The sequence below is a fragment of the Pimephales promelas genome, chromosome 10 (genome assembly GCF_988280905.1).
Source record: "Pimephales promelas chromosome 10, fPimPro1.hap1.1, whole genome shotgun sequence".
NCBI lineage: Eukaryota > Metazoa > Chordata > Actinopteri > Cypriniformes > Leuciscidae > Pimephales > Pimephales promelas.
Genome location: NC_142778.1, coordinates 314592 through 458198, shown reverse-complemented (window position 1 = coordinate 458198; position 143607 = coordinate 314592). Strand labels below are relative to the sequence as shown.

The 143607-nt window shown below is 40.8% G+C and overlaps 4 protein-coding genes across 4 annotated transcripts; 3 read left to right on the top strand and 1 right to left on the bottom strand.

The window, feature by feature from the left end:
* The first annotated feature begins 12524 nt into the window (after positions 1–12524).
* On the top strand, positions 12525–16636 carry p2ry1 (purinergic receptor P2Y1). Its single transcript, XM_039647659.2, has 2 exons — positions 12525–12988; positions 13847–16636. Exon 2 carries the CDS (start codon positions 13875–13877, stop codon positions 14919–14921), a length of 1047 nt encoding a protein of 348 aa, XP_039503593.2. The 5' UTR covers positions 12525–12988; positions 13847–13874; the 3' UTR covers positions 14922–16636.
* A 14809-nt stretch (positions 16637–31445) lies between these two features.
* On the top strand, positions 31446–33961 carry rap2b (RAP2B, member of RAS oncogene family). Its single transcript, XM_039647577.2, has 2 exons — positions 31446–32328; positions 33261–33961. The coding sequence occupies exon 1, from the start codon at positions 31736–31738 to the stop codon at positions 32282–32284; it is 549 nt and encodes a 182-aa protein (XP_039503511.1). The 5' UTR covers positions 31446–31735; the 3' UTR covers positions 32285–32328; positions 33261–33961.
* A 29100-nt stretch (positions 33962–63061) lies between these two features.
* Positions 63062–129314, top strand: shank2a (SH3 and multiple ankyrin repeat domains 2a). Its single transcript, XM_089135246.1, has 22 exons — positions 63062–64025; positions 65170–65373; positions 67038–67241; positions 68651–68725; positions 68931–69039; positions 69142–69293; positions 69389–69562; positions 69982–70098; positions 71311–71388; positions 73694–73760; positions 78465–78747; positions 79457–79596; positions 79674–79787; positions 81149–81227; positions 82350–82432; positions 83270–83394; positions 122116–122251; positions 122849–122929; positions 123049–123164; positions 123598–123712; positions 124370–126551; positions 127645–129314. Exons 1-22 carry the CDS (start codon positions 63948–63950, stop codon positions 128120–128122), a joined length of 5190 nt encoding a protein of 1729 aa, XP_088991372.1. The 5' UTR covers positions 63062–63947; the 3' UTR covers positions 128123–129314.
* A 695-nt stretch (positions 129315–130009) lies between these two features.
* On the bottom strand, positions 130010–143072 carry cttn (cortactin). Its single transcript, XM_039647508.2, has 15 exons — positions 142911–143072; positions 142374–142457; positions 140991–141064; positions 140363–140492; positions 138065–138175; positions 137907–137961; positions 137461–137571; positions 137265–137375; positions 136190–136300; positions 134816–134871; positions 134566–134635; positions 134186–134334; positions 132126–132258; positions 131762–131830; positions 130010–130955 (listed from the first exon to the last, which is right to left on the bottom strand). The coding sequence occupies exons 2-15, from the start codon at positions 142455–142457 to the stop codon at positions 130819–130821; spliced, it is 1401 nt and encodes a 466-aa protein (XP_039503442.2). The 5' UTR covers positions 142911–143072; the 3' UTR covers positions 130010–130818.
* Positions 143073–143607: the final 535 nt, after the last annotated feature.

Sequence of the window (143607 nt, the reverse complement as noted above, 5' to 3'; positions counted from 1 at the left end):
GAAAACTGAGGGTTTCATACATAGCCACAAGGTGGAACTGTTTCCACAGTCTTGCGGACAGTGAGCAGAGGTCGTACACCCTTGACATCAGTCGGCTTTTGTCTGAAAGCGTTAATGAACTGGGTACAATGTGTTATTATTACCCACTATAGCTATCATTACCAAAATACAAAGAAAGGATGATTCCTGATTCTCCTGGAAATATGTCACTACATCAGAGTATGAGTGTGAGCCAAGTAAATTAACTAAATTGTGTATTTTAAGATTAGTGTTGCTGACAGATGAGTCCACAAGGTATTTGGTCTGGTCCTTAAGTACAGTTGTTCTCTCTCTGGAGTAATAGTTATTGTAGAGTGATTTACAAATACAACGTACAGGTCCCTTTAAAAAAAAACTGTTTTTAAAATAATTATTTTATTTAATAATGTTTTATCATTTTCACAAAGAAGTAAAAATAGAAGAAAAGAAGTAATATTTTCAGACACTTAATTGCATGTTTTTGTCAATTAAATGAAAATATATTATAGTTTATATTAAAATGCAATTAGCTGAACTTTAAGGGTCTTTTTAGGTACATATCTATATGTAAATTCATAATTACTTGTAGTCTTTGAAAAGTACTGACAAGCAAACTAAGATATACTTTAATGCAATTTCTATTGACACTTGTCTCATTTATTTGAATTGTATTTTGTTGCAATTTAGTTCAAGACTTGACTCTTTGTGATACAGTAATACAAATAATTAACCATTTGCATAACTTTAACACAAATTTCTCAAATAATAAAAGCCCAACTATACATCACATAATATCTGTTTTTAACCCACCCATTATACCCTGGACATTATAATAATAATAATACATTTGTTTATTATTAACAACTCTGAACAGAAGAGGGAAACTAATAGCAGCAGCATCAGAAGAATGGCAGGGATCATGGGCATCTCAAGATAAAATAATATTCGATGATCGCAGGGAATTATTCGATTATTGCCGCTCGATTAACGCATTTAGTCTCGTATGTTTAAATAATAAAATGTTGATTTCAAATGTTGATTATATGAAAAGCGAACCACATGAGTATATGATCATTAGATGTGCAACAGGCTACACTTCTAAGTGGAAAAGTATTTAAACGGATAATTTCCCGGGATCACCACTGTTAGGTCTAAATTAAACACTTATAAGTGTGTAGGCTACTTTAAAGCCAGACAAAAGATTATTAAAACAAAGATATTTTAGGGTAAACTGTTTTTAAAAGTGTACTTCAGTGTGTTGTCCCGAAAGAGTGCTCTTTAGTCGCCCTTTATTTCATTAATACAATACACTCATTAAGGCTACAAATGATCAAAGCAGTCTTCATGAAGAAATATAAGATGATATATGTCGATTCACGTTACCTCTCACGAGCATAACTCTGTTCTGTTGTGCTGTGGGTCTTTACTGAAACTATTATATCGTGTCGCACAGCTAGGAAAGTGTGTCAATGAACTTAGCAGCTTGCTAATAAGGGAAGCAGAATTTAATATTCATCGTACTAGGCAAAATCACTACTGTAACAGTGCTCGTCCCGGCCGTCTGCTCGCTTATAAATTAAGGAAAAATGATGATCTAGCAAAGATACCAGCTATAAGGACTCAACAGGGGGATATAACATCTGACCCGGAATGCATCAATAGCACTTTTCAATTATTCTATCAAAATCTCTATACGTCAGAGGTGCATCATGATGATAGAGCCTGTTCTGATTTTTTTAAATCTTTACATCTACCTAAATTGCCTCCTGAGGCTGTTTGCTCCCTAGAGGCACCAATTCAGTTAGAAGAATTGAGTTTAGCTATTAAGGCAATGAATAAAGGCAAGTCTCCGGGCCTGGACGGTATACCACCAGAACTGTTTGAGAATTATTGGCCTCAGCTTGGTCCTTTATTGTTGAATATGCTAAACTTCTCTATTGATAGAGGCTCTCTCTCTGCTAGCTCAAATGTTGCAATAATATCTCTATTACTTAAGAAGGACAAGCCACCGGACGACTGCTCTTCCTATAGGCCACTAAGTCTTCTGAATTGTGAAGTCAAGCTATATGCCAAGGTTTTAGCTACACGCTTAGAACGATATATGACTTATTTGGTTCATCATGACCAAACTGGGTTCATCAAGTCTAGATTAGCATCGGATAATGTCCGTCGCTTGCTTCATATCATAGACTTTGCTTCCAATTCAGAAGATCAAAATGCCATTGTCTCTTTAGATGCCGAGAAGGCTTTTGATCGGCTGGAATGGGGTTACCTGTGGTCTGTTCTTCGGGCTATGGGTTTTGGTGATAGTTTTATCTCTATGATAAAGTTGTTGTATACCAACCCCTCTGCAGTCGTCATAACAGGCAGCAACTGTTCAGCTAGGTTTCCAGTTTCAAGATCGTCTCGTCAGGGTTGCCCTCTATCGCCACTTTTATTTACTTTATCTTTGGAACCTGTTGCCCAGGCAATACGGCAGTCGGAGGCTTTGGAACCAATTATTATTCAAGATACACTACATTGCATTTCTTTGTATGCAGACGACATTTTGATTTTCACAAAGAATCCTTCTAGAACCCTTCCACATCTTTTTAAAATTTTTGAGAACTTCAGCAGTATTTCAGGTTACAAAATAAACTGGACAAAATCGGCTTTAATGCTGTTGGGGGGACTGGATGACCAAATACCACTGTTTAATATTCCAGTTGTTAGTAGCTTTACATATTTAGGAGTGTCCATCAGTCCCTCACTCAACTTGTTAACTGCTGATAATTATAATAAAGTTCTAAAGAATGTGGAGGGTGATTTGAATAGATGGGTGATGCTCCCTACTTCTTTTCAGTCAAGAATTTCAGTTATTAAGATGAACATTTTGCCTCGTGTTAATTTTGTGAGTAGTATGATCCCCCTAGCTCCACCGGGTGGTTACTGGAAGAAGCTTCACTCAATCATTAGTCTTTATTTATGGAATAGGAAAAAACCCAGAATTAAAGCATCTACTCTACAAAGACATAGATCATCAGGAGGCATTAATTTGCCCAATTTTGAGTGGTATTCCTGGAGTTTTGTTCTGCGCTCACTTGCTATATGGAGGAATCCAGAAATTTTGGTCTCATGGCGTCCAATTGAAGAACGCTTAACTTATCCATATTGCCTGTCTAGTTTGGTATTTTCTAATATACCCCTTAGTACAGTTAAACGTAATTTTGGGCCAATAATTTCTTATTTTTTTACAGTATGGCATAAAGTACACCGATTTGCTAAAATCCCAAACACATTTGTTGCCCAATCTCCTATTTTCAACAATCATTTACTTCTAATTGAGAAGAAACCGATTGTGTTCCCTCAGTGGAGCAATAGAGGGGTTTGTGTCCTCAATGATATCATAGGGGAACAAGGTCTCCGTGCATTCCATGACTTGAAGAAAGCATATAACTTACCGGGCACTTCTTTTTTTTTTTATTTACAATTACGCACAGCAATGTGCGCTCAGGGCGTTCCTTGGGGTATTAAGTTGGGGAATCATCCCCTTCACGAAATCTGTGCCACTAAGGGTAAAATTAAAGGTATCGTCTCAGAGGTATACAAGTTTATAATTACAGCTTCTTATAAGCCTTTATCTCTTTTTAGACTCTGGAAGACCGATATCGACATTTCTGAGGATCTAGATTGGGGTGCGGTTTGGTCAAATATCTCTTTATCATCTAGAAACCCTGACCATCAAATGATACATTACAGATTGATTCATAGATTTTACTTAACCCCACGAAGATTACAGCAAATGAAACTTAGAGACAACCCATTTTGTGATTTTTGCTCAGACAATACAATTGCTACTTATTACCATATGGTGTGGCAGTGTCCAGAGGTCAATAGTTTTTGGCATAGTATTTCATCTATTTTGTCAAGTATTTTGAAAAGACCCATTCCTCTTTCACCATGTTTGTTTCTGCTCAATGATACATCGTCTTTAAATTTAACTATTAATAACAGACGTCTTCTCTTGGCTGGTTTGACAGCCGCTAAAAAAATGATAGTTTGTCGCTGGAAACCACCACATACATTGTTAATGAGTAAATGGTTATCTTCTTACCGGGAAATTGCTCAACTAGAGCTTTCTACAGCACGTTTACATTTTACAAAATCCTTTAATATTGATTGCTGGTTAGAGCTATTAGAAATAATAAATGAAATGTAGATAAGTCATTTTTTTTATTTTTTTACTTTTTTTTTTTTTTATTATTTATTTATTTATTTTATTTATGTGGGGAATTTGCATTCAATGTAATGTTTGGTTTTGTTATGTAATTATTACTCAAATATCGTATTGACCTATGTGGTTCCTATAATATGAAGGAGGAGGCCTGAATTCTTTCAATGTCCGGTGTTCTGCTTTGTGTTTTATGATGTTTTGTGGATTTTTGTGGTTTTTACGATGAGGTAGGATGGACGGGTGGCAATGGGAAAGGGCTGATATGTATGTGTGTGGATGTCTTAGAGTGTCGAGTATGTTTTTTTTTTTTTTTTTTTTTTTTTTTTTTTTTTTTTTTTGTGTGTTGCTCATACCTTGAGCGAATCTAGCTAGGGGCTGGAGGGTGGGTTTGGGTTGGGTAGGATATGGTGAGGAGAAGAGATACTGGCATCTGAACAAGCAATATTATGTGCTTCTGTTATACTGGTAATGATGGTTAGCCTATTTCTCTCCTGTGAAAATGTTTCCCTCTCTAGTGTGTAAAGTATGATTGTAAGAAATTGAATAAATAATTGATCACAAAAAAAAAAAGCTAGGAAAGTGTATCACTAGCAATCAGTCTCTTCAAGAAGAACACGCTCTGCTGATAGCAGGACAGATGCGGATAGAGAAAGAGGAAAACACTGGTGTTGCAGTACCGTAGCCGCGACTGTGGCGTATCTGTGAGGATGATGGAACGAGTCTGCAGTAAATCCACACCGAGTGCAAGTCTCATCATAAATCTGATGTCTGCGCCCTCGGCGGCCTGAGACGCTGCAAACTGTTCACCTCATAAATTAGACTGGAGTTAAGTGGATCAATATCTGGCCTCCTGCGCGGAGACTGTACGGTGGCGTTCAGCGTCTGAGACACGGCACTGGCAAGAGTTTGATTTACAGAGACCCGTCAGAGAGAGAGACGAGACGAGAAACGCAACGGCTGCATCCGCAATCACATCCTTCTCCGCTATACTGCGGCGGAAAACAGTGTGTGACAAAAGAAGCATCATACGACGGACACTGTCCCATGAGGCCACGGGAGAGGATTGTGAATGACAGTGAAGCGACGCTGGGAGGTCACATGACAATGACATCATGTCCAGTCCAGATTACATAGGCGGTCGCAACCCTCTACAATACAACTAAATCACTCGCATATGCGACTAAGTCTTAACACTGGGCGACTACATAATGTCTATGATTAGCCATTAGCTAATAAATTCGTCACGGCCACCGGTGGCGCTAATAACAAGGGTTTCTGAATTCTTGACTATTTTACAGTCACACTAGGTAATGTTTGTAAATTAACATAGGCAACACTTTACAATAAGGATCTACTTGTTAATATTAGTTAGCATGAAGTATAACAGTTAAAAATGCAGGCTGATCTCATGAAGTAGCGTGTGTATGACACGCCAATTCGTATTTCCAGTTTTGGCGTGCTATCAAAACGCATAATCGCCTTTCAGCGCGTTTTTATGGACGCCGTTGACTTAACGTTATATAAATAGATGACTTACCTCAACCCCGTCCCTAAACCTAACCGTCACTGGGGTTAATGGCATTTATGACTGGAGATTTGACTGCGTGTACGGACACGCGGAATGACGTAGACATATACGCATACACGCGGATACACGCGGATAGCTCAAAATGCGTAGAGATAACACGCCACCTGAACCGAAAGTGGCGTATATGTTTACTCAAAAGTCATGATGTCATGTTGTAAAAATGCCTCCAAATCGTTTATTAAAGTTACAATATGTACTTTTATTCGCCGCTAGGGGTCGCCAATCTCTTGCAATAACAAAGGCGTGGGTTGATGACGCACTAGCAGGATTATGGAAGTTGTCGTCATGCGGATGGATCTAATGAGTGAATACACACGCTGATATTGATCTTCCTTTTCTTTCTCCTTTTGTCCCAAAGTCTGCAGGCCATGATCCATAATGTTAGAACGAAACATCAACAGCGTGAGCATTGTTGAGGATATTGTGAGTCCACAACTGCAGGAAATATATCACACTGTGCATTTTATACTGATTTATACTGTGATATTTTATTACAAAAACCGTACCTTTGATCTTAGTGTAAACTTCAAAAGTAATGGATTTAATGGATCTGAGTTAACACGAAATAATAAACAGTTGTAATTGTATTAACTAACCTTAACAAAGATTAATAAATGCTGTAATAATTGCATTGCTGATTGTTAATGTTAGTTACTGTATTAACTTTAAGTAATGGGACCTTATACTCATAAAAACGCAGTTCGCTGTTAGTTGATGAAACCTAATGCATGAACTAATGTTAATAAACTGAATCTTATGGTCAAGTATTGCCCTCCTTAAGGACAAAACTAAAGTAAAACACACTGTTATTGTGATCTCGTCTGCTTTTAAAGGTTTTAGCGTCACGCTCCCGTCCGCTCTCAGTCTGTGTCCGGATCCTCCAGTAAAGGCAAACACGGCTGGGCCAAAGGGCAGTGTGTACTGTAAGAAGCCTTTATAGTCAGAGTTAACATGTGACTGATCTGCAGCTGTGTGTGTGTGTGTGTGTGTGTGTGTGCCCATGTTTGGGTCGTCCCTCCGCTGGTCAATTTCTGTGCTATTTCCTGTCCGCCTCTGACCCAGACACACACACACACACACATGCTTGTTCACACACGATATACGCAGCAGCTTAAAAATGTTCCCACAAGCAGACGTTCTCTTTCTGGAGATTTCACAAACACTATTGTAAAGATTAATGATTTGTAGATTCAGTCTAAAGTTAATACTTCATTATAGAATTTGTCATATCAAATATCTGTGTGTGTGTGTGTGTGTGTGAGTGAAACACTATCACACCTTATTTGGCCTGGAAAGTCAATGTCTCGCACAAAAACCGTCACCTTAGACTTCTGTCAGGACTTTATATTTTTATTACAGAAAGGTTTGATCTGAGTTAACAAGAAAATATTGATTTTGAACCAGTAGAGAAATGAAAAATGTCTGTCTAACTTCACAGACTAGTTGATTAATACAAAGGTATTTTACTTATTAATATTTTAATCATTGTTTTATTTGAATTGATTAAATCTGAAGAATATGTAAAAGTATTTGGGGCAAAATAAGGGACTTTTTAATATGATATTATTAACCATATAATATATTTTGTTACTGTGAAGAAGTCATTAAATTACTGAGATTTCTCTCAAGCAAGTTTTCATGTGATTAATTATTTTTTTAAATAAGTTAATAGATTTTTTAATTTAATCAAATGTATTAATTTAATATGTATTTTTAAAATGAGCCAATTTAAATGACATTTATGGACTACGAGTAAATTCAATTATTTTATTAAAATAAACAGAACGTGGTAAAATCTTTGTTGAAGTGATTGCTTTTGAACAGGAATTAATAAAGGTGAAAAAAAGAGAAAAAAAGGAATTAATAAAGGTGTTAAAAAGCATTGAAATAAAGCATTGAAATAATCTCTCGAACGCTCTCGTTTCTCTCGGTGGACTGTGGATTCTTAATGGAAAAATAAAAAAATGGAGTAAAATATATTCATGGAGGTTGTGGTGGAGGGAATCAATCCTCTGGCTCCGGAGAGAGAGAGAGAGATTGGCCCATTAGGACACATGCCGTGAAACTCAGCGTTTTTACCCAGAGTAAAGCGCTTTAATGCACACCATTAACTCATGCTTCTGAATATTACATCAGACGGTCATCAAGCGCACACTTCACACTGAGTTTTCCCATCACTCACAGCTGTTTGGGTCGCCACAGATGAAACAAAGGATGAGACCTTCTGACGTACGATGTTTGTTTCATAGGCACAATATTGAGCAGAACCCATATGTAACAGTTAAATATTAGTGAGTGTAAAATGAATACCGACTTGTCCACGATGTCACCGGATGTTTCTGAAGAGCCTTTTTGAAACCTAAAGTGGACGGAGCCGGGAACCGCCATCTTGGCCACGCGTCACTCCCGGATAAGAGACAATAGGCAAAGAGGCGGGATGTGGGCGGAGCCTGGTCCTGAAACCACACCCCCTAGTTCGACGTGAACGAGTTAGCTCAAGCTGAGGAGCTAATGCTATATGCTACTGGCCTCACGCTAAAGTGACAGTTGACTTTAAGAAGTAAAACCAATAGTTAAAGTTAAATGTTTCTGGCCTTCGAAATCCTATAAAGACATAGCTAAAAGTGAGACTATGTGTATCATTCTACTAGTCCAAAATGTATTATGTAACTTACAATATTGCTGTTAGCTTGTGATTCATGCACATGTATGTCGGCCAGCGCGACATTCTTTATTCAGCTTTACTCATATTCAGCCAATTTTAAATTCTGATTTTACCTAAGAAGTTCAAGTAAATGCACTAATCTGGAGAGAAAGTACAGACACCTGCAGGACTTCATCTGATGGTACTTAAGCACACACACATATATATATATATATATATATATATATATATATATATACATATATACTCAACAACGACGGAATGAAATGGCAAGGGAGAAGGTACAATGCCTATTAAATTGTATGAAATAATGGTGATAAAAAAAACCACAAATACTGCAGAGATAGCAAGTTTAGCGGATTAGCAAAAAAGATGTGATGCTAACAGACAGCAGATAAACGGCTAGTAGTTACATCAGCGGTAATCCACCTGTCACTCAAGTGGCCACGCCCTAATTATCCAGAATTTTAAGGCTTAATATGATTTAAACGGATAGTTATGAAAATATTTCCCCTCCTCACAGTCGTCATGAAGGGAAACATTTGCGATATAGACCAAAACCACTTTTTGCACCAGATAAACATTTTTTTTTTTTAACATGCGGGAGATGCAGATTTAACACATTTTTGCATCTTTTTTACCTCTAGTGGCCAGTCGATGAACTGCAGTTTCAGTCACTTCAGTACTGGTTTCTTGAAAGAGACCGGGAGGTTGGCGCTTGCTCGTACTAAACCAAATTATGGTTATTTATCAGATGCTTAGTTCCAGTGCTTGTTTCTGATTGGTCAATAGTTGTGTTTTATTCGAGATAAAACCATGGATAAAACACAGCTTTGACCGCTTTACCCAACGGATGTCTCGCTACACAACACCCCTAGCAACCACTCTTAGCAACGAAAACAAATGTTCTCATTGTTCATTGATTGTGAGAGATCGAGAAAGTGAAGCGAGTGCACGTACCTGCATTTACTGTAGATATAGCATTTTCCTTCAGGTCACGCCGTCCTATATTCCTAATAATAAATCCGTTTGAATGTCTGCGATGTATTTTCCTTTTTAACAGGGGTTTCCTTGTCCGACGCGCTATAGTCATTTGCGTCTGTTGCGTCGTCTTGCTTCTTCGTGTTCACAAGTTTCAGTTCTTTCAAAATAAAAGCCTTCTTCGACGCACTCACTCATAAGACGGTCTTTGTCTCCATCTATCAGCTAAAATAATAATTGTTGCTGTTCACGGTCAGGGTACATTTAAGGCTTTTAGTGATTTTACTTCATAAATGTTGCATTGATAGGCTACATATTTTTTTAACTTTATTATGTGTATTTTGTGGTAACCGTTTTATAAAAGCGATAAGTGCTCGAAGCAAGTTACGGGCTGAAGGGCGTTATTAGGCCCGACGAGAAGGCTATTGCTTACCTTATCCATGTTTTCATCCGTTGGTTTATTTTATACCCAGCCAGACATGCCTTCAGAAGATCAGGTGAGTTATAAGGATCCCTAAATAACCAACTGTTCAAATATCAGATCAGATTAAATATGTCTGTTTACTTCATGGCTCGTTGGAATACTTGGAAAGTGTGTGATTACAGGCAAAGATGACTGATGTCAAATGCAACACAGTTGTGCTCATGGTCACTTTCATCTAATTGTGTGTAATATGTGGGATATAGCCTACAAAGGCAGGATGATGAGGATCTTGCATCAGGGTTTGTGATGACTATAGCTATACTTCATCCATTATTACATGTGTGCCACAGCAATACACATTATTACAGCAGGAACTGCACCTCAACCGGTACGGACTTGAGACGTAAGAAGACATTAAGATCAATACTATCCGTTTTGACTGTAGTCTCTCTCAGACACACACACACGCACACACACACACACACACACACACACACACAAGAAGAAATGGATGAGTTGTGGTCAAGTCGCATGAAAAAGATCAATATCTCTGATCTTTCAGTGCATTTCCATATTAGACACTTTTAACACAATAATGGAATGTCATTAGCATGAGGTTGTTCCTGATGATGACAGAAACACACACACACACACACACACTGTGGCTCTGAGACTGAACCGCACAGCCAGACCGCAGCTAATACACTCCTCTCCTGTTCCATCGTGTGTGTTCAGTAAGATCTCAGCTTACGTCATTATAAGTGATTCGGTCAGAGCTCATGAGGAATAATGTACATTATCTGCATATAAACGACACGTGCACAGGTCAGTCTTCTTCTGTCTTACTCCAGTGGGACTGAATGATATAAAACATTACAGAATACAGTATTCAGATCAATAGCTGTGTATATGGAGCAAAACATCTGTTTACTTCCAAAAAATAAATAACAAGAAATAGCTTATAAACATCAGTGAGCGGATGTTGTGTCCCGTATACAAGCTTCAGTGAGAGAGTTAAACACTGAGGAACAGGTGCGGCTCAGAAACATTCCCTCTCTCTGCAACACACACCCACACACAGCTGGAGCCTGGATTATATCTTATATGTGTGCAGAAACACACACACACACACATTGAACAAAATAGGGCAATATTACAGCAAATCCATTATTCTTCACTTCTGTCTTGCATTTCTTCTTTTCACTGTGCAAGCAGTATATTTCACTGCAGATGCTGTGTGTGTGTGTGTGTGTGTGTGTGTGTGTGTGTGTGTGTGTGTGTGTGTGTGTGTGTGTAATCGGATATAAACACAGTTCCTCAGACTTCTGCTCAGTAAAAGTGAAACTTGTGTGTGTGTGTGTGTGTGTGTGTGTGTGTGTGTGTGTGTGTGTGTGTGTGTGTGTGTGTGTGTGTGTGTGTGTGTGTGTGTGTGTGTGTGAACGAACGAATATAAACACACTTCCTCAGACTTCTGGTCAGTAAAAGTGAAACTTCGTGTGTGTGTGTGTGTGTGTGTTCCTCTCAGTTTGCTTCTCTTTAGCCTCGATTGCAGACTAAACATGATGAAAAAGAAAACAGTTTAATTTCCAGTAATTCTCAGCAAGTTTACGACATACTAAATCTTCGATTGTTTTTGGTTTGTTTTTGTATATTTTTTGTGACTTTCAAAGAACATGAACAATAAGCGAGAAAGATCAGATGAAGGAGACGTGAAGTGGAGATTTGTCACTGTCTCGTATTGTGGCCTTGTTTCTAAACTGAGCTTTCTGCATCACGCATTCAACAAATGATAAATGAGATTTCTCCATGATAATAACACTATTGGAGGAAAGATCCACGGGTGCAAAACCTTTTGTTTATGATGTCTAAATGTTTCCACGAGACACTTTATACCCAAAAAAATACATTACGTGTGTCTATTTCATAATAGAAACTGTCTGGTGACATTCTCAATTGGACAAATATATCCATAAATAAAGTTGATAGTTTTTTTTTTTATTATTATTATACCAAAAAAGACCTAGTTCTTCTGTTACTGGTTTTCTATGTTATGGAGAACAAATGTCCCCACAAAGATAAAGATATTTGACAAAATGTCCACACAAGTGGCCATAATGAAAAAAAAAAGCTTCACGTGTAAATTACATGATGTATAATGTAAACTTTAAATATTGAAAAATCATTATAGCCTATCTATTGAGAGTCCTCATAAAACACTAAAAAACACGTGTGTATGAGTGAGAGAGAACAAGTTCATTCATGCTGAAGCTTTTACAGCAGCTCTCCTTTTCTTTAGATTACACATTAGGTTTGTTTATTTATGCTTTTACAATTTCTTGAGCTGTTTTTATAAGAAACTCTGATCAATCCCTTAGTTTGCACAAACTAATTAGCTTGTAAAACTGGTTTGGTGGGCTGGGCATGCAGCTCTGCTCGAGTTCTCTGAGTGGATCATAATAAAAGACTCGGTCTCAGACACTGTGAAGACATGAAGAAGTGAAACTAGAAGCGATAATAGAGTTTGCCCTCGCTCATTAGCGACTCCTCCTCCTTATCCTCCTCTTCCTCTCTCCCAGTCGAAACTCTTCTGATTGTTGCTCTGCTCTCAGTTCCTACTAGTACTATTGCAGAGATTTGATACAGCGAGTCGAATCGTTCGAACATTTAGTGATTCGATTCATTTGAGTCTTTGGAGTCTAAAGGACGGGTTCGTTTTGAATAAGGACAGCAATGTGCGTTCGGAAAAGTTCTCACACACACGTTGCGAATCGGTTCATTCGAGTCATGAAACAGAGTCGATTCACATAGAGATCGTTAGTTCGTTCAGAAGACTCGCGCGTCCGCCGGTGCCTGTGTGTGTGTATGTGTGTGTGAGAGAGAGAGAGAGAGAGAGAGAGAGAGAGAGAGAGAGAGAGAGAGAGAGAGAGAGAGAGAGAGAGAGAGAGAGAGAGAGCGAGCGAGCGAGCGAGCTGGTCGCTCTTATCCGAGGACTGTAGCAAACTACACATTCCTGTGGCGGGAAAGCAGGAGTTCTCATCCATGCTGCTGTTCCCGTGAACGCGCTCGAGGAATGCCGGAGGAACGCGCGGAGTCTCGCTGGTGAGTGGGTCTATGGAGAACACACTTCTGCTCATTTCGCAACTCGTGTTTTGCAATGAAATGGCTGATCAGATGACAAATGACTTGCAATTATATCGTTTTCATTTTCACGTCCATAATAATTAAAAATGTTATGATAAACTGAAACTGCGTACATTCGACAGTTCCTTCGTTGTTCTAATTTTGGAGTCACCCAAATTGCAATATTATTAGATTAGATTAAATCATGATTAAATAGATTTAAAAAAAACGTGTTTTTGATTTACAATCTACCATTTCATAAAACTAACTCATATTTAAAACAACAATATTGAAGACAAATGCGAAATGCGGTAACTTGTTGCTATACTCAATATGCGATTGAAAATTGTTTTATTGTCTCTTTGGTAACATACCAACACAACATCCTTAAGCGGCTCTGTGAAAGTGTGCAGGTTCAAACCCCGCAGAGGAGAGTAGAAATAAAGCACTTTTTGTGTCTGTGGAAGATTAATCAGATTAATATCCCAGCAAGCCATTGTGCGTTTAAAAGACGTCAAATAGCCGTCCTAAACACAGCCCAGACGTCTAGACTACAGGGCAACACTTGTGCTGTCAGTGAAAATTTAATAGACGTCTAAACCAAAGCTCAAGAATAGACTAGTCATCAATTAAGAAATGAAATGAGTGAAGAAATTAAATCACTGCTGACTTTGCCTACATGATGGAATATCACAAGTTTATTTGGCAAAAACGACATGTAACCAAATTCAAGGTTATTATGGCTAGAAGTGTGTTGGTTGTATAGTCCACCTGTACGGAGAAATGACGGCTATTGCTGACTGATTTCGCTGTGTCGTGCTGCTCTTCTCTCTGTAGATCACACGGTGTGCTGATCCTCGGCAACATGACAGCGGAGTTTAGTAACTTGACGTCGCTCTTGACCAACGTGACCGAGTTGACAAACCAGACGGCAAGATGCCCGCTGACCAAGACTGGGTTTCAGTTCTACTACCTTCCCATCGTCTACATCCTGGTGTTCCTCACGGGGTTCGTCGGGAACAGCGTGGCCATCTGGATGTTCGTGTGCCACATGAGGCCGTGGAGCAGCATCTCCGTCTACATGTTCAATCTGGCACTGGCGGATTTCTGTTACGTGCTCTCGCTCCCGTTCCTCATCTTCTACTACTTTAACAAAACCGACTGGATATTCGGAGACGTGTTGTGCAGACTGCAGAGGTTCATATTCCACGTCAATCTCTACGGGAGCATCTTGTTCCTGACGTGCATCAGCGTTCACAGATACTCCGGCGTCGTCCATCCCTTGAAATCTCTCGGACGACTGAAGAAGAAGAACGCCGTTCGCACCGTGGCGCTCGTGTGGGTCGTGGTCGTGCTGGGAATCGCCCCTATTCTCTATTACTCGCGCACCGGGCCGAAGAAGGGGCTCACGACGTGCTACGACACCACGACCGAGGACGAGCTGCCCGGGTACTTCGTCTATAGCATGTGCTTGACGGTGTTCGGCTTCTGCATCCCCTTCATCATTATCTTCAGCTGTTATGGGGGAATCGTCAAAGCCCTGATTTGCAACGACATGGACAACGCACCGCTAAGGAGGAAGTCCATTTACCTAGTCATCATCGTTCTGACGGTCTTCGCCGTGTCTTACCTGCCCTTCCACGTCATGAAGAACCTGAACATGCGAGCGAGACTGTACTTCCAGAGCCCGGACATGTGTGGCTTCAACGACCGAGTGTACGCCACCTACCAGGTGACCCGCGGCCTGGCCAGTCTGAACAGTTGCGTGGACCCGGTCCTGTACCTCCTAGCCGGAGACACCTTCAGACGACGGCTCTCCAGAGCCACCAAAAAATCCTCCAAGAAAGGAGATCTCCAGTCCAAGAGCGAGGAGACGGCGCTCAACAGCCTCTCGGAGAAACGGGAGTCGTGATCCGCAACTCCTTCCCTCGGACTCGGGGGATTAGACTATTGGAAATCATCGTATACTGTGGTCAGTGTTACTCGTGTATTGCTTTTAACATGTCTAATGTGATTTTCCATGGAACTGAAACTGAATGAGCAAATCACTAACAATGTTTTAACAGTAACGACTAGTGTGGGAAATATAACAAGCACTGGCGTTTTAGTTGAGGATGCTTGAACACTCTTAAAAATAAAGGTTGTCAATGGGGGGGAAACATGTTTAAAATGGTTCCTCTATGGCATTGCCGTATAAAACCTGTAGGGCTCTATCACACACTCGCGGCAATGCAGCGCCAGGCGCGACGCAAGTGAGTTCTGCTAGTTTCAGCCCGACGCACTTTTCATTTTCCCGTCCTGCGCCGCCAGACTGAGCTCATGAAATTGCGTGTGTATGACACTCCAATTCCAACATGACATCATGACTTTTGTGTAAACATACACGCCACTTTCGAGTCAAGTGGCGTCTTATCTCTACGCATTTTGAGCTATCCGCGTGTATCCAAGTATGTCTACGCCATTAACGTCCGAGTGATTCCGCGTGTCTGTACACGCCGTCAAATGTCCGCGCGAAACGAAGCAAAATGTAGATCTACATCTGGGGAGTTATTTTTTTTTTTTCCCTAGGATGGTAGGGGAACACTCGTAAATGCTATTAACCCCAGTGACGGGTAGATTATGCGCGTTGATAGCACGCCAAAAATGGAAATACGAAATCTTGGCAGCGTCACTCCCGGATAAACGAAAATGTGCAGCTGAGGTGACGTGACGCTAACAATGCTAGCAGACAAACGGCAATTGCTGTAATCCACCTGTCACTCAAGTGGCCACGCCCTTAATTATGCAGAACTTTAGAGCTTAATATAATGTAAATGGTTGAGTTGTAAAAATATTCACCCCCCTCACAGTCGTCATGAAGGGAAACATTAGCGATATACAAATCAAAACCACTTTTGCATCAGACTGTAAACATGTTTATCTGCTGTAAAGTTGGGCATTTTAACATGCGGGTCTATGGGAGTGAGTCTCTTCTGCAGCGCCTCTAGTGGCCAGTGGAGGAACTGCAGTCTAGCGCACTCAGAGTTGATTCGAGGTGCCGCTGTGTAAAACCCCCTTTGAAACCTTTATTTTTCTGAGTGAACAGCAGCACATATGAGTCCTTGTGTTCTGTTATGTTCTCAGCGAATAGTGAAGATGCACTAAAGATATTTTAAAATGGTGAATTGTCTGCCTGTGACTGTAGTTTGGTTGAAGCATCCCAGATGGTCTCAGATGTGTTTGTGTGTTGATGTGTATTCATTCTACTGTTACTGTAAAGATGTGTGACCGCGTAGATCTAAAGAATATCAGCCCATGAACTATGACTCTTGTAACCAAGTTTCAAATACTGTATGTTCATAATGCATTTATCTTTAATGATCATCTGTAGTATTTAAAGCTAAAACAAATACAGAGACGTAAATGAAAAGTCTGTGATTGGCTCTTTATTATCAGGTCATAATCGGCTGTGGAAGAAAAGCCTCTAACAACTGCATTATTTTGTGTATTTTGTGTAATTATCTTTTTACTGAAATGTTTAGCTTAAAAATGTAATTTTTTCTAAAAACACTGAAATATGAATATAACTCCAGTGTAAATCATCTGTTTTCTATGTGAATATAGAGTAAAGTGTAATTTATTCCTGAATGTTTATTATCATTACTCCAGTCTTCAGTGTCACATGATCCTTCAGAAATCACTCTAATATGAGGATCAAGACACATTTATGATTATTATCAGTGTTGAACACGGCGTTGAAACCATCATACATTTTATTTTTCAGGATTCTTTGATAAACAGTATTTGTTTGAAATAGAATATCTTTGTAACTCCAGTCTTGAGTGTCAGATGTTCTGGTTCTCCAGTTCGTCACGCCGGCGGGTCGACAGGTATCGTGCGATCACAGTTCCTGCTCTTTTCCCAAAGCGGTCCGACTCTTTGTCCCTCGCAGGAAAGAACAGGACGGGAAGGGGAATGAGGGAGGAATAAATAACGCCGCATTTTCTTTTCCTCGCAGACTTCTCCTAGCCACTCTTTGTGCGGGAACAAAAGCCGAATGGTGACGGATGCTGGCAAGCGGCCCGGGGTCTGCCATCCAACACACAGCAGTGTGTAGAGCTGAGGCGGACTCTGATTGGACGAGCCGTGTTCAAATGTATATATGTCTTCCTGTTAAACTGGGGGGGTTTCCATGAGTTATGGAACAATTTCCTATTGTGTGTGTGTGTGTGTGTTGAAGACTGCAAATGTAGCAAATATGGTTCGGTAAGGTTTTATCCCGACACTAGGTAACAAAAAAGTTGTGCTATTAAGTTCTAAAAGTGTTATTTGTTGTTTGAATGGAAAGTTACATGTCATCATTCAAACATTAGAGGAATGTTACATTTGAATGTTCTCTGAAACAAGTTGCAACATGTAAACAATGTTTCAGATATAAATGATCCAGGAACGGTGTAGCTATAAATAATTCTTTGAGAACATGATTACAGTTTTTTTATAATCACTTTGTTACTATTTTCAGAACCTTGATGTCATTTTTCACAACTAAACTCACAACCAATGATTTTTCAAAACTTTAACACATTTCTCAATTGCTAGGATGCAATACACATAAAGCTTAAATCATTTGTTCATTCAACAAAAATCCCCTGTTCAACATCACAGTACGACTATTTCAAAAGCCAATACACACATTACACTTCACATGAGTGTGTATTCATGATGTCCGTACAGTGATCAGCTGACACAAACATGATCAGGAACTGTTGTGTTACTCTTACTGGAAACAGACACACAGTCTTCCATGTTTACAGTAGATCATGAACGTTTCAAGATTACGAGATTCATTCTCACCGATTATTGTGGAGCGTGAACCAATTACACGTCAGTATCCTCTAGACTAATATTATATATTTGCTCTGATTCCACTAAACCTGTGTTGTGGTTGTAGTGTAGTGTTTTGCATCAGTATATCACACACTTTGTTCAATGATTCCTCTATGTGTGTATTCTCTCTGCGACTGCAGTGTTTTACAGAGATGTGTGTGTGTGTACTGTACATGTAGACCATAATGAACCCTGGATCTCCTATTGTGTTCTACAATATTTAATGATTGTACAAACAATGACTCAGTGAAACTATCGGTTGCTTGTGTGTGTGTGTGTGTGTGTGTGTGTGTGTCTATAGATATGTTTCAATGGTATTTCACAGTAAATGTGTTTTTTGAACCAATGAAAGATGTGAACGCACAGTGCAGTGTCCTGAACATTAGTCCGCCTGTGTTACAGCGATGACCGTGAGTTTTGAAACCAGTTTTTTTGTCCATAGATCGAGTGGTCGAGTGGTGTACGCCAGCCGCTGCAGTGAGCCGGTGTTGTTCGTGTTCTTCGTGAAGGTGTGTGAGTGTGTGTGGATTAATATGCCGGAGAGCAAGCGTGCTTCTGCATGCCCATGTGAGTGTGTGTGTTTGACAGTGTGTGTGTGTGTGATAAACAAAGATGCATGTGTGTGTGTGTGTGTGTTTGCAGGAAGGAAGACAGTGCCACACAGGCCTGCCGAGGCACGAAACCAGTCCCTCCATTCAGACCTGAGACGGGTGGAGAGAGAGAGAGAGAACAAGGCTTTGCATTTGTGTGAGTGGGACGAGCGATGACTGGTGGCAGAACACACACACACACACTCGAGCCTGTTTCGGCCACTGCTGCTGTTGTTGTACAAGCAAACGTCTGGAAGTGAAACGTCTTAATCTCGGGGATTAAACGAGTGTACAAGAATCAGCTGAACATGAAACATCATTTTAATTTTAATTGTATAATTGGTAACACTTTAGAATACGGTTCTTTCATTAATGAATAACTACACAAGAACTAATGAGTAACACATTATTAACAATCTAGTAACTATTATTAACTAACAAGAAACTCTGATTAATGAACTAGTAAAATAATGGCGCACAGATGAAAGTGGTAGTTCACTAATAAGTAATCAATAACTACTATTTTTTTAATACCTCCAGAGAACTACTGAAAAAGTTTATTAATAATCTAGTAACTACTATTAACTAAAAGAAACTCTTATTAACGAATTAGTAAGTAATAGCTCACAGATGAAAGTGTTACTAGATACTTCTGTGGGAATTACTAATTATTTGGATCCGTATTATAAAGTGAAGATCATTGGAACTAACTAGTAATTACTCAAGTGTTACTACATGATCTAGTCATGATTTGTGCAACCGTTTGAGATTTTTTGGTGAACTTTAGTAACTTTTAGAAAATGTCTTTAGTAACACTTGAGTAATTACTAGTTAGTTCCAATGATCTTCACTTTATAATACGGATCCAAATATTTAGTAATTCCCACAGAAGTATCTAGTAACACTTTCATCTGTGAGCTATTACTTACTAATTCGTTAATAAGAGTTTCTTTTAGTTAATAGTAATTACTAGATTATTAATAAACTTTTTCAGTAGTTCTCTGGGAAGTATTAAAAAAATAGTAGTTATTGATTACTTATTAGTGAACTACCACTTTCGTCTGTGCGCTAGTTCGTTAATCAGAGTTTCTTGTTAGTTAATAATAGTTACTAGATTGTTAATATTGTGTTACTCATTAGTTCTTGTGTAGTTATTCATTAACGAAGGAAACGTATTCTAAAGTGTTACCGTATATTTACATTATTTCAGTGCTGGGTAACGATTAATCTCATCCAAAATAAAAGTTAGTGTTTACTGTCACAGTTGTGTTCATGTCACGTGTGTTTATTAGTTCATCTCTAACTCCTGTCTTCATCCGTCTCTGTGTTTAGTTCCTTTAGTTCAGTCAGTTCTTGTTGGTTGTTAATTGTGTTTAGAGTGTGTGTGTGTGTGTGCGTGTGTGTGTGTGTGTGTGTGTGTGTGTGTGTTATCCTGTGAGTAAGAGTTAAGTAAATCGTTTGTATTGGAGCCTTTGGACTTTGAGTCTTCAACCAACACCCTGTGACATTTAGTACATGTGTGTGTGTAGTGTATAATTTTGTATATAAAAATACACACACATGCATGTATATACTGTATATATATATATATATATATATATATATATATATATATATATTGATAATTGATATTAGAAAAAAAATATTATATATATATATATATAATATTTTTTTCTTAAATATATACATGCATGTATTTATATATACAAAATAATTATATACAGTACACACACATATATCATGTAAATAAAACATAATTGATTGCTTCCCTGCACTGAAAAATGTTTATAATATAACACATACCTTTTTATTGTGCTGCTTTAAAAAGCGTTTGCAAATCATGAAATCAAGATTACTGGTAACACTTGACTTAAAGCCTTTATTATAATGCATTATTCCTTGTACCTAAAATTGCTTGTTTGTCTTTCTGAAGGTGTAAATATTATAATGTATTATAAGTGTGATTACAGTTATTCATGAGATCATACAAATCATTATAAGGTGCATTATGAGGTATAATTCATGCATTAAAAATACTTTTATAATGCATTATTATTGTATGAGGCTTTAGTAAAGCGTTATCAGATCATGTTATTCCACTAGTTTAGAGCAATAATCAAAGCATGCTAATTAACATATTAGTGGGAAAAAATGTGTTGTGAGATCATGCAAAGTAAATATTTTCCAAATAAATGCTTGAATTCATAAACAGAAACAGTTGTTTAACACTGAAACATGCTTTTATAATCTAACTCTTTCCCGCTCCATATAAATGGGTCTTTAGTACAACATTAAATATACAGATGCTGTAATATTTTCATTTATTGTGTTTGATGCTTTATGCTTTTAATGCTCTGTTTTCATCATCATGTCCAATAAGAAGATGTGATTCTGCTGACACCGGACGATGGATAATACTGAGATTAATCAATGGCCATTCAGAGAACAAAACTGGCATGAAATTCCCTAAAATCGTCTCTCAGAATCATTACCCTGTCAGACCAAATGCATATCTGTGGTGTTTTCTTCACCGTTTCTTCAGTTTTCTCCAGATCAGGAGTTTCTGAGAGAGTATTTCCAGAAGAGAGACCAAATTGCCTGAAGATATATCATTATATCATACATTTTAACACACATATATGAATATGTAAACTATTTCCCCTACAATAAAACACACATATATTTGTCATGTTGTGGTTTGTTCATGTCATGTGATTGCCTGTCTGTCATGTGATCCTGCCACATTCTAAAAAAAAAAAATGCTGGGTTGTTTTAACCGATTTTTGGGTCAAATATGGACAAACCCAGTAATTGGGTTACATTTTTAAATTACATTAACCCAACGTTTGAGTTTGTCCATATTTGAAAAAACAACCCAGCATTTTTAGAGCGTGTGTCCTGTCATTGGTTAATCACCTGTTTGTTGTGTCCTCCTCTTGTGTTTATTCTGTGTGTTTTAGCCTGTGTCTTTGGTGATTTTTGTTCAAAGCTTTATGTCCACGTTTATGGTTTGCTTTAAGTTCACTTTTGCTTTAGTTTGTAATAAACGGCACTCGGGTTCTCTCTACAACTTGTCTTCAGTGGATCCAGGTGCTATCCAGCACACACACACACTCCTGACACCAGGATCCCGGTGTTATCGAGCACACACACACACCGAGTGATGGATGATGATGATGATGAGGCCGGGTCTGTGAAACTGCTGTCAGGGAGAAATGAGTTAATTGCGCGGTGATGAAATGCATTCCCCGATATATAAAATGCCCAAGCACATCCTTAATTAACACAAAGTGTGTTTTTGGCAAGAAATAGTGCAACGAGACAGAATCCTGGCCAAGATCAATTCAGCGGCTCTCGTACAGTGACACAACGGGAACAAAAGAGCTACACACACTCCTCATCCCCAAATCCAGTGTGTGCTATATACCTGCTCTCTATATAGTGTGTGTTTATGATCTCAGAGAGCGTTTCTGAGCTTGACCTGATGATGGCGCTGCAGTTTACTGATGTCTGACCTTTATGTTTTCAACATTTCCTTCTTTAAGAAAACTAAAAAGAAAGCTGTAATACACATCATTGCGTGAGTTGCTGATGTGCTTGAGGAACAGACACATGATGTGAACGAATCCTTGTTGTGTTATTCACAGAAAACAAGTTTACTTTGAGATCTCAACAACCGTGGACGGCCCAACAGAGGCATTTACACACACACACACACAAACACACACTCTTGAAATGATAGTGTGAACGCCCTGGGGTGCTTTCTCTCTTTCTTAAAAGGCCTCGATGTCCTAGTCCGAACGGACAACATGGCGGGAGTGTATTTCGTGAAAGGCCGAGGGTCTCAGATCAGGGTTTATAGACTAAACATCTACACTTGTCTAATCCCTTGTTTGGAAGACATGCAGTGTTTACTGTACTCTGGGCTCTGAAGACTTATTTACACTGCTATCCCTTCATATTCTCAAATATTTAATGCTATTTAAATGATAGTGTCTGTCAGTGTTTATCAATTTAAAATTGAACATGTTTCTCCTAAATGAAAAACAACTTCTTAGACTAGTCTTAAAAGTCCGTTGACATCTCAATGTTTTTTCTAAACATATAAATCTGTTTACATTTTCAACATGAGGCTGATTGTGGTTTGGTTAACTGGTTCTTAAAGGAATAGTTCACTTTAAAATGAAGATGCGGTCCGGGTCATCACGAGCTCTGGGAGATGAATGTGGGGGACCAGACACTCTTGGACCCCATTGACTTCCTATATGCTCCTGTTCTCATCTCTCTCCCACTGTTTCCCGTCTCTCCTCTACTGTCCTGTGGAAAACCCAATCTCATGGAAATAAAGCAACCTCTGAAAATATTATTATAATGCAGTCTTGAAAGAGATTAGCTACAGCGGGACGATAAAGAGATCTCCCGTCGTCTCGCTGAAGGAACGGGATGAGCACATTTCCCTGCCACTACTTAAACACTTAGCCTCCTTTTCCGCTTTCTGTTTTGTTTAGTTTCTATCAAAACTTCCTGCTCTTCTGGCCGGCCGGATGCTGTGTTTTGTGGAGAGAGATAATGGAGACATCAAATTAAATTAGAGAAACAGCTACTTTAGATAATGCGAGTTAAATAACTATGATTGTTTGGCAAAACATTATATGTTTTGTAACAAATTCTGATGAGTGTCAGTTGACATGTTGTTGAAAAGTTACTTATAGTTCGTAGAATGTCTAAAGTGGACTATCAAAATAAAGTATAACCGATAGTTTAAAAAAAGGAGAAATTAAATATGTATAATAAATATAATATGATATAGTGTAATAATAAAACTTAATATGAGAATTAGCCAAACGCTCTTGGATCATGTGTGTATCAGCTGGTCTGCTGTAGATTCAGAACTTGATGATTTTAATGCACGTTAATAAATTGATCTTCATTCAAAGGAAAAGCAATAATGGATGTTTAATTATCAGTGGCGCTTGATTTCGACGCTGAATATCAGAGGCAAACGCAAACGCCGGTCTCAGAGTAAGCGGATCCGGCTGGACTGAATATCTGTCTTAAATTAGACTCTGACTTTGTGTTGGAGTTATTCATGCCACTGTGTAACTGTACACTCACCCTGAACTACAACACACACACACACTTATACAAGTCAAGTCTCCATTTAGATAGAGCTTTCAACAATACAGAGTTTCACAGCAGCTTTACAGTGATTCAGGAGATTACCGTAACAGAGAGTGTTCAGGCTTTACAGCAGATCTAGAATAAAGTTATTGTCCAGATGTTGATTCACTTCTGTTGCAGAGATCATTAGTTATTAGTTATCAAAAACACAAACCTGTGTAAACGCTGACGGCGTCACATGTGTTCAGTCTATAGTGTGAATGTATTTGTGCGCAGGCGTATAGTCTCTCTTTACAAATTGACCTCACCAAATTACTTCTCTGGCCTTAAAAATGTATGATACAGAATTATTTATAACTCTGAGACAAAAAGCTTGAGAAATCAAGAAAACCACGAACGTTCCGAAATCCAGTGTAAAAAACTAACAAGACTACGCAGGGAAAGACAGAAAGGACCAGGCTTGAATACGGTGAGCAAATAAGGAGATGAGACACAGGTGAAACTAATGAGTGCTGATGAGTCCAGGCAGAGCATTATGGGAGATGTAGTGTGTGAGTGAATGGTCTGTCGTGGAGTGCCCCCTGGTGGATGACCGCTACAGTGGACATGTGAACTGGAATCATTTTGACAACGTTTTATTCAGGATTTATGGGAAGTGTTCCCGGTTCCGGCTGACCTAATCTATGCAGCCTAGCACTGAATCATAGTGTGTTGTGTGTGTGCTAGATTAGAGAGATGTGTTTTTATTCTAGACTTGATCTGCCAGAGTGTGTCTGCTTCCCGGACAATGTTAGGAAGATTGTTCCAGAGTTTTGGTGCTAAATAGGAACAGGATCTCCCGCCTGCAGTCGATTTCGATATTCTTGGTATTGTCAACTGGCCGGAGTTTGGAGATCTCAATAGACGTGAAGGACTATAATGCGTTAAGAGCTCGCTCAAGTACTGGAGATAAACCATTCAGTGCTTTATAAGTGATCAGCAATATTTTAAAATGTATCCGATGTTTAATAGGCAGCCAAAGCAGGGTTGACAGAACCGGGCTAATATGGTCAATCTTCCTGGTTCTGGTAAGAACTGGAGCGGCTGCGTTTTGGACTCGCTGGAGTTTGTTTATTAAGCGTTCAGGACAACCACCCAGTAGAGCATTACAGTCATCTAGCCTTGATGGCATGAACACATCAACTAATGTTCCACATTCATCAATGAGAGCATGTGACACAATTTAGATATATTTTTAATATGGAAGAATGTGGTTCTACAGATACTAGACAGAGATTGGCACACACACACACACACACACACATTCATAACCAACGATTAAGTCTTAACAGAGCAGCCATCAAGTGTTAGACAGTATTCTCATGTGTCAAAGTTTTTTTTTTTTTTTTTCCAATAATTAAAATCTCTGTTTTTTTTCAGAATTAAGTAGGACATTTCTACTCATCCAGTGTTTTATATCAGCTGTGCTTTACATTAATTTTGTGAATTGGTAAGTTTCGTCAGGACGTGAAGAAATAAAGAGCTGAGTATCATCAGCATACCAGAGAAAACTAATGCGTGTGTGTGTGTGTGTGTGTGAGGATAGCATGAACAGCAGTGGTCCTAGTACTGAGCCTTGAGGTACTCCAAACGCACACACACACTTGTTTTAGGGACTTTCCATTGACTCCTACTGTATTTAATGAATCTTTTATATAATTTTATATCATGAAGGCAGTGCGTGCTGTGTGTTTATTATCCCACCGGGCGAGTGGTTTATGGATTACATTCCTCATATTCACATCGTTTCTGAAGAAGTGCGACTGACACACACCCTGATTCCTGATAACATTCCTTTCACCCGCGCCTGTTTTCCTCCGGAGTGTGTGCATCTCACAGAGAGAAACAGTGTGTGTGTGTGTGTGTGTGTGTGAGTGCTGCACTAATGCTCTGAAACTGAAGTAAAATCTCACTCTTGCCGCTCCATTACCAGGGTCTCAGGAAACCCTCATTACTGATGATGTTGTGGTGTGTGTGAAGCTCTCGGTCTCCACTAATGAGGGCGCACGAGCTTCTACTAAAGTACTGTGTGTAATTTGCCTGATCAATCATATTTTCATTAATTAAATTTATAATATTACAGATTTTTATTCGCTTTGGTGCTGTTTTCTCAAGTAAGGTGTACATTTGTAAATCTCTAACACACCTAACCCATCAGCTGTCATCACAGTTACACACATCATAGCTATCGTTTTCAAAACAAGATAATTGTAATATTTGTTTTGATCCCTGAAACTCAACAGTGATGATCTTCCTTCAGTTCAGCTCATTCAGCAGCACACAATACAAGAGACATGTTTCAAATCACCCTGAAGTAATTACAGTAATACCGACGTCGGACTGATGTGTTTGATGTCATCTGACTCACTTCCTACTAAATAAACAAAGTAAATAAAGACCTTTTCAATGAAATTAAATGTTCTCGTTCATTTATGGAGAACAAAATGAATAGACTCGTTCAGTAAATGTAACGTTTTTACAAAGATGTAAAAAGCAGCGCATGAGCTTTCGGCGTACAGATCCCCGATCCTGGAGAGAGACGTGCTAATGTGGATTCTGTCTAGATACAGTATGGATTATAAACATTTTGCAAAAGAAAACCTAAAAAGGTTCATTATAGAGACAGTAAGACAAGAAACCAGTTCACCGCTCGTGTTCCTCAGCTGCACACCAGACCAGCACTTCTGCTGGAGACTAGTGCCGGTAATCCGCTATCTGTGGAAAAGGGGATCTGGGTCTGGATCTGGGTCTGGATCTGGGTCTGGATCTGGGTCTTGGTCTCGGTCTCGGTCTGGATCTGGGTCTGGATCTGGATCTGGATCTGGATCTGGGTCTCGGTCTCGGTCTCGGCCTGGATCTGTGTTTCGGTCTCAGTCTGGGTCAGGGTCTGTCGGGCTGCTCGTGAACACGTCTTGCTCCTCACAGCCTCATGATTGTGTGTGAGCCGCTGAACATCCGACAGAGAGAGAGAAGCCTTTCACTCGCCCACAATAACTTCCTTTCATGGTTGACATTCACAGGCATTAATAATACATGTAGATCTGCGGTCAGAGACCATTACCAGAGTGTGTGTGTGGGTGTGAGAGAGAGAGAGAGAGAGAGAGAGAGTGTGTGTGTGTGTGTGTGTGTGTGTGTGGTGAGTAGGTCACTGAACCAGTCTGGACTCCAGTGGTTTGAAATGCCGCCCTCTAGTGGAGTGACGCTGCCGCACACTGGGGATTGTTGTCATATTTAGCTGAACCATTCGTCATCTTTACCCATAATGCCCTGTGACAGGAGTAATGACTGCGCTGATCGGGTGCACATGTATCAGCGCTGTCAGTCAATGCAAAACCCTCAGGGACAGCCCTGATCGAGTCTCTGCTCCTCCACTAGAGGGACCCACTGCACCACACACACACACACACACACACTCTTTACTCCAGTGAAGTGTTCCTCAGGGTTCCTCTTCGAGGCGGCTGGTTGCTCAGGCACACTGGGGCATGTTGTCACACCAGGACCTCTTCTGGAAATAAAGTGCACAGAATTGTTTCGAATGTGAGAAATTATTATGTGAGAAGTATTATATTTTAAAAGCCTCTACACAAGGATGCCCTCACACACACACACACACACACACACTCACTCACTCACTCCAGTGTCGGGAACAGCCTGATGGGATACATATTACATTTATGTATGGATTGGTGATAGTAGCATATATCCCTCATCTTTCAAAATACTGAATAAATGTTTGATTTGCGGAAAATATTAGGTAATAGGGTTTCTGTACAACACAGTCATGAGTTTGATTAACACACACGTGTGTCAGTGCTCCTGTTGTAGAGCATTCCCCGAATCTCCCACCAGAACCAGCTGGAGATCTGGATCGGGTCATAGCCACAATATTCAGCATTAATGAGAGGTCAGAGGTCAGGTGGAGGTCGTCATGTGAAGGTCAGAGGTCAGATGGGAGGTCAGGTGGAAAATCCACTTTTCTCAGGATGTAATTTTTTTGTCAAGTAATTTGAAAGTTGCATTCAAAAGGGAGGGCTAAGATAATACACTCAGCTGAAAATTGCATTTTTAAGTTCACTTATCTGTTCTACAAATCCGTTCAAAACTGTGATGACGTCACACAATAGCAGAATGCTAGCGTGATCCGGCCAACAACGGCCTAACCTGTACGAAATCAAAAGGACATAAGCACTCGTTCATTCGACTTTTGGCCTATAATCTATATTGAACGTGCGGAATCAACAATAAAATCTGTGTTGATTTAACGACAAGCAGGTGAAAGAGACACATTTAGCCGTTTAGCCCCATAGACTCCCATTCATTCTGCTCTCGCCCGTGATCACCCCCAGTGGAATTATAATGGATCTGCAACCAGGATGATCCACAACGGGGCTAATAGGAAGTGCCGAGGCTCTGGTTTAACCCTAAGGATTGTCATCATGTGATTCATCAGCCTGAGCAAAACTACAGAGAACTGGTCTAGCAGTCTACGAGTTCGTGCACCCTCACACACACACACACACACAATAATAGTCCTCGTGTTAGATCATGTGTATTCAGCACTGGTTGTGTGTCTGGTGGCTCTTGATGAGAGTGATTGAGTGTGTTGTTGTTTAAAGGTGTGACGAGCTTGTTTACCACATCACTGAAGAAGACCATCAGAAGCTCATCCACAGTCAACAGTCACCGCAACTACAAACACACACACCACAACTACACACACACCACAACTACACACACACTGGCTGGAGCAGATCTGCTGATGAACCTTCGACATCTGAGGCTTAATCGCATTTCACTGTCTGGGGACCTGAGACTTCACTGACTAGACCAGACCAGACTACACCACACCAGACCACACCAGACCACACCAGACCAGACTACACCACGCCAGACCCGAGACTTCATTGACCAGACCAGACCTGAGACATCATTGAGCAGAGCAGAGCGGTTCTGTGTGATCCTGTGAGTCTGTCAGGTTCAGTGTTGATGCAGTGATGTGGATGATCTGACCAGTCGACTTTGCCCAGCCTGTGTTTCTGTTTGTCCAAACACAGACGACTGTATCTGTGTGAACTCTGTCATCATTCACTAATGTGAAACTCTTCAAACCTGTAGGAGGATCTGTATTCAGAGATGTCATCATCATTCCCACATCATCATCATCATCAGTTTATGGGCTCTAGTGTATAAATATGACAGATCTCAGGTCTCAGATCAGTGTTTGATATTTGACTGGTTTAGTCCGTCCTTCTGTTGGACTCTCACACATGAATTATGTTGAATATCTGTTCAATTGAACTCCACAATTAGATAATACCAGTTTAGCTCAACCAGTGACCAAGCAATGCTTCATGTTGTTCAGTGTGTGTGTAAAAAGAGCAAAACATCATCAGCTCAAAGTGTGTGAGTAATCTTTGGCCCCAAATGTGTGTGTCTGTGTGATGAGTTATTGTGTGTAATATGTGCGTTTGCTTTATTTAACTGTAGTGTCCTGATCACACTAGAGGAACACATTAATGGTGTCTGATGCCGTTTGCTTTTTGTTCATCTTCCTCTGTTGGTCTCGGCGAGGACGGATGAGGAACGGGTTCGGTCACGCGTCGGGCCGGTCGGGCCGCATCATTCCCGCATGATAAAGGTGTGTAACACACCTGAGAAACTGCATCACCTTACTCACATTCAGGAAATGAGTCAGTCTGGAGCTATTTATAGTGTTGATCACATCAGCTGTCTGTGTGTGTGTGTGTGTGTGTGTGTGTGTGTGTGTGTTCACCCGAACACCACCCTTAGGGAACATCAGCTGATGTGTCTGGCCTCAGACTCTCGAAACTTCATGTTTAAGCAATTTCGTTTCTTCCTTTAAAAAAAAAAAAACTATGATCAATAAGTTATGACAACATATGTTTTTGCATTGCTTTAACTCATCAAAATAAGTTAGGCAACTGTCAAATTTGTTTTTTATAAGTTACACAAGATTCAACTCATTCCTTAAAATCAGTTTCATGTAATTGAAGTTGAAATGACTTTAAAAAGTAAGTTTTTTCTACAGTCTAGAGAGTTCACTACACTGAACATTACTTAAAGAGACTTTCATTCTGTGACATAATTCAATTATACTTTTAAAACAGTTTTTCTTGGTTGTGTGAACATTAAGCGAATGTCATTCTTCAAACATTATGAGAACGTTACTTTGTAATGTAACGTTCTGAAACAAGTAACATTTAAAAACCATCAGAGGAACGTCGAAACGATTCAGAAACGCTCCATGAACGATGAATGTTTTTGCTCTAACGTTTTGAGAACATTATATAACTTTCTACGAACGTTCCTGGAGGAGAGTTTGTTCCTAACTTTGCCAGATCGTCGCCTGTTATCTGGGCTGTTGTGATCAAAGTCTTTTTCAAGGAACGTTAATCACAGATCTGGCTTTCCCAGGAAATTCCTGAGTGAGCTCTGGTGAATTACTCTGATGTCACGAACCGCATTATAAAGACAGATTTCCGTCAGGATATGAACACAAATATCTCAGGCCAACATGTTTATACGAGTGCAGCATAACTCTATAATATCTCAAACACATCCAAACGTATTCTAGATGAACTCTTTCGAAACACACTGATATAACATCAGTTTATGATAAATCTCAGAGTTTCTGGCTGTGACTCGTGCGGTTGCGACACTCGTTTCTACAGTGAGGCGTGTGCACACACACACACACACACACACACACACACACACACACACACACACACACACACACACACACACACACACACACACACCTTTAAAGGCACAGCTCACACTAAAATCACAGTTCCCTCAGTTTACTTTTGAGTAAATGAATTCCTTTCACTTTAAATTTGACTAAAAAAATGGAAATAAATTGTGATTTATGATGTCAAGCCAAAATAAAATGGTTTCATAAAGGCCACATGACGATCAGATCTCCATAATGAGTATTTCTCTCAGTTTTGCAGCTTCTTATCTTCCGTCATCGTCACTGGAGAGAGACGTTCATTAGGCCTGTAATTGATTGCAACATTCACACTGTTATTGTCCTGTTAATTAATGTGAAGCTGCTTTGACACCACTTAAATTGTCCAACTACCACTATTGTTCTGACACATGTGGAAAAAAATCATGTTTTGGTAAATTATAATTTTGACATAATTTTGGCTTTTCAATTCTAGCTTGTTTCATCACAATTATGACTTTGTATGCCATAACTTTGACTTGCCATGTAATAATTATAATTTAGTATGTCACAATTTCTCTGTATGTCATAACTATGTATGTCACAAATCAGACTTTTTATGTCCTAATTATGACTTTAAGTCATAATTTCGATTAAATGGGCATGGACATATAAGTGTTTGTCACTTATATGATTTAGTGAGTATGTCTGAAATTTTGCCTTGCAGTGCCATAATTATAATTGAGTATGTCATAATTTCTATCTGTCATATTACAAGTTTTTATTTAATAATTTTGACTTTTTAACCTCATAATTCAGCATGCATGTCATAATTTGGACTTTTTATGTCATAATTTCGATTATGTGGAAATATTGGACTTGATTTTTTACATTCATCTCATATAATTTACTATGTCATCATTTCAAATTACATAAAGCACTTCTTATGTGTCAGAAATGGAAATTCCATACTGCGTACCACCGTGACTAGACATCAACAAGTCATTGTTTATGTGACTGTGCCTTTAAGAAACGCTCGGCTGGTGACGTCAGCGCGTGACGCGCTGCGCACTGTGGGCAGGAAGAGTGCGCGCGGCTCGTGTGTGTGTATGTGTGAGAGGTGAGCTGTGGAGAGAGAGGGAGAGAGAGAGAGAGGCGCATTGATCTCTCGCGGAGACACGGAACAAGCTCCAGCACGATGCGCTTCTGATGCGGAATCGAGCTCATTCTCACCGCGGAACACGCTTCGAGCAGGAGCACACGCGGCCGCGAGCCCGAACCCGGAGTTTGGACCTGATTCATGCGGATTGAGCCCAAGGCGGGTGCACGCGGCGCGTTTCAGACCAGAGAGAGAGACAGAGAGCGCGCACGCACGCGCGACCGAGAGTCCGTGCCCGTGCCCGTGCTGAAGGAGCCATGAGAGAATACAAAGTGGTCGTGTTGGGCTCCGGTGGCGTGGGAAAATCCGCGCTAACCGTGCAGTTCGTCACCGGATCCTTCATCGAGAAGTACGACCCGACGATAGAGGACTTTTACCGCAAGGAGATCGAGGTGGACTCGTCGCCGTCGGTTCTGGAGATCCTGGACACCGCCGGTACCGAGCAGTTCGCCTCAATGCGAGACCTGTACATCAAGAACGGCCAGGGCTTCATCCTCGTTTACAGTCTGGTGAACCAGCAGAGCTTCCAGGACATCAAGCCCATGCGGGACCAGATCATCCGGGTCAAGCGCTACGAGCGGGTTCCGATGATCCTAGTGGGCAATAAGGTGGACCTGGAGGGCGAGCGGGAGGTCTCCTCCGGCGAAGGCAAAGCCCTGGCGGACGAGTGGAACTGCCCCTTCATGGAGACCTCGGCTAAAAACAAGGGTTCGGTGGACGAGCTGTTCGCGGAGATCGTGCGGCAGATGAACTACGCGTCGACGCCCGGCGGAGGCGATCAGTGCTGCTCCTGTGTGATCCTCTAAACACGGGCGCCATTACTCGGTGCTTGTTCTCGTCTGTTGCCATGGTGAGTGAGCGAGCCTCGAGTCAATAACGGCCAGAACCAACCGACGATTTACGAACCAGCGAGCGCGCGAAGTTCGAAGCTCGAGGACAAACGTCACTAACAATCTGTGTGGATGCCGAGTCCGCCACACAACACTGTCATATACGTGTGAGAAAGATAGCAGTCGAAACTCGGACTTTAAAAGTCGTAAAATTCAAAATTGTGGCATTAAAAGTAGGAATTCATTGACATAAAGATCGGCATAATGTCATTCTTTAATCTCATAATTTCTATTTTTAGTCCTAATATGGCTATTCGTGTCAACATAGTATGTAAATTTTGACTTTCGATTTCAATTGCATGACTCAACGTCACAAGTCAAAATAAAGACTTGGTATGTCATGATTTCCATTTAGTATGTCAATTTCACCATTTTATCTTATAAATTTTGCTTTCGACTTCAAATGCGACTTTTTATGTCCTAATTTCGACTTGTTATGTCATAATTAAGGTTTACCAAAGTATGATTTTTCTTCTTATGTGGTGGAAATGGACTTCCATGTCACTGTTAAGGAGACAATTCAGGCAAAAATGAAGATTCTGTCATAATTCGCTCACACTATGACTGATCTCGGACCGCCGTTCTCCCGTTTGTGAAGTATGGTTTATTATAAACGCGGACGATGACAGAGTGGTCGGTTTTGTGTGGACTGTCCCTTCAACGGTCATCAGTGTTCCTATAAGTGTCCTACCATGTCTTGCACACGACAAAAGAATATTAAAACCAGTGTTTACATGACAGAATACTTGAATGTTCTGGGATTATATGTATATGAATATAGACGAACCAACACATTGGGCACTTGAGGGGTGTGTGTGTGTTTTCATGTGCCTGTCTGTGTTGCAACACAGACGCGTGCTAGTAATTGTTTTTATTTCATTTTATGTTGGAGGTGTTGCAGGATTTCTGTACTGTTGAGCTGCGTCTCCTCGCGAGGATGAGGAAGAGGAGAGCTTCGGAATAGTGGATCAGTCTTCAGGAATTCTGCGAAGATGTCATTGATGTCAACACAAGTGTCTTGCACTCTCAACTGGAACTTAAACCCCAAAAACGTGGAACTCCGAGACGCACGGCGGGAGTTTGAGGCGACTCTCTTTGGAAACCCTTGTTGTGAATCCTATAAAGTATTGAAACCACTTCCCTCCTCCTTGAGCGCTGCACGAGGACTTTATTTACTGTTTTGACGCGAGGATCTTTACGTCATCGTCGCGTCGAGTGCCTTCCAAAAAGCTGAGTTTAGTGCCAACCTGCGAGGAGTCTCGGTTCGAGGAAATCCACCCAGTACTTACACACACACTTACGCTTGCTACGGTTTCTGCGGCTGGACGGACGAACGTTGTTTTGTTTCGGCCTTTGAGTAAAAATCTTCTTGGCCTTTTTTCCTCAAACACAAACACAGGTACCGAAGCCCTCAGACTCGAAGACTCAAACCACTGTCTCTAGACCAGTTTTGAATCAGATCTGTTTTGTTTTTAACAAATGTGATGTACCATTGAAATTCTAATCTGATTGTACGTTTAATTTCAGGCGAGCGTTTTAACAGCTCTCTGATTGTTTTAAAGAGACTTTTAATACATGCATTTTTAAAAAACATCATCATGCACAGTGTTTTGTTTGCCCTCCTTTTGTTCGAGAACTCGCTGTTGGTTCGTGGTGGGGTTAATGAATGCAAACCTCTTAACCTTGAGCAACTGGTAATTATGCATAAATTGATTGACGGGTCCGATCTCTGGCGACGGTTTAATGCACTTTGATGATCCTGTAAACACGCACGGTGTTCGGGTGAATCTGGGAATGAAGGTTTCAGATGTGTGCTGGGTCATGTGACTCGATCTCGTGCCTTAAAGACACACTCCTCTTGTAAAACACATGTCAGGAATGTTTGGTTAAGGTTTAGAAATAGCATGTTTAGCATCAGGCGTTGGCCTGCTCATAATTATACATGTGTGCAGGAGTCCCAAACGGGCTAATGTGCGCTTCACCGCAGTCACCAGTGGCCTTGCTGGATTTGTAATTTTAGAAACATTCATAACACTTTACAGTAACGTTCAATAGTTAATATATTTACTATCAATGAGCTCTCTTAGCATTTATTAATCATTGTTTATGTTAATCAAAATTACACAGTGCATTCATACTGTTAACAATTACAACCTTTGATTGTAGTGACGTATTAGTTCATATTGAAACTAATGCTGAAGAAGTATTGTTCATGCTAACTAAAGACCACTTTATTAATGTAAATGGTTTCCTAGACATGTCATTGTCCAGTTTACGCTCGCTTCATGCTGTCGACACACTCGCACTGTTGGAGAGAGAGCTTTCGCATCATTCGCTCGCCCTCATCTCCACGTTTAAAACGTTTTCAAATGCAAACTGTTTTGGTCCCCATTGACTTCCAACTGTCAAAATCAAGAGCAAGTCTCGGGTGACGTGAATTACACTTCATGATGTTTGTGTGTGAACACTGATAGTCCTGAGTTTGCTTTAAACTCTGATGTGATGTTGACATGTTTAAATCAGAGGAAGTTGATCTCGTCATCATCACACTTTCCTCCGCGCTCGAGTTTCGCTTCCCCATGGCCTCCACACGAGCTTAACTTTTGTGATGGCGAAGGCTTTGAGCAACTCGTCAGCTGATGTGTGGTCAGTTTGCGCCGTCACAGGTCTTCTGGTGTCAGTCATGTGATCTGAGATGTGCTTCTCTGTTTAAAGGGCTGCAGTGTTGTTGAGTGTGTGTGTGTGTGTGTGTGTGCTGCTGAATGCCAGTGACCAAGCCTGTAAAACGAGCACAAACATGCACATATTTCCAGTGTGATACGCCTGTGGATCTGTGGTGTTTTTGAGCGTGTGTGTGTGTGTTGCAGGAAGCGTTGCAGCACAGCTTGAGAGTGTGTGTGGGTGTTGTTTCTGTGTGCTTGTCTCTTTCCCGCAGTGCTGTCGTCACCAGCGCTGATTTTCAGGGTTTAGTTCAGCATCTCCTGTGCGTTGCATTGGTCAGACCGACTCCTGTCCTCCTCTCTCTTACAGTTTTATTTGGCAACACTTTATTTTACAGTGTCCTTGTAAAATTATGTTAGATGTACTTACTGTAGTAATAACAGTAAATCCTGCATTATTACATGCAACTAACCCTCAACCAAACCCTAATCCTATTACTCGGTACTTAAATATATAATTTCACTGTAACACTGACACCTTAAATAAAGTGTAACCCTTCATTTCAATGTGTCCGTGTTACAGTGTAATTATACATTTAAATGAAAAGTTCACTTCAAAATGAAGTATTTTTTTCCTACCATGAAAGTCAATGGGGTCCAATAATGGTTTGGTCACAAACATACTTCAGAATATCATCTTTTATGTTCAGCAGAAGAAAGAAACTCGTACAGGCTTGAGTAAATGGAGTTTTCATTTTGAAGTGAACTATTCCTTTTCTATAGTAACTATAGTACGCATGTGTAATAGACACTGTACAATGAAGTGTTACCAGCTTTAAAGATCTGAAGCATATTTGAGGCCAATACATTTTTGTTTCTTGACATTAAAGGAGTAGTTCACTTTTGAAAAAAACTTTTGCTGATAATTTACTCACCCCCATGTCATCCAAGATGTCCACGTCTTTCTTTCTTCAGTCGAAAAGAAATTAAGGTTGTTGATGAAAACATTCCAGGATTTTCTCCATATAATGAACTTCAATGGGGTCCAAACGGTTCAAGGTTCAAATGAGAGTTTCAGTGCAAACTGTTCAAAGGGCTTTAAACGATTCTAGACGATGAATAAGGGTCTTATCAAGCGAAACGATCGCTCATTTAATAAATAAATAACAAAGTTTAAGTTTTATAAGCACAAATGCTCGCCTTGCTCTGTTCTGTGACGTACGTTTGTGACTCTCATCAAAATGAAGAAATCTTTCTGAATCAATTTGTTCGTTTCGTTCATTGAATGAACCAAATGACTCGGAAAAAGATTCATTCATTTTGATAAACGAGTTCGAACAGGACCCACATAGCACAAGTCAATTTGATGTGATTTTTAAATCTTGGAGACGTATTTTTAAGAGTGTTTACTCATCTGCAATACGTGGACGTTTCCTGTCAGATGTCAAATAGACGTTTAGAAGATGTCTTTAAGATGTATGTAATGATTTAGAATGCATGTTAAACTGACGTCTATTTGACATCTGACAGGACACGTCCTATAGACGTATTGCAGATGAGCAAACACTCTTAAAAATACGTCTTCCAGATGTAAACATCACATCAAATTGACTCGTGCTATCTGGGGAGAGTCACGAACGCGCGTCACAGAACAGAGCAAGGCGACCAGTTGAGCTTATAAAACTTAAACTTTGTTATTTCTTTATTAAATGAGCGATCTTTTCGCTTGATAAGACCCTTATTCATCATCTGGAATCATTTAAAGCCATTTGAACAGTTTGTACTGAAACTCTCATTTGGATCATGAACCGTTTGGACCCCATTGAAGTCCATTATATGGAGAAAATCCTGGAATGTTTTCATCAAAAACCTTAATTTCTTTTCCACTGAAGAAAGAAAGACATGGACATCTTGGATGACACGGGGGCGAGTAAATTATCAGAAAAAATGTTTTTAAAAGTGAACTACTCCTTTAATATTGCCTGGTTGCTTATGACAGAAGTTGCGTCTCTGTCACATGACACATTTCCTCTTGCATCAGTAATCTAAACCTGTTTCTAATTGTTATACTTCAGTTTTTGTTTCACCCAGACATGAAGGCCAACTGTGTTTGAATAATTAATCGCTGAGGTGTGTGTGTGTGTGTGTGTGTGAGAGTCTGAGTCTCGCGAGACTTCTCTCGTGCCCGCAGGCTCAGATCTGGGAAAACCCTGGGATTCCAGTCATTGTTCTCATTCCTGCTGCCGATCCGCCCGGGCTTGTCCACTGCAGTAACGCGCTCTCAGGCGAAGGCCTGTCCACACACACACACACACGCACACACACACACTGCCGTCCTCTCGCTTCATATGTGTGCTTTAACCTTCCCGCAGTAAAGGCTGGGAGTTTAGTTCTGCTCGATGTTTATTGAACCCGTCCACAGCTGCAGGCTTGGAAATTATTATAGAATTAATTTGTGAATCGGAGAGAAGCTGAAGTCTTTCCTCTGTGGCGAAACACGAAAGTGAAGCGAGTTCAGTGTGTTTCTGTTTCAGAGGGTGCGGCTCCTCTCTGGCGTTCAGATGGACAATCTGCTCACACACACACACACACACACACACACACACACACACACACACAAGGAATAACTTCCAGCTGTTCTTCTCTGGGTCGTCAGGTGTTTATGATTGCGGTGTAGTGCCGAAGTAACAGATTTATGGAAATATTGTGCCATAAAATAAATAAAAAAATATTGGTCGCACTTCACAACAAGGTTCAGTTTGTTAGCATTCAATAAAATGAACTGCCAATGAAAAATACTTCTAAAGCATTTATTAATCTTTAATTATTATTATTAATCATTTATTAATCAGTATTTACTTATACATAATTAAAATCAATAGTTGTTAATATTATTTAATGGACCTGACTGAGCTATATGAGCATATCTATATCTAATGTCAACAAAGATGATGCGTTTCTCATCATTAAGAATACCTTATTCTGAAGTGTTCCCAAAATATTTTATGATAAATGGCATTTATCATACATTAACATTTAATATAGTCACTGGTTTATAGTTCACTAATGCACTGACCATGTGAACTTTTATTTTTGGTTTCCTTTGATTAGAAACTTTAAAAAAATATTCTGAATGTTACATTTACTTCAAATCTTCAGTTGCTGATAATATTGAGTCATTTCACTCGTCTCAGATTGTTGGAATCTGCAACACTTTTCACTCAGGTTTACATTTGTAAACTACAATGATAAAGAAGCATTAATATTCACTTCAACGTTTATTAATAGGCTACATTATTAAAAATCAAAGGATAAAACTGTTCATGTTATTTAGTAACGGACCTGAGCTGACATGAACACAATCAACAGTTGCATTCATGTCAGCGTTACCAATGAGAAATATGTGCGGTGACAGATGTATTGATCATTAAGGAGATTTATTGTGTTTTGTGGTTTTTTAAGATATAGAAGAGCTCATTTTAGTGTGTCATGAAGATATGCAGGAGTTTTTGTAAACGATTGCATTGCTGGCATTTCTCTTGTCAGTCATTGTTTGCCCCAGGGCACTGACAGGGCCGGAGGTCATGTGACATGGCGATCGGAGGTCATGTGACACGGTGAACTGACAGACCCAGTCTGACATGTCGTGACATGCCCTGGATCCACACACACATGTGCTTGCCTGAACACACCATTGACTCCACACACACACACTCATGATTGGCAGCTGCTTGTTTAGTTAATTTTGGTGGCGGATCTTTTGCTGAGCAGGTTTCTGTGAATGAGGAAGTGTTTCAGTAAAGCGAGTCCTCGTTTCAGTTTATCTGCAGTGAACGGAGATGAAAGATTACAGACGCTTCCCTCTTTCCTGTTGCGTTTCTTCACTTTCTCTACTCTTGAGAAACTAGTGTTTACGCAACCGCTCTTTTGTAAAGCTCTGTCAAAGTTCACATCCAGAACGCTCTCTGCTTTTCTTTAAGTCTGCGTGTGTGAGTGGTTTCTGTGAGGTCCTGTAGGCAGTGATTGGGGTCTGCTCCTCCTGTGAGTGGTTTCTATGAGGTCCTGTAGGCAGTGGTCGGGGTCTGCTCCTCCTGTGTGTGGTTTCTGTGAGGTCCTGTAGGCAGTGGTCGGGGTCTGCTCCTCTTGTTGGTGGTTTCTGTGAGGTCCTGTAGGCAGTGGTCGGGGTCTGCTCCTCCTGTGGGTGGTTTCTATGAGGTCCTGTAGGCAGTGGTCGGGGTCTGCTCCTCCTGTGGGTGGTTTCTATGAGGTCCTGTAGGCAGTGGTCGGGGTCTGCTCCTCTTGTTGGTGGTTTCTGTGAGGTCCTGTAGGCAGTGATTGGGGTCTGCTCCTCCTGTGGGTGGTTTCTGTGAGGTCCTGTAGGCAGTGATCGGGGTCTGCTCCTCCTGTGGGTGGTTTCTGTGAGGTCCTGTAGGCAGTGATTGGGGTCTGCTCCTCCTGTGAGTGGTTTCTGTGAGGTCCTGTAGGCAGTGATCGGGGTCTGCTCCTCCTGTGGGTGGTTTCTGTGAGGTCCTGTAGGCAGTGATCGGGGTCTGCTCCTCCTGTGGGTGGTTTCTGTGAGGTCCTGTAGGCAGTGATTGGGGTCTGCTCCTGTTGGTGGTTTCTGTGAGGTCCTGTAGGCAGTGGTCGGGGTCTGCTCCTCTTGTTGGTGGTTTCTGTGAGGTCCCGTAGGCAGTGATTGGGGTCTGCCCCTCTTGTTGGTGGTTTCTGTGAGGTCCCGTAGGCAGTGGTCGGGGTCTGCTCCTCCTGTTGGTGGTTTCTGTGATTATTCTCTGTGTGTTCCTGTTCTTCAGACACAGGAAAGAGGTTAAACTCAGTGTTAAGAGAGAGGCTGTGGCTGAAGCTTTATTTAGCCCTGTTTCTTCTTAAAGAGGAACCTTTAACACTCGAGAACTGTTGAGATTGTCTTTGTTTGAAGGCCTCGAGGCCACGAGGGTGCAGATGAATCTCCCTTCTATGATTCTCTGAACACACTAAAACACAAACAGTATGCTGATGTTACTCTCGCTGTTGTATGAGAAAACCAAGTGTAAACATGTCAGAAACGGCATATAATAACATGTTTACTGTCAGTTCAATCTCTAGCAGAAACACTCAATGACCTCATATCTGAGTCTGCTCTAACAATCATAGAACGGATCGCATGCTGTATGTTTTTAAGGAACTCAGTGGAGGTTAAAGGTTCTTCAAGGCACTATCGATGCCAATCAAACACCTAACTGTATATTCTGTCCCCTGCCCCATCCCTAACCCGACCCCTCACAGGAAACATTACTTAGTCTGATTTATACGCTGTTTTCCTCATGGGGACTGCTGGCTGGACCCCACAATATAGGTGATTTTCATGTTTTACTGTACTTATGGGCACACAATGTAATATAAACATGAACACACACACACTCTCTCTCACACACACACTCTCTCTTTCTCTGTCTCACACACATGTTTTGGTCACAATTGACTTGTAATGATCAACAGATCCAGTCTTGTGGTTCGCAGCAGGAACTCTGAACAGCAGTGGAGTGTGTGAAGGATGACAGAAGGATCATTGTTGTGACTGTAAGTGTGTGTGTGTGTGTGTGTGTGTGTGTGTGGGTTCTGATGAAGTAAACGACACACTGGGGAACCATAACATGTAATACAAATATCTCGGTGCTCCTATTAATGTACAAACAGTGTTGATTTTGATCGACATGTTTCGGGTCTTCAGACAGGAAGTAGTCATCGTTGGACTCTTCCTCCACTTCCTGTTCCCGTTCTCCCTCCGACTGTCCTGTTTCTCGTGGACGGGGATGTGCAGCTTTCTTGCAACATTGTGGAGAATTGCGTAAGCCTAAAGAGACAAAAGGCATTTTTACTGCAACCTCTCATGAAGAACCTTCTCTGCAGCACTGAGGCGTAGAGTTGGGGAACCCGGACTCGAACCCAACACCACTGAAGCGCCTGTGCAGGTGTGTTTGTGTAAGGGTAAGCGTGTGTGTGTGTGTGTCTGCCTATGATCCCTGCTCTGGCAGGAAGGAAGGGTGTTTCCATCTGAGACTTCCTGTCTTGCTCTGACTCTCTCTGTCACACACACACACACACACACACACACACACAGTCAAGTCAGCTTTATTCATATAGCGCTGTTACAACACAGTGTTTCAGAGCATCTTTACAGAGATAACAGGAAAATAATGCAACGGTGTTTCCAGAAGAGAATAGCGTCTCAGGCCAGATTAAGGCAGTTCACGGATGCTTCATTGTCATTGTAAAGTTATTCATTTATGTATAAATATATATATATATATATATATGTGTGTGTGTGTGTGTGTGTGTGTGTGTGTGTGTGTGTGTGTGTGTGTGTGTGTGTGTGTGTGTGTGTGTGTGTGTGTGTGTGTGTGTGTGTGTGTGTGTGTGTGTGTGTGTGTGTGTGTGTGTGCGTGTGTGTATGTGTGTGTATAGCCACTCTGGAGAAAACCGTGATGTCATCGTCCAGCTCAGTTCAGTTCTTGTATGATACTGTCAATGCAGGAGATAAAAATTATTGTTGGATCAGAGCTGATGCGCGCACACACACACACACACACACACACACACACACACACACACACACACCTCTCTCAGATCCTCCTTACTCCTGTCAGTTCTCTGCTCTTTCCCAGCAGGCTCTTCTCTTCAGTGTGTGTGTGTGTGTGTGTGTGGATGTGTCCAGGGGTCAGAGGTCACCCAGAGCTGGAGGGAGGGAGGGATGTGTGTGTGTGTTTAGAGAGGAAAACAGCATTGCTGTGTTGGATGTAAAGCAAGTTACAAAATCAGATTACTTTTTTCAAGTTACCAGGAGTGATACGAGGAGTGAGAGTGTGTGATACGAGGAGTGAGAGTGTGTGATACGAGGAGTGTGAGTGTGTGATACGAGGAGTGATACGAGGAGTGTGAGTGTGTGATACGAGGAGTGATACGAGGAGTGTGAGTGTGTGATACGAGGATTGATACGAGGAGCGATACGAGGAGTGTGAGTGTGTGATACGAGGAGTGATACGAGGAGTGTGAGTGTGTGATACGAGGAGTGATACGAGGAGTGTGAGTGTGTGATACGAGGAGTGATACGAGGAGTGTGAGTGTGTGATACGAGGAGTGATACGAGGAGTGTGAGTGTGTGATACGAGGAGTGATATGAGGAGTGTGAGTGTGTGATACGAGGAGTGATACGAGGAGTGTGAGTGTGTGATACGAGGAGTGATACGAGGAGTGTGAGTGTGTGATACGAGGAGTGGCTTATGAGAATTATGTTTAGAGTTTCCACACGCTTCATGTGTTTAGCAAGTGTGTTTAGTGTTAGCTGATCGCGTGTGTGTGTGTGTGTGTGTGTGTGTGTGTGTGTGTGTGTGTGTGTGTGTTTTAGTGTGTTTTTCTATGCAGTTAAACAGTTTCACCTAAGCTGATTGTAAAGTTTGTAAAGCTTAGAGAATATCACATCTAGTGAACAGAAACTCAATTAATGACACTTTATCATAAGTTTTTCTGTACGAGTGCTAAACACACACCTAACACACACTGTATCTGCTTTAGTAGAATGCCTTCAGGATTAGTTCCCCATTATGGTGTTTGTATATGACCTGTCATGTATGTGTAATAAGTCTGTTAGTCAATGTAAAAGCTCTGCAAAGTTTCACAGATCAAAGTGCAGATAAATTGAGTTTTTGTCTCCTGATTCTGAACTGAAACGAGTCGTCGGTAATTCAGTCGCACTTCCTGCTGTAGGTTTGTGCCTCATTTGCATAATGCCAGCCTGTGGTCCTGATTGGCTGAGCAGCGTCTCTTAGCTCCGCCCTCTAACACTGTAGTGTCTCTGAGACTGGAAGAGTTCGGCTCGTGTTGTTTTCTGAGATCGATACGGTAAAACACACGCCATCGTCACTGTTCGTATCACTGTGATCAAGAGCTGAGAGACCGAGATGATAATGAGCGTTTGCTCTCTGACCAATCACAGCAGAGCAGCTCTCAGAGAGGCGGGGCTTAGAGAGCCTGAATCCTCGATGGAGGCGTTTCAGACACTGAGAGGAAAGAGCTGAATATTAGTGTGTGTTTGACCTTGGATGACCTTGTAGGAGACCTTTAAAACAACATCTCTTTACACTCATAAGATCTCATTATCGTAAATCTAATTGCTATTAATCTAAGCAAATTACCCTCTCAAGGCTCATTACGACCCGTGATTGACAGGTCAGAGAGCTCAGGGTTTATCCGTGTGTTGTTGTATTTGTGAGTTAATAAATGATAAATGGAGCAAAATGATTCTTGGTTGCTACAGCAATAAGCGTCACACACTGCTGTACACACACTGCTGGACACACACTGCAACCGAGTCTGATCATCAGCTCCTCTTCCACACACACCTCTTGAGATTACAGTAATTCCACAGACACACAGGATTATATATTAGGATATGTTATTTATTATCCTGTAGTACGGTCAAGAGACGTCTGCTGCCCGCCGGACGAGTCTCGGGAGTGTGTGAAGTCACGATCACACTCGCGTCTGCTCCACTGTTATCTAACCGGAACTGTGTGTGTGTGTGTGTGTGTGTGTGTGTGCTGTAAAAGGCTGATTTTGGCCTGTCTGACGTGCAACACTCATCATTGTTACATATCTGTTATATTCATAGCTCAAAAACTTTGATTAACCTCTTTAAACGACTAAAACTATAACATTATCAACTTTAATAGCATGAACAGTGCACTAATCAAGTCAAGTCAGCTTTATTTCTAAAGCACTTTACTAGCAGAATAAACAAAAATAATGTTATGAAATCATCAACTATGAAACAAAATCAATTACATCTGAAGCAGATCTACAGGAGACACTAATGCAGTGTAATTATCTTATAATAATAATCTTACAGTGTAATTATACTGAACAATATCAGTATTTTGAGTTAGTTGCATGTAATTACTGTTATCACTGCAGTACGTGTCGTATGTGTAACACACACTAAAATGAAGCGTTTCCTGATATCGTCATTATTCAGATCAATAGTTCAGGTGTCAGTGCAGTAAATCATCATATCACTGAATATTAAGAGTCTTTCGGTGAAATCAACAGTTCAGAGCAGTGCAGTGTTTACAGAGAGTCGGACTGATATCAGCGGAAGATGGAGAGACTGTTTTAACACTGAACATCAACATTAACTTGAGTCTCACACAAGACTGTTCACATGTTGTTAGTGTAACACACACACACACACACACACACACACACACACACACACAGTCTCAGCTGCACATTCTTTCCTGGTGAATTCAGCGCTGAGCAGTGAAGCCCTGCCTGTGTTTCTGTGGGTCTGTTCCTCGGCCTGCGGCTGATAAGGTTGTCACACACACACACACACACACACACACACACTGGGTTGGGTTACACTCCTGTAAGCTGATACTATCGAGAGGCTGAGATGAATCGTGTGTGTCTGAGATGGAGGCTGAAGGAAACAGCTGTAAGATAATGCTTTGGACCAAACATCAGACGCACTGAGTGTGTGTGTGTGTGTGTGTTAGAGCTAGCGTGAGCGTGACGGGGAGGCTGGCACTGTTGTCTTCCTCAGAGTGAACACAAGGCTTTTTCTTATCTCTCACTCAAAGACAGAAACTTGACAAGAGTGTGTTTGTCTCTGCATGCTGACAGTGGGAGGATCCGAAGACAGACTACAAGACTAACGTCTCTCGAGTGTGTGTGTGTGTGTGTGTGGATACAGGGATGGTTTGGTGGATGTGTGTGTGTAAATACTCCAGCTCCTCATGAGTGTGTTTAGGAGGCGGGCGGCGTCTGTCTCCGAGTGTTGTGACATTAAACACGTTCAGCATGTGTAAATATTAGCTTGCTAGTGTCAGATTATTGCTCATGCCTCTTGATAATGTGTGAAGATGTGTGTGTATGTGAGCGATTATTCAATTAGGAGATGATTTGTACAGCCTGAGGTGATGTAAGATTTAAAAATTGCAATAATCTCTCTACTAACTATGAGCATGTCCTTCATCAGAGTATTAGTGGACGGGTTCGGGTTAGTGGAGTAAGTTGTGGTTCTACGGGCCTTTAGTAGGAGATTCCCATCAGGAGGACCTGCTCTCGCACACTCCGCTCCAGAGCTCCTCTGAGGTCTACGGTGTATTTGGGGGTCCTTGAGATGTTCTGACATGCCCTGACGTTTGTGCTTTTTTCAGTTGCTTATAAACCTATTTATAGCACAGGTGAAATTACACTATATTTAGCGCAAACAGGGCTACCATAATATGTGAGCAACATGTATGTACATGTTTGTATTTTTGAGTGAATATTGTTTATGAGTGGTTATTGAAAAAAATAAAAATTAAAGTTTCTGAAATAAGGCCACAAAACAGATACTAAATATGCGACTTTTGACTAATGGATGTTGTGACCTAGAGTTTTTTCTTCACAATGATCTGAAAATCATCCTCCTAATCGTTCACATAAAACTGTGAATTGGGTTATATTGTGGAAAACATTTTTTTGTTTGCCAAGGTAATATGAGAATGGGCATGAACAGGCCAGCTCTCATCCTGAATAATTAGTTTATTCTCACCCGAGAGACAAAGACACACATTATAATGAGCCTTTCATTCAGGTGAGTCAGACAAGAAAAAATTGAAAGGACAACATACATATATATATGCTCATATATATAACTCAAAATATAAATGAAAGTCAAAAACCCATTTTTAGTCATACCTGGAAACAAATCCTGGTCAAATAGGTTATATGGGCCATTGTGTAGAATTGGTTCAAAGTTAGAGTTGGAAACATTTTAAAAAGAAAATTCTTTTTCCATATAAAGTGTTATTTTTAAAGTAGGCCAATTTCAAAGTTAAGGATTCGTTATTTTGATATGTGCATCGCATTAGCTTGCATTGGATAACAGTTGATTCGTTTAGTTTTAAAACATACTATATCTTTAACATATGAGTAGAAACTGTCTAACTAAAGCTTATTTGATGTCTATTTTATGGTAAAAACTTTATAATCTATTTCGTCTATAACAGTAGGCTATGCATCTGTGCGTTTGTTTGTTCACACACCCGATTCATATTTAAACGATCTTTTTGGTTTTACAGATCAGTATAGAACAAATCTCAGTAGTCTATATAGTCTTACTAATGTAGGAGCGAGAGTGAATGAACGCCCAGCGTGAGCGCGTCTGTCTGTGCGCGCATTTAATATTTAAACAGTCTTTGTGCAGTTTACAGACACTATTCAATAACGCCATTAGCACTTACTAGAATAAATGATTTACATCAGCTGCGTCCGTGTGCTCCTCCTCCAAATCAAACAGGGAATGTTGGGGTTTAACAATAATAACCCTGAGTGAAAAATGTCATTAACATCACAGAGTATCCAATAGTAATTCATTTTAATATTTATTACAATTTGTAAAAATTATTTAAATACATTTTTTTATTGTGCACACAATAATGCCCGTGGTCACACACACACACACACAGCAGCCACTGGACGTCAGTCACAATCATTATCAAACTAGTTCTGGTTGTCACGGCTGACCTTTAGTTTAGGCGGATTTGTTGTTCTTGTCCGCAGCTCATCCTGGTTTACACACACAGTGTGTGTGTGTTGTTCATCTGCCTGCTGTTCTGTTGTGTTAGATCTGAATAACACTGGCTTTTGTGGGACTGAAAGTCTTCAAACACATTCCAGCGCCTGCACGAGTGTGTGTCGGCTCAGTTGGGGAATCGGCGCTGACGGTCCAGCTAAACATGTGGAGATCAGACACACACTCTCACGCAGCTGATCTGAGCACAAGAGCTGTGTGTCGTACTCTGTAGGAGGTATTTTGAGTTTAGTTTAATCTAAATTGTTGTGCTATTGGAGCACTGGAATGTGTTGTTAGATTTAGGATCCTTTATTTTGTAGGGACTTTTATTTTGACAGTTGGTGGGAATGTTTGAATAAAAAGATGGCCGCCTCTCACTTTTTCAAACATAGAACAAGCTACTTCTCCCTCTACAAACTTGATCAGAGAGGAATGGGAGCGAGAGATGGGGATTGGAATGTCTGAAGAGATTTGGCAGAATGGTTTAGAGGATATTGATAAACAATCGCTCAATACAAGATTATGTCTCATTCAATTTAAGGTCTTACATAGATTGCGTTTTTCAAAAAAGGAAATTGCATAGGATTTTCCCCAATGTTTCGTGTCTTTGTGATAAGTGCAAATCAGAGGAAGCTGATTTAGCTCACAGTTTTATTTTCTGCCATAAAATAAAGGGATTCTGGTGTGGGGTTTTTAAAATACTTTAATGTAAACCTGGAACCAGACCCAGTGCTCATTATATTAGGACATTCTAACCATATATATATATTTGTTGAACAGTTCCCAACAGAAATTTCTTACATACTGTCTGATAACAGCCAAGAAACTGTTACTACTGTTTTGGAAAAAGGTTTACCCTCCTGATGCTAAACTATGGCTTGAGGAACTGATGTCTACTCTACACCTGGAATGAACTAGATACCTTTTGAAAGGCAACATGGGACAATTTCACATCTGTTACCTCAATAGAAATGTTATTCTTTAATGCATTGTATTGCAGGCTGACTTAAGAGCAGTGTATTAATGGCACTGGATTGTATATTAACAGGTGTTGGTTATAGTAAGTTTTTTTGTTTTTTTTCTTCTTCCTGCATTTAAAAAAATCTATCCTGAAACCTGTAATTATTTCAAGGCTATTTGATGTCTGAATAGAAACCAATTTAACAAAAAAAAAAAGAAAAAAAAGAAAAAAAGAACAAGGAAGCTGTTGGAATGTACAAGCATACAGTACAAATTTGCTATAGAAACTCTATTGAATCACAATAGGCTTTATGCCCAGCTGCACTACTTCCTGAACTTCAGCCTTGTTTCCTGCCTGCCATTATTGGCCAAACTTGATTAATACAGGTGTGTTTGATTATTGTTGCCTTGACTACTGAGGACAAGCACACCTGAATTAATCAATTTGGCCAGTAATGGCAGACAGGAAACAAGGCTGAAGTTCAGGAAGTAGTGCAGCTGTGCATATAGCCCATTGAACACTACTTGGACATTAGTTTTGACATTTAAGTTGTGCCCTTAACCACCTTTCTTCAATCAACTACCAATCGTTTGTTGGATTACTGGAATCCATCCTTTGTCAGATACTAACCTACAAAACTGCCCACGCCTGCCTTGCTCAGCTTATCCTACTCACCTACTGCTGGAAGTCCATCTCATCCATCAAAAAAGGTACAATTCAAGTTTGTTTGCGTTGGATAGCTTGTCAAAGAAGTAAATACGTCCCAGCTATCAGTGGTCGGCCATCACACGGGTTATTCTGCTTGGGGAAATGGCCAGACGTGTGCTGCAAGTGCACTTCTTTCTGCTGTATCTGCTGTAACACTCTCGCTTAAAACATTTAAATGCACTTAAGTGCACTTTGTAATCATGTCAAATTAAAAGTTTTACTTTAGTTTTATTTTAAATGTATTCAATATTAATTTAAACTAGGATAAATTTTCATTTGATTGCAATTAACATGCAATTAGTGTTTGATATTGAAGTCATTGCACACTTAAGTATGATAGTTAAAGTATATTGTGCTGAAGTGAGGAGTAGCCTCTGTCAGCCTCATAACGAAATATTGTAAATGAGTATTCCTAACTCCTGAGAAATGCTGTGGTGAGGAAGGAAGAGAGATCAACACAGGAAGAAGAGCAAATATGACATCATCATGCTGTGAAAAGATGGACAGAAAGTATCGCTCAGGAATGAAGGACAGCAGGAGAGAGAGAGAGAGAGAGAGAGAGAGAGAGAGAGCGGGGGATGGAGACTAAAATAGTGTCGCAGTGACTAAGATGCTAATTACAGTGGAACAGCATTCTAACATGCAGTAATGAGAGAGAGAGAGAGAGAGAGAGAGAGAGAGAGAGAGAGAGAGATTCACACGCCTCTGCCATGATTAAACGCATCTTTCGAGAGGTTTTCCATATCGTCATTTCTCCCATTAAAGTGTTTTATAGCGATTAGTGTAAAAGTGTGTGTGTGTGTGTGTGTGTGTGTCCCATTGTAACGTTTATACTGCATCATCTTCATCTTCATCATCATCATCATTCAGTGCACATGATCATGAAGGTCTGAGGGACCGTCCTTCATGCAAATATTAACAACGCAGTCGGAAGAGACTCTTTCAGAAACACTAAATATCTTACAGACTCAAAACTTCACATTGATTTCTTTTCTAAAAGTTCATTCATGATGATGTCAGAATCATTTTTACAATTTATGCCCCAAAATACCAAAATTATGTAAGATGAATGACATGATCACATATTTTAAATTGAGCTGAATGATCATGTGATTGAGTCCTTGCCCCAGTGTGTGTGTGTGTGTGTGTGTGTGTGTGTGTGTGTGTGTGTGTGTGTGTGTGTGTGTGTGTGTGTGTGTGTGTGTGTGTGTGTGTGTGTGTGTGAGGAACGGCTGCTGGATCTTCTGCCACGAACACTCAAATGTGACTTTTATGATGTTTACATTAACAGCCCAAACCTGCTGTGTGTGAGGGAGGAGCCACGCACTCCAGTGTGTGTGTGTGTGTGTGTGTGTGTGTGTGTGTGTGTGTGTGTGTTTGCTGACAAACACAGAGTTGTAAAGCTTTATTGCAGGACTCTCACATTCCCAGGATTTCCCTGCACTTCTTCCTCTTCTCTTTATTGTACCTTTAAATTCCTGGAGCAGATACACACGTTTCTCCTCACCTATCACAGCTCAGGAGCTCCAACCTTTCAGCCCGACTGGACACACACACACACACACACACACACACACTGACATGAGAAGTCAATGAGAGCTTTTATAAATATTAAGAGAATCTACATTTTACTGTTTCACACACTCACAGCTTAGGGGATATGATTTGTGATTCACGAATAAGAAAAATAAAAATAAAAATGAATATATTGACCATGTAAATGACACATGCATATAGGCGCTCATCCAAGGCTGCATTTACGCGATCAAAAATACAGTTAAAATAGTGAAATATTATTACAGCGTTAATATACAGTGTAATTTATTCTGTAATACAGTACCTTCACTAATAATGTGTCTGATTCTAAAATAATAATAACATTTAAAAGAAGAATGAAAGAGAGAACGCAGCTGTAATACACAAACGTAAAGGGATGTGTGTACTGTAGTGAAGCACTCGTCTAATAAGAAGTAAAACAGGAAGTCATGATCGCATCACTTCCTCCTGATCTGAGCTGGAGCGAGACTAGGAATCAGAGAGAGAGAATGATGAGGTTTCTGTGTGTGTGTGTGTGTGTGTGTGTGTGTGTAGATCTCACCTCTCGCTCCGTATCTCTCGCTCTATTCTCATAATTAGCTTTGGAGTTTCCTGTTAACATCATCAGTGTGTTCTCTCATGCAGGAGAATATATAGTCTAATGTTTATTATAATATTCCAGATTTAAAAAATGCATGAGACAGTTTTGCTAGCGCGCTGTGAAACGTGTTCTTGCAGATCCTGTGTGAGTTACGCCTCGGGTATGAGAAATATGTTCATACGCTCAGGATGTTTACAGAACGGCATCACTGAAGTGTGTATGTGAAACAGAGTGATAATGTCAAATATGGCATGTTTATGAATAGACATAGTGTGTGTGTGAGTGTGTGTGTGTGAGAGAGAGATCTGTGTGTTCTGATGGACCATGAGATTGTGCTAATGAGAGTAATTTCTGCCCCTAATGATAGAAAAACATTCCTAAAGTGTGTGTGTGTGTGTGTGTGTGTGTGTGTGTGTAGACATGATGGTTATTGTAGTTCTAGACTAAATGTGAAAGTGTGATAATGTGAAATAAGTGTGATAATGTGAAATATGGCATGTTTATGAATAGATGTGTGTGTGTGTGTGTGTGTGTGTGTGAGTGTGAGTGTGTTCCGATAGATCATGCAATTGGTGCTAATGAGTGTAATTATTGCCTGTAATGATAGAAAAACATCCCCAGTGTGTGTGTGTGTGTGTGTGTGTGTAGACATGATGGTTATTGTAGTTCTAGACTAAATGTGAACATTTATCTCACTTGCACACAAAAAAAAGATTAAATCTTCCTCAAAATGAATAAAATACGTGAAATGCAGAATCAGAACACAATGCAAACCCCCAATAACTAAATATGTTAAATAAAGTATACATTTTTATGCAGTTAATCTCAACCCTAAATGTGAAGACGCGTTCAAAACGTTCCCATTCTGCAACACGCTTCCGTCTTTCATCTGTTCTTGCCTGCTGAACCCGTGACACCTTTATTACAGTGACCTTTGACCTTGCATGCTGAGGTTATTCAGTGTGAGAAGCGTCTGGGCTGTTGTATGTGTGTTTTGGTGAGACTCAGTCCAGTCCGTCTCTGTCACTCCCTCACTACTAAGAAGCAGGAGGAGGTTTAGTCACAAGAAGTCCATTAGGCCGTCCCCGTCTCCTGCACTGGGTCAGCGCTCTTCAGTGCGTGACGTCTCTGCGGTCTCATGATGACTGGCAGGAATAACAACTGCTTTGTTTGAATGTTTCCTCTTTTATTATTTTCTTTCCACCAGCAGAGAGTTGCGAATGCCTCTGCCAAACTTCCTCTGACCCGAGTGTGTGTCAGCGCGCAGAAACACGAGCTGTTCCAGATTACGGGGAACGTTCTCTCCACGTCATCAACAAACATTAACAGAACATTCATGCACAGTTATCTGGTCTTTAATAGAGTTCTCAAAACATTAGCACAAACACATTGTTCATTCGTTTATGGTTCACGTAAGCGAGAATTTTTGAACATTCAGAAATATGTTTTCATAACCAAAATGGAAAGTATAAGGGAAATGTTCTTATACGTTTGTCAGTGATGGGGAAAATCCTGCAGTTTTCAGTAGACCAGCTCACACAGACACACACATGTCCATGTCATTATTAGTAGACTGATGTTAATCTCTGATAACTCTTTATTCTGAAGCTCCTCGACTGATATTCTACTGACTGTAATAAACTTTACAACGACAGGCCAACTTACTCCACTCCGGACGGTCCACTGGTACTCTGATGACACGCAGAGTCAGTCGAGTGGCTGAACTGGATTATTTGGATTTACCAAAATGTATTTAAGATTAAAAACAGAATTTTGCTTATGTGAAGAATTAAGCTAAATATATTTGATTGAGATTTAAAATGTAGATTTATTTTGCTTGAGGTTTGGCGGATCGGTGTCTGTGTTCTGAACAAAGGAACGTGTCTCTCTCTCTCTCTAGTCCTGATGAGGAACCGAAAGCAGCGAGAACAAAGCGCAGGAATAATGTGGTCAGAGAAGAGGAGCTCGATTAGTGCGCTCAAACACACAACTGCAGTGATGGAAGTCACACACACACACACACACACACACACTGACAGATGATGACTCCGCCTGCAGTGATGATTGACAGATAATGACTCCGCCCCGCAGTGATGATTGACAGATGATGACTCCGCCTGCAGTGATGATTCACAGATAATGACTCCGCCCCGCAGTGATGATTGACAGATGATAAGGGAAATGCTTTATTTTACAGTGTCCTTGTCACACGTTACATGTACTTACAGTAGTAATAACAGTAAATTATGCATAATTATGTGAAATTAAATCAAACCCTAACCCTAAACACTGTTAGTTACTGTAATATTACTCCGTGTTTAAATCTATAATTACAGTAAGAAGTGCAGCCAGATGTGACTCATGTGTAACTCCTCTGGCCGCTCCCCCTGCTGGCCGCTCGCTGAACTCACACACACACTTTCCCATCATCAACACCACAGAGCTGCAAACAAACCTCGTCACAATATACTCATATTCATAACACTTTAACCTGCTTCTAAACTGAACTTTTCTGATTACTATCTTTAGTTTTCTCAGAACTGATGTTCATGCATGACAGAGTTATGTTCGTGTATTTTGTAACACATCTCTTCCGTCTTCAGCGAATAAACCCTCGGCTTCTGCTCTGCTGGGCCAATCGAGAGAGACACTGTGTTTCTGTTCCTCACACACACACACACACACACACACACACACACACACACACACACACACACACACACGCACACACACACTCTCTCTCACACACACAAACACACACAGTTTTATGATGAACTGTTGATTTGACCTCTCGGTTTGGCCTTTGCCTTTTGACCTTTCTGAAGCAGCTGGATCATTTTCCTGCTTCCCTAGATTTGTCACTTCCTGTTTCTGGCTGTCAGCTTCCTGTGGTTCATCTACTTCCTTGTTGTCAAACGCTGTATTATAATCACACAGGCAGTTCGTCAGCTGATAAAGCATTAGGCTAATGAAGATGATGAGTGTGTTATACTCTCATGAGGAAGAGTTCCTGCAGCTCACTCGTGTGTTACAGTGGAAGTGGCTCACGCACTCACGCTTCCCACGATCAGCTCCACCTGTGAACATGGAGGCCAGAGAGCAGTGCATCCTGGGAAACAGAAGAGGAGTCCTGTCCTGTCGGATCGACTCCCAGCTCCATTCCCTCGCTTCAGCTGGAGAAGATGAGTCACACGTGCTTCCTTCATCTGGAACACACACACACACACACACACACACACAAACACACACACACACACACACCCAGGGTTGTCATGGCAGAAGTGTTGAAGCAGGTTTTAAGGCCTCTCTGTTTGCAATAATGCTATCTTTCCACAAAATGCGAAAAATGTTGAAAATAAACACTAAAAAAATCTGATGAAATAAACACTTGCGCAAGCGAAATTTCATTGCTGATAAGTAATTATAATATTTCTATATATAATATTATAGTAATTATAATCGTCTCAAAAAAGTGCAAAAATGTTATGTTTAGTGCTGCTGGAGCATCTTATGCCCCTGAAAGATCACATGAACAAACCAGCCGACAATATACTCTCGGAACACTTACTAATGTTCCCAATCAATTATGAAAAAATAATAATAATAATAAAAAATCTGAACCTTTTTATTTAAAAAAAAAAAAAAAAAAAAAACGTTCTAATGTGTTTAAACTATTTTGGTGAAAATATTAGGGGAACGTATTCTCTATTTTATCATTTTGCAAGTATTATAGGAACATGAAGCCTGGAAAGTACTGTGTAATTAAGAGGAGTTAACAGTGTAAATTTCTGTAATTATAGTGTAGCTGTAAGTATAAAGGAACAATATGTAAAGTTTGGGGAATAAAGGGGTAACAACCAGGACAATTAAAAATATATTTATACTGTACGTATTATAGAACTAAGGGGAACTTATTATACTATTATGATACAACAATCTTACACTTGGGAGCAATGTAGCGAGAACATACACTGCGTAGCTTTTTGAAATAATACACACTGTACAGGCTTTTTAAAAATAACAACGTACATATCTATACATTTATGTAAGATTGTTGTATCATAACAGTAGAATAAGAACCCATTAGTTCTATAATATAAATATATTTATACGTTACCCCTTTATTCCCCAAACATAAAATATTGTTCCCTTATACTTATATTGTAGGTACGTTATCGGTACACTATAATTACCGAAGATCACGCTGTAAAATCGCTTTAATTACGCAGTACTTTAGAGCGCTGTAATCTAAAGCGTTACTGAATGTTCTCTGATCTGAGAAAAGTGATTTAACAGTGAACAAAATGTTAATTGGTTAACAGAAAGTTTTCATACTATATACGGTGAATAACTGTGATAGATCTGACCGTATATTAAATGTAGTTTTACAATAAATGTGTGTGTGTGACATTATTCCACAAATCCCTGATAGAGCTGTACTTGTGTTCAACGAACAACAGTCCTTTAATCCCGAACCAATCGCTCACAACCTTGATGCTAAACAGCCCCACAGTAACCAAAGGTGAAAGGTCACGGCTTGTCATGCAGAGGTGAAAGGTCATGTTTGCTGGACGCACCATGTTATGGTATTATGGGATGGGTTATGCTGCGTTTGCTAATTAACACTGGTAATTAGTCCCGGTGTCTGCATAGACTGAGATAGGAGCTCCCAGAGGAACTACTTCCTGCCTGAACCTGAGCTGACTTCCTGTCTGCTGCTTCCTTCATATTCTTCTTTATATTCTCTGTTCCTCCTCCATCTCAGTAAAGAGAGAAAATTAAAGGGAGACGGAAAGGAAACTTTGAAGTAAGAAATGCTGGAATTTGACTGAAAATGTTTACTTTGTTACTCGGAGGGAAGTTGTGCTGGTCTCTTCTCCTCTATCGTGTCACATATCGAGTGAAACGCTTCTGGAACAAGAACACGTGTGGGCGGGGCTTGATTGGGTCTGTGGGGAACTGATTGGATGGTTGTGGTTTACTATTGGCTGATCTGGTGTGAGTGACAGGTTATAGCCCCGCCCTCATCATCAGAGAAGAGATGCTGCTGTTATTCTGATTCAAGATTATTAACACAATAATGATGTGCACCCATAAATCATTGTTTTGGTGTTCCGGTGTTTTGGTGTTCCAGTGTTTTGTTGTTCCGGTGTTTTGGTGTTCCAGTGTTTTGGTGTTCCGGTGTTTCAGTGTTTTGATGTTTCAGAGTTCCGGTGTTTTTCAGTGTTCCGGTGTTCCAGTGTTTTGATGTTTCAGTGTTCCGGTGTTTTTTTCTGTGTTCTTTTGTTCCGGTATTCCAGTGTTCCGGTGTTTTGGTGTTCCGGTGTTTCAGTGTTTTGATGTTTCAGTGTTCCGGTGTTCCAGTGTTTTGATGTTTCAGTGTTCCGGTGTTTTTTTCTGTGTTCTTTTGTTCCGGTATTCCAGTGTTCTGGTGTTTTGGTGTTCCGGTGTTTCAGTGTTTTGATGTTTCAGTGTTTTTCAGTGTTCCGGTGTTTCAGTGTTTTGATGTTTCAGAGTTCCGGTGTTTTTCATTGTTCCGGTGTTCCAGTGTTTTGATGTTTCAGTGTTCCGGTGTTTTTTTCTGTGTTCTTTTGTTCCGGTATTCCAGTGTTCCGGTGTTTTGGTGTTCCGGTGTTTCAGTGTTTTGATGTTTCAGAGTTCCGGTGTTTTTCATTGTTCCGGTGTTCCAGTGTTTTGATGTTTCAGTGTTCCGGTGTTTTTTTCTGTGTTCTTTTGTTCCGGTATTCCAGTGTTCCGGTGTTTTGGTGTTCCGGTGTTTTGGTGTTCCGGTGTTTTGGTGTTCCAGTGTTTCAGTGTTTTGATGTTTCAGTGTTCCGGTGTTTTTCAGTGTTCCGGTGTTCTTTTGTTCCGGTATTCCAGTGTTCCGGTGTTTTGGTGTTCCAGTGTTTCGGTGTTTTGATGTTTCAGTGTTCCGGTGTTTTTTTCTGTGTTCTTTTGTTCCGGTATTCCAGTGTTCCGGTGTTTTGGTGTTCCGGTGTTTTGGTGTTCCGGTGTTTTGGTGTTCCAGTGTTTCAGTGTTTTGATGTTTCAGTGTTCCGGTGTTTTTCAGTGTTCCGGTGTTCTTTTGTTCCGGTATTCCAGTGTTCCGGTGTTTTGGTGTTCCAGTGTTTCAGTGTTTTGATGTTTCAGTGTTCCGGTGTTTTTCAGTGTTCCGGTGTTCTTTTGTTCCGGTATTCCAGTGTTCTGGTGTTTTGGTGTTCCAGTGTTTCGGTGTTTTGATGTTTCAGTGTTCCGGTGTTTTTTTCTGTGTTCCGGTATTCCGATGATTCAGTGTTTCAGTGTTCCACTTCAAATCATTCTGGAGGTTTTGCACTAAAATTCACTCTATCTTAGCAAGTTTAATTGGAAAATGGGATTTGTTTGTTTTCTCTGCAAACAAATGATCTCCATTTCATTAAAAAGTCGTATCTCATTGATAGTAACAGAATGGCAGTAATAAACAGTTAACGTTGCAGCTCTTTTGTTTATTTCTGAATAAATGTGAGTTAAAGATGAAGACGAAAGAAAGCCTCTTTATTGGATTACATGCACACACTCCCTCTGTGTCCTTTATCAGTGCTGTGCCGATGTTCAGCATTCCCTGAGTTTGCAGAAGGAGAATAGAGAGCGTTTCTGAACAGAAACTCCCCGGAGAGGTGCGATGGAATTACAATAATACATCATATTAGAAAGAATAAGATTAGCAAAGCGGGCTGTTAATGAATGTCTTTATTTGGCTGTGCCCTCTGAGGCTCGACTGCGCAAACTGGAGTTAATACACACATATCCAATCCCTGAGAGAGAGAGAGAGAGAGAGAGAGAGAGAGAGAGAGAGAGAGAGAGAGAGAGAGAGAGAGAGAGAGAGAGAGAGAGAGAGAGAGAGAGAGAGAGAGAGAGAGAGAGAGAGAGAGAGAGAGAGAGGGAGACTCAAACCAGGATAAAAGCTTTGAACAGCTCCTGCCCTCTGGAGACTAAAGAGAAGTCTCTCCTACTCCTCTAATCTCTCACCTTGACTCAGGAATTATTCATGTAGGCCTACAGTTATTAATTCATATTGAAGGGTAATACTCTCAATTTTGTACTGCTAATAACAATATTTTTATTGCAAGCATGACTGTTTGAAATAAAGAATAATTTGAAAAATCTTAAAATATAAATATAGATATTTTACAATAGAATGCCTGACCCCTATATATATAAAACCACCATGGAATATAAAAGGTAATTATTACCTTTAATCTCTGCATCTGACATCATATCTCAGAAGTCAGAATAGTGGGGGGGAAAAGTTTTTATTTTTTATTCGGTTGCGTTAACAAGGCCCCATAAAAATCTGAACTAAGAGAAATAACAAACGATATGACAAATAAAATATAACAAAAATACAAATGAAATAATGCTTTAGATTAGATATGCTATATTTAACAGTTGCATTTAGGAAATACTGAATTGAATAATCAATTGTGATAATACAGCATTTTCTGTATGAATTAAAAATACATTGAGCCTTATGTGAGTGATTTTCTCTTTGTGTTTTGTCATGTGACGAACGTTAATAACAGCATGTTTATTAGGCTACTGTCACTTTAAGAGCACATGCACTGATCCAATATACTGGCTCTCTTCCTCCTGTTCGTGTTCACACTGATGATGATGAAGATGACGATAGTGATGATGATGATGATGAGGAAAACTAGCAAATGCAATAGTTGTCTGTTGTTTTCCGTTCGTGTCCCCTGATAACACCTGTATGTTCCTGTATATTCGCCTCATTAGCATCTCAAATATCCGTTGTTTATGTGAGGAGCTTCTGTTCTATAGAGGAAGGAACATAAACACATTGAACTGAAACAATACACGCAACAGGATGAAAACTTCATTATCCCATTTCTGTGTCAGTGATGATCCATTCAGTCACGAACAAACATGGGACACTTCTTCCCATTCTTCTTTCTATTGATATTTATCAACATCTTTATTCCACACTAGATTTTTACACGTCATACTTTTAAAATTGTGTCATAATTGTGGCATACTAAATCGTGATTATGAGATAAAAAGTTGAAATTATTACATAATAAATAAATTATGAGATCAGAGCTCGAAATTATAATATTAAATATAGAAATTATGACATACTAAGACAATTATGAGATAAAATTCACAATAATGACGAGTAAAAAAATGAGTAAAAAATCACGACATAAATCAATTAGATAAAAGCTTGAAATTATGACATACTATGTCTTAAAAAATATAAATGATAACATTATGAAATAAAGTTGAAATTATGGCATACTCCCACTGTCACATACAAGGTTTAAGCCTCCAGATTAAAATACATGTTTTTAACTGAAAGCAAATCTTAAAATGTATCAGAGTCATTGTTTTTGGAATCATTTCCAGAAATGATTTTTTTCTAAGGCATGTTTATAAAAGCTCCTTAAATGGCCTAATCCAACTAACTAATCCTGGCCTAATCTAAACCCGGTCTGTGACACCAAGTCATATTTACAAAAACATTCAAATAAAATAAATAAATAAATAAACATCATTATTTAATATTATTTATGTAATATTTTACACACATTTCCATAAAATTACATTTTAAAAAGTTTATGTCATGAATAGTTTAAATAATGTCACAATTTCGAGTTTTCATCTGATAATTCAGATTTGCCAAAGCATGATGCCAGAAATGTTCTTGGATTGTCAGTGTTATCTTCAGGAGGATTGGCATCGATGCGCTGATACGGGTCGGACCGAGTCGGGATCCGGATGGGCTTTCACGGCAGAATCCTGAAATCCTGATCCGAAGACTGACTCCGGGGATCAGGACCAGCCCACGCTCCACTCAGCCTCGTGACTCATCAGTGTACAACACTACATGTGTGTGATCTGAGGAGAGTGTGTGTGTGTGTGTGTGGAGTTTGGCAGATGTGCCCTCTTCACAATCACACACAGCCCACGCGCACACCACGCTACACACCAGCGTACATCGACTATTTATACAGCGACTGCAGAGGAGGACTGGCTATTAAAGTCACACTGAACACTGGCCATCCTCACCTTCAGATTAAACACCTGTAGGCTACAGTTATGGAAAATGCACTCTCTGGGTTGTTTTAACTCAGTTTTTGGGTCAAATATGGACAAACCCAAACGTTGGATTAAAAATGCATATATATGTCCATATTTGACCAAAAATTGGGTTGAAACAACCCAGCATTTTTAAGAGTGTGACTACAATAAAAAGAGTACATTGTTTCAACTCATGTTTGGGTCAAATATGGACAAACCTAGTTATTCAACCTTATCAGTTTGGATTAGTCCACATGTGAGCCAAACATGAGTTGAAATAATCCTGCAGTTAAATAACCCATAACCCTGCATTTAAATAACCCAGAAGTTCAATAACCCAGCAGTTAAATAACCCAGCAGTTAAATAACCCATAACCCAGGAATTAAATAACCCAGCAGTTAAATAACCCAGGAGTTAAATGACCCATAACCCAGGAGTTAAATGACCCAGCAGTTAAACAACCCAGCAGTTAAATAACCCATAACCTTGCATTTAAATAACCCAGGAGTTAAATAACCCAGCAGTTAAATAACCCAGGAGTTAAATAACCCATAACCCAGGAGTTAAATAACCCATTACCCTGCATTTAAATAACCCAGGAGTTAAATAACCCATAACCCTGCATTTAAATAACCCAGGAGTTAAATAACCCAGAAGTTAAATGACCCAGCAATTAAATAACCCAGCAGTTAAATAACCCAGCATTGTCTGATTTTCTTGTACTTTAGTGCTTCAAAATATCACAGAGAACAAAACTGCAGTAATCTATAATTTAGTAAAATGATAGAGGTGATCATGAACCTTTGACCAAAAATTGGGTTGAAACAACCCAGCATTTTTAAGAGTGTGACTACAATAAAAAGAGTACATTCTAAAAATACTGCATTGGTTGTTTCAACTCATGTTTGGGTCAAATATGGACAAACCTAGTTATTCAACCTTATCAGTTTGGATTAGTCCACATTTGAGTAACCCATAACCCAGGAGTTAAATAACCCATAACCCAGCAGTTAAATAACCCAGGAGTTAAATGACCCAGCAGTTAAATAACCCAGCAGTTAAATGACCCAGCATTGTCTGATTTTCTTGTACTTCAAAATATCACAGAGAACAAAACTGCAATAATCTATAATTTGGTAAAATGATGGAGGTGATCATGAACCTGAATGCTGATCTGATTTTCACTTCTGATTTTCTAAATTGTAGCTTTAGATAAAAGCATCTGCTAAATGAATCATATCAAAAGTCATTTGACTTCTTCCAGGCGAAGTTTAACCCGTTACATTAGCAGCACTTCTCATGTTTAATCTCTGGATCCTCGTTAAAGCGTCCGCCGAATGAACACTTCTCTGCGCTCCTCCTGTTCTTCTGTCATAAACACCAGAGATGCTCTTCTTTACTATAGCCTAGCTCTGGGCCTTTATTAGAATTAATAATTAAACTAACACAGAAGCTCCGGTCTGTCAGTGTTTATGACTCGAAGGTTGTGTTCACCTTGCTGTCAATCAGTGTTGGGTGTAACTAATTACTAAGTACTTAGTTACTGTAATTTAATTACTTTTCCCTTGAAAATGTGAAGTAAAGGATTACTCTTCATTTATCTGTAATTTAATTACAGTTACTTCTGATGTAATTGAGGTAAATACTGTGTATAGATCAATCCGATCTCACAGCGATTCATATGCATTTTATGAGGTGTCTAAATATTACGACCGCACTCGTACAAATTCGTATAAATTATTGTAAAATATGTATGAAAAAAGTGTGAAATGTCATGAGATCAGAAATAAAACAATAGTGGGTTTAACATCAAAATGTATTGTCTGATGCTAAAAAGTATGTTTTTATAATGTAACCTTCTCCACCTTGGTCAGTTTAAGGATAATTCATACAATTTTATAGTATTTATTTGAAAGAATTAAAACAGATTCATGTCTATCCTTGTATTATTCAGCTGGTTGAGATTGATATGGGATTTTGAAAGTAATTAAAAGTAATTAAATACTTTTTAGAGAGAGTAATTAGTACAGTAATCTAATTACACTGTTGAAGAGGTAATTAGTAACTAGTAATTAATTACTTTTTTAGAGTAACTCACCCAACACTGCTGTCAATAACAAATTCATGTAAACTTTTCACACCGAATGTAATAATCAGAAAGAGCTGAGGTAATTAAAGCTGCGACGTGTCGTTTCATTCGGTTTCAGGGCAAACTGAGGTCGTGTTTATGTGAAGTTCATTATGTGACTTCATTTTTAACTTTTTGTGTGTCTAATTGCTTTCTGAGTTTTGCCAGTGTCACTAGCCTATTGTATACAATTAACGCATCTCACTATTAATACTCACCTATTCCTCTGTTAGATATAAGTTATGTCAGAGAAACAAGTAGGCTATATATTTATAATGCTATAAAATAATTACTCTGGTCATTAAATACCATATTATCAGAGTATTCAAAGAGCAAACTGTCCTGACAAACTGATCGACAACTGATTATTTTTCTCAAACGTATTCCAGCTCAATTTTTAGATGTTGTAACATATTGAAACAAAGAACAAATTGTAGCTACATTTTGACGTGATTTATTTTTCCAGATGGAAAAAGATATATGGAAAGATATCCAGAATATGGAAAAACAATCCTCATATTGTTCTTAGACAAGTACCATATTCATAAAAGCACTTTTTATGAGTGGAATATATATTTTGAATTACTTTTACAGTATAGGCCTATTTCCCCCAGGTATTTACATTTGAGATCGAGTTTTGCAGTTTGGAGTTCAGAGTTCATGTGTCGTGACTCGTGACGATGCTCTGCTGCCCTCTTGCGTTTGGTTGCAAACTTCCAGCCTGAATGTTTTTATCTTGAAAAGTAAGAACCGAGACTCTAATTTCCCGCTTTTTCAACTCGAGGTAAATTGATCCCATGATATGCGTTTATGATGAAAACTCTTATACATGGAGAAGTTCGTGCTGGAGGAATGTTTGATTTAGTAGTTTGTTGAGATCTCAATTCTGCTGTTTGCTTTAACTCGGGCTTTAAACATATAAACGGAGCATTTGCACTAGTTTAGAGTTTGCTTTGCAGTCTGGCGACGTCATTATCACGGACACGCTGAGCTGTGTGAATATGAATATGAATATGATTATTTATTCACCTCTACCACTGTTGTGACGTCATGCTTTGTTTAATGGCAATTACATTATTAGTGCACATCGCCACACCTACTGGGCGTTTAATTGAAATTGAACCTGTTTTGAATATGAAGCTAAATCAATTTAAAAAAAGTAGTGCCACAGTATTTTTCTGAAGCAGACAGGCTAATCATCATCACACTGTTGGCGAAGAGAAAAGAGATGACTTGTGTGAGAAGTTTTGGTCTAGTGTTGATGATGTGAAATAATGCCTGTATTTCACTGTTCGGTCACGCAAGAGTGTTTGTTATGTAAGAGCCTATCCAAGACTGACTGCTCCTGTTCTTCTGCTTCAACCCTTCGCAGTGACTGACCTGGATAATGTCCCAGTTTATATCAGCTCTGTCTCGGGCTAGAGAGTGTCCTCACATCACCAGCCTCAGGAAATGCTGATTTATGAGTTTCCCAACGTTGTAATCTTGAGTTCAAGAACCTCCTCCGTCCAGTTTTGAAGAAGTCTGTGCTGCATTGACCACTTTAGAAAGGACTGTGTTTTGAAAATGTTATTTAAATTGAATCATACATCCTTAAACTGAATAATGAACAGAAGGAATGAACCGAAGTAAATCCAGCATTTGCCTTGGAGGGATTAGATCAGGCATGTCATATTCAAAACTGTTATTTCAAGTTATTTCATTTGTCTATCTTTGCTTGTTTTGACAAGCATTAGAATGTATATTGAGAAATATTGCAACATCAGCTCGATTATGTTATCAGATTTCAGAGCTTTGGGATATTGGCAGACTCCAGTGTCACTGTGTGTGTGTGTGTGTGTGTGTGTGTGTGTGTGTGTGTGTGTGTGTGTGTGTGTGACTTCAGGCCTGAAATGATTTTCTGTGTCAAATGTTTCTGTGCACCTGCTTTATAAAAAAATATATATTTCGGTATCTTTATCTGGCAGTATCTGCATGTCATGAGTTGCCCATTCTCATAAATGCTTCCCCTTTAAGTCTTAGATGTGGCTGTTATTGTTATTGAAATAACCTACACACACTCACCTCAGGATGATCCGCAGCGCCGCGTCACCAGGGGCCGAACTCAATGGGAGCAACTCTGCTTTTCATTTATTCTAATAGGATCTCACCTACTTCTCACTCATCATCACGGATGCTCAGAGACCTTCACATGAGCGCGGGAGGAAAGCATTGGTCAGATGCTCTGTTCAAGTCATTTGAGTGACATGCAGGATTTATCAGGACTCACTCTGGAATCGGTGGCTGATGAAGAGCGTCTTCTCCTCTTCAGGGCGTTCTGTGGCTCTAAACACACACACAGAAAGGAGCATTGAAGATTTTCAGGTAAACTGAATAACTGTTTTTAATCATTGCATTTAATGTGGTGCATTGTTAATGTTAATGCTTTACCTAATGATAAAAAAAAAAAATTGCTGAAACATTCTTGGCTGATACTAGGCTATGATTGATTGCCTGACGTGGATAATTGCAACAGTATTTGTGCCAGAGATGCATTTGACAGATCAGGAGTCAGGACCTGTTTACTATGGTTGACAGTTTTTCTTTCGTCTTCTGAATAGCACATGGGTGTGTATCAAGTTCAGGAGGAGCTTATTAATATCATTATAACATATGATCCTCCTCGTCTTCTTCTTTCAGTCTGCATGTGTATATGTTTAGTTCATGGCCTGTAGACTATAGTTATATGCATTGCTTCCTTCCTTTACAAGGCATCTCAATCTAAGACCACGCTTTCAGTTACGGACAGCACATCACGTGTTCGGCTCTTGAACTCTATGACTTCTGTGCTATCTGCATCTGTGTTATGATGTGTGTGTGTGTGTGTGAGAGAGATGAATGGACTACATGAGAAAGAGTGCAGAAGATCTGCTGCACAGATCTCCAATTAGAAACGCTTTATTTGGAAGCGCTCCACTGTGCCGTGTCCTATATTCTCCATCCTTTAGCAGAAACTGTGTGGAAGAGACCAGGGTTGCCAGATCTACAAAAAAACAATCAAAACTAGCCCATTGACCAATTACAGGTGTTTTTTTCACTCTCAAGACTTTGCTTCTTTTTTTTTCAAAACTTTATACACAAATCCAAGAATTGCACTCACAGAATACAAATATACAATGCAAACACATATCAAAAGGAGAACTCCGGCGCAAAATGAACCTTTGGTCTAATTACACATTGTTACCTAGTCAACCGTTATCTGAGATTTGTTTTCATGATTGCCGAATATAAATAGTTTTATCTCTAAACAGTTCAGCCTATAACGCTAGTATAACACTAGTATAGAGTAATGACAAATAAAAATCTCTTGAATCTGCCACTCCCTCCCCTAATACACAGTCTCTGTTATGCATTACATACAATTTGAATTTCATAAAAATGCTTCTGCAGATGGTGCTTTTTTATTGACTGACAACAAGAATCAGGGATATCTCAAACGCTGTTGCTGGTGTGTGTGTGTGTGTGTCAGCTGAATATGCCGAGGAGCCCGACGTCCAGCGAGGAAGAGATGGCCCAGAGTTTCTCAGACTCTTCACAGGACTCCAGCTCACGCAGTTCCCGAGAGGAGGCCGTCTATGAGACCGTACGAGCAGAGCGACCCGGCAGTCTCACGGCAGACTCCCAGAACAACTCGCTCACCGTGAGGGTGTTCATCCCAGACCTGCAGCAAACGGTGAGTGTGTGTGTGTGTGTTTATCCTCACGGCTCTCATTGGGGTTTATATATCTGATGAATATTTCCTTGAGTGAATGAGTAAAACATGGGGGTTGAGTGAATGTCATATGGATATATGAAATCATTTACTTATGGTTTCATCTTTCAATAAAAGTTTCTTTGCGAAATCTTCATTAAACTGTGTCTCAGTCAAATGCTCCGAACAAGCATAAAATCCTCTGATGCGATGATCCGGGGCGACTTTAAGCCATTAAAATAAACCATCCACTTATTTCTGACACTGGGATTCTGTTTGTAGAGAGACTCAAACCAGCTGTTTAAACTGGACGATCAAAGCGAGCATCCTTTCACTCCTCCATTTGTCCTGTCATCAGAATCTGAACACACACCTGTATTATGCTGTGTTCACACCGGATGCGAATAGCGCGTCAAATTCGCGCCTGACGCGTCTAGTTTGACGCTTGACCACTTTGTGTTAATTCGCGTGTCAAGAGTGAAACTGATGCGCATAAAAACAAAAGTTTGAAGCGAACGTGCGTCAGAATTGAAATCCGTTGGCGGCCATTGTTTTTATGTCGACCGAGCATTCATCGAGAGAGTTACCGCTCTGTATTTACCGCCGTATATCTGTGTCCGCTGGACCCTTCCGAGGTGAACCGTTTGGCTAGTTTCACCATTTACCTCATGCCTCATCCACTTAATCTAGCTGTCATTTATTTTTGTTTTGATGATAAATAGAGCCAGCTTCCAAAAGTTATTAACCTGTCCTGTAATTTTTTTTTTCTCTCTCACGTCCAGACACGAACTTATGCACATATGTTGATTGTCTTTACATCATAATACTATTTCATATAATCTAGATATGGAATGAATAACATTCAATACAAAATGAACATGTGTCGTATATAGAAATAATGTTTTAAGTGATAAAACATTTGCTTTGTTGTGCATAATCCCACCATGCATTTAGTCATATTACAAAATAATTTATTGAAGGCTCCTGATTGGTTAACGCGGCGCGAATTCACGCCAAAGTTCAGATTTTTCAACTCGGGCGGCAGACACGAATTCGCGTCAAACGCGTGAATGCACAAATGGCACTAACTAAATCATTCGCGCGTAACGCGCGTAACGCACCAGACACTCAATTCGCGCTATTCGCACGAACGAGGCGTATTCGTGTCTTCCGCGCCACGCCTCATTCGCGCCGCAGGAATTTTTTACGCGTGTAACGCGTCTTTGCATTGACTTAACATTGAAATCATTCGCGCCTGACGCGCTATTCGCGTCCAGTGTGAACGCACCATTAGTGTATCAGCGTCAGGCATTATAATGGCTTCTGTTTGGTTTTTGACGCAACGCTCACATTAAGTGTAGGTAAATGTCAGCCGTTAAGATACTGAACGCCAGTGGGCGGGGCCTGTGGTGCGATGATGTATAACTATTTGTTGATGCCTTACTCTGGAGGCGGGCATATGCAAATCAATTTGGTTGCCCCGCCCTCGTCATCAGAGAACAGATGTCACTGTAATTCTGATTCAAGATTATTAAGACAATAATGATGTACACCCATATACCATTTATAACAAACACTGCAATGTTCCTTAAAGAAAGCATAATCACTTTTGATTTCGTGGTGTCTTTAACGGCTTCCTTCGACAGGAAAGCATGAGGTTTAACCCCGATGACACTGTGTGGGCTGCTAAACGGCTGATCCTGTGCACTTTGAGTCAGAATCTGAAGGATGTTCTGAACTACGGCCTCTTCCATCCGGCCAGTGACGGCAGAGACGGGGAATTCCTGGATGAGGAGAGTCTGATCGGGGAACATCCCCTGCCGGCCTGCGAGGGCGTCCCGTCACTGGAGGTACAGGCCGATTCAGCAGCCGGCAGGGTGACACTTTATTATGTTTCATTTTTACAAAGTTCAAATGATCTATCCAATCATCACGTCATTCCAACCAGCTGTTAACCATCAATAATCAACCCAATCAGCAAAATGAGAGGAGGCCTTACACACAGTCGACTCGCCTATGTTCCTCGACAGTTTTCAGCGGCCCTCCACCACCCCGCCTCCTCGCACTCGCCGGGTTACAATACCACACAATACCGAGCTCTGAGCCTCTCGCGGACAGCACGCCAAAATACGCATACTACTTTACTCTGATTTGTGAAATAATAGGGCTGCACGACCAGTCGCAAATTTACATGAAATCGCAGTGGAAATTATTTGGTTTATCGCGATTATGAAATTGCAAAGACTATGATTATTAGTTATGCGCAGTTTGTCTCAGTAAACGCACTGTGATTTTGAGTCACTTATAACGAGAGTTAGCTTTAACTACGACTGGAGTCATATGTGTTCATACATGAATAACTACATGTTTTATAATTTATGCATAAATTAACATTTAGCATCATCATTATAAAATGCATTAGCATAACTTCCAACAGCATGATCACTTCAGACGGTAACACTTTAGAATACGGTTCCTTCGTTAATGAATAACTACACAAGAACTAATGAGTAACACAATATTAACAATCTAGTAACTATTATTAACTAACAAGAAACTAATAAGTAATATCGCACAGACGAAAGTGGTAGTTCACTATTAAGTAATCAAGAACTACTATTTTTTTAATAGTTCCCAGAGAACTACTGAAAAAGTTTATTAACAATCTAGTAACTATTATTAACTAACAAGAAACTCTTATTAACGAATTAGTAAGTAATAGCTCACAGATGAAAGTGTTACTAGATACTTCTGTGGGAATTACTAAATATTTGGATCCGTATTATAAAGTGAAGATCATTGGAACTAACTAGTAATTACTCAAGTGTTACTAAAGACATTTTCTAAAAGTTACTAAAATTCACCAAAAAATCTCAAACATTTGCACAAATCATGTAGTAACACTTGAGTAATTACTAGTTAGTTCCAATGATCTTCACTTTATAATACGGATCCAAATATTTAGTAATTCCCACAGAAGTATCTAGTAACACTTTCATCTGTGAGCTATTACTTACTAATTCGTTAATCAGAGTTTATTGTTAGTTAATAATAGTTACTAGATTGTGTTACTCATTAGTTCTTGTGTAGTTATTCATTAACGAAGCAACTGTATTCTAAAGTGTTACCCTTCAGACTACAGCACACACACCTTAATGGAGCCATAAGAGCGGGAATGTCTTTATTCTGAGGGTTTATAAATATATGCTATCATGCAATTGCTGCAATAAAACCCTGAGAAGCTTCTTTGTTCCTGCAGTTTCGCTACAAAACCAGACTATACAAGAGTCAGTCCAGTGTGGATGAGAAGCAGATCGCCAGACTTCACACGAAGGTGAGAGCAAAGACGCATAAGATCCGGTGGATCTGGAGAGTTTCCTCCACCCTGACTGACACATGCGAGTCATCGGACATCAGACGGATTAAAGTCACGATAAACTCTTACTTTAAGTAAGGTATCTGATATGAGCTGTTGATGCATCTCTGCAAGCATTTATGTATCTAATGGCTTTATTTCTTGTCATATTGTATCTCTCCAGGCCAGCTTGAAGAAGTTTATGGATTACATCCAGCATCATGAGCTCGAGAAGTTCTCCAGAATGCTAGACAGAGGACTCGACCCAAACTACCAGGACACAGAGACTGGAGGTACTGGAGGAGCAGAAACGCACGAGTCTGAGATCGCCGTACCTTCACCGACTCATTCACTGTGTGTGTGGTTGTGTCTGTGTGTGTGTGTGTGTGTCGTAGAGACTCCCCTCACCTGTGCGGTGCAGCTGGAGAATAAGCTGGAGTTTATTAAAGCTCTGAGGAACGGAGGAGCTCATCTGGACTTCAGGGATAAAGACGGCATGACGGCTCTACATAAAGCTGCTCACGCTAAAAACCAGCCAGCGCTCAAGGTATACAACATGCACTATAATCGAAACTTTATTCGGGGAACTGAAACTGCAGATGGGAAAGCAGGATGATGAATGGTATATTTCCCCTGTTTCAGACCCTGCTGGAGCTCGGAGCATCTCCGGATTACAGAGACAGTCGAGGTCTGACGGCACTGTATCACACGGTCCTGGCGGACGGAGACACACACACACACTGCTGTGAGCTGCTGCTGAACCAGCACGCCTCCGTCTGCTGCCAGGACGAGAACGGGTGGCATGAGATCCACCAGGTGGGGTTGTTGTTCAGGGGTTGAGCTTGGCCCCTTAGTTCCAGTGAAAGAAACTCTTAAATCTTCACTCAGTTTCATGCTCCTAACTTTGTGGGAACAGTTTGGGGACGTTCCTGTTCCAGCATGGCTGTGCTCCAGTGCACAAAGCAGACCATAAACACATGGACGAGGAGTTTTGTTTTCTGTGCAAGAGCTTGAGTCCTGACCTCAACCCGATAGGACACCTTTGGGATAAATGAGAGCCAGGCCGTCTCGTCCAACATCAGTGCCTGACCTCACAAATGCGCTCGTAGACGAATGGATAAAAATTCAATTAGTTCAATTAGTCAAGAATGTGTATAATTAGCCGTATATAAAAGAATAACAGTCTATAGAATGTCACCATAATGATAGCAAAGTGTGTGTTTGTGTTGTAACAGGCTTGTCGACGCGGTCTTGTCCAACACCTCGAGCATCTGTTGTTTTACGGAGCAGACATGAGCGCACAGAACGCCTCGGGAAATACGGCGCTGCACATCTGTGCTCTCTACAACCAGGTGTGTGTTTACAGCTGTACACTTACCTACTGCATTTCATTATATACTGTTTAGTAAACAGGTAAACTACTGAACTTTAAGTGGGCTTTTGTTACATAAGTGGGAGTCAGGAAGGATGATGCACACACGCAATTTCAGTTTCTGTAATTACCTTACAGAAATATTGATGTTGTTTCGTTAGACAAAGAATGTGTAGGTTTTATTAATGTGGACTGTTTTGAGCAGTCATGAATTATAAGTTTCAAATTATTTTAAATCCTTTGAAATCAATGGAGATTATAGTAATTCTCATATTATATGTTCATATAAATTAAATCTAATAATATATTCAAATAGAATTTCTCATTTCAAAAAATATTTTCTTGCATCACACTGGTTTTTGCTGTAGTTATTGAAAATATAGCATTATAAAAACATGGTCAGAATAAAATCTTTAAAATTTGAATGCATTCACTCCTTAATGAGAAGTTGCTGATTAGATGCAATATGGTTTTATTTGTAAAATGCTAAGATATGCTCAAATGCAAAAGGTGGATACGGATACGGCGTTTTAATGCATTAGGGGGGTTAAAAATATCAATTTTTTTATTAAAATAAAACTAATTGTTGTGGTGGCAATTTGGTTTTATATGAATGGTAACATCAAAAACTGTATAATGATGGTAAAAATGATGATTGGTTTTGAACATAAACCGTTTTATAAAAAGATAAACCTCACATTTCATCATTTAAACCATTGTTTGTTTGTTTTTTTAAAAGGGGTGAGTCAAATATAAATTATTATATTTTGTTTTCAATAATATCAATTATTGATATTAAATTATATTGTTCCTGCATTGATCTGAACAAAAGCAGCAGATGGGCTTAATTGAAGTGCAGATTCACCTTCTGACTGTAGGTGGTGCTAATGAAGAAGCACACACCGTTGTACTGAAGCGGTTTTAGGATTACACAACAAAACAAAATGCCTTCAAACCCTTTCTGAACATAATAGAGCAGTGTGAGCTTTATCAAATCATGTATAATGTGACAGCAGAACACAAAGAGATTACTAGAATAAATACTGATTATTTCATGCATCATTTTGAAAACACAGTGGGATATACAGGTGTGCTTGAGGAAGCCCTGATCTGAAGTCTGAGTCTCATGCAACTGGTCAGAAATATCAGACATGATGTGTTAGAGGCTGAGAATGTGTTTATACTCCTGCAGGAGAAGTGCACACGTGTGCTGCTGGTCAGAGGAGCCGACAAGGAGGTGAAGAACCACAACAGCCAGAGTCCGTTCCAGGTGCGTCCTCACTTTCCACTTCAGTGTGTTTCACAGTGTGCTTCAACTTCCATTCTGACTGTTTAGATTCAGAATTTGTCGTAAACAGAAGGAGAACATGGATCATCATGCCTTGTTCCCACTGTTGGGCTGGTGGTGGTGGTGTAATGGTGTGGGGATGTTTTCTTGGCACACTTTAGGCCCCTTAGTGCCAATTGGGCATGGTTTAAACGCCACGGCCTACCTGAGCATTGTTTCTGACCATGTCCATCCCTTTATGGCCACCATGTCCCCATCCTCTGATGGCTACTTCCAGCAGGATAATGCACCATGTCACAAAGCTCCAAGCATTTCAAAGTGGTTTCTTGAACATGTCAATGAGTTGACTGTACTAATATGGCCGCCACAGTCACCAGATCTCAACCCAATAGAGCATCTTTTGGATGTGGTGGAACGGGAGCTTCATCCCGCAAATCTCCATCAACTGCGAGATGCGATCCTATCAATATGGGCCGACATTTCTAAAGAATGCTTTCAGCACCTTGTTGAATCAATGCCACGGAGAATTAAGGTGAAAGGGGCTCAAACACAGTATTAGTCTGGTGTTCCTAATAATCCGTTAGGTGAGTGTATAATACTTGTCACAGATCTTTGCATATATATGGCACAAGTTCATGCTTTCTTCTTCCATGCTCTTTGAATGCAAAAGGCACATCACATACAGTATATCGGATGCGCAAAGCTCTCCCGTTGACTTGATTGAATGATAGTTTAGGTGTAGCTTTTACTCTGAAATCTGCCTTTTGGATGTTGAAATTAGGGTTAGGTTGCCTAAATCATTGATCTGATTCTGCAGGGGGCAGAAGATAGTTTCTCCCATTTTGTGACATAAAAGATTATCCTAAAAGAAAAAAATGTAGGGCGGGGCTTGGCTCTGTGCATCAGTTGTTGATTGGATGTTGAGATGTGGGCGTGACTGAAGTGAAGGAGGATCTGAATGGGAGCGTTCAGGGGTGGGGTCATCTACACAGAACACTAAAACATGCACATGTCCTTCTGCATCATTCATTTCCATCGCTCCGAGAGAACCGAATCCGTCTGAATGAGAGATTATTCAAGAGTACACATTCTGAATGCTTTTGGAAGGCAGTGTGTGTAAATATATTCTGATGTGTTGACATAGATCAGGGACTGATTGGAGATCAAGAGGTCAAGTTTGAGGATTTTAGGTCCTCGGTGTGTGTGTGTGTGTGTGTTTTACAGTAGTTTGTGGATGAACTGTGATTAAAGGCTACAGATGGTGAGGTACAAATCTCCTGTTAGAAGTCCTCTTGGGATTACAGATCCAGCACGCATGTGCAGAGTCACCCAAACCAGCGTTAGACGCTTCAGAAGAAGAACTGAGAAGAAGGAAAATAATCACCTCAAGAACGAGATTCACTGTTAAATCCTGAGATTTTACCATCGGATGTGTTTCCTCTTGTGTTTTCTCCACTCATCGCCTCAGTTTAGATGCACTCTCTAGTATGGTGTGGAATATTTAACTCTACACATGCATTCTATTTTACTATTGACATGTTGTGATTGATGCTGTTTTTTAACAGATGAAGTGTCAATACTAGCATCATTGAAAAATTGCAATCTGCTTGCACTGCAATATATATATATATATATATATATATATATATGTATACTCTAAAAATGCTGGGTTGTTTCAACCCACATTTGGGTCAAATATGTTGGGTTAAAAATGATATTTAAACTGTTACTTTCAACAGTAAAATGTTTAATTAATTTTTTAACCCAATATTTGGGTTGGTCCATATTTGACCATATTTGATTGGGTTCAAACAACCCAGCATTTTTTAGAGTATATATATATATATATATATATATATATATATATATATTGTTTAGTATATTGTTTAGTATTTATGTCTCTATTAAAAATAAAAAGAATACATATACTGGAGAAGCAAAAAGATTTAAGATAACTTGTTTTCCAAAGAAAAAATCATCAAAATGGAGTTTGTGGCTAAAACAAGAACAAACTTCTGCCAGTAGAGACAGAAAATATGCATTCAAAAGGAAAACAAGATTATTTTTTTGATGCTTCTCCAGTAAATGTGTCTTGATTTAAGAATGTTTCGATATTTGTGCTGGAAAACGAGTCAGAAACTCTGAGGAAGAAGAGCATTTTCTGCAGTTTGGACTCGTGTGAAGATTGCCTCAAGCATGCGTGACTCCAGGGCAGATTCAGCGGGGATTTCTTTAACTTTATGAAATCACATGAACTGAATCATAGCAGCTTCTGCTTGTGTTGCAGGTGGCAATCATCTCTGGGAACTTCGAGCTGGCAGAGCTCATTAAGAAGCACAGAGAAAGTGATGTAGGTGAGTGCAGAGATGGCATCGTACTGAGTGTAACAGGCCGTATCTAACTGTGGATAACTGTGGATATATGTGCTGTAGATATATGAAGAGTTCAGATGCAAAAGCCTCTAAGTGCCATTTGAAATTTTCTTCTAGAATGATCATTTTTATCAAGCTTGTATATTTAAGTTCAGTGATTTCACTTAAATGGCAATGATAATTACCTATTAATTGTTATTTAAGTGAAATCACTGAACTTAAATATACAAGCTTGATAAAAATCATCATTAAAGAAGAAAATTTCAAATGGCATTTAGAGGGTTTTGCATCTGAACTCTTCATATGTGCTGTAGTGAACTGGGCATGTCTTAATGTGAAGTAGCGACTGGACTAATCCCAGGACCCGCAGGATTAAGACTGATGACCAGCCAAAGCTGCACTGAGATATTTCCCTCTGCATTTGCTCTGCTGTTTTCTAAGTGGATGATGTTGAACACAAACATGAGATGTTCAGTGGCCTACACATAAGTGTGCGTTTCTTCATGAAATATGATTCAGTACGGGGTACTTTATTGGAAGCGATGGCCCATGAAGAATCTTGTACATCCACTGACCCACTAAAGTGCCTTTAGATTATTAAAATGCTCTTCATACTGAGAATAAATGTTTCTTTTATGGTGTTGCTCCAAAAACCTTTGTGTGAACTAAAAAAACTATTGTTTTTTAGTTCACACTTTACAATAATGTTGGCATTAGTTACAGAAACTTATCTTAGCTAATGTTAATTTCAGCATTTACTAATACTAACTCAATAGTTGTATCTATTAACATTAAATGGACCTGGGCTGTGTTTAGAGTAATACACACTATATCAAATGCATTGTTAATGTATTAACGTTAATGGGACCTTACTGTAAAGTGTCAGTGTTTTATATTTGTAATATCTGTAAATATGGACTCTATACAAAGGTGGCTGGTCTTTTCCAAAGGAGGACAAAAAAACAGGCATTTCTGCCCTATATGACTTGACTTAAAGAGTATTGTGTTTTTAAGTCAAAGCAACAACAAAAAACAATGTTCAGTGAGAGCGGGATTATGCCGGAGCCGTTCACATAAATAAATCAATCAAAAGGAACAGAAATAAATATCTGAGGAGGCATAATCCGTGATTGTTTCCCGGAGCGGCACACAGCTGTCCTGCAGACTAAATGAAAAAAGCCGCAAGTGGCACCAGATTCAGCATCAGCTGAGGGATTATGAGCTCTTCATCTCCGTCATCTTCATCATCTTCAGCTTCACGGCCCGCGCTCGCCCCGCACGGTCCCGCCGGCTCCTCGCGCGCCCTGTGATGGGACTCTGTAGAGACTGGGACGCGTTTGGCCATGGGTTCTGCCTGCTGCACGACCGAGAGAGGTGTGTGTGTGTGTGTGTGTGTGTGTGTGTGTGTGTGTGTTCGCCATGCTTTCCTCCAGGTGTTTGTGTCTTGTCCGGAAATCTCCCCTTTGCTGTAAGAGAATAATCTGCAGTTTGCGGCGATGACAAATTTACAGTAAGATCAATTTTAATCAGTTGCTTTCTGTAGTTTCCACTCCAACATGCACTAAAGCAAAGGGAGGCCAGAGCACTGTTTCTTGGTTTGTTTTGGGCAGAAAGATGATTTAGACTCTGTGTGCTCGGAGATTAGTTGAGCAACCGTGAACAGCCATCTTTGACACGGCAAACATTACATGCAGATTGAAGATGTATTGCAATAGAGCCATAAAAAGTTAGTGGGTAACACTTTACAGTAAAGATCTAATAGTTAATGCATTAATTATTAATGCATTTGTTACAGTATTTATTAAATAGTTAATAAAATACAACTGTTCATTGTTAGTTCATGCATTGTAGCTCAAGTCAAGTAAATTTCTTTTAAAAAGAATTGAAATCATGTCTTGCACAAGTGGTAGTTTCTGTAATTTTGGTTGGTTATTGTAATGTATGAAACGTATCCTGCACGCTTCTCTGATGATGTGTGATCCGAACACTTGCAGAGAGTTTATGTAACGCGAGACAGGAAAACACACGTGGCGCTCCTGTCGCTTCTCTGGGCGAGCGGGTGAAATCACTGCAGCTTTCTACAACTTACACTTTTTAATATTGTACTTCCCCCAGAACACCTTCAAAACAAGACAATGCTCATTTCTCTGTGACTGTTTCCGGCTAAACCATTGTCAGATGTTTATTGGCGAACGAGGGTATTGCCTGGGGAAGTACAGTATTGCTGTTTCCTCCTTGGGTTCGGACATGTCGTATGTGGAAACACTCGTTTCCTCTCTTATATAATATAATATAAGATGTTATAGCTCTCTTCACTGTAGTTCAGGCATCCCTTCAGTCACTGTAAGCTTGGCCAGAGGATTTTCGCCAGATTTGCATTGATTCCAGTTCTGATCCTGTGTTCTTGAGAAAACACTGATTGCTCCAGCCATTGCGTAACACACAGATTTCCCTCAAAATCCTGCGGTCTGTTTCTCCGTGAGAAAGGATTGAAGCGCAGAAGCTTGTGTTTGCAGCTGTCGGTCTGATTGAGCTTTATGGTCAGTTGAGTCCACGTGTCCTTCATCTGGCTCCTTGTTCGTTATTGGCATCGTTTAGGCTATACGATACGATGAAGAAGAGTCAAATTATGCTTTCAGGAAGAATCAGCTCTTAAAGAGCCGCTATCATAGCATTTGAAATGTTCCTATTTTTGTTTTGGGAGTTCCCTAAAACAGTTTAACGTGCATGCAAGGATAAAAAACACTTTATTTGTCTTATAATACGCATTTATTTTTACCTGATTTGCTCACCGACTCCCAAATGATTCATTCGACGATTCATTTTCCCAAACACGGAAAATGCGGCGATTGGTCAGATGACCCAGTCAGTTGTTATTGGTAAACCGTAGGCAGAGACTGTCGGCAACGGAACGCCCATAACCAGGATTATACAGTAGCTTGTCAAGTGTTGAAAATTGTATATAGTGTTTGAACAAACGTGTCGAAAAAGTGCACTTTCCAAGAGCGAGCTTTCCCGGCGAAACTCACATTGTGGCGGCTTTTGAGGGGCAGTGCTTATTATATAGAGCGAAGTCATATTCGGCTGAGTCGTTTAGGAGGTAATTGGCATTTTTCAATGAATGTCTGGTGAATATCAAAAACAAAACTAACTTTACCCCGCTTAGAAGCTGCGCGGAGTGTACACAACACACACAACACAATATAATGTGTATATTGTGCATGCTACAGAAAACATAACAGCAAACATTATTAATAATACTCACAGATTGTGATTCGAAGGAGGACGAACCTGATCCATATACACTGGATACTGAGCCCTCCTTCAGGACAACCGGCTTGCGAATCCACATTTGAATTCATGTATGTTTTTGAATGATTCGTCATTACAATGATGAGAACACAAGGTTCGGGATATACTGTTGCAAATATGAACTCTAACCACTGATTCTTCACATGCTCGTCTCTGGGCAATGGAGACAAGTGGCTGAACTGTCTTTGCAATGTAGAACACGCGATTCAGCTGGAGTTTTGTGTTCTAGACGTCACTCCCGTCTGCGCGCGCAGTTGTTGGGAGCGGCCAATGAGCTAATGTTAATTTAGTCAACTGGCTGCAAGATCCAACTCTGATGATGAGACAATCGAGTCTCTTTCTTGGTTGGTGGGGGAACTAGTACAGCCACCTTGACTTACCAGACATGGGAACAGGAACCTGGAGAGATGTGATCCTCCGCTGTCTGCAGCGCACAGAAAATCCAGTATTGTTGAAGACACACCCACCCAGCTCCTTCTGTCAGCTCCTCCGGCCTTCCCTGCCACGCTTCTGTCCCTCGGCTCCACTGAATTAGACTGTAAGTCGACTCCGCCTCGGATCTACTGGGCATCAGCTCTGCCTTGGAGTGTGAATCCCGTTTGGATTCTGCCGCCATTTCCATAACTCCAGCTCATCCAGTCGACCAGTCGTTCTCACGGCTCCACCCGGCTCCCTCGTCCTTCCGACTCCACCTTGGGTACGTTGTCCTCACTGCTCCACCAGCCTCTCTTGTCCCTCTGGCTCCACCTTGGGGCTGTCATACTCATGGCTCCACCTGACTCCTCATCCCTCTAGCTCCGCCTGGGACCGTCGTCCCCATCAGCTCCACCTTTGTCGTCAGGATCAGATGTCGTCAGGTCATGTCATCGGCTCACCTTTGGAAGTCGGGCCGATAACTCCACCGTTGCAAAATGTGTAACATTTTATATGACGCCTGTATTTATTCTGCATTATGTGGATTTTTTAGAAAACAGCTTGTAATAATATTTCACTGTTTTAACTGTAGTTTAATAAAATAAATGCAGTCTTGGAGAGCAGAAAAGACACTTTCCAAAACATACAAAAAATTTTACCGACCCCAAAATTTCAGCACTAGTGTAAGTTATATAATGCAGTTCCTATAGATGTAATGTGTTGTAAATGATTTCTTGACGTTGTTTATTTAAGATCCCCACAGGAAGGGAAGGTTGATCATATATGATCATGTTTTTTTCAAATGCGAGTGGTTTGATAACCCTCTACATCTGAAACATGAGCAGTTTTCACTGTCTAGACCAGCTCTGTTCTCGGCTTCATCCTTCCCCTTCATAGTTCATTTTAACCGCATCTTTTGTCCTAATATGCACACTATCTTTTGACCCGTGTGTGTGTCAGTGCCGTTCTCCGAGGCCTCGTCCTTCTCCAGACAGCGGCTCCTGCAGAAGAACCGGAGTCTGTCGGTGTCTCGGCTGCTCCTGCGCTCCAACAGTGACAACAGTCTGCCGGCGCGAGCCGTGAGTCCCGAGCAACGGGCCGCTCTCAGCCTGTCCCCGCAGAAGATGCGGAGAGACCCGAGCGCTCGCGTGAAGATGGTGACGGGTCGCGGCGGCAGGACCGTCCCGAGCAGCCGCTCCCTGTCCATCAGCCTGGAGGACGAACACAGCACTCAACTCAAGTGGTAGGCCAGACTCAACCAAACGCAAGCATTAAGCTTCCCATGGCTGTCTATTAGGGGTGTCCCGATGCGATACATGTTACGATACTGAGCTCTCGATACCATATTATTGCCATACTCCAGAACGTGGGAAAAGGTTAACAAGGTGACTTAGTACTGATAACCCTAGAGACACCACCGATAAACCGATATTCATGATTCTGAAGCTGAAAACAGAATTATTTTAGATGAATATGCTTGCACTCTTTCACTAACTCTATATGCCCATATAATCTTTAAGCTAATAAGGTTAAGCGTGTTTGGCTCTCTGTCCGCAGTGGAGGAGCTTTTGTATTTCGATATATTGTGACACAGCCCGACTGTCTATAAACAATCACGACTAACACGTTCAGTTTTAGTTTACCAAGGAAATAAAACATCAGCCTTTGCTTAATTATTATATAAGGGTTAAATTATTGCATAACAGTTGACCAACCTCACCCAATGCATTATTTGACATAATTTGATGTGAATATGTTCAATCAAGTGCTAGAAGCAGACGTGAAGCAGAACTAATTTCAGGACACAGTTCCCTTTCGCTTCTTCTTGCACTTGAATATTTAAGTGCCAAAGCTTAACCTTCCGTGAAGATGCAGCGCTGGCTCACATTTCTTCATGTTCATTGTTAGAATTCATAAAAATGCACTTTTCCCACACGTCTGTGCTCCTGCAGTGCCAATGGCCGAGCGTGTGTGCAGAGCGGCAGGAGGAAGATGTACAGCGCCGTCCCCGGCCGGCGGATCGTGGCGGTTCGCTCACACCTCCCTCAGGCTGGCGGAGAGATCAGCCTCCACAAGAACGAGCGGGTCAGAGGTCAGTGTGGGGTCAGAGGTCACAGCTGGGGTCGTGATGCTTTCCCGCTCCTCACCTCGTGTCTCTCTTGTGTGCAGTTCTCAGTGTTGGTGAAGGAGGATTCTGGGAAGGCAACTGTCGAGGTCAGGTGGGCTGGTTCCCTGCCCGGTGTTTGGAAGAGATTCCAGTCAAGCCCAACAAAGAGAGACCCAGTAAGTGTGTGTTGAGATGACCGGGGTTTCCATCTCCGTTTAATTCCTCATCTGTAAAGTTGAAAACATTTGCTAAATGGTGTACATTATGATTCTGTAAGTTTAAAGAGGCGCTATTACACTGTCTTACACAGTCCTGATGATGTGGTTTTCCTGCTTGAATGTTGATTATTCTCCTCATATTCTCCATTGTTGCGGCTCCTCTCTTCCCAGTCTGTCAGTAACGCTCTGTTTACTTCCTGTCTCTATGAAGCCCCTCTTCCTGTAAAGCACACTGTGCTCTGATTGGTCGGCTGGAGCAGTGCGTTGTGATTGGTCGAGTGCTTCGAGTGTGTTTGGGGAAATGTCCCGCCCCTTTCCATAACCACCAGTTTAACACACTACTAACCAACTCAACCAGGCCCCGCCCCTTTATTATAATGAGGAATATTGCTGCTCTTGATCATGGTATGAATTTGAAATGTTTTGGCAGTCCATCTCAAGTGGGACTAAATTGTACTTCAGTTTTGTTTACTGAAATCAAATTATTTGCAGTAGAAATGCAGCCCAATCTGAACTAAAATGACATCTGGCACTATTTACATAAAGTATAAATTAAACATAAGTAACATTAAATGTGTGCACCATTGCAAATATTATTATTATTATTTTAATTATTTATTTATTTTTTGCTATTTGCACTTATACTGTAGCCTATAGAATTAGCTTTTTGTAGAATTAATTAATTTATTAATATATATTGTGAACAACATTAGTTTTGATGGAGCTGGATGGACTGGATGTGTAAAATGTGTGGATGTGTGGGGGGCAACAGTGGCTCAGTGGTTCATGTGGGTTGTCTACGAACCGAAAGGTTGGTGGTTCAATCCTCGGTTCCACCTGACCAAGTGTCGAGGTGTCCATGAGCAAGACACCTAACCCCAGCTGCTCCCGACGAGCTGGATGGCGCCTTGCATGGTCGACACCGCCATCGGTGTATGAATGAGTGTATAAATGGGTGAATGTGAGGCAAATGTAAAGCGCTTTGGTGGCCATTAGGTCTATGAAAGCGCTATATATAAATGCAGTCCATTTACCATTAATGTCTTGTTGGCAAAATAAGTATGCGTTTTGGATTTAAATAAATATGATCATATAGAATAAAATTGTTATTATTAGTGTTTTATGAGTAGAATAAATATCATCTAAGTAACACTTAGTACAAAAAACATATGCTTACATATATTAAACATAAAATATATGCTTACATATATACTTTAGAACATATATAACTATTTTTGTGGTTATACAAATGGTAGTCAAAAAACATGGTTTTACGATGAAAAATATGAAATAAATAAACAATGTGGTTTGTTCTCCAGAGAGCCGGATGATGGAGAGGACCGATAAGAAGAGGCTGTTCAGACACTTTACTGTCGGGTCCTATGATAGCACTGACAGGTAAGGACCTGATTGAAAGCATACAGGACCTTTAGGACGTGTTCGTGGCTGTTCTGTTTCTGTCCATATTTCAACATCAAATTATGTTTCTCTTCAATAACTCAACACAAGCTTGACTTCCTGGAGCTTAGGTTTCTCACAGACGAGGCTTAAACTACTTCCAGACTGAACTGTGTGTTTGAACTAAGGCCTAACCCTGGCCTAATCCTGGCCTAACCCTGGCCTAACCCTGGCCTAATTCTGGCCTAACCCTGGCCTAATCCTGGCCTAATTCTGGCCTAACCCTGGCCTAATTCTGGCCTAACCCTGGCCTAATCCTGGCCTAACCCTGGCCTAACCCTGGCCTAATCCTGGCATAACCCTGGCCTAACCCTGGCCTAACCCTGGCCTAATTCTGGCCTAACCCTGGCCTAATCCTGGCCTAATCTTGGCCTAACCCTGGCCTAATTCTGGCCTAACCCTGGCCTAACCCTGGCCTAATCCTGGCCTAACCCTGGCCTAACCCTGGCCTAATTCTGGCCTAACCCTAACCCTGGCCTAACCCTGGCCTAATCCTGGCATAACCCTGGCCTAACCCTGGCCTAATCCTGGCCTAACCCTGGCCTAATCCTGGCCTAACCCTGGCCTAATCCTGGCCTAACCCTAACCCTGGCCTAACCCTGGCCTAATCCTGGCCTAATCCTGGCCTAACCCTGGCCTAACCCTGGCCTAATCCTGGCCTAACCCTGGCCCAATCCTGGCCTAATCCTGGCCTAACCTAAACCCTGCCTGTGAAACCATGCAATGATCTCTTATGTTATGTCATAAGATGTTATATCACGTGTCACGTGCACTTTAATACAAAACTTCCTCAGACAGTAAATTATGCACATCCATAAAATATGAATGACCATAGGAGGAGTGACGCTCACGTTCTGGAGAGGTGTTCTCCAAGTTAAGAGAGATATGTGTTAGATCCAATCAGCTGAAGAGCGGCGGCAGCGAGTGGAGCGGTTAAAGTGAGGTGGAACTGTGATCCTCGTCATTCATCACAGGAGATCCGATGATCCGTCACGATGAACTGTGCGACGGGAGGAGGAGGAGGATGAAGGGCTTGAATAACACGCATCATTTCCTCCACAGTGAGTGTGTGACCGAGCAGAAGACTGTGGTGTTGCAGAAGCAGGACAACGAAGGCTTCGGGTTCGTGCTGCGAGGAGCTAAAGGTGAGACTTCATCATCATCATGATCCATCATCATCTTCATCATCATCATTTTCTTCTTCATCATCATCATCATCATTCTTATTATCTTCTTCATCATCATCATCATCATCATCATCATGTTCATCATCATCATCATAATCATCATCATCATCACCATCATTTTCTTCATCATCATCTTCCTTATCTTCATCATCACCATCTTCATCATCCTCATCTTAATCTTCATCATCATGATCTTCCTTATCATCTTCTTCATCAACATCATATTCTTCATCATTTTCTTCATCATCATCATCATCATCATCATCTTTCTTATCATCTTCATCATCATAATCTTACTTATCCTCATCATCTTCATCATCCTCATCATCATCACCATCTTCTTCAACCTCATCTTCATCATCATCATTATTCAACACTCAGCACGCAGTGTTAAGATGATGTTAGGCACGTGAAGGGTTGATGTCAGTGAGGCAGAACTGTCAATTATATATTCACTTCAGAAGTGTACTTGTAGGTAGTTATAATATTTATGTTTTTTTATAGGTCAAATAAATGCAGCCTTGCTTTGAATATCGTAAAAACAAAAAACAAAAAACATAATTATTCCAAACTTTTGTTTTATATAACAGAAACATGTATAACTCTAAAGCAGGTTGTTTACAACACTTGATGTCACAGCAGTTAATGTGAGTAGTATGGTGTTGAAAGCATGAGACTGTATAACACAGATGAACAAGTGTAAGATGAAGCGTCTGTGGTATTGTGTTTTAAAAGCATGAGACTGTATAACACAGATAAAGGACTGGTGAGCGTGTGGTGTTTGTGTTCCCGCAGCCGATACGCCGATCGAGGAGTTCGTCCCCACACCGGTGTTCCCGGCGCTGCAGTACCTGGAGTCTGTGGATGAGGGCGGTGTGTCCTGGCAGATGGGGCTTCGAACAGGGGACTTCCTGCTTGAGGTCAGAGCCAATAACAACACACTTCCTTCAGAGCCAATCAGAACACGTTTAGCTTAGAGCCAATCAGAACACGCTTCCCTCAGAGCCAATCAGAACACACTTCACTATCACAGCTTCTTAATGATTCTGTTAATTCGTTTGCTGATTTGGAGCAAGAAAGAGTTGACAATACTTAGAAAATATTCCAACTCCAAATTCCAAATATTCAGAAATTTTGAGTTTCTCTGATCTTCTTGAAACTCTGGATTCTGATAGAGGGCCATGAGACTTAGACCTGAGTGCAAAAATGGAGGCTCTAGACCCTTCCAGAGCTGAGATATCGAAACTCAAAAAATCGACCCGAAAAAAAAACGACAGTGGTACCCCTTACGTTTTTTTTTTCGGGCGAAAAATTAAGGTTCTCCAATCTTCTCAAAACTCTGGATTCTGATAAAGGGCCATGAGACTTAAACCTGAGTGCAAAAATGGAGGCTCTAGACCCTTCCAGAGCTGAGATATCGAAACTCAAAAATTCGACACTGAAAAAAAACGACAGTGGTACCCCTTACGTTTTTTTTTTTCGGGCGAAAAATTAAGGTTCTCCAATCTTCTCAAAACTCTGGATTCTGATAGAGGGCCATGAGACTTATACCTGAGTGCAAAAATGGAGGCTCTAGACCCTTCCAGAGCTGAGATATCGAAACTCAAAAATTCGACCCTGAAAAAAAACGACAGTGGTACCCCTTACGTTTGTTTTTTTTCGGGCGAAAAATTAAGGTTCTCCAATCTTCTCAAAACTCTGGATTCTGATAGAGGGCCATGAGACTTAAACCTGAGTGCAAAAATGGAGGCTCTAGACCCTTCCAGAGCTGAGATATCGAAACTCAAAAATTCGACCCGAAAAAAAAAAAACGACAGTGGTACCCCTTACGTTTTTTTTTTTTCGGGCGAAAAATTAAGGTTCTCCAATCTTCTCAAAACTCTGGATTCTGATAGAGGGCCATGAGACTTAAACCTGAGTGCAAAAATGGAGGCTCTAGACCCTTCCAGAGCTGAGATATCGAAACTCAAAAAATCGACCCGAAAAAAAAACGACAGTGGTACCCCTTACGTTTTTTTTTTGGGCGAAAATTTAAGGTTCTCCAATCTTCTCAAAACTCTGGATTCTGATAGAGGGCCATGAGACTTATACCTGAGTGCAAAAATGGAGGCTCTAGACCCTTCCAGAGCTGAGATATCGAAACTCAAAAATTCGACCCTAAAAAAAAACGACAGTGGTACCCCTTACGTTTTTTTTTTCGGGCGAAAAATTAAGGTTCTCCAATCATCTCAAAACTCTGGATTCTGATAGAGGACCATGAGACTTAAACCTGAGTGCAAAAATGGAGGCTCTAGACCCTTCCAGAGCTGAGATATCGAAACTCAAAAATTCGACCCGAAAAAAAAAAAACGACAGTGGTACCCCTTACGTTTTTTTTTTTCGGGCGAAAAATTAAGGTTCTCCAATCTTCTCAAAACTCTGGATTCTGATAAAGGGCCATGAGACTTAAACCTGAGTGCAAAAATGGAGGCTCTAGACCCTTCCAGAGCTGAGATATTGAAACTCAAAAATTCGACCCTGAAAAAAAACGACAGTGGTACCCCTTACGTTTTTTTTTTTCGGGCGAAAAATTAAGGTTCTCCAATCTTCTCAAAACTCTGGATTCTGATAGAGGGCCATGAGACTTATACCTGAGTGCAAAAATGGAGGCTCTAGACCCTTCCAGAGCTGAGATATCGAAACTCAAAAATTCGACCCGAAAAAAAAACGACAGTGGTACCCCTTACGTTTTTTTTTTTCGGGCGAAAAATTAAGGTTCTCCAATCTTCTCAAAACTCTGGATTCTGATAAAGGGCCATGAGACTTAAACCTGAGTGCAAAAATGGAGGCTCTAGACCCTTCCAGAGCTGAGATATTGAAACTCAAAAATTCGACCCTGAAAAAAAACGACAGTGGTACCCCTTACGGTTTTTTTTTTCAGGCGAAAAATTAAGGTTCTCCAATCTTCTCAAAACTCTGGATTCTGATAAAGGGCCATGAGACTTAAACCTGAGTGCAAAAATGGAGGCTCTAGACCCTTCCAGAGCTGAGATATCGAAACTCAAAAATTCGACCCTGAAAAAAAACGACAGTGGTACCCCTTACGTTTTTTTTTTTCGGGCGAAAAATTAAGGTTCTCCAATCTTCTCAAAACTCTGGATTCTGATAGAGGGCCATGAGACTTAAACCTGAGTGCAAAAATGGAGGCTCTAGACCCTTCCAGAGCTGAGATATCGAAACTCAAAAATTCGACCCGAAAAAAAAACGACAGTGGTACCCCTTACGTTTTTTTTTTTCGGGCGAAAAATTAAGGTTCTCCAATCTTCTCAAAACTCTGGATTCTGATAAAGGGCCATGAGACTTAAACCTGAGTGCAAAAATGGAGGCTCTAGACCCTTCCAGAGCTGACATATTGAAACTCAAAAATTCGACCCTGAAAAAAAACGACAGTGGTACCCCTTACGTTTTTTTTTTTCGGGCGAAAAATTAAGGTTCTCCAATCTTCTCAAAACTCTGGATTCTGATAAAGGGCCATGAGACTTAAACCTGAGTGCAAAAATGGAGGCTCTAGACCCTTCCAGAGCTGAGATATTGAAACTCAAAAATTCGACCCTGAAAAAAAACGACAGTGGTACCCCTTACGTTTTTTTTTTTCGGGCGAAAAATTAAGGTTATCCAATCTTCTCAAAACTCTGGATTCTGATAGAGGGCCATGAGACTTATACCTGAGTGCAAAAATGGAGGCTCTAGACCCTTCCAGAGCTGAGATATCGAAACTCAAAAAATCGACCCGAAAAAAAAACGACAGTGGTACCCCTTACGTTTTTTTTTTCGGGCGAAAAATTACGGTTCTCCAATCTTCTCAAAACTCTGGATTCTGATAAAGGGCCATGAGACTTAAACCTGAGTGCAAAAATGGAGGCTCTAGACCCTTCCAGAGCTGAGATATCGAAACTCAAAAATTCGACCCTGAAAAAAAACGACAGTGGTACCCCTTACGTTTTTTTTTTCGGGCGAAAAATTAAGGTTCTCCAATCTTCTCAAAACTCTGGATTCTGATAGAGGGCCATGAGACTTATACCTGAGTGCAAAAATGGAGGCTCTAGACCCTTTCAGAGCTGAGATATCGAAACTCAAAAATTCGACCCTAAAAAAAAACGACAGTAGTACCCCTTACGTTTTTTTTTTTCGGGCGAAAAATTAAGGTTCTTCAATCTTCTCAAAACTCTGGATTCTGATAGAGGGCCATGAGACTTATACCTGAGTGCAAAAATGGAGGCTCTAGACCCTTCCAGAGCTGAGATATCGAAACTCAAAAATTCGACCCTGAAAAAAAACGACAGTGGTACCCCTTACGTTTGTTTTTTTTCGGGCGAAAAATTAAAGTTCTCCAATCTTCTCAAAACTCTGGATTCTGATAGAGGGCCATGAGACTTAAACCTGAGTGCAAAAATGGAGGCTCTAGACCCTTCCAGAGCTGAGATATCGAAACTCAAAAATTCGACCCGAAAAAAAAAACGACAGTGGTACCCCTTACGTTTTTTTTTTTCGGGCGAAAAATTAAGGTTCTCCAATCTTCTCAAAACTCTGGATTCTGATAGAGGACCATGAGACTTAAACCTGAGTGCAAAAATGGAGGCTCTAGACCCTTCCAGAGCTGAGATATCGAAACTCCAAAAATCGACCCGAAAAAAAAACGACAGTGGTACCCCTTACGTTTTTTTTTTGGGCGAAAATTTAAGGTTCTCCAATCTTCTCAAAACTCTGGATTCTGATAAAGGGCCATGAGACTTAAACCTGAGTGCAAAAATGGAGGCTCTAGACCCTTCCAGAGCTGAGATATCGAAACTCAAAAATTCGACCCTGAAAAAAAACGACAGTGGTACCCCTTACGTTTTTTTTTTTTCGGGCGAAAAATTAAGGTTCTCCAATCTTCTCAAAATTCTGGATTCTGATAGAGGGCCATGAGACTTATACCTGAGTGCAAAAATGGAGGCTCTAGACCCTTCCAGAGCTGAGATATCGAAACTCAAAAATTCGACCCGAAAAAAAAACGACAGTGGTACCTCTTACGTTTTTTTTTTTTCGGGCGAAAAATTAAGGTTCTCCAATCTTCTCAAAACTCTGGATTCTGATAAAGGGCCATGAGACTTAAACCTGAGTGCAAAAATGGAGGCTCTAGACCCTTCCAGAGCTGAGATATCGAAACTCAAAATTCGACCCTGAAAAAAAACGACAGTGGTACCCCTTACGTTTTTTTTTTTCGGGCGAAAAATTAAGGTTCTCCAATCTTCTCAAAACTCTGGATTCTGATAGAGGGCCATGAGACTTATACCTGAGTGCAAAAATGGAGGCTCTAGACCCTTTCAGAGCTGAGATATCGAAACTCAAAAATTCGACCCGAAAAAAAAAACGACAGTGGTACCCCTTACGTTTTTTTTTTTCGGGCGAAAAATTAAGGTTCTCCAATCTTCTCAAAACTCTGGATTCTGATAGAGGACCATGAGACTTATACCTGAGTGCAAAAATGGAGGCTCTAGACCCTTCCAGAGCTGAGATATCGAAACTCAAAAATTCGACCCGAAAAAAAAAACGACAGTGGTACCCCTTACGTTTTTTTTTTTCGGGCGAAAAATTAAGGTTCTCCAATCTTCTCAAAACTCTGGATTCTGATAGAGGACCATGAGACTTAAACCTGAGTGCAAAAATGGAGGCTCTAGACCCTTCCAGAGCTGAGATATCGAAACTCCAAAAATCGACCCGAAAAAAAAACGACAGTGGTACCCCTTACGTTTTTTTTTTGGGCGAAAATTTAAGGTTCTCCAATCTTCTCAAAACTCTGGATTCTGATAAAGGGCCATGAGACTTAAACCTGAGTGCAAAAATGGAGGCTCTAGACCCTTCCAGAGCTGAGATATCGAAACTCAAAAATTCGACCCTGAAAAAAAACGACAGTGGTACCCCTTACGTTTTTTTTTTTCGGGCGAAAAATTAAGGTTCTCCAATCTTCTCAAAATTCTGGATTCTGATAGAGGGCCATGAGACTTATACCTGAGTGCAAAAATGGAGGCTCTAGACCCTTCCAGAGCTGAGATATCGAAACTCAAAAATTCGACCCGATAAAAAAACGACAGTGGTACCTCTTACGTTTTTTTTTTTTCGGGCGAAAAATTAAGGTTCTCCAATCTTCTCAAAACTCTGGATTCTGATAAAGGGCCATGAGACTTAAACCTGAGTGCAAAAATGGAGGCTCTAGACCCTTCCAGAGCTGAGATATCGAAACTCAAAATTCGACCCTGAAAAAAAACGACAGTGGTACCCCTTACGTTTTTTTTTTTCGGGCGAAAAATTAAGGTTCTCCAATCTTCTCAAAACTCTGGATTCTGATAGAGGGCCATGAGACTTATACCTGAGTGCAAAAATGGAGGCTCTAGACCCTTCCAGAGCTGAGATATCGAAACTCAAAAATTCGACCCGAAAAAAAAACGACAGTGGTACCCCTTACGTTTTTTTTTTTTCGGGCGAAAAATTAAGGTTCTCCAATCTTCTCAAAACTCTGGATTCTGATAAAGGGCCATGAGACTTAAACCTGAGTGCAAAAATGGAGGCTCTAGACCCTTCCAGAGCTGACATATTGAAACTCAAAAATTCGACCCTGAAAAAAAACAACAGTGGTACCCCTTACGTTTTTTTTTTTCGGGCGAAAAATTAAGGTTCTGCAATCTTCTCAAAACTCTGGATTCTGATAAAGGGCCATGAGACTTAAACCTGAGTGCAAAAATGGAGGCTCTAGACCCTTCCAGAGCTGAGATATTGAAACTCAAAAATTCGACCCTGAAAAAAAACGACAGTGGTACCCCTTACGTTTTTTTTTTTCGGGCGAAAAATTAAGGTTATCCAATCTTCTCAAAACTCTGGATTCTGATAGAGGGCCATGAGACTTATACCTGAGTGCAAAAATGGAGGCTCTAGACCCTTCCAGAGCTGAGATATCGAAACTCAAAAAATCGACCCGAAAAAAAAACGACAGTGGTACCCCTTACGTTTTTTTTTTCGGGCGAAAAATTACGGTTCTCCAATCTTCTCAAAACTATGGATTCTGATAGAGGGCCATGAGACTTATACCTGAGTGCAAAAATGGAGGCTCTAGACCCTTCCAGAGCTGACATATTGAAACTCAAAAATTCGACCCTGAAAAAAAACAACAGTGGTACCCCTTACGTTTTTTTTTTTCGGGCGAAAAATTAAGGTTCTGCAATCTTCTCAAAACTCTGGATTCTGATAAAGGGCCATGAGACTTAAACCTGAGTGCAAAAATGGAGGCTCTAGACCCTTCCAGAGCTGAGATATCGAAACTCAAAAATTCGACCCTGAAAAAAAACGACAGTGGTACCCCTTACGTTTTTTTTTTTCGGGCGAAAAATTAAGGTTCTCCAATCTTCTCAAAACTCTGGATTCTGATAGAGGGCCATGAGACTTATACCTGAGTGCAAAAATGGAGGCTCTAGACCCTTTCAGAGCTGAGATATCGAAACTCAAAAATTCGACCCGAAAAAAAAACGACAGTAGTACCCCTTACGTTTTTTTTTTTCGGGCGAAAAATTAAGGTTCTCCAATCTTCTCAAAACTCTGGATTCTGATAGAGGGCCATGAGACTTATACCTGAGTGCAAAAATGGAGGCTCTAGACCCTTTCAGAGCTGAGATATCGAAACTCAAAAATTCGACCCTAAAAAAAAACGACAGTAGTACCCCTTACGTTTTTTTTTTTCGGGCGAAAAATTAAGGTTCTTCAATCTTCTCAAAACTCTGGATTCTGATAGAGGGCCATGAGACTTATACCTGAGTGCAAAAATGGAGGCTCTAGACCCTTCCAGAGCTGAGATATCGAAACTCAAAAATTCGACCCGAAAAAAAAACGACAGTGGTACCCCTTACGTTTTTTTTTTTTCGGGCGAAAAATTAAGGTTCTCCAATCTTCTCAAAACTCTGGATTCTGATAAAGGGCCATGAGACTTATACCTGAGTGCAAAAATGGAGGCTCTAGACCCTTCCAGAGCTGACATATTGAAACTCAAAAATTCGACCCTGAAAAAAAACAACAGTGGTACCCCTTACGTTTTTTTTTTCGGGCGACCCTGAAAAAAAACGACAGTGGTACCCCTTACGTTTTTTTTTTCGGGCGAAAAATTAAGGTTCTCCAATCTTCTCAAAACTCTGGATTATGATAGAGGGCCATGAGACTTATACCTGAGTGCAAAAATGGAGGCTCTAGACCCTTCCAGAGCTGACATATTGAAACTCAAAAATTCGACCCTGAAAAAAAAACGACAGTAGTACCCCTTACGTTTTTTTTTTTCGGGCGAAAAATTAAGGTTCTCCAATCTTCTCAAAACTCTGGATTCTGATAGAGGGCCATGAGACTTATACCTGAGTGCAAAAATGGAGGCTCTAGACCCTTCCAGAGCTGAGATATCGAAACTCAAAAATTCGACCCTAAAAAAAAACGACAGTGGTACCCCTTACGTTTTTTTTTTCGGGCGAAAAATTAAGGTTCTCCAATCTTCTCAAAACTCTGGATTCTGATAGAGGGCCATGAGACTTATACCTGAGTGCAAAAATGGAGGCTCTAGACCCTTCCAGAGCTGAGATATCGAAACTCAAAAATTCGACCCTAAAAAAAAACGACAGTGGTACCCCTTACGTTTTTTTTTTCGGGCGAAAAATTAAGGTTCTCCAATCTTCTCAAAACTCTGGATTCTGATAGAGGACCATGAGACTTAAACCTGAGTGCAAAAATGGAGGCTCTAGACCCTTCCAGAGCTGAGATATCGAAACTCAAAAATTCGACCCGAAAAAAAAAACGACATTGGTACCCCTTACGTTTTTTTTTTTCGGGCGAAAAATTAAGGTTCTCCAATCTTCCCAAAACTCTGGATTCTGATAAAGGGCCATGAGACTTAAACCTGAGTGCAAAAATGGAGGCTCTAGACCCTTCCAGAGCTGAGATATCGAAACTCAAAAATTCGACCCTGAAAAAAAACGACAGTGGTACCCCTTACGTTTTTTTTTTTTTGGGCGAAAAATTAAGGTTCTCCAATCTTCTCAAAACTCTGGATTCTGATAAAGGGCCATGAGACTTAAACCTGAGTGCAAAAATGGAGGCTCTAGACCCTTCCAGAGCTGAGATATCGAAACTCAAAAATTCGACCCTGAAAAAAAACGACAGTGGTACCCCTTACGTTTTTTTTTTTTGGGCGAAAAATTAAGGTTCTCCAATCTTCTCAAAACTCTGGATTCTGATAGAGGGCCATGAGACTTATACCTGAGTGCAAAAATGGAGGCTCTAGACCCTTCCAGAGCTGACATATTGAAACTCAAAAATTCGACCCTGAAAAAAAACAACAGTGGTACCCCTTACGTTTTTTTTTTCGGGCGACCCTGAACAAAAACGACAGTGGTACCCCTTACGTTTTTTTTTTTCGGGCGAAAAATTAAGGTTCTCCAATCTTCTCAAAACTCTGGATTATGATAGAGGGCCATGAGATTTATACCTGAGTGCAAAAATGGAGGCTCTAGACCCTTCCAGAGCTGACATATTGAAACTCAAAAATTCGACCCTGAAAAAAAAACGACAGTGGTACCCCTTACGTTTTTTTTTTTCGGGCGAAAAATTAAGGTTCTCCAATCTTCTCAAAACTCTGGATTCTGATAGAGGGCCATGAGACTTATACCTGAGTGCAAAAATGGAGGCTCTAGACCCTTCCAGAGCTGAGATATCGAAACTCAAAAATTCGACCCTAAAAAAAAACGACAGTGGTACCCCTTACGTTTTTTTTTTCGGGCGAAAAATTAAGGTTCTCCAATCTTCTCAAAACTCTGGATTCTGATAGAGGGCCATGAGACTTATACCTGAGTGCAAAAATGGAGGCTCTAGACCCTTCCAGAGCTGAGATATCGAAACTCAAAAATTCGACCCTAAAAAAAAACGACAGTGGTACCCCTTACGTTTTTTTTTTCGGGCGAAAAATTAAGGTTCTCCAATCTTCTCAAAACTCTGGATTCTGATAGAGGACCATGAGACTTAAACCTGAGTGCAAAAATGGAGGCTCTAGACCCTTCCAGAGCTGAGATATCGAAACTCAAAAATTCGACCCGAAAAAAAAAACGACATTGGTACCCCTTACGTTTTTTTTTTTTCGGGCGAAAAATTAAGGTTCTCCAATCTTCCCAAAACTCTGGATTCTGATAAAGGGCCATGAGACTTAAACCTGAGTGCAAAAATGGAGGCTCTAGACCCTTCCAGAGCTGAGATATCGAAACTCAAAAATTCGACCCTGAAAAAAAACGACAGTGGTACCCCTTACGTTTTTTTTTTTTGGGCGAAAAATTAAGGTTCTCCAATCTTCTCAAAACTCTGGATTCTGATAGAGGGCCATGAGACTTATACCTGAGTGCAAAAATGGAGGCTCTAGACCCTTCCAGAGCTGAGATATCGAAACTCAAAAATTCGACCCGAAAAAAAAAACGACAGTGGTACCCCTTACGTTTTTTTTTTTCGGGCGAAAAATTAAGGTTCTCCAATCTTCTCAAAACTCTGGATTCTGATAGAGGGCCATGAGACTTATACCTGAGTGCAAAAATGGAGGCTCTAGACCCTTCCAGAGCTGAGATATCGAAACTCAAAAATTCGACCCGAAAAAAAAAACGACAGTGGTACCCCTTACGTTTTTTTTTTTCGGGCGAAAAATGAAGGTTCTCCAATCTTCTCAAAACTTTGGATTCTGATAGAGGGCCATGAGACTTAAACCTGAGTGCAAAAATGGAGGCTCTAGACCCTTCCAGAGCTGAGATATCGAAACTCAAAAATTCGACCCGAAAAAAAAACGACAGTGGTACCCCTTACGTTTTTTTTTTTTCGGGCGAAAAATGAAGGTTCTCCAATCTTTTCAAAACTCTGGATTCTGATAGAGGGCCATGAGACTTAAACCTGAGTGCAAAAATGGAGGCTCTTGACCCTTCCAGAGCTGAGATATCGAAACTCAAAAATTCGACCCGAAAAAAAAACGACAGTGGTTTCCCTTATGTTTTTTTTTTTTCGGGTGAAAAATTAAGGTTCTCCAATCTTCTCAAAACTCTGGATTCTGATAGAGGGCCATGAGACTTAAACCTGAGTGCAAAAATGGAGGCTCTAGACCCTTCCAGAGCTGAGATATCGAAACTCAAAAATTCGACCCGAAAAAAAAACGACAGTGGTACCCCTTACGTTTTTTTTTTTTGGGCGAAAAATTAAGGTTCTCCAATCTTCTCAAAACTCGGGATTCTGATAAAGGGCCATGAGACTTCAACCTGAGTGCAAAAATGGAGGCTCTAGACCCTTCCAGAGCTGAGATATTGAAACTCAAAAATTCGACCCTGAAAAAAAACGACAGTGGTACCCCTTACGTTTTTTTTTTTGGGCGAAAAATTAAGGTTCTCCAATCTTCTCAAAACTCTGGATTCTGATAGAGGGCCATGAGACTTATACCTGAGTGCAAAAATGGAGGCTGTAGACCCTTTCAGAGCTGAGATATCGAAACTCAAAAATTCGACCCTAAAAAAAAACGACAGTAGTACCCCTTACGTTTTTTTTTTTCGGGCGAAAAATTAAGGTTCTCCAATCTTCTCAAAACTCTGGATTCTGATAGAGGGCCATGAGACTTATACCTGAGTGCAAAAATGGAGGCTCTAGACCCTTCCAGAGCTGAGATATCGAAACTCAAAAATTCGACCCTGAAAAAAAACGACAGTGGTACCCCTTACGGTTTTTTTTTTCGGGCGAAAAATTAAGGTTCTCCAATCTTCTCAAAACTCTGGATTCTGATAGAGGGCCATGAGACTTAAACCTGAGTGCAAAAATGGAGGCTCTAGACCCTTCCAGAGCTGAGATATCGAAACTCAAAAATTCGACCCGAAAAAAAAACGACAGTGGTACCCCTTACGTTTTTTTTTTTTCGGGCGAAAAATTAAGGTTCTCCAACCTTCTCAAAACTCTGGATTCTGATAGAGGACCATGAGACTTAAACCTGAGTGCAAAAATGGAGGCTCTAGACCCTTCCAGAGCTGAGATATCGAAACTCAAAAAATCGACCCGAAAAAAAAACGACAGTGGTACCCCTTACGTTTTTTTTTTGGGCGAAAAATTAAGGTTCTCCAATCTTCTCAAAACTCTGGATTCTGATAAAGGGCCATGAGACTTAAACCTGAGTGTAAAAATGGAGGCTCTAGACCCTTCCAGAGCTGAGATATCGAAACTCAAAAATTCGACCCTGAAAAAAAACGACAGTGGTACCCCTTACGTTTTTTTTTTTCGGGCGAAAAATTAAGGTTCTCCAATCTTCTCAAAACTCTGGATTCTGATAAAGGGCCATGAGACTTCAACCTGAGTGCAAAAATGGAGGCTCTAGACCCTTCCAGAGCTGAGATATTGAAACTCAAAAATTCGACCCTGAAAAAAAACGACAGTGGTACCCCTTACGTTTTTTTTTTCGGGCGAAAAATTAAGGTTCTCCAATCTTCTCAAAACTCTGGATTCTGATAGAGGGCCATGATACTTATACCTGAGTGCAAAAATGGAGGCTCTAGACCCTTTCAGAGCTGAGATATCGAAACTCAAAAATTCGACCCTAAAAAAAAACGACAGTAGTACCCCTTACGTTTTTTTTTTTCGGGCGAAAAATTAAGGTTTTCCAATCTTCTCAAAACTCTGGATTCTGATAGAGGGCCATGAGACTTATACCTGAGTGCAAAAATGGAGGCTCTAGACCCTTCCAGAGCTGAGATATCGAAACTCAAAAATTCGACCCTGAAAAAAAACGACAGTGGTACCCCTTACGTTTTTTTTTTTCGGGCGAAAAATTAAGGTTCTCCAATCTTCTCAAAACTCTGGATTCTGATAGAGGGCCATGAGACTTAAACCTGAGTGCAAAAATGGAGGCTCTAGACCCTTCCAGAGCTGAGATATCGAAACTCAAAAATTCGACCCGAAAAAAAAACGACAGTGGTACCCCTTACGTTTTTTTTTTTCGGGCGAAAAATTAAGGTTCTCCAATCTTCTCAAAACTCTGGATTCTGATAGAGGACCATGAGACTTAAACCTGAGTGCAAAAATGGAGGCTCTAGACCCTTCCAGAGCTGAGATATCGAAACTCAAAAAATCGACCCGAAAAAAAAACGACAGTGGTACCCCTTACGTTTTTTTTTTGGGTGAAAAATTAAGGTTCTCCAATCTTCTCAAAACTCTGGATTCTGATAAAGGGCCATGAGACTTAAACCTGAGTGCAAAAATGGAGGCTCTAGACCCTTCCAGAGCTGAGATATCGAAACTCAAAAATTCGACCCTGAAAAAAAACGACAGTGGTACCCCTTACGTTTTTTTTTTTTCGGGCGAAAAATTAAGGTTCTCCAATCTTCTCAAAATTCTGGATTCTGATAGAGGGCCATGAGACATATACCTGAGTGCAAAAATGGAGGCTCTAGACCCTTCCAGAGCTGAGATATCGAAACTCAAAAATTCGACCCGAAAAAAAAACGACAGTGGTACCCCTTACGTTTTTTTTTTTTCGGGCGAAAAATTAAGGTTCTCCAATCTTCTCAAAACTCTGGATTCTGATAAAGGGCTATGAGACTTAAACCTGAGTGCAAAAATGGAGGCTCTAGACCCTTCCAGAGCTGACATATTGAAACTCAAAAATTCGACCCTGAAAAAAAACGACAGTGGTACCCCTTACGTTTTTTTTTTTCGGGCGAAAAATTAAGGTTCTCCAACCTTCTCAAAACTCTGGATTCTGATAGAGGACCATGAGACTTAAACCTGAGTGCAAAAATGGAGGCTCTAGACCCTTCCAGAGCTGAGATATCGAAACTCAAAAAATCGACCCGAAAAAAAAACGACAGTGGTACCCCTTACGTTTTTTTTTTGGGCGAAAAATTAAGGTTCTCCAATCTTCTCAAAACTCTGGATTCTGATAAAGGGCCATGAGACTTAAACCTGAGTGTAAAAATGGAGGCTCTAGACCCTTCCAGAGCTGAGATATCGAAACTCAAAAATTCGACCCTGAAAAAAAACGACAGTGGTACCCCTTACGTTTTTTTTTTTCGGGCGAAAAATTAAGGTTCTCCAATCTTCTCAAAACTCTGGATTCTGATAAAGGGCCATGAGACTTCAACCTGAGTGCAAAAATGGAGGCTCTAGACCCTTCCAGAGCTGAGATATTGAAACTCAAAAATTCGACCCTGAAAAAAAACGACAGTGGTACCCCTTACGTTTTTTTTTTCGGGCGAAAAATTAAGGTTCTCCAATCTTCTCAAAACTCTGGATTCTGATAGAGGGCCAGGAGACTTATACCTGAGTGCAAAAATGGAGGCTCTAGACCCTTTCAGAGCTGAGATATCGAAACTCAAAAATTCGACCCTAAAAAAAAACGACAGTAGTACCCCTTACGTTTTTTTTTTTCGGGCGAAAAATTAAGGTTTTCCAATCTTCTCAAAACTCTGGATTCTGATAGAGGGCCATGAGACTTATACCTGAGTGCAAAAATGGAGGCTCTAGACCCTTCCAGAGCTGAGATATCGAAACTCAAAAATTCGACCCTGAAAAAAAACGACAGTGGTACCCCTTACGTTTTTTTTTTTCGGGCGAAAAATTAAGGTTCTCCAATCTTCTCAAAACTCTGGATTCTGATAGAGGGCCATGAGACTTAAACCTGAGTGCAAAAATGGAGGCTCTAGACCCTTCCAGAGCTGAGATATCGAAACTCAAAAATTCGACCCGAAAAAAAAACGACAGTGGTACCCCTTACGTTTTTTTTTTTCGGGCGAAAAATTAAGGTTCTCCAATCTTCTCAAAACTCTGGATTCTGATAGAGGACCATGAGACTTAAACCTGAGTGCAAAAATGGAGGCTCTAGACCCTTCCAGAGCTGAGATATCGAAACTCAAAAAATCGACCCGAAAAAAAAACGACAGTGGTACCCCTTACGTTTTTTTTTTGGGTGAAAAATTAAGGTTCTCCAATCTTCTCAAAACTCTGGATTCTGATAAAGGGCCATGAGACTTAAACCTGAGTGCAAAAATAGAGGCTCTAGACCCTTCCAGAGCTGAGATATCGAAACTCAAAAATTCGACCCTGAAAAAAAACGACAGTGGTACCCCTTACGTTTTTTTTTTTTCGGGCGAAAAATTAAGGTTCTCCAATCTTCTCAAAATTCTGGATTCTGATAGAGGGCCATGAGACATATACCTGAGTGCAAAAATGGAGGCTCTAGACCCTTCCAGAGCTGACATATTGAAACTCAAAAATTCGACCCTGAAAAAAAACGACAGTGGTACCCCTTACGTTTTTTTTTTTGGGCGAAAAATTAAGGTTCTCCAATCTTCTCAAAACTCTGGATTCTGATAGAGGGCCATGAGACTTATACCTGAGTGCAAAAATGGAGGCTCTAGACCCTTCCAGAGCTGAGATATCGAAACTCAAAAATTCGACCCGAAAAAAAAACGACAGTGGTACCCCTTACGTTTTTTTTTTTCGGGCGAAAAATTAAGGTTCTCCAATCTTCGCAAAACTCTGGATTCTGATAGAGGACCATGAGACTTATACCTGAGTGCAAAAATGGAGGCTCTAGACCCTTCCAGAGCTGAGATATCGAAACTCAAAAAATCGACCCGAAAAAAAAACGACAGTGGTACCCCTTACGTTTTTTTTTTTCGGGCGAAAAATTAAGGTTCTCCAATCTTCTCAAAACTCTGGATTCTGATAAAGGGCCATGAGACTTAAACCTGAGTGAAAAAATGGAGGCTCTAGACCCTTCCAGAGCTGACATATTGAAACTCAAAAATTCGACCCTGAAAAAAAACGACAGTGGTACCCCTTACGTTTTTTTTTTTCGGGCGAAAAATTAAGGTTCTCCAATCTTCTCAAAACTCTGGATTCTGATAGAGGGCCATGAGACTTATACCTGAGTGCAAAAATGGAGGCTCTAGACCCTTCCAGAGCTGAGATATCGAAACTCAAAAATTCGACCCTGAAAAAAAACGACAGTGGTACCCCTTACGTTTTTTTTTTTCGGGCGAAAAATTAAGGTTCTCCAATCTTCTCAAAACTCTGGATTCTGATAGAGGGCCATGAGACTTAAACCTGAGTGCAAAAATGGAGGCTCTAGACCCTTCCAGAGCTGAGATATCGAAACTCAAAAATTCGACCCGAAAAAAAAACGACAGTGGTACCCCTTTCGTTTTTTTTTTTCGGGCGAAAAATTAAGGTTCTCCAATCTTCTCAAAACTCTGGATTCTGATAGAGGGCCATGAGACTTAAACCTGAGTGCAAAAATGGAGGCTCTAGACCCTTCCAGAGCTGAGATATCGGAACTCAAAAATTCGACCCTGAAAAAAAAAACGACAGTGGTACCCCTTACGTTTTTTTTTTCGGGCGAAAAATTAAGGTTCTCCAATCTTCTCAAAACTCTGGATTCTGATAGAGGACCATGAGACTTAAACCTGAGTGCAAAAATGGAGGCTCTAGACCCTTCCAGAGCTGAGATATCGAAACTCAAAAATTCTACCCGAAAAAAAAAACGACAGTGGTACCCCTTACGTTTTTTTTTTTTCGGGCGAAAAATTAAGGTTCTCCAATCTTCTCAAAACTCTGGATTCTGATAAAGGGCCATGAGACTTAAACCTGAGTGCAAAAATGGAGGCTCTAGACCCTTCCAGAGCTGAGATATTGAAACTCAAACATTCGACCCTGAAAAAAAACGACAGTGGTACCCCTTACGTTTTTTTTTTTCGGGCGAAAAATTAAGGTTCTCCAATCTTCTCAAAACTCTGGATTCTGATAGAGGGCCATGAGACTTATACCTGAGTGCAAAAATGGAGGCTCTAGACCCTTCCAGAGCTGAGATATCGAAACTCAAAAATTCGACCCGAAAAAAAAAAACGACAGTGGTACCCCTAACGGTTTTTTTTTTTTCGGGCGAAAAATTAAGGTTCTCCAATCTTCTCAAAACTCTGGATTCTGATAGAGGACCATGAGACTTAAACCTGAGTGCAAAAATGGAGGCTCTAGACCCTTCCAGAGCTGAGATATCGAAACTCAAAAATTCGACCCTGAAAAAAAACGACAGTGGTACCCCTTAGGTTTTTTTTTTTTCGGGCGAAAAATTAAGGTTCTCCAATCTTCTCAAAACTCTGGATTCTGATAGAGGGCCATGAGACTTATACCTGAGTGCAAAAATGGAGGCTCTAGACCCTTCCAGAGCTGAGATATCGAAACTCAAAAAATCGACCCGAAAAAAAAACGACAGTGGTACCCCTTACGTTTTTTTTTTCGGGCGAAAAATTAAGGTTCTCCAATCTTCTCAAAACTCTGGATTCTGATAGAGGACCATGAGACTTAAACCTGAGTGCAAAAATGGAGGCTCTAGACCCTTCCAGAGCTGAGATATCGAAACTCAAAAATTCGACCCGAAAAAAAAAAAAAAAACAGTGGTACCCCTAACGGTTTTTTTTTTTCGGGCGAAAAATTAAGGTTCTCCAATCTTCTCAAAACTCTGGATTCTGATAGAGGACCATGAGACTTAAACCTGAGTGCAAAAATGGAGGCTCTAGACCCTTCCAGAGCTGAGATATCGAAACTCAAAAAATCGACCCGAAAAAAAAACGACAGTGGTACCCCTTACATTTTTTTTTGGGCGAAAAATTAAGGTTCTCCAATCTTCTCAAAACTCTGGATTCTTATAAAGGGTCATGAGACTTAAAACTGAGTGCAAAAATGGAGGCTCTAGACCCTTCCAGAGCTGAGATATCGAAACTCAAAAATTCGACCCTGAAAAAAAACGACAGTGGTACCCCTTAGGTTTTTTTTTTTTTCGGGCGAAAAATTAAGGTTCTCCAATCTTCTCAAAACTCTGGATTCTGATAGAGGGCCATGAGACTTATACCTGAGTGCAAAAATGGAGGCTCTAGACCCTTCCAGAGCTGAGATATCGAAACTCAAAAAATCGACCCGAAAAAAAAACGACAGTGGTACCCCTTACGTTTTTTTTTTCGGGCGAAAAATTAAGGTTCTCCAATCTTCTCAAAACTCTGGATTCTGATAAAGGGCCATGAGACTTAAACCTGAGTGCAAAAATGGAGGCTCTAGACCCTTCCAGAGCTGAGATATCGAAACTCAAAAATTCGACCCTGAAAAAAAACGACAGTGGTACCCCTTACGTTTTTTTTTTTCGGGCGAAAAATTAAGGTTCTCCAATCTTCTCAAAACTCTGGATTCTGATAGAGGGCCATGAGACTTATACCTGAGTGCAAAAATGGAGGCTCTAGACCCTTCCAGAGCTGAGATATCGAAACTCAAAAATTCGACCCGAAAAAAAAACGACAGTGGTACCCCTTACGTTTTTTTTTTTCGGGCGAAAAATTAAGGTTCTCCAATCTTCTCAAAACTCTGGATTCTGATAAAGGGCCATGAGACTTAAACCTGAGTGCAAAAATGGAGGCTCTAGACCCTTCCAGAGCTGACATATTGAAACTCAAAAATTCGACCCTGAAAAAAAACGACAGTGGTACCCCTTACGTTTTTTTTTTTCGGGCGAAAAATTAAGGTTCTCCAATCTTCTCAAAACTCTGGATTCTGATAAAGGGCCATGAGACTTAAACCTGAGTGCAAAAATGGAGGCTCTAGACCCTTCCAGAGCTGAGATATTGAAACTCAAAAATTCGACCCTGAAAAAAAACGACAGTGGTACCCCTTACGTTTTTTTTTTTCGGGCGAAAAATTAAGGTTCTCCAATCTTCTCAAAATTCTGGATTCTGATAGAGGGCCATGAGACTTATACCTGAGTGCAAAAATGGAGGCTCTAGACCCTTCCAGAGCTGAGATATCGAAACTCAAAAATTCGACCCGAAAAAAAAAACGACAGTGGTACCCCTTACGTTTTTTTTTTTTCGGGCGAAAAATTAAGGTTCTCCAATCTTCTCAAAACTCTGGATTCTGATAGAGGACCATGAGACTTAAACCTGAGTGCAAAAATGGAGGCTCTAGACCCTTCCAGAGCTGAGATATCGAAACTCAAAAAATCGACCCGAAAAAAAAAACGACAGTGGTACCCCTTACGTTTTTTTTTTTCGGGCGAAAAATTAAGGTTCTCCAATCTTCTCAAAACTCTGGATTCTGATAAAGGGCCATGAGACTTAAACCTGAGTGCAAAAATGGAGGCTCTAGACCCTTCCAGAGCTGAGATATCGAAACTCAAAAATTCGACCCTGAAAAAAAACGAAAGTGGTACCCCTTACGTTTTTTTTTTTCGGGCGAAAAATTAAGGTTCTCCAATCTTCTCAAAACTCTGGATTCTGATAGAGGGCCATGAGACTTATACCTGAGTGCAAAAATGGAGGCTCTAGACCCTTCCAGAGCTGAGATATCGAAACTCAAAAATTCGACCCGAAAAAAAAACGACAGTGGTACCCCTTACGTTTTTTTTTTTCGGGCGAAAAATTAAGGTTCTCCAATCTTCTCAAAACTCTGGATTCTGATAAAGGGCCATGAGACTTAAACCTGAGTGCAAAAATGGAGGCTCTAGACCCTTCCAGAGCTGACATATCGAAACTCAAAAATTCGACCCTGAAAAAAAACGACAGTGGTACCCCTTACGTTTTTTTTTTCGGGCGAAAAATTAAGGTTCTCCAATCTTCTCAAAACTCTGGATTCTGATAGAGGGCCATGAGACTTAAACCTGAGTGCAAAAATGGAGGCTCTAGACCCTTCCAGAGCTGAGATATCGAAACTCAAAAATTCGACCCAAAAAAAAAAACGACAATGGTACCCCTTACGTTTTTTTTTTCGGGCGAAAAATTAAGGTTCTCCAATCTTCTCAAAACTCTGGATTCTGATAGAGGGCCATGAGACTTAAACCTGAGTGCAAAAATGGAGGCTCTAGACCCTTCCAGAGCTGAGATATCGAAACTCAAAAATTCGACCCGAAAAAAAAAACGACAGTGGTACCCCTTTCGTTTTTTTTTTCGGGCGAAAAATTAAGGTTCTCCAATCTTCTCAAAACTCTGGATTCTGATAGAGGGCCATGAGACTTAAACCTGAGTGCAAAAATGGAGGCTCTAGACCCTTCCAGAGCTGAGATATCGAAACTCAAAAATTCGACCCGAAAAAAAAACGACAGTGGTACCCCTTACGTTTTTTTTTTTCGGGCGAAAAATTAAGGTTCTCCAATCTTCTCAAAACTCTGGATTCTGATAGAGGACCATGAGACTTAAACCTGAGTGCAAAAATGGAGGCTCTAGACCCTTCCAGAGCTGAGATATCGAAACTCAAAAATTCGACCCGAAAAAAAAAAACGACAGTGGTACCCCTTACGTTTTTTTTTTTCGGGCGAAAAATTAAGGTTCTCCAATCTTCTCAAAACTCTGGATTCTGATAGAGGGCCATGAGACTTATACCTGAGTGCAAAAATGGAGGCTCTAGACCCTTCCAGAGCTGAGATATCGAAACTCAAAAAATCGACCCGAAAAAAAAACGACAGTGGTACCCCTTACGTTTTTTTTTTGGGCGAAAAATTAAGGTTCTCCAATCTTCTCAAAACTCTGGATTCTTATAAAGGGCCATGAGACTTAAACCTGAGTGCAAAAATGGAGGCTCTAGACCCTTCCAGAGCTGAGATATCGAAACTCAAAAATTCGACCCTGAAAAAAAACGACAGTGGTACCCCTTACGTTTTTTTTTTTCGGGCGAAAAATTAAGGTTCTCCAATCTTCTCAAAACTCTGGATTCTGATAGAGGGCCATGAGACTTATACCTGAGTGCAAAAATGGAGGCTCTAGACCCTTCCAGAGCTGAGATATCGAAACTCAAAAAATCGACCCGAAAAAAAAACGACAGTGGTACCCCTTACGTTTTTTTTTTCGGGCGAAAAATTAAGGTTCTCCAATCTTCTCAAAACTCTGGATTCTGATAAAGGGCCATGAGACTTAAACCTGAGTGCAAAAATGGAGGCTCTAGACCCTTCCAGAGCTGAGATATCGAAACTCAAAAATTCGACCCTGAAAAAAAACGACAGTGGTACCCCTTACGTTTTTTTTTTTCGGGCGAAAAATTAAGGTTCTCCAATCTTCTCAAAACTCTGGATTCTGATAGAGGGCCATGAGACTTATACCTGAGTGCAAAAATGGAGGCTCTAGACCCTTCCAGAGCTGAGATATCGAAACTCAAAAATTCGACCCTGAAAAAAAACGACAGTGGTACCCCTTACGTTTTTTTTTTTGGGCGAAAAATTAAGGTTCTCCAATCTTCTCAAAACTCTGGATTCTGATAAAGGGCCATGAGACTTAAACCTGAGTGCAAAAATGGAGGCTCTAGACCCTTCCAGAGCTGAGATATCGAAACTCAAAAATTCGACCCTGAAAAAAAACGACAGTGGTACCCCTTACGTTTTTTTTTTTCGGGCGAAAAATTAAGGTTCTCCAATCTTCTCAAAACTCTGGATTCTGATAGAGGGCCATGAGACTTATACCTGAGTGCAAAAATGGAGGCTCTAGACCCTTCCAGAGCTGAGATATCGAAACTCAAAAATTCGACCCGAAAAAAAAACGACAGTGGTACCCCTTACGTTTTTTTTTCCGGGCGAAAAATTAAGGTTCTCCAATCTTCTCAAAACTCTGGATTCTGATAAAGGGCCATGAGACTTAAACCTGAGTGCAAAAATGGAGGCTCTAGACCCTTCCAGAGCTGAGATATTGAAACTCAAAAATTCGACCCTGAAAAAAAACGACAGTGGTACCCCTTACGTTTTTTTTTTTCGGGCGAAAAATTAAGGTTCTCCAATCTTCTCAAAACTCTGGATTCTGATAGAGGGCCATGAGACTTATACCTGAGTGCAAAAATGGAGGCTCTAGACCCTTCCAGAGCTGAGATATCGAAACTCAAAAAATCGACCCGAAAAAAAAACGACAGTGGTACCCCTTACGTTTTTTTTTTGGGCGAAAAATTAAGGTTCTCCAATCTTCTCAAAACTCTGGATTCTTATAAAGGGCCATGAGACTTAAACCTGAGTGCAAAAATGGAGGCTCTAGACCCTTCCAGAGCTGAGATATCGAAACTCAAAAATTCGACCCTGAAAAAAAACGACAGTGGTACCCCTTACGTTTTTTTTTTTCGGGCGAAAAATTAAGGTTCTCCAATCTTCTCAAAACTCTGGATTCTGATAGAGGGCCATGAGACTTATACCTGAGTACAAAAATGGAGGCTCTAGACCCTTCCAGAGCTGAGATATCGAAACTCAAAAAATCGACCCGAAAAAAAAACGACAGTGGTACCCCTTACGTTTTTTTTTTCGGGCGAAAAATTAAGGTTCTCCAATCTTCTCAAAACTCTGGATTCTGATAAAGGGCCATGAGACTTAAACCTGAGTGCAAAAATGGAGGCTCTAGACCCTTCCAGAGCTGAGATATCGAAACTCAAAAATTCGACCCTGAAAAAAAACGACAGTGGTACCCCTTACGTTTTTTTTTTTCGGGCGAAAAATTAAGGTTCTCCAATCTTCTCAAAACTCTGGATTCTGATAGAGGGCCATGAGACTTATACCTGAGTGCAAAAATGGAGGCTCTAGACCCTTCCAGAGCTGAGATATCGAAACTCAAAAATTCGACCCTGAAAAAAAACGACAGTGGTACCCCTTACGTTTTTTTTTTTGGGCGAAAAATTAAGGTTCTCCAATCTTCTCAAAACTCTGGATTCTGATAAAGGGCCATGAGACTTAAACCTGAGTGCAAAAATGGAGGCTCTAGACCCTTCCAGAGCTGAGATATCGAAACTCAAAAATTCGACCCTGAAAAAAAACGACAGTGGTACCCCTTACGTTTTTTTTTTCGGGCGAAAAATTAAGGTTCTCCAATCTTCTCAAAACTCTGGATTCTGATAGAGGGCCATGAGACTTATACCTGAGTGCAAAAATAGAGGCTCTAGACCCTTCCAGAGCTGAGATATCGAAACTCAAAAATTCGACCCGAAAAAAAAACGACAGTGGTACCCCTTACGTTTTTTTTTCCGGCGAAAAATTAAGGTTCTCCAATCTTCTCAAAACTCTGGATTCTGATAAAGGGCCATGAGACTTAAACCTGAGTGCAAAAATGGAGGCTCTAGACCCTTCCAGAGCTGAGATATCGAAATTCAAAAATTCGACCCTGAAAAAAAACGACAGTGGTACCCCTTACGTTTTTTTTTTTCGGGCGAAAAATTAAGGTTCTCCAATCTTCTCAAAACTCTGGATTCTGATAGAGGGCCATGAGACTTATACCTGAGTGCAAAAATGGAGGCTCTAGACCCTTCCAGAGCTGAGATATCGAAACTCAAAAATTCGACCCTGAAAAAAAACGACAGTGGTACCCCTTACGTTTTTTTTTTTGGGCGAAAAATTAAGGTTCTCCAATCTTCTCAAAACTCTGGATTCTGATAAAGGGCCATGAGACTTAAACCTGAGTGCAAAAATGGAGGCTCTAGACCCTTCCAGAGCTGAGATATCGAAACTCAAAAATTCGACCCTGAAAAAAAACGACAGTGGTACCCCTTACGTTCTTTTTTTTTCGGGCGAAAAATTAAGGTTCTCCAATCTTCTCAAAACTCTGGATTCTGATAGAGGGCCATGAGACTTATACCTGAGTGCAAAAATGGAGGCTCTAGACCCTTCCAGAGCTGAGATATCGAAACTCAAAAATTCGACCCTGAAAAAAAACGACAGTGGTACCCCTTACGGTTTTTTTTTTTGGGCGAAAAATTAAGGTTCTCCAATCTTCTCAAAACTCTGGATTCTGATAAAGGGCCATGAGACTTAAACCTGAGTGCAAAAATGGAGGCTCTAGACCCTTCCAGAGCTGAGATATCGAAACTCAAAAATTCGACCCTGAAAAAAAACGACAGTGGTACCCCTTACGTTTTTTTTTTCGGGCGAAAAATTAAGGTTCTCCAATCTTCTCAAAACTCTGGATTCTGATAGAGGGCCATGAGACTTATACCTGAGTGCAAAAATGGAGGCTCTAGACCCTTCCAGAGCTGAGATATCGAAACTCAAAAATTCGACCCGAAAAAAAAAACGACAGTGGTACCCCTTACGTTTTTTTTTTTCGGGCGAAAAATTAAGGTTCTCCAATCTTCTCAAAACTCTGGATTCTGATAGAGGGCCATGAGACTTATACCTGAGTGCAAAAATGGAGGCTCTAGACCCTTCCAGAGCTGAGATATCGAAACCCAAAAATTCGACCCGAAAAAAAAACGACAGTGGTACCCCTTACGGTTTTTTTTTTCGGGCGAAAAATTAAGGTTCTCCAATCTTCTCAAAACTCTGGATTCTGATAAAGGGCCATGAGACTTAAACCTGAGTGCAAAAATGGAGGCTCTAGACCCTTCCAGAGCTGAAATATTGAAACTCAAAAATTCGACCCTGAAAAAAAACGACTGTGGTACCCCTTACGTTTTTTTTTTTCGGGCGAAAAATTAAGGTTCTCCAATCTTCTCAAAACTCTGGATTCTGATAGAGGGCCATGAGACTTATACCTGAGTGCAAAAATGGAGGCTCTAGACCCTTCCAGAGCTGAGATATCGAAACTCAAAAATTCGACCCGAAAAAAAAAACGACAGTGGTACCCCTTACGTTTTTGTTTTTTTTTCGGGCGAAAAATTAAGGTTCTCCAATCTTCTCAAAACTCTGGATTCTGATAGAGGACCATGAGACTTAAACCTGAGTGCAAAAATGGAGGCTCTAGACCCTTCCAGAGCTGAGATATCGAAACCCAAAAATTCGACCCGAAAAAAAAACGACAGTGGTACCCCTTACGGTTTTTTTTTCGGGCGAAAAATTAAGGTTCTCCAATCTTCTCAAAACTCTGGATTCTGATAGAGGACCATGAGACTTAAACCTGAGTGCAAAAATGGAGGCTCTAGACCCTTCCAGAGCTGACATATTGAAACTCAAAAATTCGACCCTGAAAAAAAACGACAGTGGTACCCCTTACGTTTTTTTTTTCGGGCGAAAAATTAAGGTTCTCCAATCTTCTCAAAACTCTGGATTCTGATAAAGGGCCATGAGACTTAAACCTGAGTGCAAAAATGGAGGCTCTAGACCCTTCCAGAGCTGAGATATTGAAACTCAAAAATTCGACCCTGAAAAAAAACGACAGTGGTAGCCCTTACGTTTTTTTTTTCGGGCGAAAAATTAAGGTTCTCCAATCTTCTCAAAACTCTGGATTCTGATAGAGGGCCATGAGACTTATACCTGAGTGCAAAAATGGAGGCTCTAGACCCTTCCAGAGCTGAGATATCGAAACTCAAAAATTCGACCCGAAAAAAAAACGACAGTGGTACCCCTTACGTTTTGTTTTTTTTTCGGGCGAAAAATTAAGGTTCTCCAATCTTCTCAAAACTCTGGATTCTGATAGAGGACCATGAGACTTAAACCTGAGTGCAAAAATGGAGGCTCTAGACCCTTCCAGAGCTGAGATATCGAAACTCAAAAAATCGATCCGAAAAAAAAACGACAGTGGTACCCCTTACGTTTTTTTTTTTCGGGCGAAAAATTAAGGTTCTCCAATCTTCTCAAAACTCTGGATTCTGATAAAGGGCCATGAGACTTAAACCTGAGTGCAAAAATGGAGGCTCTAGACCCTTCCAGAGCTGAGATATCGAAACTCAAAAATTCGACCCTGAAAAAAAACGAAAGTGGTACCCCTTACGTTTTTTTTTTTTTCCGGCGAAAAATTAAGGTTCTCCAATCTTCTCAAAACTCTGGATTCTGATAGAGGGCCATGAGACTTATACCTGAGTGCAAAAATGGAGGCTCTAGACCCTTCCAGAGCTGAGATATCGAAACTCAAAAATTCGACCCGAAAAAAAAACGACAGTGGTACCCCTTACGTTTTTTTTTTTCGGGCGAAAAATTAAGGTTCTCCAATCTTCTCAAAACTCTGGATTCTGATAAAGGGCCATGAGACTTAAACCTGAGTGCAAAAATGGAGGCTCTAGACCCTTCCAGAGCTGACATATTGAAACTCAAAAATTCGACCCTGAAAAAAAACGACAGTGGTACCCCTTACGTTTTTTTTTTTCGGGCGAAAAATTAAGGTTCTCCAATCTTCTCAAAACTCTGGATTCTGATAGAGGGCCATGAGACTTATACCTGAGTGCAAAAATGGAGGCTCTAGACCCTTCCAGAGCTGAGATATCGAAACTCAAAAATTCGACCCTAAAAAAAAACGACAGTGGTACCCCTTACGTTTTTTTTTTCGGGCGAAAAATTAAGGTTCTCCAATCTTCTCAAAACTCTGGATTCTGATAGAGGGCCATGAGACTTATACCTGAGTGCAAAAATGGAGGCTCTAGACCCTTCCAGAGCTGAGATATCGAAACTCAAAAATTCGACCCTAAAAAAAAACGACAGTGGTACCCCTTACGTTTTTTTTTTTCGGGCGAAAAATTAAGGTTCTCCAATCTTCTCAAAACTCTGGATTCTGATAAAGGGCCATGAGACTTAAACCTGAGTGCAAAAATGGAGGCTCTAGACCCTTCCAGAGCTGACATATTGAAACTCAAAAATTCGACCCTGAAAAAAAACGACAGTGGTACCCCTTACGTTTTTTTTTTTCGGGCGAAAAATTAAGGTTCTCCAATCTTCTCAAAACTCTGGATTCTGATAGAGGGCCATGAGACTTATACCTGAGTGCAAAAATGGAGGCTCTAGACCCTTCCAGAGCTGAGATATCGAAACTCAAAAATTCGACCCTAAAAAAAAACGACAGTGGTACCCCTTACGTTTTTTTTTTCGGGCGAAAAATTAAGGTTCTCCAATCTTCTCAAAACTCTGGATTCTGATAGAGGGCCATGAGACTTATACCTGAGTGCAAAAATGGAGGCTCTAGACCCTTTCAGAGCTGAGATATCGAAACTCAAAAATTCGTCCCTGAAAAAAAACGACAGTGGTACCCCTTACGTTTTTTTTTTTCGGGCGAAAAATTAAGGTTCTCCAATCTTCTCAAAACTCTGGATTCTGATAGAGGGCCATGAGACTTAAACCTGAGTGCAAAAATGGAGGCTCTAGACCCTTCCAGAGCTGAGATATCGAAACTCAAAAATTCGACCCAAAAAAAAAACGACAATGGTACCCCTTACGTTTTTTTTTTTCGGGCGAAAAATTAAGGTTCTCCAATCTTCTCAAAACTCTGGATTCTGATAGAGGGCCATGAGACTTAAACCTGAGTGCAAAAATGGAGGCTCTAGACCCTTCCAGAGCTGAGATATCGAAACTCAAAAATTCGACCCGAAAAAAAAACGACAGTGGTACCCCTTTCGTTTTTTTTTTTCGGGCGAAAAATTAAGGTTCTCCAATCTTCTCAAAACTCTGGATTCTGATAGAGGGCCATGAGACTTAAACCTGAGTGCAAAAATGGAGGCTCTAGACCCTTCCAGAGCTGAGATATCGAAACTCAAAAATTCGACCCGAAAAAAAAAAACGACAGTGGTACCCCTTACGTTTTTTTTTTCGGGCGAAAAATTAAGGTTCTCCAATCTTCTCAAAACTCTGGATTCTGATAGAGGACCATGAGACTTAAACCTGAGTGCAAAAATGGAGGCTCTAGACCCTTCCAGAGCTGAGATATCGAAACTCAAAAATTCGACCCGAAAAAAAAAACGACAGTGGTACCCCTTACGTTTTTTTTTTTCGGGCGAAAAATTAAGGTTCTCCAATCTTCTCAAAACTCTGGATTCTGATAAAGGGCCATGAGACTTAAACCTGAGTGCAAAAATGGAGGCTCTAGACCCTTCCAGAGCTGAAATATTGAAACTCAAAAATTCGACCCTGAAAAAAAACGACAGTGGTACCCCTTACGTTTTTTTTTTTTCGGGCGAAAAATTAAGGTTCTCCAATCTTCTCAAAACTCTGGATTCTGATAGAGGACCATGAGACTTAAACCTGAGTGCAAAAATGGAGGCTCTAGACCCTTCCAGAGCTGAGATATCGAAACTCAAAAATTCGACCCGAAAAAAAAAACGACAGTGGTACCCCTTACGTTTTTTTTTTTCGGGCGAAAAATTAAGGTTCTCCAATCTTCTCAAAACTCTGGATTCTGATAAAGGGCCATGAGACTTAAACCTGAGTGCAAAAATGGAGGCTCTAGACCCTTCCAGAGCTGAAATATTGAAACTCAAAAATTCGACCCTGAAAAAAAACGACAGTGGTACCCCTTACGTTTTTTTTTTTTCGGGCGAAAAATTAAGGTTCTCCAATCTTCTCAAAACTCTGGATTCTGATAGAGGACCATGAGACTTAAACCTGAGTGCAAAAATGGAGGCTCTAGACCCTTCCAGAGCTGAGATATCGAAACCCAAAAAATCGACCCGAAAAAAAAACGACAGTGGTACCCCTTACGTTTTTTTTTGGGGCGAAAAATTAAGGTTCTCCAATCTTCTCAAAACTCTGGATTCTTATAAAGGGCCATGAGACTTAAACCTGAGTGCAAAAATGGAGGCTCTAGACCCTTCCAGAGCGGAGATATCGAAACTCAAAAATTCGACCCTGAAAAAAAACGACAGTGGTACCCCTTACGGTTTTTTTTTTTCGGGCGAAAAATTAAGGTTCTCCAATCTTCTCAAAACTCTGGATTCTGATAGAGGGCCATGAGACTTATACCTGAGTGCAAAAATGGAGGCTCTAGACCCTTCCAGAGCGGAGATATCGAAACTCAAAAATTCGACCCTGAAAAAAAACGACAGTGGTACCCCTTACGTTTTGTTTTTTTTCGGGCGAAAAATTAACGTTCTCCAATCTTCTCAAAACTCTGGATTCTGATAAAGGGCCATGAGACTTAAACCTGAGTGCAAAAATGGAGGCTCTAGACCCTTCCAGAGCTGACATATTGAAACTCAAAAATTCGACCCTGAAAAAAAACGACAGTGGTACCCCTTACGTTTTTTTTTTTCGGGCGAAAAATTAAGGTTCTCCAATCTTCTCAAAACTCTGGATTCTGATAAAGGGCCATGAGACTTAAACCTGAGTGCAAAAATGGAGGCTCTAGACCCTTCCAGAGCTGAGATATTGAAACTCAAAAATTCGACCCTGAAAAAAAACGACAGTGGTACCCCTTACGTTTTTTTTTTTTCGGGCGAAAAATTAAGGTTCTCCAATCTTCTCAAAACTCTGGATTCTGATAGAGGGCCATGAGACTTATACCTGAGTGCAAAAATGGAGGCTCTAGACCCTTCCAGAGCTGAGATATCGAAACTCAAAAATTCGACCCGAAAAAAAAACGACAGTGGTACCCCTTACGTTTTTTTTTTTTTCGGGCGAAAAATTAAGGTTCTCCAATCTTCTCAAAACTCTGGATTCTGATAGAGGACCATGAGACTTAAACCTGAGTGCAAAAATGGAGGCTCTAGACCCTTCCAGAGCTGAGATATCGAAACTCAAAAAATCGACCCGAAAAAAAAATGACAGTGGTACCCCTTACGTTTTTTTTTTCGGGCGAAAAATTAAGGTTCTCCAATCTTCTCAAAACTCTGGATTCTGATAAAGGGCCATGAGACTTAAACCTGAGTGCAAAAATGGAGGCTCTAGACCCTTCCAGAGCTGACATATTGAAACTCAAAAATTCGACCCTGAAAAAAACGACAGTGGTACCCCTTATGTTTTTTTTTTTTCGGGCGAAAAATTAAGGTTCTCCAATCTTCTCAAAACTCTGGATTCTGATAGAGGGCCATGAGACTTATACCTGAGTGCAAAAATTGAGGCTCTAGACCCTTCCAGAGCTGAGATATCGAAACTCTAAAATTCGACCCGAAAAAAAAACGACAGTGGTACCCCTTTCGTTTTTTTTTTTTCGGGCGAAAAATTAAGGTTCTCCAATCTTCTCAAAACTCTGGATTCTGATAGAGGGCCATGAGACTTATACCTGAGTGCAAAAATGGAGGCTCTAGACCCTTCCAGAGCTGAGATATCGAAACTCAAAAATTCGACCCGAAAAAAAAACGACAGTGGTACCCCTTACGTTTTGTTTTTTTTTCGGGCGAAAAATTAAGGTTCTCCAATCTTCTCAAAACTCTGGATTCTGATAGAGGACCATGAGACTTAAACCTGAGTGCAAAAATGGAGGCTCTAGACCCTTCCAGAGCTGAGATATCGAAACTCAAAAAATCGATCCGAAAAAAAAACGACAGTGGTACCCCTTACGTTTTTTTTTTTCGGGCGAAAAATTAAGGTTCTCCAATCTTCTCAAAACTCTGGATTCTGATAAAGGGCCATGAGACTTAAACCTGAGTGCAAAAATGGAGGCTCTAGACCCTTCCAGAGCTGAGATATCGAAACTCAAAAATTCGACCCTGAAAAAAAACGAAAGTGGTACCCCTTACGTTTTTTTTTTTTCCGGCGAAAAATTAAGGTTCTCCAATCTTCTCAAAACTCTGGATTCTGATAGAGGGCCATGAGACTTATACCTGAGTGCAAAAATGGAGGCTCTAGACCCTTCCAGAGCTGAGATATCGAAACTCAAAAATTCGACCCGAAAAAAAAACGACAGTGGTACCCCTTACGTTTTTTTTTTCGGGCGAAAAATTAAGGTTCTCCAATCTTCTCAAAACTCTGGATTCTGATAAAGGGCCATGAGACTTAAACCTGAGTGCAAAAATGGAGGCTCTAGACCCTTCCAGAGCTGACATATTGAAACTCAAAAATTCGACCCTGAAAAAAAACGACAGTGGTACCCCTTACGTTTTTTTTTTTTCGGGCGAAAAATTAAGGTTCTCCAATCTTCTCAAAACTCTGGATTCTGATAGAGGGCCATGAGACTTATACCTGAGTGCAAAAATGGAGGCTCTAGACCCTTCCAGAGCTGAGATATCGAAACTCAAAAATTCGACCCTAAAAAAAAACGACAGTGGTACCCCTTACGTTTTTTTTTTCGGGCGAAAAATTAAGGTTCTCCAATCTTCTCAAAACTCTGGATTCTGATAGAGGGCCATGAGACTTATACCTGAGTGCAAAAATGGAGGCTCTAGACCCTTCCAGAGCTGAGATATCGAAACTCAAAAATTCGACCCTAAAAAAAAACGACAGTGGTACCCCTTACGTTTTTTTTTTTCGGGCGAAAAATTAAGGTTCTCCAATCTTCTCAAAACTCTGGATTCTGATAAAGGGCCATGAGACTTAAACCTGAGTGCAAAAATGGAGGCTCTAGACCCTTCCAGAGCTGACATATTGAAACTCAAAAATTCGACCCTGAAAAAAAACGACAGTGGTACCCCTTACGTTTTTTTTTTTCGGGCGAAAAATTAAGGTTCTCCAATCTTCTCAAAACTCTGGATTCTGATAGAGGGCCATGAGACTTATACCTGAGTGCAAAAATGGAGGCTCTAGACCCTTCCAGAGCTGAGATATCGAAACTCAAAAATTCGACCCTAAAAAAAAACGACAGTGGTACCCCTTACGTTTTTTTTTTCGGGCGAAAAATTAAGGTTCTCCAATCTTCTCAAAACTCTGGATTCTGATAGAGGGCCATGAGACTTATACCTGAGTGCAAAAATGGAGGCTCTAGACCCTTTCAGAGCTGAGATATCGAAACTCAAAAATTCGTCCCTGAAAAAAAACGACAGTGGTACCCCTTACGTTTTTTTTTTTCGGGCGAAAAATTAAGGTTCTCCAATCTTCTCAAAACTCTGGATTCTGATAGAGGGCCATGAGACTTAAACCTGAGTGCAAAAATGGAGGCTCTAGACCCTTCCAGAGCTGAGATATCGAAACTCAAAAATTCGACCCAAAAAAAAAACGACAATGGTACCCCTTACGTTTTTTTTTTTCGGGCGAAAAATTAAGGTTCTCCAATCTTCTCAAAACTCTGGATTCTGATAGAGGGCCATGAGACTTAAACCTGAGTGCAAAAATGGAGGCTCTAGACCCTTCCAGAGCTGAGATATCGAAACTCAAAAATTCGACCCGAAAAAAAAACGACAGTGGTACCCCTTTCGTTTTTTTTTTTTCGGGCGAAAAATTAAGGTTCTCCAATCTTCTCAAAACTCTGGATTCTGATAGAGGGCCATGAGACTTAAACCTGAGTGCAAAAATGGAGGCTCTAGACCCTTCCAGAGCTGAGATATCGAAACTCAAAAATTCGACCCGAAAAAAAAAAACGACAGTGGTACCCCTTACGTTTTTTTTTTCGGGCGAAAAATTAAGGTTCTCCAATCTTCTCAAAACTCTGGATTCTGATAGAGGACCATGAGACTTAAACCTGAGTGCAAAAATGGAGGCTCTAGACCCTTCCAGAGCTGAGATATCGAAACTCAAAAATTCGACCCGAAAAAAAAAACGACAGTGGTACCCCTTACGTTTTTTTTTTTCGGGCGAAAAATTAAGGTTCTCCAATCTTCTCAAAACTCTGGATTCTGATAAAGGGCCATGAGACTTAAACCTGAGTGCAAAAATGGAGGCTCTAGACCCTTCCAGAGCTGAAATATTGAAACTCAAAAATTCGACCCTGAAAAAAAACGACAGTGGTACCCCTTACGTTTTTTTTTTTTCGGGCGAAAAATTAAGGTTCTCCAATCTTCTCAAAACTCTGGATTCTGATAGAGGACCATGAGACTTAAACCTGAGTGCAAAAATGGAGGCTCTAGACCCTTCCAGAGCTGAGATATCGAAACTCAAAAATTCGACCCGAAAAAAAAAAACGACAGTGGTACCCCTTACGTTTTGTTTTTTTTTCGGGCGAAAAATTAAGGTTCTCCAATCTTCTCAAAACTCTGGATTCTGATAGAGGACCATGAGACTTAAACCTGAGTGCAAAAATGGAGGCTCTAGACCCTTCCAGAGCTGAGATATCGAAACCCAAAAAATCGACCCGAAAAAAAAACGACAGTGGTACCCCTTACGTTTTTTTTTGGGGCGAAAAATTAAGGTTCTCCAATCTTCTCAAAACTCTGGATTCTTATAAAGGGCCATGAGACTTAAACCTGAGTGCAAAAATGGAGGCTCTAGACCCTTCCAGAGCGGAGATATCGAAACTCAAAAATTCGACCCTGAAAAAAAACGACAGTGGTACCCCTTACGGTTTTTTTTTTCGGGCGAAAAATTAAGGTTCTCCAATCTTCTCAAAACTCTGGATTCTGATAGAGGGCCATGAGACTTATACCTGAGTGCAAAAATGGAGGCTCTAGACCCTTCCAGAGCTGAGATATCGAAACTCAAAAATTCGACCCGAAAAAAAAACGACAGTGGTACCCCTTACGTTTTGTTTTTTTTCGGGCGAAAAATTAACGTTCTCCAATCTTCTCAAAACTCTGGATTCTGATAAAGGGCCATGAGACTTAAACCTGAGTGCAAAAATGGAGGCTCTAGACCCTTCCAGAGCTGACATATTGAAACTCAAAAATTCGACCCTGAAAAAAAACGACAGTGGTACCCCTTACGTTTTTTTTTTTCGGGCGAAAAATTAAGGTTCTCCAATCTTCTCAAAACTCTGGATTCTGATAAAGGGCCATGAGACTTAAACCTGAGTGCAAAAATGGAGGCTCTAGACCCTTCCAGAGCTGAGATATTGAAACTCAAAAATTCGACCCTGAAAAAAAACGACAGTGGTACCCCTTACGTTTTTTTTTTTTCGGGCGAAAAATTAAGGTTCTCCAATCTTCTCAAAACTCTGGATTCTGATAGAGGGCCATGAGACTTATACCTGAGTGCAAAAATGGAGGCTCTAGACCCTTCCAGAGCTGAGATATCGAAACTCAAAAATTCGACCCGAAAAAAAAACGACAGTGGTACCCCTTACGTTTTTTTTTTTTCGGGCGAAAAAAATTAAGGTTCTCCAATCTTCTCAAAACTCTGGATTCTGATAGAGGACCATGAGACTTAAACCTGAGTGCAAAAATGGAGGCTCTAGACCCTTCCAGAGCTGAGATATCGAAACTCAAAAAATCGACCCGAAAAAAAAATGACAGTGGTACCCCTTACGTTTTTTTTTTCGGGCGAAAAATTAAGGTTCTCCAATCTTCTCAAAACTCTGGATTCTGATAAAGGGCCATGAGACTTAAACCTGAGTGCAAAAATGGAGGCTCTAGACCCTTCCAGAGCTGACATATTGAAACTCAAAAATTCGACCCTGAAAAAAACGACAGTGGTACCCCTTATGTTTTTTTTTTTTTCGGGCGAAAAATTAAGGTTCTCCAATCTTCTCAAAACTCTGGATTCTGATAGAGGGCCATGAGACTTATACCTGAGTGCAAAAATTGAGGCTCTAGACCCTTCCAGAGCTGAGATATCGAAACTCTAAAATTCGACCCGAAAAAAAAACGACAGTGGTACCCCTTTCGTTTTTTTTTTTTCGGGCGAAAAATTAAGGTTCTCCAATCTTCTCAAAACTCTGGATTCTGATAGAGGGCCATGAGACTTAAACCTGAGTGCAAAAATGGAGGCTCTAGACCCTTCCAGAGCTGAGATATCGAAACTCAAAAATTCGACCCGAAAAAAAAAACGACAGTGGTACCCCTTACGTTTTTTTTTTTCGGGCGAAAAATTAAGGTTCTCCAATCTTCTCAAAACTCTGGATTCTGATAGAGGGCCATGAGACTTAAACCTGAGTGCAAAAATGGAGGCTCTAGACCCTTCCAGAGCTGAGATATCGAAACTCAAAAATTCGACCCGAAAAAAAAACGACAGTGGTACCCCTTTCGTTTTTTTTTTTCGGGCGAAAAATTAAGGTTCTCCAATCTTCTCAAAACTCTGGATTCTGATAGAGGGCCACGAGACTTAAACCTGAGTGCAAAAATGGAGGCTCTAGACCCTTCCAGAGCTGAGATATCGAAACTCAAAAATTCGACCCGAAAAAAAAAACGACAGTGGTACCCCTTACGGTTTTTTTTTTTCGGGCGAAAAATGAAGGTCCTCCAATCTTCTCAAAACTTTGGATTCTGATAGAGGGCCATGAGACTTAAACCTGAGTGCAAAAATGGAGGCTCTTGACCCTTCCAGAGCTGAGATATCGAAACTCAAAAATTCGACCCGAAAAAAAAAAACGACAGTGGTACCCCTTACGTTTTGTTTTTTTTTTCGGGCGAAAAATTAAGGTTCTCCAATCTTCTCAAAACTCTGGATTCTGATAGAGGACCATGAGACTTAAACCTGAGTGCAAAAATGGAGGCTCTAGACCCTTCCAGAGCTGAGATATCGAAACCCAAAAAATCGACCCGAAAAAAAAACGACAGTGGTACCCCTTACGTTTTTTTTTTGGGCGAAAAATTAAGGTTCTCCAATCTTCTCAAAACTCTGGATTCTTATAAAGGGCCATGAGACTTAAACCTGAGTGCAAAAATGGAGGCTCTAGACCCTTCCAGAGCGGAGATATCGAAACTCAAAAATTCGACCCTGAAAAAAAACGACAGTGGTACCCCTTACGGTTTTTTTTTTTCGGGCGAAAAATTAAGGTTCTCCAATCTTCTCAAAACTCTGGATTCTGATAGAGGGCCATGAGACTTATACCTGAGTGCAAAAATGGAGGCTCTAGACCCTTCCAGAGCTGAGATATCGAAACTCAAAAATTCGACCCGAAAAAAAAAACGACAGTGGTACCCCTTACGTTTTGTTTTTTTTCGGGCGAAAAATTAACGTTCTCCAATCTTCTCAAAACTCTGGATTCTGATAAAGGGCCATGAGACTTAAACCTGAGTGCAAAAATGGAGGCTCTAGACCCTTCCAGAGCTGACATATTGAAACTCAAAAATTCGACCCTGAAAAAAAACGACAGTGGTACCCCTTACGTTTTTTTTTTTCGGGCGAAAAATTAAGGTTCTCCAATCTTCTCAAAACTCTGGATTCTGATAAAGGGCCATGAGACTTAAACCTGAGTGCAAAAATGGAGGCTCTAGACCCTTCCAGAGCTGAGATATTGAAACTCAAAAATTCGACCCTGAAAAAAAACGACAGTGGTACCCCTTACGTTTTTTTTTTTTCGGGCGAAAAATTAAGGTTCTCCAATCTTCTCAAAACTCTGGATTCTGATAGAGGGCCATGAGACTTATACCTGAGTGCAAAAATGGAGGCTCTAGACCCTTCCAGAGCTGAGATATCGAAACTCAAAAATTCGACCCGAAAAAAAAACGACAGTGGTACCCCTTACGTTTTTTTTTTTTCGGGCGAAAAATTAAGGTTCTCCAATCTTCTCAAAACTCTGGATTCTGATAGAGGACCATGAGACTTAAACCTGAGTGCAAAAATGGAGGCTCTAGACCCTTCCAGAGCTGAGATATCGAAACTCAAAAAATCGACCCGAAAAAAAAATGACAGTGGTACCCCTTACGTTTTTTTTTTCGGGCGAAAAATTAAGGTTCTCCAATCTTCTCAAAACTCTGGATTCTGATAAAGGGCCATGAGACTTAAACCTGAGTGCAAAAATGGAGGCTCTAGACCCTTCCAGAGCTGACATATTGAAACTCAAAAATTCGACCCTGAAAAAAACGACAGTGGTACCCCTTATGTTTTTTTTTTTTCGGGCGAAAAATTAAGGTTCTCCAATCTTCTCAAAACTCTGGATTCTGATAGAGGGCCATGAGACTTATACCTGAGTGCAAAAATTGAGGCTCTAGACCCTTCCAGAGCTGAGATATCGAAACTCTAAAATTCGACCCGAAAAAAAAACGACAGTGGTACCCCTTTCGTTTTTTTTTTTTCGGGCGAAAAATTAAGGTTCTCCAATCTTCTCAAAACTCTGGATTCTGATAGAGGGCCATGAGACTTAAACCTGAGTGCAAAAATGGAGGCTCTAGACCCTTCCAGAGCTGAGATATCGAAACTCAAAAATTCGACCCGAAAAAAAAAACGACAGTGGTACCCCTTACGTTTTTTTTTTTCGGGCGAAAAATTAAGGTTCTCCAATCTTCTCAAAACTCTGGATTCTGATAGAGGGCCATGAGACTTAAACCTGAGTGCAAAAATGGAGGCTCTAGACCCTTCCAGAGCTGAGATATCGAAACTCAAAAATTCGACCCGAAAAAAAAACGACAGTGGTACCCCTTTCGTTTTTTTTTTTCGGGCGAAAAATTAAGGTTCTCCAATCTTCTCAAAACTCTGGATTCTGATAGAGGGCCATGAGACTTATACCTGAGTGCAAAAATGGAGGCTCTAGACCCTTCCAGAGCTGAGATATCGAAACTCAAAAATTCGACCCGAAAAAAAAAACGACAGTGGTACCCCTTACGGTTTTTTTTTTCGGGCGAAAAATGAAGGTCCTCCAATCTTCTCAAAACTTTGGATTCTGATAGAGGGCCATGAGACTTAAACCTGAGTGCAAAAATGGAGGCTCTTGACCCTTCCAGAGCTGAGATATCGAAACTCAAAAATTCGACCCGAAAAAAAAACGACAGTGGTACCCCTTATGTTTTTTTTTTTCGGGTGAAAAATTAAGGTTCTCCAATCTTCTCAAAACTCTTGATTCTGATAGAGGGCCATGAGACTTAAACCTGAGTGCAAAAATGGAGGCTCTAGACCCTTCCAGAGCTGAGATATCGAAACTCAAAAATTCGACCCGAAAAAAAAACGACAGTGGTACCCCTTACGTTTTTTTTTTTCGGGCGAAAAATTAAGGTTCTCCAATCTTCTCAAAACTCTGGATTCTGATAGAGGGCCATGAGACTTATACCTGAGTGCAAAAATTGAGGCTCTAGACCCTTCCAGAGCTGAGATATTGAAACTCAAAAATTCGACCCTGAAAAAAAACGACAGTGGTACCCCTTACGTTTTTTTTTTTCGGGCGAAAAATTAAGGTTCTCCAATCTTCTCAAAACTCTGGATTCTGATAGAGGACCATGAGACTTAAACCTGAGTGCAAAAATGGAGGCTCTAGACCCTTCCAGAGCTGAGATATTGAAACTCAAAAATTCGACCCTGAAAAAAAACGACAGTGGTACCCCTTACGTTTTTTTTTTTCGGGCGAAAAATTAAGGTTCTCCAATCTTCTCAAAACTTTGGATTCTGATAAAGGGCCATGAGACTTAAACCTGAGTGCAAAAATGGAGGCTCTAGACCCTTCCAGAGCTGAGATATCGAAACTCAAAAATTCGACCCGAAAAAAAAAACGACAGTGGTACCCCTTACGGTTTTTTTTTTTTCGGGCGAAAAATGAAGGTTCTCCAGTCTTCTCAAAACTTTGGATTCTGATAGAGGGCCATGAGACTTAAACCTGAGTGCAAAAATGGAGGCTCTAGACCCTTCCAGAGCTGAGATATCGAAACTCAAAAATTCGACCCGAAAAAAAAAACGACAGTGGTACCCCTTACGTTTTGTTTTTTTTTCGGGCGAAAAATTAAGCTTCTCCAATCTTCTCAAAACTCTGGATTCTGATAAAGGGCCATGAGACTTAAACCTGAGTGCAAAAATGGAGGCTCTAGACCCTTCCAGAGCTGAGATATCGAAACTCAAAAATTCGACCCGAAAAAAAAAGACAGTGGTACCCCTTACGTTTTTTTTTTTCGGGCGAAAAATTAAGGTTCTCCAATCTTCTCAAAACTCTGGATTCTGATAGAGGACTATGAGACTTAAACCTGAGTGCAAAAATGGAGGCTCTAGACCCTTCCAGAGCTGAGATATCGAAACTCAAAAATTCGACCCGAAAAAAAAAACGACAGTGGTACCCCTTACGTTTTTTTTTTTTTCGGGCGAAAAATTAAGGTTCTCCAATCTTCTCAAAACTCTGGATTCTGATAAAGGGCCATGAGACTTAAACCTGAGTGCAAAAATGGAGGCTCTAGACCCTTCCAGAGCTGAGATATCGAAACTCAAAAATTCGACCCTGAAAAAAAACGACAGTGGTACCCCTTACGTTTTTTTTTTTCGGGCGAAAAATTAAGGTTCTCCAATCTTCTCAAAACTCTGGATTCTGATAGAGGGCCATGAGACTTAAACCTGAGTGCAAAAATGGAGGCTCTAGACCCTTCCAGAGCTGAGATATCGAAACTCAAAAATTCGACCCTGAAAAAAAACGACAGTGGTACCCCTTACGTTTTTTTTTTTCGGGCGAAAAATTAAGGTTCTCCAATCTTCTCAAAACTCTGGATTCTGATAGAGGGCCATGAGACTTAAACCTGAGTGCAAAAATGGAGGCTCTAGACCCTTCCTGAGCTGAGATATTGAGATCCCACGTAGCATTTATGCCATTATAAAAATAGTGGGTTCGTGGACGGTGGAATTATGGGCTGGCGCTTGGTGTCACAGACTCAGGGGGCCCACTGAGTGCAGTAGAATATAAATGAAATCATTGATTGATTCACTTCTCGAAGCTGTATTGTGGTTAAATCTCCACACTTCTGCTATATTTCTCTCGTCATCAGGACCCAGTTCTCTGTGTTCAGTGAGAGAGAGAGAGAGAGAGCAGGTCAAACCAATCTAACTCTATCACAATTCACTTCAGACTGCACATGATTCACTGAGAACAACAGACTCGGAAGAATTATTCATTTGCGTCACTGGTTGTGATTTTAAATACGGGGCAGATATTCTCCATCGCTAGTTCAATCTCTTCTGTCATCCTCTGAAATAATCTGCATGATGTAATCACTGTTCACCAGTAACCTGTGACCTGTGTGTGTGTGTGTGTGTGTGACAGGTCAATCATCAGGATGTGGTGAAGATGGGGCATCGGCAGGTCGTAAACATGATTAAACACGGAGGAAACCGACTCGTCATTAAAGTGGTGAGAGTCAGCAGGAATCCGGAGCAAGACGACAAAACCCGGAAGAAAGGTACGACAATCCCTCGAGGAATCGCACGGCACTGCTGCTAGTGCTCGACCGACACACTAACGATAATATGTTCTAAGAACGATTTTCTTATTGTATTTCTGAATGTTTTCTGAAAATTCTAAATGTTCTGCTCTTTAAACATGTTTTTTCTTGGTCATGTGACCGTTAAGCAAACGATACATTGTATCATTCTTCAAACATGGGAACGAATAAACGTTCTGAAACAAGTGACATTTAAAACACAAGATCAACATCCAACTGAAACATTTCAGACAAAATTATGGATTGGGGGGTGCAACAGTATTTTGTAACTAAACATAATTTTACTAGGTTTAGTGTGTTACAATGTTAACATGGTACGGTGAATGAGTGATAAACAGAGCTACATTAACATGGATGATAACTCCAGAAATGGGAAATGTTGTAATGTGAGTGCTTTAATCAGGCCGATGGAATCAGAATGTTTGTTCATTTTGAAAAATCTAAAGTTATGTAATGCTATTATACTGTAAATATTGTTATATGATACAGATACAGAGTACATGATACAGAAAGTAAGGAGTCACATGTGTGTGTGTGTGTGTGTGTGTGTTGTAGCTCCTCCTCCACCCAAAAGAGCTCCAACAACTGCACTCTCAATGAGATCCAAGTCCATGACATCTGAACTAGAAGAACTGGGTGAGTTCAGTCTTACATGTCTTTAAAACTGTGGTCAACCGTTGCAGAGCAGATGCCTGTCTCAGAGACCGAATGCTGGTTTTATTCCTCCTGTCCCTCAGACATTATTGTCTTTGCAGATAAAGTGGAAGAGACTGTGCATCTGCAGAAACCAGCCAATGGGAAAGCCTCTGCAGTCGCCACGATCAAGCCCCGCCCCTCCAGCCGCTGTTCGGCCGCATGCATGGATGTCACTGTGAGTCGCACCCGTTGTCTTGTAGCCTGAAATTACATGCAATAACCAGTGTTCCCAGCCAATACATATTTGTTCTAAGAATGTTTTGCAAACATTTCCATCAAATAATGAAAATATTTTTTTTAATAAACCCTGAACAGAAACGTTAAAACGTTTCTTGGTTATTTTATCATACTGCAAACATTATGGGAGTGATTCTTTTGAATGTTCTCTAAAAGTTCTGTAACGGTTAGATGGTAGATGTTTTGGGTAACATTTTTAGAACATTATTAAAGACAAGATATCTAAACAAACATTCTACTATTGTTCCTGGAAGAGTGTTTGTTCATAACTTCTGAGAATGTACCTTGTTAGCTGGGTTAGATTATAATTGTGATTGATGATTAAAACGATCTGAAACTGTATGTGTGTGTGTTTGCAATCTGATTTACAGCAGTCCAGCTCTGAAAGGCCCGGAGTCGCTATAGTTCCTCCTAATGTTCCTGGGAGATCCCATGGAAGTTACATTCGTGTGCCAAAAAGCTCCATGAAAAGACAAAAATCCATTGGTAAATAATCTATTTCTGCCTTTTCCACTTCGCATCAGAACTGCTTCATGAATGAAAAGGATTCTTATTAAAATAATTGGTTAAATTCACTCATGACACTCATTGACCAAACAGAAACTGTTGAGAATTTTTATTTTATTCAAAGCACATTGAAATTACAGCCATTAACTAATAGACTCACATATGTGTGTGTGTGTAAATGATTCTGCAAATGTTTTAACACAGATATCACAATTCATCAGTAAGTTTGTACTTAAACTAACTGAATGTAAATACAACTGAAACCACAAAAAATGAACCTCATCAACTCATGGTTCGCTTTAGACTTTCTACTCTACGTAACTTTGCAACTACACGTCAACTAACTCTCATTAGCGTATTAGTAGACTGTTAGGGTCAGCGTTACCCTTCAGTTTCATTTAGCATTTCTTCAGAACTCTTTCAAATGAGCAAAATTAAATTTGGTCAAAATTTATTAAAATGTTTAATTATTTAATTTTTTAAATTTTAAATGAAAATGATTTGAAAAGCAATGACTCAAACAGTCGAATCAGACATGAACTGCATGATTTGAGAATGGTTTTATGAGGATATGTTTGTAACAAAAACAAGTAACTTGTCAACTGGTCTAAACATGTCACATGATCATTTCTCCAGGAATCGCAGGGGAAGAAAGGAAGTTACTGATACCTCCACTGAAGTTCACCAGAAGTCTCTCAATGCCCGACACATCTGAGGAAATCCCCCCACCTCCAGGCGTCTCTCCTCCATCCCCACCTTACAACCCCAGTACTCCTATGAGATATGAGCCCAACCAGTCCATTTACACACAGAGCTCAACAGGCAGATGCCACACCATAGAAAGAGACCAGGTCGCGTACCATCGGCAGAACTTTGAACAATATGACTATCAGACTTATCCAGCCAGCCAGCAAAACATGTGCACACATAACAAGGCCCATGTGCCGGAGAACCCATACTCAGACATAGCTGGCAAACTTCTGTACGTCCCACCGAAACCAGCCCGCAGGAAGGGTATACTGATAAAGCAGCCAAATGTTGAGGATAGCTCTGATAAAACCAGTTCAATCCAGATACCAACCATTATTGTGAAAGAGCCTTCAACTAGCAGTAGTGGCAAAAGTAGCCGAGAAGGAAGCATGGAAATTGAGACTCCCACTTCTGAGCCAACAGGCCAGCTACGACCGGAGGACACCGGAGGGTTCACCGCGAGCAACCCTTTTGCAGCTGCTATTGCCGGGGCCGTACGTGACCGCGAGAAGCGTCTTGAAGCACGCAAGAACACCCATGCCTTTCTGTCAATGGATCTCGGAGACGAGGATTCATCTATCCCCACCCCCCGTTTACGCCAGTCTATGTCCATAGATGAAGGCATGTTTGCTTTTGATAAGAGTTTAGAAATGCATATGGCTCCTCCGGCTCCTTTATTAGGGTTCCAGCGACTTAGAAGTGGAGGCAACATGACAGACTTTACCCTCCCCGAACCAACTGAGCCCTTCACAACACGCACCGAGAACTGCCCCAACACAGGCAGTCCCATGACTCTCAATGATGGAGATTTCCAACACCAGGCCAGAAATAGAGCTGCTGTGAAGGAGCAAGTGCAACCCCCTCTTCCTCCACCTAAAGGAGAATCTCGCAAAGCGAACCTCAACCAGCCACTCTTCATTGACACCAAGCTACGGTCCAATATTGAAGCCAGCTTTGTTGCCACAGCTCAACCAAAAGATTGTGGAGGTTTGTTTAGGCACACAAGAGAGTCCAATCATGCCACAAAGGCGGCGAAGGAACGTAATCCATCCGAGCAGTTGAAGAACAACTATAGCGCGTCGCAACAACAGTCAGAGGGGCTCCTCATGGTCCACACACTAGATAAGACCAAGCCACAAGTGAATAGTCAGTCTGATGGATTCAGACGAGAAGAGTCCCTGGACAGTGATTCCAATGGCAAACGTATAGCCCCCAACTCCCAGCCATCTCATACAAGGACCTCTGCCGCATCCGTGGAGGAGCCTGCCAACTTCTCCTGTGGCATTCCTCTTCCCCCACTGAGCTCAGTGGATTTTGATGAGGAGTTTGACTTGCCTGAACCCTTTCCTCCACCTCTGGAGTTTGCCAACAGCATTGATGTTCCTGAGGACCAGGTTGCAGAGATCCTCAAGCAGAAAAAGAGTCACGCAACAAGGGGACCCTTGCCCGTTTATCCTTGTCATGCGTCTGCAATGAACAGTGTGGAGTCCAAGTGTCTTTCAGGGCTTGCGAATTGCATGAATCCCCACACCTACCCTCCACCACCTCCAGAGAGTTTCGAGCCTGTCACGGACTCAGGCATTGAGGAACTTTTTAGTCGAAACAGTGGGGATCCTCACTTTGAGGCAAACAGCACAATCTCCACAATGTCCAGTGTCTGTACTCTTTCATTTGAGGGACTTGAGGACTCATACATAGCCTATGTAGACGGGCAGGCAGAGGTGGAGCGACCGCCGGTTCCACCGAAGCCAAAAACGAAGCCCATAATCAACAAAAGCAATGCACTTTACAGGAACTCTTTGATGGAGGAGAGCATAGACTCGTTTGGACGGCCACCACCTCCTCCTCCACCCTGGGATGATGTAGCCCAATCTGAGCCTCACAAGACACTTGATCAGCGGGGCTCTAAACTGGGGAGAGGCGCCCATGAGCTCCCGGCCAATGCAGATCCTAAAGTCAACATGATCAGTGAACTCAGTTCTAAACTTCAACAGATCAACAAGGACAGACTTCCGAAACGGGGAGAACCTCTCGACCCACCTGCAGGATCCAGAAGCATTGGATCAAGGTGAGGAGCACAATAAGAGCTTAGTCTCATGTGAGATTTATCTGCAGAAAATAAAATTCTGTAATACTTTATTTGGATAGTCCACTTTAGATATTCTACTGACTGACTAAGTAACTTTACAACTACAGGTCAACTTATTCCCCTAACCCAAATCATAAACTAACAGTCTACTGACAGTCTAATATAGTCTACTAATACTCTAATTACAGTTAGTTAAAAAGTTAGTAGAACGTCTAAAGTGGACTATCGAAATAAAGTGTAACCTAATATTCAAAGGTAGGACTGTGTCTGGCCTATAGGTACAGTAAGTCCAAGCTGTGTAAAGATTGTAGATTAGACACTCCTGGGGTAGATCAAGGACAACACAAATAAAAAAAGATTAAATGCTATCCAAATGTTGTTACAGCTGTGATATAATCTTTTAATACACGGACATGGTTACAAGCTTTACATATGTTAATCTCATGAAATTTGTGACGGATTAACAAGATAAAATAGTCGAGTCAAAGCAAAGCAGGTGCCCTACGCCCGTTTCAGAAGATCTTGGAAGCACATGCTTATCCTGGAACTTCTGCCTAGACAAAGGTCCTTGTATTTGTAACTAAAGGTGTCTCTACATTCGACTTAAAATTATTTTGCTTTACCACCCCCACGTCATCCAAGATGTTCACGTCTTTCTTTCTTCAGTTGAAAAGTAAAGATTACATAATCACGTTGAAAGGGCACACGTGGGACCAACCCGTTTGACCCCATTGAAGTCACTATATGGAGTAAAGTGCTGAAATGTTTTTCTCAAAATCCTTGATTTCTTTTCCACTGAGGAAAGCAAGACATGAACAGCTTGGATGACGTGGGGGAGAGAAAAATATCTGAAGTGACTACTCCTTTAACTGAGTGTGTCGTGTGTCATAGTGTTGGCCCAGATCCGTCACACATCTGGTACACATGGATTCCCCTCATACCAGGTGTGGGTCGACACCATGTTGCTGTCTGCGCTCCTTTGAGCCACATTTATTGACAGAATAGTTTGGTGGTGTTGTCAACACAAATGTTATTTTCCTTAACACACTTCTTTCTGCATATGTGTTTTCAGAGAGTGGATGAGCCAAGCCTCAGGTGCCAAACACAGCAGCTCAGTGGCTTCTTCTTCATCAACACACTTGCCTCCTCAGGCTTCCAGTCCTCCTGAGTCGGGTCGCAGCTCTTCTCTGCAGGGCTCTGCTTCATTAAGGGATGCGTTCAGCCTGCCGTCTCCACCCGTAGTGAACGCGGAGCAATGCCACAGCCTCAGCTCAGTCAGCAGTCGATCGCTGTCCCCACTCACGCTGCTCCAGGCGGCTGCCGACAAGCCTTTCGCTGACAAACCCGTCCTGGTCTGGACCAAGCATGATGTAGCCGACTGGCTGGAAAGCCTCAACTTGGCAGAACACAAGAAGAAGTTCTTGGACAATGAAATTGAGGGCGCCCACCTTCCTAATCTCCAGAAAGAAGACCTTGTAGACTTGGGTGTCACCCGTGTTGGGCACCGGATGAACATTGAGAGGGGTCTCAAACTTCTAATGGACCGATAAAGGTGCGGTAAAGGATATCGACTCGACCAATCCCTCGTCTCCTCCGATGTTCATCAGTCTGTGCTGCATCTCCTGTTGGAAGGGTTGGGATGATCTTCTGGTCAGAACCAATGAACAAAAACTGCAATCAGGAACAAGTCTACGTGCACTCGTTCTTATGATCCGAAGCTTCATTTTAATATCAGGAGCAACTGTAACCAGCAGAGCTGGGAGGTCCTTTTTTACCTTTGATACAGGAATATTTCATCAGGTGTTGTCTGTAAGCGTTCTGTATGTTGTTGCAGAAAACGTGGACAGTTGTTTCATCAGGCTAGCTGAAAGCGTTGGATTCACTCAGGCTTGGACATGCACAGAAACATCCACACATTTCAGGACCTTTGTTCATGATGCTTCTTGTTTTCAATGGGATTGCATGAGGACAAGACGTCGTGTACAGCCTCGTCCATGTTGTTTAATCCTGATGGCAAGAAATGCTACAAAATACACGCAAGCGTTCCCGAACAAACACCTTTTTCAACATTCTTTTGGCTCACCTATTTATTTTAGGTAATTTTGGCATTTTAAGGTTGATTCTGATCTATGTTCATAGGATGACTAAGGCTTGAGAGAGGAAGAGCGTTTCTAATTGAGAGTGTGATGCAGATCTGATATCAGGCCTAATTATTGTGCACCTATAATAATGAAGCCGCAGCACATTAAAGTAGGAACAGGGTTTTGTTTTATTTCGCACTGTGGCTTGGGTCAATGCACTGGTCATCAGTGGGATGGAGATTTAAAGGCAAGCTTGCATTGATTATGGGGTTTATGTGCAGCAAATGATTGGATTTTTGCATACGTGTATTGTTTCACTGAATGATCTGTTGTGGCATTTTGATTAAATTAGTGTCAAAATATTATACAATATACAGATTTAGAAGAAGATCGGCATGAAGTGGAAATTGCCCCTACTTTAACATGAGCTGCAGTTTTAGAGATTCCATAAGCGAGTTTATAGAGGATGTTTTAAGCCGTTATAAAACTTCAATCATGTTTCTTAATATATAAACTGTTATCCAGCATGCAGAATGCATGTACACATTGATTGTGAGAAGTACTTTTTTTAATCTTGTACTGAGAGTGGGATATCTCTGAGGAGAGGAGCAATATCTGCTGCTGAGATCCCAGTAGGACTGATATAGACCACAATATTTTTTTTAAATGTGGGCCAGAAATTTTAAATCGCAAGCCTTTCTTGAACAACGGTTTGCCAATACACTGCTGCTACTGTGAACAAGTCATTTTTATACAATAGATCCTATTTAGATAGCACATATAATAGAGTAAGTGTATTTTGGATTAATATAATTATATTGCCTTTTATAATGCGGTTTCAATGGTGTTGTTCCCACTGAACTGTGGTTTGCCAAAAAGTCAAATGTTTGAATAAGATTCTTAATATAGCAAATTCAAAACGCAAAATATTTATACTATGATTAATGTATACTGTATATATTTAGATAATGTACCTGTCACATCATAAGCACAATATTTACCTTATATATAATATGGCATTGTCAGTGTCCTGTTGATTAGCTTTGAGTTTTCCCTTTGACTTGATCCTATGTTGCTTAACTTTGCTTCCATGTGTTCACTCTGTTAATGTTGTTAAAGACCTTCTAAAGTAGAGACTCACTGCAATGATCAAGAAAACGTATTGTGGGATTTGTGGGAGGAGTGAATTTACACCTTGTATGGCGACTAAATCTGAAATAAATTAATTTTGGCTCTGGTAACGTAACGTGCGTCAATGTGTCTAACAAACATTTGCACTTTATTACAATTACTAACAGAGAAATAACGTTCCACACGTGTGGCCACATGAAGGATTGTGAAAAATACCCAAAACACTAGATTTTTTTCTTGTTTTATTTTTAAATGATATTTCTTATAAAACAGCCTTGTAAAGAGAGCCAGTATAGAGAAGCACAGACTTTGTTTGAAAAGGTTACTACACACCAGATTACGTCATTAGCGGTCGCTGTTGTCCAGTATCGACTCGACGGCACCGATTGTCGTTTGTCACGCGCATTATTGGCTATAATTGGGCTGTCAGAAACAGAAACACCATGCACTCACAGAAACACAGACGTGTCCAGCACATCAAGAGGGAGTCCAGATGTGGCCGAACACCTGACAGACGAATCAGAAGCACGAGACGACGAGACGCACACATAAGACATCAGCATCTGATTTAATACACAACCCTTCAAAAACCATTCAAGCGATTCTTATGAACCGCTTCAAGCACTGCGAAGCACTGCAGTGATTATTGTGGCATCGCGGTTTGGCCTTCATTCATATTTTCAAACATAATTAATTTGTTCCCCATTTCAACACTGCAAAAAAAGACACTAAAATGAACAAAGAGTTCGTCCGGACGCAGCTTTAGAAGCCGCACATGTGCATGAGTTACTCTCAAAGACACCAGAAGACCTCTGAACTTTGGTCTACTCTCTTATTTCAACACATCGCATGTGTGTGTGTGTGTGTGTGTGTGTGTGTGTAAACGCTCTTAGAAGTGTCATAAATCTCTATTGGCAGAGGCATCTACTCAGGCCTACTGACATGAATGGGACGCGAGCGTTGAGACGAACGCTGGCGCGAGAGAAAGAGGAAGAAGAGAAGAGAGGAAGCCTGGAGCCGAGGGCCGAGCGAGTCTACTGCCGGACCTCCACGTAATTGGCCGGGAAGAGTCCGTACGAGCCCCGACACACACCCCTCCACCAGCCCTCGTCGATCATCTCGATGTTGGTGATGATGTCATCGGGGTCGAAGGAAATCTCATCATCACCCGCTGGGGAGGAACAGAGGCGTGTTACATCACTTCCTGCTCTTAAGAGGCAGCCGTGCAATTAAAACATAACGAAACAGCAACAAAACTGATATTGAATTTAAAAAAATGAAAATTGCAATTATTCGTGAAATTGAAACCATTTTTAAAGAAACGGCAAGTTATTATTGAAGCTTGTTTCCGCCATGAAATAATAATTTAAAAAAAAAAGGAAATTGCAATTTTTTCTCAGAATCAAAAATTAAAAACTGTGAGTCAGAATTGCGAGATATATAAACCCAATTGTGAGGGGAAAAGTTGAGAAAGTCTTCTTTTTATTTTTTATTCCATGGTGGAAACACTTTTTTTCCTCATAATTCAGACTTTTCGTAATAGTGAAGAAATAAATAAAAGGTAACCGCAACTTTATCTACATGTTTTATTCTTTGCTATGCACTGTAGAGGTGATGAACGTGTCATTTAAAAACCATCATCATCAAATGATGGATGGACTAAAGCATATATCCAGCTGTTGACATGACATGGTTATATTCAGGTCAAATATATTGGGAGTCCATCTTAGAGATAATCACCATGATATTAATCATATCATATAATTTAGTTTGCCTACAGTAAATCTATATTAAATTATCATGAGGATCTCCTTCAATGCTTTCATAATCCTTACTTTTTTATAGACCTTAACGCCTCAGACATTTATATGATTTTTTTTAACATGATGAACCACTGCTGTGATCTGTGTTTCACATTAAATGTGTTCCTCCATCAATGTTCAATGTTGGGTTTGTGAACTCAAAGCATTCTCTCACCGGCCTGATAGTCGTACAGAGCGACGGCAGTCACACCGAGATCCTCTCCGTACTCGTCCGGCTGAGCAGCTGCACCACACACACACACACACATGACTTAAACACATCTCAAAGCTACACACTGAAGCATGAGACCGCTTCCGGTCCACAGCTGCGCTGAAGCGAACATGACTCTGATTATATGAACAGTGCTTGGGCTAATTCTCGGGCTGATGGGTCTGAGACGGACACGTCTCTACAGGCCATCGCCACTATAAACAAACAGCCAGAAAAACAAAAAAATACTACTCATAATACGATGTGCATAAAGACATGGATGGATGCTAGTGCTCATGTGTTTAGGTTTAGTGTAGCATTAGCGCACCTGAGGTCTGGATGGGGTCGTCGGGCTCAGGGCTCAGGTACAGGTCCTCCTGAACCGGTTCTTCACATGTGGGTTCTGCTGGGTCCGGCTCCAGCTCGTACACGTGCGCCACCGGCTCGCTGACGGGCTCCACCTAACACACACACACACCTCACATAAGGAGCTCACATGGGAGAATCAGTGTTTTACACCAGCACTCCACAAGAGGGCGCAGTGAACACATGTACACCACACACACGTGCAGATCAGCGTTAAACACTAGAAACACATTAAAAATCATTGTTAAGGAACTTCCTATTAATGTGTTACATTGAGTGAGAGCCGTTCCGGCATTAATCTAGAAACTAAAGTACCGAACCGGTACAAACACTACAGTCATCTTTCCACACCAACACATTCAGATCTAATGATGATGAACAGGAGTGTGTGTTCTCCCGTAAAGCTCTTGATCTGATGGTGTGTGACGGAGTTCAGAGAAGACATGCACTTTATTTTAGGCCAAATTCGTCTCTATTAGTCGAGTCCTGCTTTAATGGCGTAGGGATAGTTCACTTTGAAATTAATTTTTGATATGTTTTATCTTCCCTCAAGGGCATCCGAGATGTAGGTGTCTTTGTTTCCACAGTATTTTTAATTTTGATATTTTTCAGTCAAACCGTTGTTGTCTATCAGTCATACACTGGAGGCTAAGGGGGTCCACCAAAGAGAAGTCCAAATTAAACATGATTTAATGACTCGTAAATGTAAGTACACATTGATGGCCTAAGACACGAAACGAGCGGTTTGTGTGAGAAAATGAACAGTATTTATATCGTTTTACCTCGTGTAATCACAGCCATGACACAATGATCTGACGGCACGGGCGCTTCGGTCTGGAAGTGATCAACGTCACTCTTTGTTTATACAGAGATTTGGGAAGTTTTGCCTTTCACTAAACATATTTAGATATACGGGAAACCGCAATGGAAGACGATTTCGGGATATCTAAATATGTTTAGTAAAAGGTAAAACTTCCGAAATCTCCGTGTAAATATTGAGTGACGTCACACGCGAGCGATCACTTCCGGCGTAACATTGAACTGATTCAGTTCGGTTCAGTTGGACATTGAACAACTGATTCAGATCACTGTGATTACACGAGGTAAAACGATATAAATATGTTGGTTTTCTCACACAAACCGCTCGTTTCGTGTCTTAGGCCATCAATGTGTACTTACATGTACGAGTCATTAAATCATGTTTAATTTGGACTTCTCTTTGGTGGACCCCCTTAGCCTCCAGTGTATGACTGATAGACAACAACGGTTTGATTGAAAAATGTCAAAATTGAAAATACTGTGGAAACAAAGACACCGACATCTTTGATGCTCTTGAGGTAAGATAAAACATATCAAAAATTAATTTCAAAGTGAACTATCCCTTTAAATCTAATATAAGTCATTTTTCATATTGAGCATTATTCCACCACATCTGAACTGCAGGGCTGGGGTGAAAACATCGGTTTCTTGATTTCAATCCATTCTCATTTTGACGAAGCGATGGCGTTTCTTAAATCACTCAGTCTGTGTTTTCAGCTGAGAAACAAACTTCACTAATCTTCAGCCGTCCAATAATCTTTTTCGTACTTTTGGTAAGTAATCAAATGCTGTCCATTTTATAATGTGTGTGTGTGTGTGTGTGTGTGACGGATGAACCGATCATCTCTTCCTCTCTTCTACTAGTTACAGCTGCAAATAAACACGATAAACATCAGAGTTGATTGACAGTGTTGAGGTGTGTATTTGACAGCGCCACCCTCTGGTTACATGAGCGCATCACACCCGCACTAGATCAGCACCGAAAACATGGGGATTTTTTTTAGACAACCGGCCTAATCGCACAACCTACTCGATTCTTTATAATTAAATCAACGAACCGAATATTCGAAACTCCTGACTCGTCCCTACTTTAGATCAGAGAGTTATTCCTGTTCCTGAAATATTCCCAATGAATTATCTAGAATCGAGCTGAATCCTGAGATGTGTGTCAGTCCTACCAGACAGGTGTGTGTGTGTGTGTACCTTCAGCTGGCTGCGCGCCTCCTCCTGCTCCTGCTTCTCCTTGGCCTGCCGTCGAGCGCGCTCTTCTTCGGCTCTCCTCTGGTCCTCCTCCTCCTTCTGCTTGGCGATGTTCTCGAAGCGGGCCTTGATGCTGCCGGCGCTGTTCCCAGCTAAACAAGAGCACAGCTATGAAGCGTAATATCCACATATCACACACTTCTCCTACAGGCTGCGCTCATCACGAGCTTTGTGTTTTCAGGCAAGTCTAACTGTATTCAGGAATAGAATTAGTCTTATTTTACAATTAATTATTCAATATTTATTTCTTCTGTTGTTTGATTGACAGCATTAAGAAACGCGTCCCCAAAAGCGTTGTTCCTCAGAGGTCCTGTGGTTCTGACCTGCTTCGACGGGACGGGTCTTCTGATACGCCGTGCTCGGCTTCTCCACCTCCTCAAACGTGCCTGCGCTCTGCACACACACACACACACACATCAAGATGAGAAACACTCCAGGACAACAACAGCACTTTCAGAAAGGAAGTGAGCACAAACACACAGTTTTCACAACCGTATTTCAGGTTCTGAATGTCATGCTAAAACAGAAACAAGTGTACTCTCTATGTTGATTATAACGATCTGATACATGTACCTTGTCCATTCGGTCCTTCTGCACACCGTACTTCCCGCCGAAGCCTTTGGAATAATCTATAATGATGAAAAAATGATGTTATAAAACGTGCCATGGATGTTGAGCGAAGTGAAAGCCGAGGAACTGAGGCTGCTGGACCGTTTCCCAGGGCTTCCCCGGCTGTGATCTGTATCCTTTCACTTTGTTTGGTCTATACTATATCACAGTCTAGTGATGCACTTGCTACTCCTTTGCTTGATTAAAGTCACGTAATGCTTCATTCGCCCGCTCGACGGGCACGGGTGTCCATTATCAAGCCTGGGAGGGTCTTCTGGGTAACTAGCACTGACTTCAGGGCATTGACTGAGTCTGAAAGATTATTTTTTCATAATTACATTAGTTTTAAAGTATAAAGCGATTGCCTCAAGTTACTGCTGATACTGACGCATGTTAAAGCATGTAATCCTTCTGGTTCGTCCGGTTCTTCACTCACAGCTCCACAAGTCTGAAACACACCACTTACTACATCGACTCTAATCCCATCTGTTTATTTAAATCTCGCACTGATGTGTTGAGCCCTGCTGTCCTCAGATGCATCGCAGACTTGGGTTGTTGAGGACAAAAAAGAGAGAGACTTTAACCATTTCTTGCCCTTTTCAAATCTTCAGTTTTTGACAAAAATACTAGAATGTGTTGTTGCCTTTCACTTGAATAACCATCTTACAGCCAATAACCTCTCGAACTGCTTCAGGCAGGTCTCCGGCTCTGGTCAGGGTTGACGTTTCCATTCTCATCCTTCTCCGTCTCAGAGCCGCTTTCCATACGGTTGATCAAAGCCTTTTACTTACTAACATTGAAAGTGCTTTCGGTGTTTCTGGTTTGAATCCTATTTTACTGAGGGTTCCCAGTTCATTGCCATGGGTGGTTACTGGTCTGAGATCAGGTACTGGTGTTCCTCAGGGCTCAGCTTTAGGCCCCTTACTCTTTCATTTATATGTCACCATTTGGGCATCGGTTGAGATCGTTTGCCTTCATTATCACTTTTATGTGATCCTAAAGTCTAAATACACTCTAAACCTCAGGATGTGTTTTTAAGATCAATACGACTCTGTTTGACTAGTGGTAAAACTGAAGTTATGTTGGTTTTCCAAAACAGAGCCATCAACAGACAAAAGAAAAACAATGAACCTTGGGGTAATCGTTGATGCCAGTCTTACATTTGATCTATAGCAAAAAAAACAACAACACCTGTGCCCTTTTAGCCTGAGTATCTTAATCTATACTTAAGTTACAACGTGTACAAAACACCTGACTGTGACCAGGATGTCCAGTTTTAGTTCCTCGATACATAGTTAAAGTATGAAGACACCAATGGTGTGTGTGTGTGTGTGTTACCTTTCTGTGACTCGTGCAGCTGCAGTTTCTCCTGGTGATCCCATCCCATCGCAGACTTATCCTGACGGTCCGTCTGAACGCCAAACTTCCCTCCGAAACCCTTCACATAATCTGACACGCAAACAACGAGACGGTCACAGTCTAAAAGTGACATGAACTAACAAATCTTCTAAATAAAAAGCCTGCCACATCCATGGTGACACTTTCCTTTACTTAATGAACTAAATAACCATGAGCAATACTTTGTTTACAGTATTTATTTGTTAACGTTAGTTAGTGTTGCACGGTGCACCGATACTTCAAAAGTATCGCGATAATTAAAAACCTCACGATACCTACATTTATTAATATTGATACTTTTATGAATGACCGCGACACAGATTTGTAAGAGACGTATTTCATGTTGGTGTGTGCCACGGAAAGGAGGTGCATGTGAAACGCCTTGTAAGAAATACTTTTCCTTTTCAGGAAAAGTATCGAAACCGCAATACTTGACTTGGTATCGTATCGAAACAATAATTTTGGTATCGTGACAACACTAACATTGGTTAACGTCCAACGCTAGGTGGCGCTGTAACATATTTCACTTTGGAACCCTAAGAGCAACAAACAAAATCCAGCCCCTTTACCCTTGACTCACGCCCTACTAAACGCATCTCTGATTTCATTTCTGACCATTTTCGCCCATTTTCATAAAAACCTCGGGTACTTTTTTAGACTCTCACTAGAGCGTCGGTACAATCTTCACCAAAACAGGCAGAAAGCAGCTAGGACCGGAGCTGGCAAAAAAAAAAAATCTAAATCATTTTGTTTTGTAGAAGAACTGCAAAGTTTAAGTTACATATTTGGTCAGGCAACACCCATTTATGAATTTACACACAAGAATTGTTTCGTACAATTCCACCAATAGTGGGCGCTACATCTGTAAAACTATTACAATTCTGCAACCACACGATGCTTAGACCCCAATGATTGACGCCTGCGGCTATATCTATTATTATCATCCCTCCCTTCTGTTCTTAGAGAATTACACTAAAATCTTTTATAAACCTGTACAGTTAAACGGAAGTCAAACCTTTCTGAGACTCGTGTTTCTCCGTCTTTCCCTGGTACTCGAAGCCCATGGCGCTCTTGTCCACTTTATCCGTCTCCACTCCAAATTTGCCACCGAAGCCTTTGGCATAATCTGTGGATTTCAGACGACAATCATGCAGACACGGCCAAACACACACACACACACACGTACGCGAGGCGGGGAAGTGGGAACGGACCTTTCTGAGACTCGTGTTTTTCCGTTTTCCCCTGGTAGTCAAAGCCGACGGCGCTCTGGTCCACACGATCCGCCTGAACGCCGTAGCGGCCGCCGAACCCAGTGGCGTAATCTGGAACAGTGGAGGAACACAACATGCTGAGATCTACACCCAACCCATGCCTGCTTCAGGTTACACAATCATTTTGTCTGTTACGATAGTCACTGTGTCAGATTACGCGATTTTGACTCCTAAAATCTTGACTGACACTCACTCACACACTCACTCACTCACTCATTCTCTCTCTCTCTCTCTCACTCACTCACACACACTCTCTCTCTCTCCCTCACTCACTCTCTCACTCACTCACTCACTCACTCACTCACTCACTCACTCACACACTCACTCACACACTCTCTCTCTCTCACTCACTCACACACCACCTAAAAAGAGCAATAGAGACTGACCTTTCTGCGAGGCGTGTTTCTCAGTCTTCCCAGCGTACTCGAAGCCCATGGCAGACTGCAGAACACACACACACACACACACACACACACACACATGAGTGAACAGATGTTATAGACAATGTGAGCGCAGAAAGCCTGGCAGAAGATCTGACGTTTACCTGGTCGACACGATCCGCTTCCACGCCGAACTTCCCTCCGAAACCCTTGGACGTGTCGGTCTGGGAGCAGTGCTTGGACAGCTTGCTCTGATACTCGTGGCCTACAGCAGACTGACACAACACACACTTCAGCAACACAACACACACTTCAGCAACACAACACACACTTCAGCAACATGACACACACTTCAGAGATCCACATCACAGACCTGACTGATATATTACAGTACAATCCAGTTCCATCATTAATACAAAAACCTACTTTCCCGAACGCCTCCCAGTCCATCATCCACTATTATAAGTTATGGATTTCAAGTCGATTCGTCAAACCGCTCTCGAATAAGCGAATTTGACACCAACATTAACGTGAGGCTAAATCTCTGCAACTGTTTAGCGTATAGAGTGCCGAAGTGATGACGTCACTCTGTAGGCCAAAACGCGGAAGTGAGTTAGCATTTTAGCATTACGGTTCCCTCGCTCTAAAGTCTATGGGATTTTTGAATGGGTTTTTGCTAAATGGCCTGAAATAAGGTCTGTGGTGAACAATCTAAATATTTTCACGTTTTGATCTATGACACAGAACACCTGCTTGTGGTTTTTTTAAACTTTATTGTGTCTGATTGTATTTTTTAAAATCTTTTTATAGGCTTCAAAATGTATACATTTTGGATTAACTTGAAAAGATTATCTTGCTGGACAAAACGTGTAAGGGTCACAACCCTTTGTTAAACACAGATCTTATTTTTTGCGATTTTCCAAAAGTCTATGGGGAAAATGCATTGCTTTTCTACTGAGGGAACCCATGCGCCGCTAGCTTCCGAGTCGTCCTACAAAGTGACGTCATCACTTCGACACTCTATTCTAACCAAATTTGGAGTGAGTTATGACCACAGTTGCCTGAGGAAACCTGCAGAGTCTCGCCGCAGTGCCATCTAGTGGTCAGGAGTAGTGTTGTCACGATACCAAATTATTGTTTCGATACCGATATCAAGTATTGCAATTTCGTTACTTTTTCGATACTTTTCCTGAAAAGGAAAAGTATTTCTTACAAGGCGTTTCACATGCACCTCCTTTGCGTAGGTCTGTGCTCTTTAATGCTGTAATAACCTGATATAAATAAGTGACTAACAAACATGCACATGCTCTGACTGTAATCATATAGCCTATAGATCATTTTAGCTGATGTTTTGTATGCTTTATTTTAGCAGCTTGCAAATTATTTATGCTATCTATGAAAGTTGGGGGGAAAGTTGTACACCTAATACAAAAATAATAAAACATCTCCAGTTAACTAGCAGAGAATTAATTTAGTTCACTATAAAATAAGAGATCCAGCACTAAGATCTGTTGTTTTTTAAATCAAGCGGAGCGCTCTTTTTCGCTGCTATCAGTTGCATGGATTTGGATACAGTGTCTTGCGATGTGTAAATCAGACCGGCCATAGGGGACAGACGTCCATAGGGAGGCACTGGAAGGGTGTGTTGCTCACACCAACATGAAATACGTCTCTTACAAATCTGGAATGCGGTCATTCATAAAATTATCGATACTAATAAATTTTGGTATCGCAATACTTTTCGGTGCACCGTGCAACACTAGTGGTCAAAAGATAAAATATAAATTTTTGCTCATAACTTCTGAACTATTTGGCCAGAAATCACAAAACTGGCCAAGAACCCATCAGTCCCCGAGAACCCCTGCCGGTCCCCTTTAGATTTGGTGCAGCAAGACGAGCGAATATCAAATGACTTTTACTGGCTGAAAGTTATGGACTTTGTGTAGCTAGATTAACCTGATTGTACTGAGGCTGCATCTCTGCAATGCTTCGGCATTTTGACACCAAACTTTGCCTGTGTTAATGTCACCTTCCTCTGACCACAGCACATCAGACTGGCTAAAGAACAACCCTAGCAGAACAAACGGCTGAAGACGAATCGTTATCATCCACACTGTACTACATTAATACAAACACTTCCTGTGCTATATCTCCCAAATCTCTGCTCCGTGTGCCGCGCCGCTCTAACTGAGACCGGTCACGGCATTTGCATATCGTTTCCCTATCGTTGTTGGTTTCACCGCTGCTATTGCTCTCCTCATTTGTAAGTCACTTTGTATAAAAGCGTCTGCAAAAAGATTAAATGTAAATGTAATGATTTGAGCTGAGGCGAGAGGGAGCCGGGCGATCCACTGCACTGAGGATACACACATTTGCATATAACTTATCGATAATCAAAAGGGGGTGAGAGGTGTGTGAGTGAGAGAGAAGATTAGTGAATGAGTGTGTGAGTGTGTGTGTACCTTGTCCATGCGGTCCTGCTGCAGGCCGAACTTCCCCCCGTACCCGTGAGATGCCTTCGGCATGTCGGCGAGCTCCTTCTGCTTCAGGTCGCTGTGTTCACTCGACACTCGCTCACGCAGCTTATGGATACTGGCAAATCACAGAGTCTAAATCATCACCTGAGAACATGTCATGCTCTAGGCTCAATGATAACAATTATAACAATTGTTTTAAAATTCATTTATATATAAATATATATTCAAAGAATATTTATATACAGTCAAACCAAAGATTACTCACACACTTTGAGCTGCTGATGTTTTGTGTAAGTGCTAATGCTCTTTTTACACACACACTGAACAACATGAAGCATTGCTTGGTCACTGGTTGAGCTAAACTGGTATTATCTAATTGTGGAGTTCAATTGAACAGATATTCAACATAATTCATGTGTGAGAGTCCAACAGAAGGACAGACTAAACCAGTCAAATATCCACTGATCTGAGACCTGAGATCTGTCATATTTATACACTAGAGCCGATAAACTGATGATGATTGGGGAAATGTTGAAGTGTCTGAATAAATGTTGGTTTGACTGTAGAGTAGTAAAGGAGCTGTAGAACTGAACAGAGGAAAAGCTTGAGTCACTTGATGTGTTCCTGGTGTCCGGATCCGGCCACGGTCTTGGCGCCCCAGCGCTGCTCCTTCTCCGACACATCATTCTGTGTGTGTGTGTGTGTGTGTGTGTGTGTGTGTGTGTGTGTGTGTGTGGGGGGGGGGGGGGGTAAAGTGAGCCGTCAGAGGGGGAAACACAAGAAAGAAAACTACAATATGAAGGTGGAATTAGACTAAATTTCAAAAACACAAATATCATATAGGCTAAATACAATAAAACCAGGCAAACAAACTCACATTAACATGATAAAATCCAAAACCTTTTCAGGCATAATCTTACTAAATAAGTCCTAACGTGGAATTAAATTCATAAAAGAGCATTCTACTTATGTTAAACCCAGCACAGTCCAATGAAATATTTTTAACAGTGAGAGCAAGTGTAAACATTGAAGACACAATAACTCTGATTAGTTGAGAGATTGCATCTTAAACAATCACTGTAATATTTCACAACAAGCGTTTATTATCTATATTCCAGTGTTTAGACCTGTTTACAGCAGAGACGAGAACTAGACCGATATGTATTTCTAACGAACTCTAAGTGAGTCTCTGTAGAGAGACCGACACTGAGGAGTGATGTCGCTGGAATCGGGTTCAGAAGGATTTGTTTTCCAGCAGATGAAGGTCGGATAAAAAGACCGACAGCCAATCAGAATCCATCCTGCTGTAACGAGCTCAGCATTTCCAGAGACGATAGCAGAAGGATGAACGCTGATATATTATCGTTATAGTTTTCGATCTTAGTGTGAGCCGGCCTTCACACTGGTAACGACTCGAGCCTTTGACGGTAAGCTAATGCAGGGGTTTCCGATCGTTTATGATCATCGTTTTATTGAACTATTTTTTGTCGTTTTCTCTGGCAACGTCCCTGGCCCTGTAAGTCCCCAGTAACCTGTCAGTCCCAGAGAATCCATCAGTCCCAGATGACCCGTCAGTCCCCTGAAAACCCGCCGGTCCCCTGAAAACCCAAAACCTGTCAGTCCAATACAACCCCCATCGTTCCCCTGAGAACCCGCCGGTCCCAGAGAACCCAGAGAACCCGTCAGTCCCAGAGAACCCAGAGAACCCGTCAGTCCCAGAGACCCCGATAGTCCCCTGAAAACCCGCCGGTCCCCTGAAAACCCAAAACCTGTCAGTCCAATACAACCCCCATCGTTCCCCTGAGAACCCGCCGGTCCCCGAGAACCCCCGTCGGTCTCTGGAGAAACCCTGTCAGACCCTGAGAATCCCCGTCGATCCCCCGAGAACCTGTCAGTCCCTGTGAATCCTTGTCTGTCCCAGAGATCCAGTCAGTCCCCTGAGAAGCCCTGAGGTCCCCCGAGGGCCCAGTCTGAGTGAAGGTGTTGTGTGTCTAACCTCAAAGTCGGGGTCCGTTTCCCAGTCGTCTCCTCCCTCATCCACTGCCACAGTGACAGACTGACCTGCGGATGCCTTCCACATCTGACACACACACAAACACACACATTATACTCCTGCGGATGCCTTCCACATTCAAGATGAGCACACAAAAACACATTATACTCCACTAAAACACATGATAGGCATCTAGTGACAGAAACCCATCAGATTCGCTCACTATTAAGGGTGTCACTCAACTGTGAACCCGCACAGGATGACGCCTATCTAACGCTAGGCGCCTATATGGGGTTGGAACTAGTTAGCTGCTAGTCATCATCCCTACACCTATCATTACTACAGAACTGATATTTCTCAGCAATATGTGAACACGCGACACATATATGGAGATTTAACATGCGCGCATCAATGAAAACACCAAATAAAGCGAAAATAAATGTGAACTGCAGAGAAATCAGCGCTAGTGTTGCTGATGCCCGATGGGTTTACTCGTCTCGCCTTGATTTAAAACATGAATAATCAGATCTTTACACTTACGCTGCAGTTCAATGGTCTCCTTAATGCAAGTAATAGGTAAATAAGTCGTGATAATAGTTATAAAGAGAAAAGTCGTCAGTTTTCCTGGCCACCTTGGTTCCTCCACTTCCCGCTTCCTGCTCCAGAAGGACCGCACCACCTGCGCCGGGAGCGGGGGAATCCGGAGCTTTCACAACCACTGAGGCTTTCTGCGTTTAGTGACATCAGGAACATGTTTAGTACACATTATTTTATTTTTATTATTTCATATGATATTAGAAAACCATTATCTGACTCAAGATCGGGCTGATATAAACGTAACATGAAGAAAAGCGCCGTTACTCGCAAAATTCCCCCTCTTCATATAATAGTACGACCGTACTGACACTGAACGGAATGAACAGCTCCACTGGCGCATTCCAGGTACAGGGATCCAAAGAGTCGATTCTATGAATAGATCCGAACTAATATGTTCGAGTCATTTATGTGACAAAGAAAGAGATCGTTTCTATTTTCAACACAGTTCATCATGTCTCGGGTCTCTTGTGTGCGAAGAACTCTTTAGCTCACTTTTAAAAAGAGAATTTGTTACGTAAATAATATACTTTTGAAGAATATTCTTCAGTGCGAACTGAATGCATTGTTTTGTGACACTTTAATTGCATCTTTCAAAGCCTTGTTACAATGTAAGACATAAAAGTGTAGTTCCAAAACCAGT

Bases quoted from the DNA above. Each gene is read 5' to 3' on its own strand.
- rap2b (XM_039647577.2), top strand. From the start codon at position 31,736: ATGAGAGAATACAAAGTGGTCGTGTTGGGCTCCGGTGGCGTGGGAAAA.
- p2ry1 (XM_039647659.2), top strand. From the start codon at position 13,875: ATGACAGCGGAGTTTAGTAACTTGACGTCGCTCTTGACCAACGTGACC.
- cttn (XM_039647508.2), bottom strand. From the start codon at position 142,457: ATGTGGAAGGCATCCGCAGGTCAGTCTGTCACTGTGGCAGTGGATGAG. The intron at 136,301-137,264 runs GTTTGACTTCCG...TTTGCGTGTCAG, and splicing joins GAAACACGAGTCTCAGAAAG to ATTATGTGAAGGGTTTCGGA. The intron at 132,259-134,185 runs GTACACACACAC...TGTGTGTGTTAG, and splicing joins AGGCGCGCAGCCAGCTGAAG to GTGGAGCCCGTCAGCGAGCC.
- shank2a (XM_089135246.1), top strand. From the start codon at position 63,948: ATGAAGAGCGTCTTCTCCTCTTCAGGGCGTTCTGTGGCTCTAAACACA. The intron at 64,026-65,169 runs GTAAACTGAATA...TGTGTGTGTCAG, and splicing joins GGAGCATTGAAGATTTTCAG to CTGAATATGCCGAGGAGCCC. The intron at 68,726-68,930 runs GTGAGAGCAAAG...GTATCTCTCCAG, and splicing joins TCGCCAGACTTCACACGAAG to GCCAGCTTGAAGAAGTTTAT.